The sequence below is a fragment of the Phyllostomus hastatus genome, unplaced genomic scaffold (genome assembly GCF_019186645.2).
Source record: "Phyllostomus hastatus isolate PE091 unplaced genomic scaffold, TTU_PhHast_1.1 phas_contig_159, whole genome shotgun sequence".
NCBI classification, from domain to species: domain Eukaryota; kingdom Metazoa; phylum Chordata; class Mammalia; order Chiroptera; family Phyllostomidae; genus Phyllostomus; species Phyllostomus hastatus.
In genome coordinates this window covers 6,245,689-6,369,807 of record NW_025333640.1, presented here as the reverse complement: position 1 = coordinate 6,369,807, position 124,119 = coordinate 6,245,689, and the positions used below count along the sequence as shown (strand labels likewise).

Genomic DNA, 124,119 nt, shown 5'->3' with positions numbered 1-124,119 from the left:
GACAAGGAATCACGTGTAACCCCAGAATCCACACCAGAAACCAGGTCACCTTCCTACAACAACTTTCCATCCTTCTTCTCTACCCATCAGACCACAGACCCAATAACCAGATTGCAACTCTATAGACCGAAGTGTCCAACAGATTGATGAGCCAATGCAGACAATTAGAGCAAAGACAATGATCTTTAAAAGTAATAGAAACCGCCCTGGCTGGTGTAGCTCAGTGGATTGAGCGTGGGCTGCAAACCAAAGTGTTGCCAGTTGGATTCCCAGTCTAGGGCACATGCCTGGGATGTGGGCCAGGTTCCCAGTGGGGGCCATGTGAAAGGCAACCACACATTGATGTTTCTCTCCCTCTCTTTCTCCCTCCCTTCCCCTCTCTCTAAAAAAATAAATAAAATCTTCAACAAACAAACAAACAAAAAAGTAACAAAAACCTCCTTGGCCTGGTTCTCAGAAAACACAAATCTAAAAGAGAATTCTGCTGAGATGAACTAATGGAATTGCTATTGCTACATTTTTATCAGATAGAAAATGAGTCTTTATGGAAACATCTTCTGCATAGCCAGAAAAAATTTAAAAAATAACAAACCAATCTCTCATAATATTTTAAAGCAAGGTATATACCTATATGGCAATGTGGCAACTGTATTTATTCAGTGAATCTAATACAGCTTAAGAATAATTATTGAAAAGAAAAGTTTCAACCCACTCCCCTGAAATTTCTTTTATATTTTATAACTATCTTAATGTTGGAAAATGTGATAGCTTTTTAATTGGCTGTGTGGGGCAGTGGTATCACTGCTTTGTTCACTAATTTTATCTTGAATGCAGTTTATTTAAAGTTTAGGCTGACTAACTATATTCATATTTAAGAGAACAAAGACCATTATGTTACTTTTTTGTATATAAATTTTAAGATGTTTATATTGGTGCTTTAGGAGACTTTTACATAAAAAAAGCCACACAACCAATCTTTCACTTTTATTACCTGTAATATAATTTTCTTCCCTTAAAATTACTTAAAATCATGAATGGAAAACAAAGTTAATAACATATCTGAATCCCACCAATTTAAGGGTAAATTATATTAACAGTACAGTTTTATCTAGTAAATGTAGTCTTGAAAAGAATAACAAGAATAAAAGCCCAGAATGATGATTATAAAATGGTCAAGGTATAACCGTATTAGAGACACGTGGGATTTGAGACTACCTAATCGAATGCCCTTGTTTCTTTCATTTCCAGATGAGAAAACCAAGGTTCCAAGAGGTAAAACTCCAAAGTTAAACAGTTACTTGAAAAGAGAGGCAAAAATAGAAATCAGATCTACTGGCTCAAAATCCTGTGGTATTTAAAAATAACATAATGCATTTTTACTAAGCATTAAAATAAAAAATTTGCCAATTTAGAAAATAGCTCTAAGGTTTTTTTTTAAGCCAATAAGTACAGCACAAGAAAATGTTTGCAAATTAGCAATATAAACAAGCTGACTTACATAAAAAAACCCCAGAGTAATAGTAGTAGTAGTAGTAATAATAATAATAATAATAATAATAATGATGATGATGATAATTATGTAGTTCACCTACTTAGGAAATATGATAAAATAACAGTCTTGAAAAGTATCAGTCTTATAAATACTAATGTTACTAGTGAATGGTAATTACCAAAATAATGAAACACAATCTTCGATATCCGAATTAAAAGGTAAAAAAAACTATTGGGTTAAACTGGTGACATGACCAATAAAATGGGAATAAATTATGAGCAATGTTATCACACCAATGAAAATGTCTAAAAAAGGGTACAATAGATATCCCGAGAATAGGTAATTCTTAAAAAAATATGAAGAAAGCTATCCTTTAATGCATTTAAATAGACTGAACTACTCTCAACTGGTATGGTATCTGACCAAGATATATGTGAAACTTTCTTTTACCTTTACAGCAACAAATTTTTACTAATTTTACTAAGATCACAGAATAAGAAATATGCTCATTAACTAAGTATATTACATCTTTATAGATCAACCAAAATAGTAATGCCCAGCCTACAAAGAGGCTGGGCAGACCTTAACATTTTGTCCTAGACTTTGGATCCTGAGAGAAAATTATAATCCTATATCAATTTGGCTATTAAAGAAATCTAGGCTTAAAATTAAAGCAGAAATAAAAAGCCCAGGAGACTGATTACAGTCAGATGGAAGGTAAAAGAAAGGAAGAGAACTGTGAGGAGATGTCAAAATAATTTTTTGTATAAAATAGGAATGATATAAGAATAATGTATGAAATTACACAGCTACTAAGAATCACAGCTGAATTAAATGTAAACACATTTTCTTATTTTAATTAGTTGTAAAAAGGGATAAAAGAAGCTTAAAAGAATCATGAGTTCCTTTGTAAATCTTGGTTCTACTAAGATGTTATTTTTTGTGTGTTTATATGTGGGAAAAAATGGAGAAATCCTTACATTTTATGCAGATTTAAAAAATTATATACACAAATACACAAACAAGATGTTATAACTTAAAATTTAAATTTTTGCAGTGATGAAAAACAATTAAGTTACAATAACCACCTTTTAAAAACTTGTTATTAATCAGAAAGAATTAGGTACATGAAAGTCCTTAAAGAAAAGAAAATTGTAAGGCCTACACTCCTTTTTATATTTTTCTTACAAATTTCAGTAAAGTCAAGCTATTTTATACAATTCCGTATCAAAAATAACATATAATGAAGACCCCCAATTTCTGTTGAAAGTGACCTACAAATTCATCATATAAAATTTGAGAGCATACTGTGGTGTGACATTTATTAAAGAGCCAACACAATCTAAGGGAACTGCTACTCTTCAAAGAAAAAACAAAACCCTCATTTTTAAAAGCATAACTGGGTTGCTGATTTAAAGATGGTAACAAATGAATGCTGGTCTTTACTGCCCATCCTGTATCCACAGCCTTGTGCTCAACAACCCCTAAAGTTCTGACAGAAACGTAAGAAATTTACAGATTACACAGCACTAAAATACATGTCATCTCATTTGCTCCTCACAACATCCTGTGAGGTGACTTGGGACCAAAAATGGTCTAATCCTCGTTTTACACTGAAGAAATTGAGACTAAGATAAGTTAAATGGCCTGTCCAGTTCACATCATAATTACGGGTCTTTGATTTCCAAGCCTATTGGAATTTTCATTACTATGTATTATCCAAGAGTGATAATATAGAAATGTTCCTTTGGCATGTCAAAAGCAGTATAGATATCACCAGAGTGAAATTTTGATATGTTAATGTTTTCTAAGCTTCAGCCAATGATCCTCTATCTTAATAAAAAAGTTTAAGTAGTTCATTTTATTTCATGGGGCTATAGCTTAAACCAAGATAGTTACAATTTTAGTTATTTCCAGCTATTATCATAAAGAAAATAATGAGACAAGTTACAATGTTGAAAACATTTTCTAATTTGAAGAGATTCTTTGAATTTTTATAAATCTGCTCTAAGAAGTATCAGGAAAAGAAAATCACTACTAATGTTTGCTTGAATATTTATTCACCCAACTAATATACAAAGAACTAACTTCACATAAACCAAAAAGAGCATAAATAATTCTAAGAATAGCTTTCACCTTTAAAAATTAATATAAAGTATTCGTACAAGTTTGTGTGTGTGTGTATATATATATTTCTTTAATTTAAACAGTAATATGGACTGTTGCTATAGAAGAAATAAGCTTCATTTGGTACAATTTGCTTATTTTGTGTTACTTGCTGCATGTTATTTTTGTAAAGCAGACTTCACTTAGTTTAAATTCAGATCCTTCAAATTTCATTGAAGTGAGATTCTTACTGCTAGAATAAAAGTGAGCTGCATGACATGAGTTCTTCATTTGTTTATTTATTCAAAAATTTATGATGTACTAAGCCCCATGCTAATTATTGAGTTATTAACCAATTTTTCTTTGAAACTAATTGCTATTTTGAGTTTAATATTGTCTTGAATCTTTTAATGATTAAATAATAACTACAATACTGGTGAACTCAAAGTACTTTCTGAAAACCTTTTGACTATATATTAACATTTTAGAGAGCTCTATTGTCCTCTCAGTGTCAGCTGAACAAATAAAACACTAAACATTATCATATGCCAATCATAACACAAATTAAAGTTAAACATATGGTAAGAAAGCTATCCAGACTTGCTCAAATTGGTTTATGCTAGTTGAAACTTGAAAATGCTATTTTGATACATGGAGTTCTTCCACTGTCTCTTAAAAAACTTTAATGTGGAGCACTAGTTTGATGAATAGCACGGCCCAAACAAAATATACTATTCAAAACACTGAATTGACAATATTAAGTAAATTTTGTGGAGCAAAATTAAGATACTGAAAGTAACTGAAATCTCTATATAGTATTTGCATATATATATATAAGTTAATTTAAGAGAGAAGATGCAAAAGAATACATAAAATCAGGAAGCACAAAGTTCAGATTTTCATAGCGATGTTCACTTAACTGTCTATACTTGGCCACTTGTACTCGAAAACCAATTAACATTTTGGCAATTGATAATACAATGCAGATGGTGATGCCTGACAGCATCTTTGAGCTCAAACTGGTACCTTCTATTTTAACTTCTTATTTTTGTTTCTGAATGTTTGTGTTGGTCCTCTCATGCTGTTCTCAAGAAAGATTCACAGACAAAAACCTCATGAATTATTAATTTACTTTTAAATGAGTTGCTATAAATTTGGCCTTCAGAGAAAAGCTTTATTAAATGTCAGTTCTGAGGGAATTCACACCCCATCTTAAGCACTAACTCCAGTTCTAAGGAGAAAGATAATGCAGACAGAGGAAAAAGAAAAACATTTTGGGCCAAATGTTTAAATATATCTTACAAAGAATTAATAATAAAACTATTAATATATATTTACTTTGAAAGAAACAACATGATAGACAAATTATTATCAGAAAATGGATTTTTATGCCTGATAAGAAACTTTTTTTAACACCTAATTTTTTGGTACTTTTTGTTTAAAAAGAAAAAGAGTGAAAGAAAGTACACATGAATTAAGCACACATCAAGGAATGTGGCCCTCACATAAATCTCTTAAATCCTCAATAATCTTATCCCTTATATTTTACAATTTACAGTTTTCAAAGAGCTTTCATGTTTTTTTTTCATTTGATCCCTATGCAACAACTTTTGAGGTAGCTATTTATCTTCTGTCTCCATTTACAAATAAGGGAACTGGAGCTCCGAGAAGTTGACTTTTTAAAGGTCAAAAGCCAGCATATGATAAAAAGCCAGGCCTCTCTGGAGTCTAGAATGTTTGTTAAGGTGTCATTCTTAGATTACCTGCACATGAATCACCTGTGGTATTTTTATAACTAGATTTTAAAGTCTTACCACCTTTGAGTGGTACTAAATAAGAATCTTTAGAAGTGGGGTCGGCATTCTACATTTTATAATGGACAAATAAAATGAACAACTGTCTATCAGGTAATGATAAAAGCATAATACTGAGTCCAACTAGATTTTCACATGTAAATATGATGCCATCAGGTCAGCAGGGGCAAGTTAGTTTAAAACGGCCTGCAGCCTGGCCACAGATTAGAATCACTTTGAAAGCTTTTTAAAAAACTGTCAATTCGCACCTGAATGAGAGGGAAGTGCTGGGCATCAGAGGTTCCCCAAGTGATTCTTGTCTGTAGTCAGGGGTGAAGACATGCCTGTTGAAAATGTTTTTCTACATAACACACCAAGCATTTTCCAGAATTCTCTCCCTTCTGATCATTTTCATGCCTAATAAAGTTCACAGTTTTTATTGTAAATTACTTAAACAGTACAAGATAAAATGTCAAACACTTTTGAGTTGATATTTTTAAGATTAAAGATACTTCACAGCAAGACTAATCATGCTTCATTTTGCTACAATGATTTTCAGATACCCCAAATAAATCACCACTTTGAACTCAGGTTATCCATATGTCAGCTGTGAACAAGAATGATCCAGAATCTGAAAATAAGGATAGGGGGCAAAAGCTGTAGCCTATTTGCTACTGAGCAATGCAAGGACAGACAATCAGCTCACTGATAGGAGGGACCTGGATGCCAAGACTTGGTGGCTTTGGCAAGATCACATCTCACTGTAGAAAAATACAATAAATACAGAGAAAACATTTTGCCATTTTGTAATTGTGGTTACGACAAAAAACCTTATAACGTGTGATGCTTATTACATGCCTGCACAGAACGGATCTGAATGAACATAAAGTTCTCTATGAATCAACACTATTACATGGGAAAAGATGACTACAAATTACTTTTCCATCATGCCCATGGATAAGTTATACAAACATGGCCAGTAAAAGTAATATTTACAAAATCAATAAAAACAGCTCAATTATAGGGAAAAATGCCCATTGCTACTCCTAGTCCTGTATCTTTCTGGATGAAATTTATTTTGATAGAATTTTGAAAGAGCCTTCAAGAGACTAATCCGATTCTTCTGTTGATCTTATATGCTATTAGCTAAAATACCCTTGCTGATCTATCAAATTCTCTTACAGCTTAAAAACACAGTTCTTTTTCACTTAGTGGAAATAAAACCACACAAGTCCCACCATTCATCTGAGAAATAAACTTTGCATAGTAAATTCTTTAATTCTGACATTTTGTTTTATTAGTAGAATGACCAGAATGTTTTCTCACAACTAGCTGATATTATATGAAAGTTCACTACAAAGCAGTCACCACACATTTAGGATTTTTCTAAATATAAAATAGTGGGTTTATAAAAATGCTTACAAGACAAATAATTATCTCTTCATAACCTAGAAATAAGAATTATTTATGCCACAATATAATTCTTAGCATTTTGGACACCTCGATGTTCCAAGTTTGATGCAATATAAAAAGCAAGAGTTTACTTTTCCAATGGACACAATCTGCACCTGACTGAACGCATGATAACAGCGAGTTACAGCAATCAGTCATGCAAAGGCAAAGAATAAAATCTGCTTTTTAAACAGCACACATTTTCCACCTTAGACAGGACGATTTAAGCACTGGTTCCATCTTCTTCAATAACTCGGTTCATGCTGGTGCCATGTGTGATGTGAGTCATAGGGTTGTTACTGAGATCTCGGATGCTGCTGTGTCGTGACTGTTCATTGAGCCGATGAGAACTACTGTGCCTGGAGTGATCCGTTAGTCGTGACATGCTGCCGTGAGGTAGTCTCTCCTCCATTCCTCTGTAACTGCAGGGAGTGTACCTAACATAGGAGAGTTTATTTTGAAGCAGGTAACAGAACACACTAGAAAAATAACACTAAAATTTTTCATGAAAATGCTGCATTAAGCAAAATAACTAGGAAACCAACAAGTGAAAAAGTAACAACCTTTGATGATTTACAGTAATTTCATTAATACTGTAGAATTTATTTACATGTCTAACTAAAAAAAAGAAGAAAATCTACTCATTAGATTCAGAATTAAGGTCCTATTCTTTACAAAAGGACAGATGTTAACATTAACTTCCCTCACTCAAACAGTTTTGGGTTCTGGAACGGGTTCAGGAAGAGAAGGAACAATGATAGAGAAAGTATGGTATTGACCTAGGGAATCTAGAAAATTGGTTATAATCAGAAGTACAGCAACTCAGATTATACTAAAAGACTGGGAATAGAGAGCATATGAAATAAGAGGATAAATTAATGTAACCTTCCCCCAAAAGATGAATGAATTGGCAAGCAACATATGACAGTATGTGCCAACAGCTTCTTTCTGGAAAGCTCAGTTAACAGTTGGGTTAATTACTGTAAATGGTCTTAATTACTTTTCCTCAGGGCTCTGAGGATGCTATGCTATTTCACAAAAGGTACATCTACTTAAACATACGTAACAACACCCTACCACACTGTAACCTCCACTCCTGCTAAAACAAATTCTCAATACCCTTAACCAAAGACGTAGCTTTGGCGTGTGCCACTGGGGCTGCACTGCTCATCGCTGGCAGTCTTCTTCCCCATCACTGAACTTATCTTGAAAGGCAGCAGTGGGAGACAGTAAATTTTCTTTTGTTGCAATCCTGACTCACTGAGCCCCACCAGAGATAGGACACGCGCACATACACCTTTTTGTAAAAAATATTTAATTTAGGATAACAATCCTCAAAGAAAACAATAAAATTTATAACATTAAATAATATACTAAATTTTAAGTAACATTTCTAAAAATAAAAAGAATGTACCATTTCTTTTTTAAATAATCATCAAAAGAACTACTCATAAGCAGCTGAAGGCCTATGGGCTGTCAAAGTATTCATTTATCATTCCTTCATAATTATAAAAAATTTCATGACTCAATATGAATCATTTATAAAATTTAAAGATTTTAAAGACTCATACACTACTAAGGAGAACTAGCTTTACGGCAGTGCTTGTTAAATGTTTTCATTAGATTGCAGATGTTAAAAACTGGCGGACTGAGAAAAACTGAGAAGTCCTTTTAAAATTATAAAAGAAAGCATGTCCTTTGTTTCAGTTTTAAATCTGATTTGCATGTTTGGTAAAATAATTACAATGTTAAATGAAAATGTCATTTTCAAATAAATAAGGTGAATGAAAAAAATCTGATGCAACTCTAGAAATGATATGAAAGTAATAAAAAATAAACAAATTGCTATTTAAAAATGTGAACTGGATATTTTCTAAAGGGGAACCTACGTCTTTTGAGTTACAATTATGACTAAAAAATATATTTTTCATAGAAAAAATTACTATATTGAGTTAAGTCTAATTATCTAAGTGAAGTACAGGACTATCCACAAAATTCTAGAATATAAACAACATGCCCATGGGTAATTAGGAATCAACTACATAGAAAAATAAATTTAACTATAGTGTTTAATCTCAATTGTATATGTGGGAATTACCAAGTTTATTTACCTTTTGACAATCATTTAAACCACTGTGATCATCTAATATACAATATGGATATGTACATTAATCTTAACATAAGCTTAGGCAAAGCAATTAGGATGGTTAATTTGCTGAAAAGATAATATGGTCTATTCTAAAGTTAAAATGAAAGAAATTTGACAACGACTTCCTGTTTTTTATTCTGTACACCATTTGGTACCAATAAAGTATATAACAATTCAAGTCATTGTAATTTCACTATTATCTCATTATGCATTCCCTAGCTTTCCCTTGTTGTCACCTACATTTACCATTCTAATGAGTGAATCACTCATTCCCAAACCTCTGCCTACTACTCACTCACCCACTTGCTTTTCCACGCTTCTCCTCTAACTACCAATTACTTCTTCTTTGAAGTTGACACACATGTGTAAGAGTTTTTACCTAAGTGTATTTTATTTTATGTAGCACTGAGATCAATAATTATCCAAGGAGTCTGGCCTAGAGTGAGAAGGAGGGGTATGTGTGTGGCATCTCATAACCAAGAAACCATGAGATGATGAGAAAAAGATGGCCGAAAGACAGCATTAACAAGTAAACTTAAAAACTGACTGATGCAAAAAGAAATCTCCATGAGATGGCTTTTGGAATTATGAAAATCCTCATTTAGAGTTTTAGGTTCAAGGTGGTCTTCGAATTCTTCAATCTGCTCTGAGGTTCTGGGTATGGCAGGGAGTCTTACAGTGTGAGTGTCCATGTGCCACCTCATGGAACACTCTTAGTAGGCTGTCATCACGGTGCTGGGCCCTGAATTTCTGGGAAATGCTCACAGTATTTCTAAAATCATTAGCTAGTCAATATATTTGCATATATACCCACACACATGTGTGTATATGTGTGTGTATACACACACATACACGCGCACACACACCTAGTACTGTGCTAGACACTGTGGGAGAAACTCAGAGATGGCTGTCATTTAGTTCTCATTCTCCAGAAGCTGCAAACTCAGCTGAGGAAAGACAACTGTATTGAAAATAGGGCACACCAAAAGAATAATTAAAAAGCAGATAATTAACAGCTATGGATATGGGAATTAAGTAGGGCTTAAAGGATGAGTATGATTTTGATTAAACAGAGAGGTAGGAAAGGCTATTACAGGAAATTAAAGTGTATTCTCTGGATTCCATGACAGTATATTTTTATTGATCCCCTTATATGTCTATAGGCACTTTCTCTGAATCACATGCTGGCTCTTCTTCCTGTATTATTATTTCTGTATGTACCAAGGTCTTATTCTTGGCTTGTTCTTCTTTTATAATAACTTAAGGGATTCCACCTCTCAATTTTAATTTTCAAGTCCTTATACTATACTAACGATACTAACTAAACTTTCTTACCTAAGCTCCAGTTCCACTCAGATTACAGAGGCTGAAATTCCCTATATTAATTATCATCAGAAATTCTCTACTCAATATGAACTTATATTTTGTTACCATTCATTCACCCTATTTATTTTCTCTAAGATATTTTCATAGGCTGACCCTGATCTTTCCCTTTTCTGAAGTTCCAAAACATCAATCATCTCTAACACTCTCTGTTTTCATTATATGCTGGCTTTCACTATTATTTAATTGGTTCTTAGGTATATGTCTTATCTTCTCTGTAAGTTTATATGCTCCTAGAACTCAGAAATTACATTTTTACCTTCCTTCTATATATCTCTTTATATGCAGAATGCCACATACATACGCATAGGCATTGTACTAGAAAAAATTGCTCAGCCCTTATAGAAAAGGACGAAGTTAAAAATATCAAATGTCAAATAATGCTGATAGTTATTTCATGGAGGGTGTTGTTGACAAAATATATTCTAAAAGACCCTCTGATTCCCTCCTTCCCTATAAGTGTCTAAAGATAGGATCCCTAAATTACTGCAGGAACTTCCCAACTGAGCTTATTTAAAATCTCTTTCTCTTCTATGCTGTTGCCAAAGTGATTGTTCTCAAGTACAAACCTGACTCTATCACCACGACTGACCAAATGTACATACTATGAAGTAGCCATACTCCAGTACCTAATGCCTCCCATCCTCCTTGCCTCTGCATGTACTATTTCCTTACTCCTTAATTTCCAACCGCCTCATCTGAATCCTATTCCAAGTAGATGTGCAATGTTGTTTGTGAAGTTTCCTCTGACCTTCCATGATGAGTTAGATGGTTTTCTACTCTGGGATCCTAAAGCACCTTGTATATAACTTTAGTGTGCACATTAGGGTGTTTTATAACTATTGTTTACTCTTCTGTCTTCCATTTCGGTCCCTGGCCCTTAGAAGAATACTTCTTATATAGGAGTGCTGAATGGAGTGGAGAAAAAAGGCAAGAAAGAAAAGATCTTTGAATGTGGTTAAACAATATGATACTGTTTAAGTGGGTAAGGAAGTTAATAAATAGATATTTAGGAAATGAAGAACAGAACAGGTAGAAAGGGAATAGTTAAAATTTCATTTCGAAATCTGTCAAGGAAAGGAAAAAGAATGGATAAAAGATGGAAAATATATCATAGTCAAAGGAAGACTGCTGCTTTTTAAAACCCAGAGTAGCTGACCCAGTTAGAAGGCAAAAGATCTTCTAAGATGCTCTAAAAAGAAAGCAAGTGAAGGAATTATATCCTACACTAGGACAGAGAAGACTGACAGAAAGGCTGGGATGAGACTGAAAAAATACCAGACAGTTGTAAAAACAGATGGTTTAAAGCTAACATAGAATGCTTCCCATTTTAGGAATAAGAATTTTCATTCTTTCAGTTTCCCAAACTAGAAATTGTTAAAAAAGAATCTTTGACACAATCCTTCTTTCTAGTTGCTACTAATAATCACCAATTCCTGTCTTTTCATATCAGATCAGTTCTTTCTCTCATCTCACTGCCACTACTTCCCATTAACCTCCATCATCTGTCAACTGAGTTACTGGAAAGCTAAGAAGTTTCTAATCCAGTGTCCCCATTGTCAAATTTACAAGGAAACCCACCTTCTCATTCTCTCTGTGAAGCGTTCTCTCACCTCACGCCCTTTCTATTTTTGTAGTCAAGTTTTATTGGAATATAGCCATTTCCATTTTGACTACATATTGTCTGTCTATGGTTACTTTCACACTACAACAGCATACATGAATAGTTGCAACAGAGACCATCTGACCCATGAAGCTGAAAATGTTTACTATGTGGCTCTTTATAGAAAAGATTTGCCAACCTCTGTACCTGGGATTAGTTCTCGGACTCCCGCAGGCACTAAAAATCAATGGATGCTCAAGTCCTTTATATAAAAGGGTGTATTTGCATATAACCTATACACTTTATACCTCTTACATACCTGACGGGTCAAGACTAGGGTGGGAGGGAGTCTGCCACTGAAGGCCCCCTCAATCACCACCACCCAGCCTACTTTCCTATATACTTTATATCATCTCTAGATTACTTATGATACCTAATGAAACCTAAATACAATGTAAATAGTGGGTATACTGTACTGTTTAGGGAATGATGACAAAAGGAAAAGTCTGTACTTCTATCTTCAGGACGGACACAACCACAGTAGGCCAATACACATGAGCAACAAAGTAACATTTTTCCCCAAATATTCCTGATCCACATTTGGTTGAATCCAGAAGTGCAAAACCCACAGATACAAAGGGCCAACCGTACCATCGTACTTATGTTTTACTGCAATTATTCACTTACAATAATAACAAGAAGTTAATATCAGGAAATTACTGAGACAGGCACTGTTCTAAGCAATTATCTTATTTATTTTTTACAACATACCCAAAGGGGCAGATATTATTACTATTCCATTTTACAGATGAGGAAACTGAAGCTTATTATTTCAGATTCCATGTTTTTAACCACAACACTATTAGTGACTACATTATCTTTCTTAATAGACTGTGAACTTACTGAAAACAAAGATTATGCCTAAATCATCTTTGTAGTTCTAAGAACACTGACCAATATAGTAAGTATTCCATAATTGTTTGCTTAATCTTCTAAAATAACCACTTCCTTTCTCCTCCTCTCTGCTCAATACCCTTCAAAGTCTCCATATTGTTTACTGCATCAGTCTAAACTCTAAACTCCTTTGACTGGTTTTAAATTGGACCATAATCTAGGACAACTGTTCCTGGCAAAGCTCAAACAAATTAATAATGTTCAACTTCTATTTCAGAACTGGCTACTCTTCCTTAAGCTGTGTAACTCTATTCAGCATATGAAATAAACTAAGCTACCAATAAAACTCACCTGCCATCACGGGATCTGTGGAGGCTGCCGTGGTAGCTGCTCACTTTGCTGTGGACACTCCCTGCTTTGCTTCTCTGATCATCCACCATAGCCAGCTGAGTTGAAGAAGCATGTGTGGATGTTCCTTGAGTGGAAGTTCCCCTGGATTTTCTTATAATAGGAGTATTTGGATCCCTCAGGAGGGACTGAGCAAAATCAGGTTCTTGGAGTACCTGTCGGCTCTCATTCACTATCCTAGACAACAAAATACTAAGTTTAAGATACACATTAACATTCCTATAGACTAACAAATAATACTTTTGTGACACACATTATTCTTGAAATTTATATATTTTTAAATTCAATTAATTTATTTATTTTAGACAGGGGGAGATAGGTAGGGGAAAAGAGAGAGAAACATCTATTGGTTGCTTCCCGCACATGCCCCAACCAGGAAAGAGGCCCGCAGCCTGGGCATGTGCCCAGACCAGGAATCAAACCAGAGACCTTGGGCTTTGTGGAATGATTCTCAACCCACTTAGCCATGCCAGCTAGTGCATTCTTGAAGTTAATTGCTCTTCACATAATGTAGTTAGGACAGGTATAAGATAACACTGTTGTCCTGGCCAGTGTGGATCAGTTGGTTGGAGCATGGTCCCATAAACTGAAAGGTCATAGGTTTGATTCCTGGTCAGGGCACATGTCTAGGTTGTGGGTTCAGACCCTGGTCAGGGTGTGTACAAGAGGCAACCAACTGATACTTCTCTCACATTGATATTTCTCTCCCCTTCCTCCCACCCTTCCCCTCTCTCTAAAATAATGAGCATGCCCTCAGGTGAGTATTAAAACAAATGAACAAACAAACAAATATTTAAAAACTCCAACAAATACACAGATAAATCACAGTAAATCCTGCAAGGAGGAAAATGCCATGGAAGCAGGGACTTGGCCTGTTTTGTCTATTATTGAATCCCTGGCATCCCAAAATAGTTCATGGCACACAGTAAGCATTCAATAAAGACTTCTTAAAGGATGAATGAATGCCTAAAAATATATATTTGCAGTTGCTGAATGAATCTTTCCCTCTCTTCCCTTTGAAACTATTTAAAGGATATATACATTTTCTGATATCACTAGTAGTCTTAGATATAAGAAATATATATTTTTAAAATGTGATTTTATTTCAATCTAAACTGTTTAATAGAAACTGCTAATTACTAATATTTGAGAAAATATAGATTTTTGTTATCGAAGCACTGTAGGTTGTATAATATAGGTACATTAACCCATACAAGGCACATTTTAAACACAATGTTAAATATTTTTACAGGTTATCCCCCAAATTCCATTTTCCATGGACCCCATATGGATTCCACTAACTTAAAATTCAGATATAGTATTCATATAAGATTTATACTGAGTAAAAAGTATGAAATAATTGTTACTTTGTGAATACTGAAGAGTCTTGTTTATTTTATGAACTAAGGGTTCAAAAAGTTAAATATTCCTTAAATGCCTTCAAAAGACTGCTTTGGTCTTATATTTACCTTAATACTCTAGTAGGTAGTAGGGACAACTATGAATTGAAGTATATTCTTAAACATATTTCATGTTATCTAAAGATATCATTTTTTCTATTTTGGTTTTAATGGGTACTATCTCAGAATGTAATAACATGCTATTTCTTTAAATCACTTATGGTATACTAGGAAGAACAACAAATAACTGGAAATGGTAGCCTAATGTAATACCTGTATGAGTAGCCAAGGAACTTAACCTCTCTGTGTCTGTTTTCTTATCTGTAACAGAAGTAATAATGCATACCAGCCCTCACAGAAGAATTAGGAGGATAAAATAAGAATATATAAAACCATTAATTTGTTTTTAATATTGAGAAAAATTATAATTTGAATTTTTAAAATTAAAGATTGGTCTTTCCTCAAATATGCTGAATTAGTAAGAGATCATAAGCCCAATTCTATTTGCCTATCTTCTCAGAATAAGTTTTCAGCTTTTTAAAAAAAATTGATTTGAAAGAGAGAGAGAGAAAGGAAGAGAGAAACATCAGGTTGTTGTTCCATTCTTTAATGCATTCATTGGTTGCTTCTTTTATGTGCCCTGACCAGAGATCGAACCTACAACCATAGTGTATCAGGATGATGCTCTAACCAACTGAGCTAACCATCAGGGCCAAGTTTTTAGCTTTTAATTTAATTTTTAATTTTTAAAAAGTTTATTTATTTTTAGAGAGAGGGGAAGGGAGGGTGAAAGAGAGGGAAACACTGAGGTGAGAGAGAAACATAATTTGGTTGCCTCTCATATGCACACCAGTCCTGGGGACTGAACCCGCAACCCAGGCATGTGCCCTGACTGGGTATCCTATGAGGGAACTTTCACTTTACAGGACGACGGCCAGCCAATTAAGCCACACCAGTCAGTGCCCATGTTTTTAGCTTTTAATTAAGACATGCTACTGTGTCAATCTTAACTGATGGCAGCAGCAGTTACAATCTTGAAATACTTCCAAATCCAAATTATTTTAATATAAGCAACAAAATATTTATGTAAATGTGAAGTTCGTGAACATTGTGACAATTTACTTCAACTTACTCTTTTTTCCTACGACCATGAAAAAAACTGGCCCACTCAAAGCATGTCTTTTTGCTTCCAACCCAAAAAATGGAGGGAATACCAACAATGAGAGCCATTAGGTATTTCATCAGAAAGAGAATCAGGTCTGGATGACTCATCTGAGTGACCTACAAAAAAGGAAAGAAAAATATCTTAAACATATACAAAGAACTATTTATTAAAGGCCATTATGAAATTTTTTAAATAAAAAAGAGTAAAATAACTACAAATTTTTTGTTTTCATTATATAGTTCTATAGGTAATTTTCTGGTTATATGAAAAGATAAACTCCTGAAAATTTGACCATAAAGTTATAATCTATATTCTGAGTCCTATATTTTTCTTATTAGCTCACATTGGCAATCTTCTAAAGAAAAACATTATTAATGTCTAAATAAACCATGAAAAGAAACAGAGGCACAAGTAATATCTATATTGGCCAATTTTGCTAGTCCTATCATTGGTCATCACAATGTAAAAAAAAATTGTTACCCTTTAATATGCTCTGCAATCTATCCACGTCATCTTTACTCTGCTGGTTCTTGTCAAGCTTCCTGTTTCACTTGTGAGTTATTTGTAAGTGCATTATCTAGTTTCTAGTCAGATGAGTTTTCAAAAATTTCTTTTTATTGCTGGTTTCAAATTTAATTGTGCTCAGAGAATCTGGTCTACAGATTCTGGTTACCTTAAATTTTGGAGATTTCCTTTGTGATTTAGGAGACAATGTTTCTAAGTATTCCTTGTGTGCTCAAAATGAACACATTCTCTATTTGTTGGGTACAAAATTTTCTATATATATTACATCAACTTCATTAGTTGTGTTGTTCAAATCTTTCCTATATTCTTAACTAATTTTCTGTTTATCTATGCACTTTAAGAGGTATGCTAAAATCTCTCACATAACTGTGAACTCATTCGTTTTCTTTCTAATCCTATCAGTTTTTATTTTCAAGCCTATGTGAGGTGTTATATAATTTCAATAATACTCTAACTGCTTGTTTTACTTTATTAATACTTAAACTGTATTTTAGCTGACATTAATATTGTCACATCAACTTTTCTTCCATGTTCAAACAGCTCTAACTGTCTTGTGCATCTGTCCCAGTTCTGTCCTCTGGAGCCATAAAGAATATAGCTACCTTTCTGGAAGTCCTAATTAAGTCAGTAAGACACCCTGCCAGAAGGAAAACTTAGAAACACAGTGTGAGTACTGGGAACAAAGAGATGATAAGACTATCCAGAAAAATCCAAGAGAATAAAAAACAAAACAAAGCCAGAAGTAATCAAAGGACTCAGCAACTAAGGTGGGCAAGATTAATATTAAAAAAATCAAAATTTTCTTATATATTATTATCAATGACCAGATAAGAAAAATAATGAAAACAATTTAATTTATAATCTCAACAAAAACTATAAGACACCTAGGAATAAGCCTAATGAGAAATAAAAAAGATGACAAAAGCCTATTGAAGAACATAGAAAAACTGAAGTAAATGAAGAAATATTCCATATTTCTACATGTAAAGACTTAATGTTTTAAAGATGTCAATTAAACTATACCCCAAAATAATCTTATAAACTTGATATAATCTGAAAAGAAAAATAGGATTTTTCACAAAATGTGAAAAGTTAAGTATATATAAATATTTGAAATAAAGGAGGAAAATATAGATTGTTTAATAAATGTTGGGATGGTAGGCAATCCACCAGGAAATAAAATAATTTATACATTACCTCACATAATAAGGAAAAAGAAATTCTAGAAATGAAAGATATATCATAAAATTATGATAACCGTAAAGAATGTATTTTATACCGGGGGGTATAAAAGGCCTTTTTTAAAAGAATAGTATGAAACAAAGAAGCTATAAAAAGAAAAAACTTAAAACTTCTGCAGAACAAGAAACCATAAATCAAATTAATAGATTAATGACTAATCAGGAATATTACTGGTAATTGTATTATCTATCAATAAAGCAAACCTAAGGAAAAGAATTTTAAGAAATTAATAAAGATAAAATAAATTAATTAGAAGACAAAAATAACTAATTAATAAATCAAAAAGTTGGTCATTTGAAAAAGTAATAAGTAACCATTCTCTAGTCTGATCAAAACAGCAAAGGGAAGAAAAGAGCCCATGTGCACACGTGCGCACACACACACACACACACACACACACACACACACACAGAAATGGTAAGCAAATGGCTACAAAGACCCCAGAAGCAAGCATAAAACTGTACCTAACTCAACAGACTCAATAAAACAATAACATCTGTAGATGTCTCATTTTTTAATTGTTATGTAAACAGAATCCAACAGCAAATTCAAAGAATATGTCTTAACCAAACATAGAAAAGCAAGGATGGTTCAATATTAGGAAACTGATTTATAAATTCAATACATGTATATACGCACCATATTTTGCCATGTATAATGTGCACCCATGTTTTTTGGCCTAAACTTTTAGAAAAAAAATCTATCATTTAAATTTTTAAATTAATTAATTAATTAATATTTTAGATACTTGTTTTTTGTATTATAATGGAATTTTAGTATTTATTTTTTAACATATTATGGTACAAGAAATTTTATATAACAAATAAAATACAAGAAAAGATACAAGGTATTTCAGGTACTACCCATGTATAATGTACATGCTTATTTTTCCTTCAAAAATTTGGGCAAAAAAATGCACATTATACACAGCAAAATATGGTAATCATTTCCATGTATGCCAAAAAAGGGTACTGAATAAAATTATCCATGCTTGCTTTTTAAAAATTATAATAAGTGCCCATTTATTAAAAATTGTAATAAAATTAAAATAGATGATAAAAGGCCCTTTAAGTGAGAAAATAAATTTATGTCATTCAAAAAGCCATACCATGTTTAACGGGAACACCAGAAGCTACTATTCTCATTAAAATCAGGAATACAAGAGGATCTACTACTATTAATTAACTTTATATCAACAGTTCTGACTGCAATTAGACAAAAAAAGTATGAAAACTATAAAGGAGAGAAAATGTGTATTAATAAATAATATAATTTTAAGAAAATAAAGTAAAAACTATTACAAATCAAAAGCAAGGTGGCTAGGTGCAAAATAAAATACTGAAAACACCTTCAGATATACAAATAACAGTTACTAGGTAAAAGAAAATTCTTCATTTGCCATTGTTAGGGGCTGAACTGTGCCCCCACTGAAATTCATATGTTGAAGTCCTAACTCCCAGTACCACAGAATGTGACTTATTTGGAGATGGAGCCTTTTTGAGAGGTAATTTAAGGTTAAATGAAATCATATAGGTGGGCCTCAAACCAATCTGACTGATGTCCTTATAAGAAGGGTAAATATGGACACACAGACAGCAAGGATGGACGCACATTAAAACCCTGTGAGGAAACAAGAGGGTGGGCGGCCACCCACCAGCCAAGGAGAGAGGCCTCAGAAGAAATCAACCATGTTGGCACCTCGATCTTGGACTCCCAACCTCCATAACTGTTGTTTAAGCCACCCAGTCTACAGTATTGTGTTTTGGCAGCACTAGTAAACTAATACTTCATAGTAATAAAAAGGATAAAACACCTAGGAATAAATTTTATAAGAAAAATAAGCAATGTATTAGAAACAGCTTTAAAATGCTTATAAAACATGTTCTTGGCTAGAAATATCACTATCATAAAAATGCAAATTCTCCTTGATTTAGTCATTAAATTTAGCACAATTCCAATAAAAATACCAACAAAGTTATTTAGGAATTAAGTAAGATAATTCAAAAGTTCATACAGAAAAATAAAAAACATGCAAAACCAAACAGTAAAATGCTAAAAAGAGAATAGAAATGTATCATTAAGCTATAATAAAACTGTAGTACTGGGACATACACAGTTTTAGTATTTAATATATGTGATATTTTAAACCATTCAAAAAAAGATGAACTATTCAATAAATGGATTCTAGATAGACATCTAGAAAAAAATATTTGCCCTAGCTGGTGTGGCCCAGTGTATTGAGCACTGGCCTGCGAACCAAAGGTTTGCTGGTTTGATTCCCAGCCAGATCACATGCCTGGGATTCGAGCCAGGTCCCCAGTAGGGGGTATGCGAGGCAACCACACATTGATGTTTCTCTTCCTTTCTTTCTCCTTTCCCTCCCCTCTGTCTAAAAATAAATAAATAAAATCTTAAAAAAAATTTTCCCTTCTGAGGTAACAATTTTATTTTTGAGGAATTTCATACTGTACATTTTCAAAGTTACATAAGAAAGCAAAAGTGTCATCCTCCTCTCATCCTAGAAATAAGAAATAGCATAAAATTTGTTTTTCAATCATGACACTGAGAAGTTTAGCATAGAAAATGAACAAAAAATGGGGGAAAGGCATTTAATATATATTTCAGATTTCTTTGGTCAGGTTTATCCCCAGGTGGCAGTAATATTTCTTCTTTCAATTCATATTACCAAAACAGTAAAAACCTGGAAAAAATATAAACCTAGTGACTGAATACCGCATCTTATACCAAGACGAAATCCTACTAGATAAAAAATTCAAATATAAAAAAATGAAAAACACCCTGGCTGGTGTAGCTCAGTGGATTGAGCGTGGGCTGCAAACCAAAGTGTAGCAAGTTCGATTCCCAGTCAGGGCACATGCCTGGGTTGCAGGCCATGACCCCCAGCAACCGCACATTGATGTTTCTCTCTCTCTTTCTCCCTCCCTTCCCTCTCTAAAAATAAATACATAAAATATTTTTAAAAAATGAAAAAACAGAAAGAAGCCATAAAGTTCAAGATGAAAGCTTTACTTTCAGGGTAGAGAGTAAGTATTTATCTATTATACGAAATCTAAAAGCCATGAAAGTAAGGATAAATAAATCTATCATAAAAGTGAAAATACATAAATAAAACTCCAACATTTTACATGGCTATAACTTCTATAACATCCAAAAGACAATAAAAAAAGACATAAAATTGTTGCAATTATAGCAGAGAAAGGGGTAGTTTTGTTAATAAAGAACTACAAATAGGAAAAAAATCCACAACCTGAAGAAAAATAGGTAAAATATACGGACAGTTTACAGAAAATACAAATATGAACAAAACCTCAATATTTTTTAAAAATTATAAAATTATGTTTATTTTTTAGCCTAGATCCAAAAGGCTGATAGCACACTGTATTATCAAATATGTGGAGAAATATACTTGTATATTACAGATGAAAAATTCACATAACCTCTATAAGACAATTTGGCAGTATTTATCGTAAGTTTGCCCTTTGCAAAATTAATGCTATATGTCAATTATATCTCAATAAAATAATACCATTTTTATCAAGCAATGATTTTAAAATGTATGCTGGATATATATTCAAATAAATGTGAAGTGATGTACGTGCAAAGATTGTTTACAATAGTAAAACATGATAAACAATGTGGTTTATCCAGGCAGTGACATAGTATGTCATAAAAAAATTGAGGAAGCCTTTTCTATTTGGATATTGATCACCAAGATATATTGTTAAATGACAAAAAGGTGAAGTGTGCAGCTCTGGCTGGTGTGGCTCAGTGGATTGAGTGCTGGCCTGAGAACCAAAGGGTCACCAATTCAATTCCCAGTCAGGGCACATGCCTGGGTTGCAGGCCAGGTGCCCAGTAGGGGGCACTCAAGAGGCAAACACACATTGATGTTTCTCTCCCTCTCTCTTTCTCCCTCCCTTCCCCTCTCAAATAAAATGTTAAAAAAAAATTAAAAAAAGGTGAAGTGTGCATAGTAACTACCATTTGAATAAAAAAGGGAAAAGGACTACACTTGCTTATATATACATAAGCACTATTCTGGTTACCTATTGCTGTGTAAGAAACCACACCAAAACTTAATGACTTAAAATAACAATTTATTATTATCTCTGACAGTTCTGTGAGTCGACTGGGCTCAGTTGCATGACTCTGACTCGGGTTCTCAATGTAGCTGCAGTCAGATGACAGCTGCGGCTAGAATCATCTGAAAGTAAAACTGACCTGCAGAGACATATAAGATGGCTTCTTCACTCAAATGTCTGACATCTCATCTAGGACTGCTGGAAAAGGTGGGAGCTGGCTGAGGTTCTTCTCCCTCCCCTTCTCTCGCTCCCTCCCTCTCATGCAGCTGTCCATATAGCTTATCACTAGCTTGGGATTCCACACAGCTTGTGGTTTCAGAGCAGTCTGACTTCTTACTAGAGGCTGGCTTCTCCCAGAGCAAGCATTTTAAGAAAACTTGGCAAGAGCTGCAAGACTTCTGAAGACTTAGCCTTGGGGTCATGCAGAATCACTTCTGTTCACTGTACTAATCAAAAGATGTCACAGAGCCAGCCCAATTCAAATAAAGGGAGTACAAAAGAGTGAGAAGTATGGTTCATTGGCTAGAGGCAGAGGTGGGGAGCATATTTCCAAAGAGTAGCTACCAAAATGTTAATAAAAACATATAGAAATATATAAATAGTGGTTGTATTGATGGGGAGGCATGTTTTTCCTCCAAGTGTGTTTTTTAAAATTTATTTATTTTTAGAGAGAGGGAAAGACAATGTGTAGTTGCCTCTTGTGCACCCCCTAGCAGGGGTGGGGGAACCTGGCCTGCAACCCAGGTATGTGCCTTGACCGGGAATTGAACCAGTGACCCTTTGATTTGCAGGTCTGCACTCAATCCACTAAACCATACCAGTCAGGGTCCTCTAAGTATGTTTTATAATACTTTTTCCTGATATTTAGGAATATTTTAAAATAGAGAAAACCATTATGTGCATAACATTTAGAAAACATATTTAGGCCTGGCTTGTGTGGCTCAGTGGATTGAGTGCCAGCCTGTGAACCAAAGGGTCACCAGTTTGATTCCCAGTCAGGACACATGCCTGGGTTGTAGGCCAGGACCCCAGCTGGGGGCGTGTGAAAGGCAACCACATACTGATGATCTTTCCCTCTATTTCTCCCTCCCTTCTCCTCGCTCTAAAAAATAAATTAATAAATAATCTTAAAAATTTCAAAAAAATTTAACCAGGAAAACTTTTACCATATTAATGGAATGCCAAAAGCTCACGATACAATGTAAATAGATTATGTATGATATGTATTAGTATATGTTCTACAAGTGAACTGCTCTAGGAAATTATAAAAAATTATATTGATATTTAACATATAGTATATAGTGAATATCATAAGTATCTAAAGCAAGTTATATAAATAAATGATCAACTAGATAGAAAACATGAATTATAACTATATCAATGCTCACGACTTATGTTCTGCATTTACACACACACATTGTCTTGTGACTTCTTTACATTCTGTTATGGCACATTACTTCTTGAAGGCAGATTTTCACATAATATTAAGAAAGAACAAATACATGTAGCGTATCAAATGAATTGAAACATAAAGTACTTAGAACTGTGCTTGACACCTAGTAAATGCTCAAACATGTGGTACAAGGGCCTGTTGTCTCAAAAGTTACTAAAAGGTAGTAAGCTATCCTGTGGTGAATAAAATTTGGACATTATAATCCCTCCTTGGAGATTAACATGCACAGGAAAGGCCCCAGAAGTCCTGAAATAAGAAACTGTTTATCTTTGTTTATCCCTGTGTTTCCTATGCTGCTATACACTTAAATTTCCCCCTGTGAAAATTAAGGGGTTGGAATATATGAATTCTAAGGTTTATCCTAATAACCTATGACCCTAATAATCTTGAAAATTTTTCTAGGGGAATTAGAGACGAGCTTTCATTACATCTATCAAATTTTGCTCCAAAAGTTATTTTCCTTTTACATGATTTAAAAATCTATCATACCAATTACAGTGTACATGTTAACCATGATTACACACATTTTCAACTCACAAAGAAAACACCAAGTTCCTATCAAAGTAGTGGGGGATAAGGGGAAGACTGTGACCGTTGAAAAACATGCTTCAGCAGGCTGTGAACCAAAGTGTAACAGGTTCGATTCCCAGTCAGGGCACATGCCTGGGTTGCAGGCCATGGCCTCCAGCAACCACACATTGATGTTTCTCTCTCTCTCTCTTTCTCCCTCCCTTCCCTCTCTAAAATAAATAAATAAATAAATAAATAAATAAATAAATAAATAAAATCTTAAAAAAAAAAAGAAAAACATGCTTCAAATACATGTTTATATTCAATGAATAGTGAGAAAACAATGACTGATTAAAGAAAATTACTTGTAAAGACATGGCTTACATAAATTTATATAATGAGGCTTAATGAAGATGAAGAGGCCAAGAATGTAAAAATTGAAACTAGTAGAATTGTAATCAAAGAAGTATAGTGGGAGATTTCATCAGAATTGAGCAAAGAATTAGAGGCATTGTGTGATGTGAAAAGAGCACTGGCCTACACAATGTGACCTCCATCAAATCACGTGTAAAGCAGGGGGCTTGAACTTAACGACTTTGGGGTTGCCTCCAATTGACCACCTGCAGTCTAAAGCACTCCTCTTCAGAGATATCATACAGTCCAATCCCTTTATTTACATGTGTCAAATCAAACTCTTGGAAGATGAAACAATTTTCACAAGGTCATGTAGTTAATTAATTCGGTCACTTAAATACTTAGTGGCTACAAAGTCCTGGTTTAAGAGCGACTACATCTGTGAATGAGTCTAAAAACTCCCTGACCTTTTGAGCTTACATTCTAGGGAGGGGTAAAGAAAGGGTGTGTGTAGAGTGCTATAATAAACAAGGAAATAAAGAAATCTAGTAATTTCACATGGTAATAAACTCAGAACTAAAGCAGGTTAGGGAATAGCATCTGGGATGTGGTGTGGTGTGTGGGGCATGTATTTGAGATCAAAGTGGTCAGAAAAGTAACAGAACATTTAAGCAGGAATCTGGAGTACATTCTGCAGCAAGAGTATGTCAAGAAGAAGGAGCAGGAACAATCATTGTTATCTCTGAAGAACAATAGCCCAGCAAGGCTACAGCCAAGCACAAAAGGATAATTGTAGGAAATAAGTCAAAGAAGTAGACAGGGGCGAAATTATGTATGGCCTCACAGGTAATGGTAGAAATTATGGTTTTTATTCTAGGGGCAATAGGGAGCCATTACAGGGTTTTGTTTGAAGGAGCAGCATAATCTCATTTTGTGAAAAGATCACCCTGGCTACTGTGTTAATAAATTGTAAAGGAACACAAGTAGAAGCAAACAGATGAACTGGAAGGACACAGCGGAAGTACGAGCTTGGACTACGGTAGAAATGATGTTGATGGATTGTGTGTGATGAGCTATGTGAGAAAGAGCACACTAAGATGGCTCCAAATTTGGGTCTGAGCAATTTGTGAATGAGGATACCGTTTATTGAATGGGGAAGAACTGGGAACAGGATGTAGGAAAAAGGTTTAGCGAGAAAAATGAAGGTTCTATTTGGGTATGTTAAGTTGGACATGCCCTGTAGACTTCTAAATTGAAGTATTATGTAAACAGATATACATCTGGAACTCAAACAAAATTGGGCTATGGAAATATATAAGATTATCCAGAAAAGGGAAATAAAAAAAGAGCTTAGGTGAGAAACCATATCTTGTTACTTCTATGGAGTTTTAAACTGCATTGCACTGTCTTTCATAAACTAGAAATACTGTCTATGTAACAGAAATGCTTGAATTAAAGAATGCTCAAAACAAGATCAGCAATAATGCCAACAACCAAAACCTTCAATTAGGCAAGGAAGTACAGAGATTTAGAGGAGAAAGGGGTGGAACATGGAGCATTTTATATGATAAAGTTCTGGCTAAAGCCAAAATTCCAGGGAAAACAAGTCAGCACCTGCCCATAATAGAGATACAGTGAGAAAGCAACTCCAGCAACACCCGTTGTGTGAACCCGCCATTAGGCAAAGAGCACTGGAGCCAGAGGAACTGGGGAAGAATGGTCAAGCTATTGCTATAAAGAAAGGAGGTTTCCCTTATAAATAAGGAAAAAGAAAATGGGAAATGCATTATTATCCAGTTGTAAAACACTTAAGAAACCCCTCAAAAATTCAGGCAGTGAGTATGTAAAACAAAATATGTACCAGCTAGAAAGACAAAGCCCACTAAAAAAACTATTTAAACAAAGGAATACAATGTTCAGTTTTTATTTTAAAATAATCTTATAATGAACTAAATGCCTCTAATTTTTTTAAAAAAATCCACTAAATATTTCAACTCCTTGTATAATTAAAATGGACAAATAAGAAACTTCAAAGTATTCTCTATTATCACTGTCCATTAAAAACACTGTATTACTATCAATGTTAAAATATATCAAAGTAACAAAAAATTCACCTGATGTATTTCTTTGATCTATTTCCTAAAAACTGTGGGGAAGCCAGGCAGAGAAGGGAGCTATAAACTATCTTCTGAACAACTCACCTCCACTAACATCACTCTAATTTTAATCAACAGAATTTTGCAATATGACTTTATTCAACAACAATACAGAAAATATTTTTCCATTTTTTTGTTCTCCCAATTTAGATCCATAATACACCAAAGATGCCAGGGCTTAAACTCTTTTTAATTAAATTGAAAAAAATTATTCATGCCAAAGGGGAAAAAAACATTGCAAAAAAAGAAACCCACCAAGGGCATATCAATGGATACTGTGGTGGCCTACAGTTAATTATTGTTTCTGAAACTTTGGCTTTGAATCAGGTTGGCAGAGTTCTTGGCTTCTTTCCCTATCAAGTAAAATCTATACTTTACTCAATGGAGACACATACTGCAGTAGGATTACTTTCATTAAAAAAAAAAGAGATTCATTACAAAATGTTGGCTTATACTGCGCCTGTCGTCATCAAAGCCCACATAACAATAAATTATTGATCAGGCTCATGCAGAGTCTATCATGTTGGTAAGTGAAAGCAGTTCTAGAATGGAGGTCTTCTATCTCTTGTGCAGGTTTTACACTGCATTGCTCTATATGCCTTTACTTGTACTTGTTTTGAAAGATCCTACTTGCCCTATCAGATATAGAGACCATAACGCTATAGTGATTAAGACAATGATAGGAGATTAAACAAAGAAAATAGACTATGGAAAACAATGGCGAAATAAGTTTCACATATGGAAACTTGATATATAAGGCAATATTACAGTTCACTGGAGAAAGGATTGGCCATTTAATAATGGTGCTACCTAGATATCTACATATTTAAAAAGTGGGATCTCCTCCTCAGACCCGATACAATACTAAATTCTATAGATTAAAAATTCACACCTGGCCCTGACCAGGTGGCTCAGCTGGTTGAAGCATTGTCCCATACACCAAAAGGTTGTGGATTTGCTTCCCCATCAGGGACATTCCTAAATGGCGGGTTTCATCCCAGTTCAGGGGTGCAGGGGGGACAGGACAACGATGACGCCTACTGGAGGCAACCAATCTTCTCTTGCTCTCTCTCACTCCCTCTCTCTGTAACATCAATAAACAATATCCTTTTTTTTCTTAAAAACATTTTTTTTAAATCCACACCTGAAGCCCTGGCTTGCGTAGCTCAGTGGATTGAGCGCGAGCTACGAACCAAAGTGTTGCAGGTTCAATTCTCAGTCAGGGTGCATGCCTGGGTTGCAGCCCATGACCCCCAGCAACCTCACATTGATGTTTCTCCCTCACTTTCTCCCTCCATTCCCTCTCTAAAAATAAATAAATAAAATCTTAAAAAAAAATCCACACCTGAAAAGCAAAAACTTTAGAACTGCAGAAGAAAAGAATTATTGTTTATGGTCTTGGGGTAGAGATTTCAGAAATAAGATACAATTTTTTAAAAACACAAGAAAAAGATGGATAAATAATATACATTAAATTTTTAAACTTCTCATCAAAGGACATGATTTAAAAAGTGAAAAGCCAAGCTAGATATCTGTAACGCATAAAACAAAGAATTGTAATTCAAAAATATGTGTATAAACAAGCAATTTACAGAACTCTAAATAGCTAATAAACATAAGAAGTTCAATCTCACTAATAATCAAGAAAATACAAATTTAACTAGCAATGAGGATGGCCAATAAGACAAAAATTAAAAAGTCTGATGACACCAAGTAATGATGAAGATTGTTCTATATCCTTATTGGCAATCCTCATTGCTGTACTTTCATATGGGATTCTAATTGGTTCAGTAACTTGCAATTTGGCAACACCTGGTAAAGTTGAAGATTCACACATATTATGACCCAACATTTCCATTTTGAGGTATATATTATAGGGAACCCAGGTGGACACACAAAAATATTCATAGCAGCATTATTTGTAATAGAGGAAAAACAGGGTACAACCTAAATATCCTTTAAATCTGACAAGGGTGTCCAACCTTTTGGCGTCCCTGCGCCACACTTAAGAGTTGTCTTGAGCCACGCATTAAATACATAAACACTAACAAAAACTGATGAGACTGACTGATGAGCAAAAAAAAAGTTTTAAGTAAATTTAAAATTTTGTGTTGGGCTACATTCATAGCCATAGTGGGCTGCGGGTTGCAAGCCCCTGTGTAAAACAGATAAACAAATGTAATATATACAACATAGTGTGGAACAGCAGAGAAAGCAAACACACACACACACACATATTACCATAGGCAAATCTCACAGCCATAATGAATGACAAAAACAAGCTGCAAGAAGTACATACAGCTTTGACACTATAAAGTTTTAAAATACTTAACCTAACATTACGTCTTATTTAGGAAAAATATGTATCAACAAATAAATATACAAAAAGAACAAATCCTGGGTGATAGTTTAGAAAGGAGAATAGATCACAAAAACGGAAACTAGTGTTTTGTTAGTGTTTATTAAATGACTGGTAGATCTACTGGCATTCAATGTGCAGTATTATTCTTTATTCACATCTTTACGTCAGAAACATTTATAATACCTTTCAAAAAGAAAGGACAAAAGAAAGTGAAAGCTCCTACAATTATAATATAGTTTGTTCCTCTCAGGGAGGTAATTAATAGTTTTGAAGTTAAAGCAAAACTAGGTAAGGTAACTAAAGTAATGAGCCAGCAAGTAATTCACCTCTTTAACTAGGTATAACTCATTCCCAGTTCTATATCCGTGTATCTTCCTTTTACTCTCTACATTTATGTTCTCCCATTGTTGGTCCATCAATTTATGTGCAACCCTACAAAAAACAAGTATAGTAAGTTGGGATTTCAATTTCCAAGCTTTCCTTTTATCATTAGAGGAAATCATAAAGTACAAACTCCACATTTCAAATACTTTGCAAATAATCTCATTTCCTTTTCAAAACATAGAGATTACCTTCTTAAAATAATTCTCTCTTCTAAATTCAAGAATGACAATGCAAAATTTAGTTCCTAATTAACTTTACCAATGACTGCTGTAAAACTCTGGGTGATGTTAACTTTTAGGTTAAAAAAACAAACATTTAAAAAAATTTATCCCATTACTTAAAGAACACGTAACTTGTCAAGTGAGAGACTAGATAGGCAAAGAGATGAAAAAATGACCTGATGAGTACACTGACAGGAAATAAAGTAGAGTTTGCCTGGTTGAGAAGCAGTTGATTGATATGGAGTATAACGCTTGTTTAAAGTAACCACAGGCTATTATTATGAAGATTTACTAGGGCACCTGGATATATTTAGTGCACCTATTATTTAATTAATCTCATAGAAAACTCACAAATGAGGTAAAAAAGGCTTAAAGTCAAAAGTCACTCAAGAACTTAAAATGAAAACAAATAACACAATTATCTCAATTCTATTTTAATATTCTTTTGCTTTGACGGCATTATGAAATAGAAAATTTCACTCCTTCAGAAGTTACATTTGATAAAACAAAGCACACCTAGAACTTTCATCCCAATTATACCCAAGGAAAAAAAATTATCATCACTCTGATGTTACTTTAGTCTTATAAACTAGAAATACTCCAGAAATGGAACCGGATACTGAATACATATACTTAATAATGGATGCAACAAAACTGGGAAATAAATATTTAAAAAACTGGGAAATAAACACTTTAAAAAGTAGAACTTATGCTTAATCTTATTCACATGAAGAACTCTAATCTTCATTCCCAGTATATGATACCCATTCTTTATGTAAAAAGCATAATCCTTCTTTATTGGATTGAAAAAAATAAACTATTGGTTTTCCCCCAAAAACAAATCAAATGAAAGGTAGATCATTTTGAAAAGTCCCATTCTCTCTTCCAAATACAAACTACAGAATAATCAGAAAACAATTTCTAGTTAGTTTGTTATTAAGTGTAGAATAATGAAAAAGAAAACATGGCGTAGACTTTGCCAAGCATTACTCCAACAGATCAACTTCCTCAGCCCTGTAAAAACTATTTAGGGCATAAACCATGTTCAGAAGGGAATTCTTTGAAACTCCTCAAAATTGTTTTGCAAGTTCATAATTTATAACAAGAAGATAAGAATTTAATAAGGAAACTAAAGGAACAAATAAATAGAAAGATATTCCATGTTCAAGGATTTAATAGTGTTAAAATGTCCAAACTACTCAAAGCAATCTTACAGATTCAATACAATGTTTATCAAAATTCCAGTGGCATTTTTCACAGAAATAGAACAATCCTAAAATTCGTATGGAACCACAAAAGACTCCATAAAGCCAAAGTCATCTTGAGGAAGAAGAACAAAGCTAAAGGTATCACATTCCCTGATTTCAAACTATATTACAAATCTATAGTAATCAAAACAATGTTATGGTGTGAAACAGACGTATAGATCAATAGAACACAAGAGAAAACCCAGAAATAAACCTATGCATATATGATCAATTAATTTAAAACCTATTAATTAATTAATAGGTTAATTAATCAATTAATTTAAACCTATGCATATATGATTAATTAATTTAAAGGAGCCAAGAATATACAATAGGAAAGGACAGTTTCATCAATAAGTGGTACTGGGATAATTGGACGGCAACATACAAAAAATAAAAAATAAAAGGTCCCAAACCACTTTCTCACACCATAAACAAAAATTAACTCAAAATGGATTAAAGATTTGAACGTAAGACCTGAATCCACAAAACTCCTAGAAGGAAACATAGGCGGTAAGCTTCTTGACATTGGTCTTGGAGAAAATTTTTTGGATCTAATACCAAAAGCAAATAAAACAAAAGCAATAATAAACAAGTGGGACTATATTGAACTAAAAAGCTTCTGCATAGCACAGGGAACCATCAACAACATAAAGAGATAGCCCACTGAATGGAGGAAAATATTTTCAAATCATATATTTCAAAGGGGTTAATACCCAAAATAAATTACAAACTTGTACAGCTCAACAGCAAAAAATTAATCTGATTAAAAATGGGCAGAAGATGACGGAGAACTGACCTGGGATGGTGAACACATAATACAATACACAGATGAAGTATTATAGAATTGTACACCTGAAACCTTTATAATTTTATTAATCAACTTCACCCCAATAAATTCAATAAAAATTTTTAAAAAGAAAAAAACGGGCAGAAGAGATAAATAGACATTTTCCTGAAGAAGAGCCCTATGAGGGGCAGAGAGAAAAAAAAAGGAGGGTGGGAAAGGGTATTTTGTCAGGATTTCTAGATCACCATTGACTGATTTCTGAAACAACTCATTTGTTTTAGCATTGATCCAATTATGGTCTATGTATACATTTTGCCCTATTTTTTTTCTACTGGATCTTCAGTGTAGTTTTTAAACCTACAAATTAGTTATTAGTATTTTACAGACACAATGTTTAGCTTTATATACATGCTTAGAATTTTATTTCCTCATTTCTTCTTGCATCTCCTTTCATCCAGAGATCACTTTTTAAAAAGATTTTACCAGATATATCTGCAGTTAAAGACTTAAACTGAATTTACAGCTTAGACTAATCTGTTTAACAGAACCCAGAATATTAGTAACTTGTATGCTTTAATATACTTATCCAAAAGTGCCATTTGACAGCATTTTACAACCTGCACATTATAATAGTATTAATAGTTTTCTACAAATTTCTTTTAATATTCTATATTTCTATAATATAATATTTTCCTATTAAATAAGAAACTTAGAATATTTTTTCAGGGAATTCTTACTTTTTCCCTCTATTATGGACACTAAACAATTTTGAGGAAAAATTAGTTTGATTCTAGGAAGTCACAGGTGAGATATTTACCACTTTAAATATTAGTAACAGGAAAAAAGATTAATAGCACTATATATTGAACAGAAATATTCACTGTCCCTAATATCTCATGGTCCTTTCATAAACAATGATGATTCCTTTTAGAATTGCCTGGTAAAGAAGCACTCTTATGAGAAAATGAAGCTAAAATCGTAAGTTGGATGTGACGTATTGTATTTCTGTATTTTTTTGAATCAAGACTAGATAAACAGCAGATGGAGTGCCTTGAGTGGCTAAAAGAATACTAATAATGTTTTGTTTGTTTTGTATAAAAAAATTTATTTTTAGAATTCTACAAATGGCTCCCATGTAAATTTGATACTTAGCTAAGCTGCTTGTATTACGATAACACATTTCTATCATTGAAACACAGGTTCTGGGTATCCAAATTCCTTGGGATACATAGCACTGCATTAGATGGACAAAAGAGATTTAAAAAATGAACAGGCATTTTAGGAAAGAAAGTGTGTTCTTTTGAAAATTGAAAAGAAATGTTTAATAGAAAAAACTGATTATAGTACAGAATATCGGAAATAACACTTTTTCAAGCTTCAAGAAGTATGCACCTGTAGCTATAGAATATTGAAATTTTCCTTTATGCAAGGCACTCTAGCAAGAAGTTTAAATTTATTTTCTCCTTTAATCTTCATAGCCACCCATAAGACAGGTATTACTCTATATATGTAACATTATTTCCTACATTTTACATGGGGAAGGTGAGGACCAAAATGTTAGAGATAAGTCATAAACCCAGCCTGTCTGCCTTTAAAGCCCATGTTTTTTGCCCTGGCTGGCGTAGCTCAGTGGATTGAGCGCGGGTTGCGAACCAAAGCGTCGCAGGTTTGATTCCCAGTCAGGGCACATGCCTGGGATGCAGGCCATGACCCCCAGCAACCGCACACTGATGTTTCTCTCTCTCTCTCTTTCTCCCTCCCTTCCCTCTCTAAAAAATAAATAAAATCTTAAAAAATTTAAAAAGCCCATGTTTTTAACCAATATGTTACATTGCAATGCTTTTTTAGAAATATCAACAACCTTTGGGACTTGTAACTCTTTCACAAAATGCTTTGAGCCTCTTAGAAGGCACTAAATAGAGGAAATTACTTAAAAAAAAACCCAAATATTTGGAAAATTACTAATATGTTAAATAATATATCAGATGGAAATGCACTTTAAGAATAAACTTTACTAATCTGAAATTGTAAAATAGACATTATTCTGACAACTCAGGCTATGTATATTTCATAATTCTGGATTCAGGCATTAAATACTACTTTCTCAAGTATTATTTAATACACATTTTGAGAAAAGTGTTCTTGCTAAAATCAGTTAGTACAACATATTTTAAAATCTAAGCAGTAAATTTCTGTTTACAGCAAGGATACCATTTTAAATGTTCTTAAATCCTTTATACAAGCCCATTTTTCTTCAAACTATGGATTTAAATACAAGCCATTTGCATTAAACACAACTGGTATTTTAAAACAATTTGACAACTGCTTCACAAACTGATTTTTCAAATATCTGAGGGGGACCAAATATATGGTGACTGAAAATGACCTATATGATCTTGTTAACCAGTATCACTCCAACAAATTTAGTAAAAAGTATTTGAAAGCTATTGATAATAGCTCTAGTTTGGGTGGGCTATACTTTGCTGACTACTGATCTACTGTTAATGTGTGTAAGCCATATTCTTTCTTTTTGCTTCAACTTCTTCCCTTTAGAGTGGCAGGAATGAAGCCATACTATCTATATCATAAGGTGGTTGTGGGTATCAAATAAGATCACAGGTTTTACCCACAATGAAGTTTATATAAGTAAGAGTTCATATTTATAACACTTCATGTTTTTTGAACAAGCCAAATTTAACTCAACACCTATTACTTAAGATTGAAAAGCAAGAGTCACAAGGGAGTTCCTGGGATTCATACAAGGAATAAAACTTCAATCATACTTCCACTAATCTTCCAGAACAGCCTCTCAACTACTATGCTGGAAAAAAAAGTTAACACTAATTCTGGAAAAGAAAAATACTGCAGGGAATTAAAAAATGCATGTATGTGAGTATTAATCTATGAGGTGTTAGTGTGAAAAACATCCCCTTCCATCAGAATTGGGAAAACTTTTCTATGAAGGAAGAAAGGCCAGAAATTCCCAACTTGAAATCATAAAAGGCATATACATATACATACATACATACATACATACATACATGAATACATAAAGTTGTTTGGGGCCAGTATGGAAAAATGAATGAGTGACCAAAGTGGTTAATAATTTTTTTTGGTTAAACTTTAAATAACTAATTAATGCACTTCAAAAATCAAGATATATTCACCATGCATGAGTTGAATTTTCAAGAATTCAGAAAAACAAAGTATAGTTGACCACTGAACAACACAGATTTGAACTACGTGGGCCACTTATATGCAGATTTTTTACAATAAATACACAGTCAGTCCTCCGATCCCCAAGTTTTGCAACTGTGGGTTCAACCAACTGCTAACTGTATGCATGCACTATTCTATGCCATTTTATAAAAGGGGCTTGAGTATCATGGATTTTGGTATCCATGAGGTTCCTGGAAACAATTCCCTGTAGATATCAAGGGATAACTATAGTTACGTTTTGGGGAAGTCAAAAGTTATATACAGATTTTCTATTGCATGGGGGTTGGCACCCCTAATCTCCACATTATTCAAGGGTCAACTGTAATTCTAAAGAAAAGCAGAAGAAACAAAGTAAGGTAATGACAGAAATAACTGAACTAAAAAGATAATCCTCTAGTAAGATTGATCAAGGGAAGGAAAAAAAAAAGATCATACTTTAGAACCAAAAAGTAAATAGTAACAATTTTCAAAATAAAAAAATGTGAATAGCTTTATACCAATTTATTTGAAAAGATGAAATGTTTTTAGAAAAATATTAAATCCCAAAAATGCCTCAAGAAGAAATAAAAGACCTGAATAAAACAATTATGATTAAAGAAAACTTGTCTTAAAAGGAAGAAGAGAGGTGATAGCTACCAGTAGTATAGTTCCAGAGAAGGTTTTAAGACGAGAAAGATAAATACTCAGCATCATCTCCTCTGAATTACTTACCTTGTTCCACCCCTTTCCTAGGACTAAATCCCAGATGAGTGTGAGCAAGTTACTACACATTTCTAAGCCTCATATGAGACAGATGTTTAAGAACTCTACAGAAAGAACCTAAATAAATGATCTCCAAAGTTCTTTCTAAATCTAAAATTCTATGATTACGATTATCTAATCTCTTTAAACTAAAAGGGAAGTTACAAAATACTCAGTATGCAAAAGAGAAAAACCAAGACCAATTAAGAGATGAGCTGGTTTGTATAACTGCATTCTATTACTTTTGCAAAACTGTTAAACAATTAATTCCTATTTTGAATATCAGTAAGATTTCCACAAAAAGAAAGTGCCTTTTTTGTTAGAGTTGGTAAAGTGCTTCTTCCCCTCAAACCTGAAGACTTCTAAAGAATCCAGAAGCAACTGTTTTGAGGTAACAGAAGTAAATTGCTTAAAAGCCCATAGCTTAGACTTGTAAAAGCTGAATTTTAAAAGAAAAATGTTTATAGAGACATGTGTATGACATTATTACTACAATATATTTTGTTCATTATCTTCACTTTAAACTTTTAATGTACAAGTTGAAGGTTCATGAAGAGTTTTTTAAAAACCCAGCTAAGATTAGCTCTTTATAGTAATATATCCTCTTTTCACTATTACATATTCTGAAATTTAGAACAAGGTATCCCTTACCTGATATGGGCATGGAATGTGATATTCTCTGCAGCGTTCTTGTATCCATGTTGTTTCCCAGATGCCACGGTAAGCTTGCTCGTAAAAGTAGCATCCAATTACAACCAAGAGTGGTACGAGATAAAGAATGCTGAAAACACCAATCCGGATCATAAACTTCACCAATTTATCTTGGTTCTCCTTTTCTAACGGAATCTCAATTCGGACTCTGTTTAGTGATATAATGCCAGCTAAGAGGAGTGAAATTCCAACCACCACGTATAGGCAGAGGGGTGCAAGAACAAAATATCTCAATGCATCAACATCGTAGAGGCCAACAAAACACACGCCACTGATATTGTCACCTTCAATTTTATTCATCGCTAAAAGGATGATAGTTAGAGTTCCAGGGATGCCCCATGCACTGGCGTGAAACAGCAATGCTTTCTTCTCAATAGCTTCACTACCCCACTTTGGCACAGCTGCCAAGAACCATGTGATGGTAAGAATTACCCACCAAACGCTGCCAGCCATAGTAAAAAAATAAAGTACCATAAAAAGCATGGTACAGGCTTTATTATGAGATCCTTGTGTTACTGTGGAAGCCTTATACTGTGCAGGGCTAGATGCGTTGCAGGCTACTCGGTCCTCAAGCAAAAACCCGATGAAGAAAATTAAGGATACCATCATGTAGCAGACTGCATAAAATATAATAGGTCTTTCAGGATAACGGAATCTTGTGACATCAATCAAAAAAGTTAAAAAAGTAAACAACGTGGCAGAGAGGCAAATGATTGAAATCAATCCTATGAAATATCGAGCAAATGAAAGTTCTTCTCTCCTAAAGTACATATTTGGACAAGGAGGTGAACAATCACGCACACGCAGAAAAGAATAACCAAGGTCAGGATCAATTTTCAACTCTCGGGGACACCAAAAACCATAGTCCCTCTGCACTGCCACTGGGGCTCCTTCAGTAGGATCTCCAGCTAAATTCAGATCCACAAGTCGAGGGTATGGCTCATCACAATCTGGGAACCTAAAAAATACAAAATGAGAACCATTTTACTTATTGGGAAATCTATTGAGACCTAACAATTTGTATTTCCAAATTTAGCACCTGTGACCTTAATATTTATTATTATGTCCTGGGAGCACATTACAATAAGTAGAAATAAAGTAAATAGTGATAACTTCTGTGTGGATAATACAACTAGATTTTCATAGTTGACCAAAAATGATAAGGTTTTATACTTGTTTGTTTTTTTTAAAACAGTAGTTTTTCTTAAAACAGTCAAGCATAGCCATCAAAAAAGTATATATACATAAACTTTTTATTTAGGACACACAATATAAACATATATAAAATAAGTAAATGTAAATGTATAGCTACAAGAGAATAGAAGCTGAAAGTTAATTTTGTCTAACTACAGTATAGTCCTCAATATCCTCTAGATCCAAATAGAACTTAAACATAAGAGTTAAAAATATTCCCTAAATGCATGGCCCAAGGTATTTCGAGTTAGATTAGCATTTTAAAATCATTACAAGTGGCTTAGTTTTTAGGGGTTTTTTTTTCTTTTCATTTTATAGTCACTCTCTGCTTATCATATTAGTTAATTAAAGGCCTTCCAAGGTCTCCAATGTCAACTAGTTCTTTTCTACCACCCCGAATTTCTCTGCAACCCATTGTATTCTCTAATTCAGTTATTCTCAAACTTTAAAGTGAATGAAAAAACTTAAGGTCCTTTTTTTAAAGTGTAAATTCTTGGTCCCCACCACCACAAATCAGTATAATTCCAGTATACCTGTGCTAGAGCCCAAGAAATGTGCATCTTAACAATTTTTCAGATCCAAAGACTTGAGGAAGTATCACAGTCTCAGGACAAAGAAAACACAGTTGTACTGCAGACACACTTACATGACTAAGGGTACTATTCTCACAAACTTCTTGCATCTTCAAATTTCTTTCCAGTAACAGTTTCTACACCTTTCAGATGCCCACTAACTAAATGTTGACTAGTTTATATGCATCAAATAGTTTCCAAGAAACTATCATTGATATTGTTTGCCAAATGCATGCATAACCTTGTGCTGTAGCAGATTAAACTTTTATTTTCCAATATAAACCATTTTCTTCACAGGGCTTGGAATTATAAAACCTAAAAACAGAAACTTATTGCATTCAGGCATTTATTGGAATCCTGCAGTATATGCCAGGGGGTTAACATACAGAAAAAAGAACAAAAAATACAAAACAGGATCTCTATCCTTGAGTCTAAAAGGAGATAGAAACTTGTAAAAACAACATAAAATACTGCAGTGTGATAACGAACCAATCAAATCTATATAAAGTATAAACTGATATAGTGAAGGATTAATTATTTCAGGTGAAGAGGTTATAAAAGACTTCAATTTTGAATCAGTATTTGCCAGTATTGAAGTATGCCAAACAGTACTTCTGCAAGAAAGGCAAGCAAAAGCATCAAGGTCTGAACAGGATGTGTATAGTATTGCTGGAACTTGAGGTGTGCATGACTTGTAACAAGAGATGAGGTTGGAGAGGTAAGCATGTTGCAGAAATATATGTGTGTGTGTCGTGTGTATGTGCATGCATATAAACATAAACAATGACATAAAATTTAAAACTATGCAAAGTAATACTATATATTTTTACAGATGTATTTGTATACCCAAATGCCAATTCAACATATATATGCCCTTCACTCTTTAAGCTTTCCAAAACCAAACTCTTAATTTCTACTTCTTAGATTTCTCCATCTCAAGTGATAATTCCATTCTTCTGGTTTGCTTGGGCCAAAACCTTGCGGTCATCTTTGAAGTCTGTTCTCTCTCATTAACACCTCACAATCTACCAGCAAATCCTGCCATTCTACTTTGTGATATATCCAGAATCTGACAACTTCTCTTTTTCTCCATTGCTGCCCCCCAATTTGAGACATCTGCACCTCTTTCCTGGACTTCCGGGAGTGGCTTCCAATTGCTGATTTCCACTTCCACACAGCAGCCACACCTGTGCTCAGATCATGTTTCTTCTGCTCAAAATCCTCCAATGGCTTGCTTCCCTTCTCACTCGGAGTCAAATCCAAATTCTACGCCAGAGCTACAAAACGCCTCCCACCCCCCAGTACTTTTCTGATATTAGTTTATCTTTCCATTCTCCCTTACTCACTGGGCTCTAGCCCCTTTGGTCTCCTTGTTGTTCTTTGACTATACCAAGCATGCTTCCACTCAGAACCTTTAAACTGGCTGCTGTTTCCTCACCTGGACTGTTTCCTCTAAATATCTGTATTATTTTGTTCTTTCACTTTACTTAGGTCCCTGTTCAATGCCTCCTTATCAAAAAGGCCTCCCTTATGTCTCTACAAAAAGAGAGTCCTTCTGCTTCCCTATATTGTATCACTATCACCTAACTCTACTCTTTCTTAATAGCCATTCCTTACCATCTGACATTATCTATGTGGTATCTCCTGCCACTAGCACTTCAGCTCCGTAAGAACAGAGACAAATTTTGTTCACTGCCTGTCTTCAACATAGAATAGTGCCCAGCACACAGAACACATCCAGTATTTGTTGAATTAATGATTGTTGAATAAATATTTTCATGTAGCCCTACCCAAGACCAGAGTGTCAAACTCATTTTCACTGGGGGCCACATCAGCCCCTGGTTGTCTTCAAAGGGCTGAATGTAATCTTAGGATTGTATAAACGTAACTACTCCTTAATAGTTAAGCGAGAGCTCAGCACTGCCACCGGGTAAAAACAAGGTGCCGGGCCAGATAAAACAAGGTGGAAGGCCATATTTGGCCCATGGGCCTTGTGTTTGCCACCTGTGAATTAGAAGATGACTGGGAGCAGTCCTGAAGACTGATTTGAGCTGGGCGAAAATGGGGAAAAAGATACCAGTTGAGCCAGAACTAAAACCATATAAGGCAGTGAGAATGTGACAGCTATGGCCCTTGCCGGGTAGCTCAGTTGGTTAGAGTGTCATCCTGATACTCTTAGGGTTGTGGGTTCAATCCCAGTCAGGGCACATACAAGAATCAACCAGTGAACACATGAATAAATGGAACAACAAATCAATGTTTTTCTCTCCCTTCCTTTCTCTCTCAAATCAATAAATAAGAATTTTAAAAAGAAAAGAATGCAACAGCTATGAAATTAGATTAAAGCAATGGGATTTATAACTGATTGAATATGGAAGCTAAGGTCAGTGAAGGAGGAAGATGACCTCCAGAGAATAAAAAAAATGTTCTAGGAATAAATTAAATTTTAGACATGTTGAACTTTAGGTATCTGAGACAAATTCAGGCTAGGATTTTCCAATGGCTTCTGGATATGGAGATTCGGAACTTGTCAAGTTCCGAAGAAGATGTCAAGGCTATAGATATAGACCTAGGAGTCAGTCATCAGTATATGAAAAAGAGGTTAAAATCAGTACAATGTTATTATCTGGGGAAAGCATGTAGAAATCAAAGAGAACAGGAACAGAACTCTGAGAAGCACCAGTATTTAAGTGTCAGAAAGAAGAGGATCCAAGAAAGAAAACTGAGAAGGGTTGGTCTGAGATATAGCAGACCACAACAGTTCACATATGATGGCCTAGCTGATTTTTAGGAAAGGAAGAAAGGCTAAGGTTGAGGGGAATAAGGGTCAAATATAGACTAAAAGTAAAATATGGGTTTGAAGTGGGTTATGTAGCTTTGGCAGAGGTGCTAAGGGGAATGAAAATAAATTTCCCTGATGACCAAATTCAAAATTGACCAAGACAAACAGCAAACAGAACTGCTTTGGGTTGAATCTTTAAATAAAAGCACAGGTAATTTAATAAGAAATTGGTTGAATCAATGTAGTTGGAGATTTGAACAAGTACAGTGGAAGGAATAAACTGAAATTGCTAGCAAAAGTGTTATTTCAAGTGATGGATCACAAAGCTTAGTTAGATCAGGAAGGGGTTCTATTGGAAAAGGGGAAAACCCCAAAAGTCTGTGGGTGTCCATGATGTGAAGACAAGATACAGTAGAACAAAAATATGAGAGTTGTGAAAGAATGAAAAGTTGTTATAAAAGACCAGCTTTCCAGAATTTAAGATTTCAGAGTTAGGCAATCCCAGGCAATAGTGAGGACATAAAGAACATTTAATCCTATCAAAACAGATAAAGAAATAAGGATCATAATGAATTTCTATCTTGTCTCTAGGCTATTAACATAAAAAGACCACTAAACAATGAAAGTTAGATACAAGAAACAAAATACAATTCTGGACCATTCAATTCATAAGTGTTGTTATTAACACCAAGAAATTTACAGACTTCTAAAGCGGAACTATAAATGCTAATCAGGTGTTTGAGGACGAAGTAGATAAGAAAGCAAAATGTTAGTACGTTGACTATAAGAAATTAATGTTTTATTTCTTAAATTTTTTCCATCTCTCAAATATAACACCTGCTTTTTACCCACCTCCAAGGGCTATTGTCCAATGATAAACAAAATTAATTTTAAACACAAAAAAGAAAAGAATGTTCACTGCAGCATTGCTTCTAACAGCAAAAACATGAAAATAGCCCAAATGGCCGTCACTAGGAGATGGCTAAATAACTACAGGATATTAAAACAACTGGACATTATGTAGCAATTAAAGGGAATCAACCAGACCTAAAGATATAAATATAGATACATGTAAAGTAATTTTAATATTATTTATGAATATGTATGTAAGTACTAAGAGTATAAAAGCAAACAGGAAGGATTAACAACAAATTTAACATAATGATCACTTCATCTCTAAGGAGGAAAGGGAATGAAATCAAGACAGGTACCAAGGAAGGACTTTCCAACTCCATCTGTATTGTTTTATTTCTTAAAATGATGCCCTGGCTGGTGTTAACTCAGTGAGTTAAGCACTGGCCTGCAAACCAAAGGGTTGCCATTCCCAGTCAGAGCACATGCCTGGGTTGCAGTCCAGGTCCCCAGCAGGGGACACACGAGAAGCAATCACACACTGATGTTTGTCACCCTCTCTTTCTTCCTTCCTTTCTCTAAAAATAAATAAATTTTTTTAAAAGAAAAACTCAGAAAAAGATATTGCAAAATGTTAAGACTGGACAAAGCCAAACAGGAATAGGTACATACAAATTCCCCTTATTTTGTATTCTGAAATGTTTCAGAATACAAAAAGGTACAATGTTATATAAGAAAAACACAGCATTGTCCTGCTGGAGTAGCTCAGTTGGTTAGAGCCTCACCCTGATCCACCAAGACTGCGGGTTTGATCCCCAGTCAGGGCACATACAAGAAGCAATGAATGGGTAAATAAGTGGAACAATTTATGTTTCTCTCTCTCCAAGGTCAATTAAAAAAATACTGCTAATAATAATGTTCTCTGATACAAATCTATAAGACTGTCTAGTAAACATCTTCTAACCTTTAAGAAATGCTTACAATCTATATATTGTATGTAAATAATTAGAAAAGTATCAGACATTTTCTGGGTCTGGTCTGTTAAGGCATGACAGAAAAACAGAACTGACAGAACTACTTTAATCATTAACACATTTAAATATAAAGATATTTAAGTCCTATTAAATCACTGTTAGAGGTATTTAATGATGAGGCAACAAATGATTATTTTCTTCTCTGTATTTTCTAATTTTCATAAATGGCATTACTTTTATAACCAGAAAAAATTTTTAAGGGAGAAAAAAATCAACTATTCTGTTGATTCAGGATTCAGTCTTACAGTCTCCTTAATCCTTTTAAAAACTTCTTCATAGTAACGTTTGTCTTTTTTTACCTTTTTTATATAGTGCTTCCAAATTTCTAAGGAAATTAATAATTCTGAAGCCATAAACAGCTGTTTGAAATGAAGACTAATATATACACTTTTAAAAAGTTTTAAAAAATTGATGAATTAGAAGACAAGTAACTTTTAAATATGCTGCAACATAAGTAATGATCGATGAAAAATATGATTTCCGCACCTACTGCATTCCATATCTTCAGGCCAAGGAACACCAAACATCTCCATAAGCTTTGAACACTCGCTGTAAGCCCGCTGACACAGCCTACGACAGGGGAGTGTGACCCGTCCATATTCCATACAAATAGGAGCATAGAGTGCACAAAGAAATGGCCGGAAATCCCGAGAACAATCCAGATTCACCATAGGGTGGAATGGCTAGGAAAAAGTTAAAATTGAATTAGAGAAATAGTATATAAAGTTTTCTATATACAATATTACAATATTCATTTTTTGCTTTAAAAAATTTCTGAATGTTATTAAAAATTGTGAAGGAGAGCTTTTTTTTAAAAAAATAAACCCTCTTAACCCTGGAAATTCTGATTTGGTTAAGTCTGAGGTGTATCCCAGAATCTATATGTATATTTTAATTTTTACAGGTGATATTAATGAAGAGACATGGATGAGAACCACTAACAATATGATCCATTTTATAAAGAAAAAATATAAAAGATCTATGCCAAATGCTCAAAAGAGTGATTACTACTTGTAAGAGATTTTAATACTCTTCCTTTCATGTATTTCAACTTCTACATTTTCTTCAATTAACATGTATCAGCAGGAGAGAGAGGACAAGCAGTAAAAGGGAAGGAGAGGGCAGGGAGAGAAGTAGGTATACTAATAGTTATTTTGAGGATGAGAAGTAGGGAAGAGATCACTCCCCTTTTCTCGTATTTTATTGTTCTTTTTGTGTTAAAAATTTTTTTTAAAAAAAGAAGAGTTCTTAAACTCTGAAACCACATGATATAAATAGAGCTAACAAAGCTGTTGTTAAGAAAACAGAAAGAAAAATAGTGGTGGCTCCACAATACTTACAAGTCATCATCATAATCACAGGACTAGATCAAATATCCCAAGAAGTATACATCTGGGCTTTTGGCTGTCAAGTATTTTTTTCACTGGTTTATATTAACAGTTTCAATGTCACTGTTGATTTTGAATTGATAACAAATATTCTCACCACTAGGTCTAATGAGTAAAGAATCAATTTATTTCTACACTAATATATGAAGCAGGACCCCCCCCCCCAAAAAAAAAAAACTGATATTATCTTCTGGGCCCCTATAGTACAGGCTTCCCTAGCTAGGTGAGTGTTCTAGGAACTCATCTGTATCAGTGTACCAGCTGGTGTAGTTGTGAGAGGCTGCATTCAGCTTCATTAAATTTTTTCTGAAGAGTCTTTCAACATTTGCCCATTTCATGATGAATGATTTACAAGCGCACCTGCCCACACCACACTGAGTGTTCAGCAGTTTTTGACCAAAACCGGCATGACTCCCATGTCCCACCCTCCCTATTCATCAGTCTTGCCCTGCCCCCAAGGGACTTTGTTTCTCCAGATGAAAAAAGTCTTCAAAAGGAAACTTTTTACATATGTGAAAGTGGTGAAACAAAAATACAGCAGAAGCATTAAAAGGCATCAAAATTGATGAGTTCAAAAACTGTTTTGAGCAGTGGAAAAAAAGTCTTGAGAAAAGACCCACTTTATCAAATGGAGAGTTCTCTAAAGGTGACCAAAATTTAAACATGTAAGAATATTCAATTTTTTAGAAATAAATTCCAAGTTTTGTGGGTCCTTCCTCGTATATTTTCCAGAGATCTTCCACACACAATGTAGTCAGAAAAGCAAGAGTTACTTAAAGAAACTTATGTCAAAGTTATTAACTGTTCATGGATGTGACATGCAATATATTATATATCAATACACTATCTGTAGTGATAAACTATATGTTACTATCATCTCCAGGTATTAAGGAGCAGTTTGTATTAAATCAATGATTCCATCAAGAAAAACATTGAAATATAGAAAAAAAGTTTTAAAATTGAAGGCTTTGGAGAACTACTAAAAGAAAAGAACTACACAGACCAAGAATCCAGAGAACAGGAAAGCATGTTGAAGTGCCCTGGTTAGTGTAGCCACATTTCCAAGGAGGTGTTTATTGAATCTGGGCATAGGGCAAGAGGCTAAGAATCAAGTTTTCCCTAAGTTGATGCTAGAACACCGAGAAACAATCAAAGCTTTGATGGTCTTGTGAGGCTACAGACAAAACTCACATGCAAAAAAAATAAAGTTGGACTCTTGCTTTACATCACATACAAAAAATAACTCAAAATGCATCAGAGGCCTGAATATAAGAACAAAATCTATGAAACTTACAGAAGAAAACACATGAGTAAACCTTCATGACCTCAGATTTGGCAATGGTTTCTTCATTATGACACCAAAAACACAAAAGAAAAAATAGATAAACTGGACTTCATAAAAAATCAAATTCAAAATTAAAAGTTTTTCTGTATTAAAGGACACTATCAAGAGAATAAACAGACAAACCTCTGAATGAAAGAAAATATTTGTAAATCTGATATCTGATAAGGGTCTAGTATCCAGAATACATAAAGAACTCCTATAACTCATCAAAAAGACAAACAACCCAATTTTTTTAAATGGGCCAAGAACTTGAACAGACATTTCTCCAAAGAAGTTATGCAATGACCAATAAGCATATAAAAAGATGCTCAATGTCATAGTCATTAGGAAAATGTAAATCAAAACCACAATGAGATACTATATCACACCCACTAGGATAGCTATAATCTAAACAAACAAACAAACAAATAAAAAGAAGTGTTGATAAAACTGTGGAGAAATTGAAACCTTATACACTGTTTATGGGAATGTAAAATGAGGCAACTAATATGGAAAAGTTTGGTGATTCCTCAAGAAGTTAAATACAGACTTAACATATGATCCAGCAAGTCTACCTAAAGTCCAGCACATACATACCTAAAAGGATTAAAAATGGTGTTCAAGCAAAGATCTATATATGAATGTTCATAGCAGAGCACCATTATTCATAATAGCCAAAAGGAAAAAAATAAACGAAAAGCAAGCAAATGGGAAAAAAATAAAGAGGAGAAATCAATGAAACTGAAAATGGACAAACAACAGAGAAAAAAATCACTCAAACCAAGAGCTGGTTCTTTGAAAGTATCAAAAATTTAGATAAGCTTTAAGCCTGGGTAGGGTAGCTCGGTTGGTTAGAGCATCATCTCAATTCACTAAGGTTGCAGGTTCAACCTTCAGTCAGGGCAATACGAGAAGCAGCCAGTGGGTGCGGGGTGGCTGGAGCAACAGATGGATGTTTCTCTCTCTTTCTCACCTCTTCCTTTCTCTAAAACCTATAATTTTTTAAAAAAATTTTAATTGATAAGCTTTTAGCAAGACTGATAAAAATGAGAAACACAAATTACTAATATCAAGAATGAAAGAAAGGATGTTATTAGAGTCTCTGCAGACATTAAAAAGGGAATACATATCAATAGATGCAGAAAAAGCATTTGATAAAATCCAGCACCCATTTATGATAAAAACTTTCATACTTCAACATAATAAAGGCCATATACTTTATACATACAACTTACATACAACATCATACTCACATACAACATCATACTCGATGGGCAAAAACTAAAGCGTTTCCTCTAGTATCAGGAACAAGACAGGGATGTCCACTTTCACCACTCTTATTCAACATAGTACTGGGAAGTCCTAGCTACAGCAATCAGAGAGGAAGAAATAAAAGCATCCAAATTGGAAAGGAGGAAGTAAAACTGTCATTATTCATTGATGACATGATATTGTACATAAAAAATGCTACTGACTCCACAAAAAGAAATACTACTACTAGACCTCATAAATTAATTTGGCCAAGTAGCAGGATACAAAATCAATACTCAGAAATCCATGGCATTTCTATATACCAATAATGAACTATCAGTAAGAGAAACTAAGAAAACAATCCCATTTACTGTTGCAACAAAAAAAAGTGAGATACCTAGGAACTAATTTAACCAGGAGATAAAAGACCTGTATTTGGAAAACTATAGGACACTGAAGAAAGAACCTGAGGAAGATACAAGTAAGTGTAAGAATATGCCATGCTCGTGGGCTCGATGAATTAACATCATTAAAATGTCTATACTACCCAAAGCAATCTACAGATTCAATATAATTCCTATTAAAATACCAATGGAATATTTCACAGATCTAGAACAAATATTCCAAAAATTTATATGGAACCAAAAATGACCCCGAATAGCCTCAGCAATTTTGAGAAAGAAGAACAAAGTTGGAGGTATCTGATACCAAACTATACTATAAGGCCATTGTGATCAAAACAGTCTGGTAATGGCATAAGAATAGGCACATAGACCAATGGAACAGAATAGAGAGCCTGGAAATAAACCCATGCCTTTATGGTCCATTAATATTTGACAAAGGAGGCAAGAGTATACAATGAAGTAATGACAGCATCTTCAATAAATGTTGGGAGAACTAGACTAGTACTTGCAAAAAAATGAAACTAGACCACCAACTTACAGCATACACAAGAATAAACTAAAAATGCATAAAAGACTTAAATATAAGTCATGATACCATAACAATTCTAGGAAAACAGAGGCAGTAAATTTCAGATATCTTGTGTAGCAATGTTTTTGCCAACATATTTCCTAGGGCAAGGGAAACAAAGGAAAAAATAAATGAGACTGCATCAAATTTAAAAGCTTCTGCACAGTTAAAGAAACCATCAGCAAAATGAAAATGGAACCCACTGTAAAGTAAAACATATTTGCCAATTATACATCAGACAAGAGTTTAATCTCCAAAATATATAAAGAACTCATGACTCAACACCAGGAAGACAAACAACCCAATTAAAAAATGGGCAAAGGACCTGAATAGACACTTCTCCAAGGACATACAGATGGCTTACACACATATGAAAAAATGCTCAACATCACTGGCAATCAGAGAGATACAAATTAAAACCACAGTGAGATACCACCTCACACCTGTTAGAATGGCCACCATCAATACATCAACAAACAACAAGTGCCGGCAAGAATGTGGAGAAAAGGGAACCCTAGTGCACTACTGGTGGGAATACTGACTGGTGCAACCATTCTGGAAAACAATATGGAGTTTTCTCATGAAATTAAAAACAGAACTGCCTTTTGACCCAACAATTCCACTGCTGGGAATACATCCAAAGAATCCTGAAACACCAATTCAAAAGAATACATGTACCCCAGAGTTCATAGCAGCATTATTTACAATAGCCAAGATTTGGAAATAGCCTAAAAGTCCCTCAGTAGATGAGCTGATAAAAAAACTGTGGTGCAATTACACAATTGAAAACAATGCAGCAGTAAAAAAGAAGGAATTCTTACCTTTTGCAACAGGATGGGTGGAACTGGACACTATTATGCTAAGTGAAATAAGCCAGGCCATGAAAGACAAATACCATATGATATCACTTATAACTAGAATCTAAGGAACAAAATAAACTATCAAGCAAAATACAATCAGAGGCACAGAAACAAGGAACAGACTAATAGCTACAAGAGGGGAGGGGAAGGGGGAGACAGGTTGAAAGAAGATGAAAGAATTAGACAAAGAACATATATGCATCACTCATGAACATGAACAACAGTATGGGGACTGACTGTGGAAAGGAGGTACTGGGGGGAGGGACACAGAGAGGGAAAAATTGGGACAACCATAACAGCATAAACAATACATTTTTTTTAAAAGAGAATATTACAAACAACTCTACATACCTAGACAATTTAGATGAAGTGAACCAATTCCTCCAAAGCTACAAACTACCAAAACTCACCCAAAATGAAACTGATAATCTGAATAATCCTGTAACTATTAAAGAAATTTAATTTGTAGTTTAAAACATCCTGAAAAAGAAATGCACAGGTCAGATGATTTCACTAGTAAAATCTAACCAACATTCAAAGGATTAATACCAACTCTATACAATCTCTTCCAGAAAACAGCAGAGAATCAATCTCAATTAATTCCATGAAGCAAGGATTACTATGGAAGGCAAACAACGATAGCATAAAAGAAAACTATAAACCAGTATCCCACATGAGCATGAATGAAAAAATCCTCAACAAAACAGTAGTAAATCAAATCCAAAAATATATTAAAAGCATTATATACCATAACCTAGTATGATTTGTTCCACAAAGTCAAGGCTGACACAATATTCAAAAATCAATCAATGTAATCCACCAAATTAACATGATCATACCAAATGATGCACAAACAGCATTCATGGTATTAAAAGTTTTTAGCAAACTAGAATTACAGGGCAACTTCCTCAACTTGATGAAGTGCATCTGCTAAAACCCTATAGTTAACATCATACTTAATACTGAAACACTCGATTCTTATCTCTAAGATTGGAAACAAGGGACAAATGCCTGGTCTCACCAATCTTATTCAACATAGTACTGGAAGTCCTACCAGTGTAATAAAGCAAGAAAAGGACGTAACAGGTGTAGAGAATGGAAAAAGAAAACTATCTCTACCTGCAGATGGTATTACTGTCTACATAAAACATCTCAAGAAATCTAAAACACACACACACCTCTAAAACTAACAAGTGAGTTCAGCAGGATTGCAGGATATAATAAAAACATTTTAAAAAGTTGTATTTTTCTATATAATGAGCATGTGGAAACTAAACTAAAACATTTATAATCACTAAAAATCCCAAACATGGTATAAATCCAACAAAACATGCATAGAACTTATATAAAACAGTGATGAACTAAATCAAGGAAAACATAAATAAATGAACAGGTATACATTTTATTAGTTTGCTAAGGCACCTATAACAAAGTATCACAAAAACTGAATGGTTTAAACAACAGAAATTCATTGTCTCACATTTCTGGAAGCTAGAAGTCCAAGATCAAGGTGTTGGCAAAAAAGTTACAGCTGCACAAAAAGCAGTACATGAATTTTCATAGCAGCTTTATTTGTAATTGCAAAGAGCTGGAAACAATCCAATGTCCTTCAATGGGTGATTGGTTAAGCAAATCATAGCTCATCTCTATAATGGAATACTACTCAGCTATTAAAAACAATGATTATTCACACCTGTAACAGCTTGGATGGATCTCAAGGGCATTATCCTAAATGAAAAAAAAGCTAATCTCAAAAGATGACATACTATATGACTATTTATGTAACATTTTGAAATGACAAAATTATAGAGATGGAGAACAAATTAGTGGTTGCTTATAATTAGAAAAGGAGTTCCCTGGTGGTGATACAACAGTTCTGTCTTAACTGTAACAGTGGCTTTATCAACTTCTGCATGTGATAAAATTGCAAAGAGACACATATATGCATATATACATATATACACACACACACACACACACAAACTGAGTATATATAAAAACTGGTCAACTATGATATGGTCTATAGATTGTACTAATGTTAATTTCCAGGTTTTGATACTGTGAAATAATTAGACAAGATAGTAAGATGGGAGGAACCAGGTAGAGTACACCGAATCTCCTGTACTATTTTGGCAATGTCCCGTGAATCTATAGTTATTTTAAAATTAGAAGTTAAAAATGTACGAGAGTCACATGCTAATGGATGCACATACATCATATATGAGCATATGTACATCTTAAGCAAGTCTCAAATTTGCTTGGTGTTAAGCAATACATAAGATACCAACTAATCCAATATTATGTTATTATGCTAGTAAAACCTCCATCTGTGAGCCCCATCATGAATTACAAAATTGATGTGAGTGACATTCTGCACTGCTTGCACTGAGCCTAAAGCTACAAGTTTATGTTTCTGTCACTTATTAGCTCTAAGTACCTTGTGCTGTATCTCAGCAAGCATTTACTGACAGTTACTATAAGCCGGGCAGTGTTCTAAGTGCCTTACACACATAATTCCAATAGTCATCTCAACAGTACCATAAAGTAGGCACTATTATTATTAACCCCATTTTATAATACATGTGAAGGAAATAAGGCATAGAAAATTCAGTAATTTGCCCAAGATCACACAGCTACACAGAGTCAAGAGTCATTCATACCTTGGCATTCTTATCCAAAGCCCTTGAATTTAACCAATTTGTTCTACATAACCTCTCTCTAAACTTTAGTTTTCTCCTTTGTAAAATGGCCTTAATAGTATATAAATAATAATAATACACAAAATAGTTAGCATACAGAACCCAGTAAATGACAGCTTTAAAAGGGCATTAGGGAAGAGCTGCAAATTAATAGAGCTGTAGAAGGCCTATTTGATGGGCATGAGGAAACCTGCTAAATTCCCTGTTTTCAAATGCCAAGTGAGGAAGTCAATGGAAATGAGGTTTTAAAAAGCAAAATAAAACACAGATGAATCTCAAAATCAGCACTGCTGGGGTGAGAGAAACCAGACATAAAAAAGTGAATACTGTATGACTACCTTTATATAAAACTCCAGAAAATGAAACTAATCCATAGCAACAGAAAGCAGATCAGTTGTTGGTTCTTGGAGCAGGGAGTCAACAGAGTCAACAGGGTGAGGCTTTTGAGGTGATGGAAATGCTCTATCTTTTGATTGTGGTGATGGTTTCACAGGTACACACATCTCTAAAACTCATCTAATTGAACACTTTAAATGAGTTCAGTTTACTGTATACAAATTATACCTCAATAAGGCCGTTATATAAAAACAAATAAAAATCTTAGTATTTTTCAAAAAAGCAAATTGCCTTGACTTTAACCCTACCAATTTTTAACCTCAGCAAAATAAAAATTAAATGAGCTAGCCTGAATACTATAAAGTTGAGAATATATAAAATAAGCAATATTTTCAAAGCACTATGAAGTAGAAAAAGGATCTTTACCTGATTAAATTTTAATATTCTTATTAAGTACTTCCTTAAATAGTAATACTTCTGTTAACTAAATTAAGACCAGGTATAGGAAGTTTACAAACTGTAAAGTAACTTTCTGAAATTAAATTTCTGGTTTCTACAACAAAGGTACACAACATGGAACCTTCCATTCTTTGTTCAAATTCAAATCAACCAAGCCTTTGTGCTCCCAATCTCTTTCTTCCTTCAAATTTCCATTCCTGTTTCCATAGGAACCTGCTAGCTGACAAGCCTTCAAGCATAGCAACAGCAGAAGCTTAGCAAGGGGTGTGAAAAGGGGAGAGAGTCAAAGGCCAAAATTTGACTCATGAGAATCAGAATTCCAATCTTAGTTACTCTACAAAGGGTCTGGTAACCATAGAAATAGTATCCTAATGGGTCTGGGAATATTATGACTAAATTCACTAAATGTGAAGCCAAATGTGGAATGGCCTTGAAAATTAAAAAATGGTCTTCACTCTACTCCAGAACCAAATTAGAAAAATGCAAAAAGAACTGTTTAGAATCATCTTAAGTGATTAAATATACCTTTTAAAACTCCTTGTTTTGTAACAATAGAATTTCAAATGAGAAAAGGTCCAAAAGTATAGTAATTATTTTGTCTTACAAAAAAATCTAGGTTTGCAAAATACCTTTACTCCCAATAGATTTCTTTTATAAATCTTAGTATTTTAAGTGTCTCATACCACCATATTAAATATTTTCCAATAGTCTTTTAGTCAGTTGGTTTGCAGAAATATGCCATTATCATAGGAGTATATTTACATTAAGTCAAAGGCAAGTCCCCAAAAACAGTTCATAAAATTTGACTTTACTTTAGGAAGTAAACTTTAACATTTCAAGTATAAACAATTGTTAATTGTGGTCTGTCTCAAAAGATAAAATTTTACAAACTAAATTCCACCACACCTAGTAAGTTAATTGAAAATAAGTTTTTAAAAGTATTCCTTTAAAGTGATTTGCAACACAAGAGAATCAATTAAAAATTTTAAAAGCTGCTATTTCCCACTAAAAGTCAGAAAAACTAAATGCAATTAATTCTCCATTACTTGTGTGTACATTTTCAATTTAGAAGCTTCTTAATTTCTAGCTGGTTTCCCTGTCACACAACAGAGTTGGCTTCTTAAGCCAACTCAATAAATCGTTTGTTTAGGGAAAAAATACCTTATTACTAACAACCTAAGCAAAAGATAATAAGTAAATTTGCTCAATAATGCATGTATTCTTAAGATATAATCATGTGTTTTGAGAATATAATCAAAGATACTTCATTTCCTAAAAAGACTATCAAAAAATGTTAATAATTACTGTTACATAGGTGTGTATTATGCCGCTCCCTTAAAAAAAACTTTCACAGCCCATTCAAATATCATCTGCAATGGATGCCTTCCATATATGAGCCTTCTCTTTTGAATCTCCTGAGCACTTTATGACTTTATGGCATTTACTAGGTTCTTCCTTAAGTTTCAGTCATTCAGTCAAAATACATGCAATAAATACTAAGTCTTAGGCACTGCAACTGGGAGCTATTCCAAAAAGGACCATTGGGTTTTTAAAAATAAAGTTTCTGTACTAATTTTATTCTTTTAGAAGCACAGTGTATTTCTTACAGAAAATCAGAAAAAAAGTTAAATGAAGAACACAGAAAACATGAATAAATTGTACTAATTCAGGAGGAACCACCCTAGCCTTGGGAAAAGCCTTTCAGATCACCAGATCTACATAAACACACATATTTTTTTCTTCCACAGAAGCAGGGTCATACCATAGATAATGTTTTGTTATCTATCCCTACTTTTTTCCCTACTTATTAATGTATTAAATACAACTGTTAGAATTTTGACAGGCAAAGATGTAGAAGAGAGTATTAAGGCAAAAGGAACATGAAAGGTCTAGAGATGTGAAAATTGGGTTGCTTTATTCTTTAGCTTAATTACACTACTTGTAAGTGCAAACACATATGTTGAAAGCTTGAAGTAAAGACCAAAAAGGGGTGGGGGGGGGCAAAGTAAAACACCAAGTTCACAATAAGTGATAAGTGGTGTCCTTGGTGTTGGTATTACTATTGTCACATCCTTACCAAGCACACTACTATTTACTACCCAAGGAGATTAAGTGGTTAGGTACAGCATCATAACCCTAACAATAACCATAACCATGAAGACTACCACCCTTTATGGAATTCACAGTTTACAAAATTCATTAATTCATTCACATATATATTTAGCAGTTACTGTGTGTGAGGTACTATTAGGTGCAGGGCATACAAAGGTAGATAAGGACAGGCTCTGCTTTCAATAGCAAAAAAAAATCAAACAACCCCTCAGTAGGAACTGAATTCTAAAAACAAGAAAGGACAACCTCACATCCATTATTATGATAACTACTATCCAGGAAAAAACAAACAAACAAACAAACAAACAAAGTGTTGATGAGGATGTAGAAAAACTAAAACCCTTGTGCACTGCTGGTAGATATGTAAAATGGAGCAGCTGCTATGAAAAATGGTATGGTAGTTCCTCAAAAAATTAAGAATTATCGTATGCTCCAGGAATATCACTTCTGGATATATACCCTCCAAAATTGACAGCAGAGACTGGGACAGATATTTGTTCACAGTGGCATTATTTACAATAGCCAAAAGGTACAAGGAACCCAAATGTCTGATAGATGAATGGATAAGCTAAATATGTGATATATACATACAGTGGAGTATTATTCAGCCTTAAAAAGAAAGAAAATTTTAGCCCCTGGCTGGCGTAGCTCAGTGGATTGAGCGCGGGCTGCAAACCAAAGCATCACAGGTTCGATTCCCAGCCAGGGCACATGCCTGGGTTGCAGGTCATGGCCCCCAGCAACCACACATTGATGTTTCTCTCTCTTTCTCTCTCCCTTCCCTCTCTAAAAATAAATAAATAAATCTTAAAAAAAGAGAAAATTTTGACATGTTACAGAGATGAACCTTGAACAGATTATGCTAAATGAAATAAGCCAGTCACAGAAAAGACAACTACTGTATGATTCCACTTATATGTGGTACACCAGGTAGTCAAATTCAGAAAGGAAGTAGAATGGTGGTTTCCAGGAACTTTGGGGACAGGAGAATGAAGAGTTATTGTTTAATAGGTGAAGAGTTTCAGTTTTGGAAGATGAAAAAGTACTGGAGAAGGATAGTGATGATGATTTCGTAACAAGTGGATGTACTTAATGACACTGAACTATACACTTAAAAATGGTTGAAATAATACATTTTGCAGTATCATTTAGTCATGTATATTTTGCCACAGTTGTAGAATAATTTTGTGAGTAATATCTGTTAGTAGTACTATGGAATATCCAGGTTACATTGTTAAGTGAAAAAAATAAGGTAGTGAAAACAAAGTATAACACTGTATCAAAGAAAGGTGAAAGAATATATAGACAAATGTTATTAAAACATCTACATATTATGTTTATAATTTTTAATGGAAGTATACAAAATTTTTTTAAATGACTACCTTTAAGATGAAACATGAACACCATTAGAAAAGCCAGAAACTGGACTTGACTTTTTTTTTTTTAAGATTTTATGTATTTATTTTTAGAGAGAGGGGAAGGGAGGGAGATAGGGAGAGAAACATCAATGTGTGGTTGCCTCTCACATGCCCCCTACTGGGGACCTGGACCAAAACCCTGGCATGTGCCCTGAATGGGAATGAAACTGGAGGCTCTTTGGTTCGCAGGCCGGAACTCAATCCAGTGAGCCACACCAGCCAGGGTATGGACTTTTCTAAATGTACCTTGTTCTATATACAAAGTTTTAAAACATAATTATATAATAAAATAAACTCATCCTCAAAATCAAAATGAAACATATAAACCTAAATGTGTAATGAGTTTAACCACACAGATAAGCATTTTAAAACACAATATTTGACTGTACATCTTTGGTGAAAGGCGTCCGTAAGCACAAACAGACATACCAAAAAAATCTTAAACTGCTATCAGTAATCATATTGTTAGTAATAATATTGCAATTATTCTGAAATTACAAATATACACTGTATGTGTATAATAAGGCTTCATTTTAAAAAAGAAACAAAAATAAAAATTTAAAACTGTGATATTATTTGAATTGAAAGTATCAGTATAAACTTATGATGTAGTTCTTTAAAAGAAAAGTACTTCTAGCTCTGTCCATGAAAAGGCCTAAAAATGATTAACCTAGTATCAATAGGCTTAGCACCCAGATATTGGTCTCTAAATATCCTTTCCAATTAAAAAGAACCAGTGCTTCCTAGCTAAACTAATGGCTCAAGGTGTGAAAATTAATAAAGGAAACCTCAATTAAAACTGGAGCTGGGAAGGCCTATTAGAAGGAGCTCTCCAGTATTATCAGTCATAGCCAATTATGCCAAACAGGGAGACATCAATTACAGCATCAATTAATTCAGTTACAGACCCCAACCAATTGGAAAAAGGGTACCTGCAGAGTAAGTACATCTACTTTACTACTTCAGCAGGAGGAAGGTTTTCTTCTTGCTCAGCAATTGCACCAGCCAATGGAAACACTGCAGCTCAACCAATGAGAAGCCATAATCACCTATAAACTCTTAACATTGTTCCTTGCTGATGACTTCCTTGCCATGCACTCCTTCCATCTTGTATAAGCCCTGAGAGTATCTCTCCGCTTGCTAAATAAGATGTTGTCCTATTCAAGAATTGTTTAATAAAGCCAACTAAGTTGTTAAACTTACCTAAGGTTTGTTTATTGATAAATATTTGAGGCAGAATTTTATGAAATAGACTTGGATCATAAAAGAAAGCAAAGAAGCTATTAGAAACCACTAGAGTACTGTAAAAAACACTCAGGAGCTACCTTGAGGAGGCTCCCACCACCAAAGATGGAACAGATTGAACCCCAGTAAGAATTAACTGCAATGAGCCCTGGCTGGTGTGGCTTAGTGGATGGAGTGTCAACCTGAGAACCAAAGGGTTGCCGGTGTGATTCCCAGTTAGGACACATGCCTGGGTTGCAGGCCAGGTCCCTAGCAGGGGGAGCACAACAGGCGACCACACATTGATGGTTCTCTCCCTCTCTCTCCTCCCCTTCCCATCTCTCTAAAAATAAAATCTTTTTTTAAAAAAAGAATAACTGCAATGAATTGAAACACATCAAATATGTTAAAAATCCATGTATTCATTAATACTTAAAAAAATAGAAAGATTTCACTGGTCCCCTTTGAAGATCGACTTATCCTAAAAACTAATAAAGGAGTGCGATCAAGTATTGAATATTTATCCTGTTTTTCTCATATAAACTACACATAAAAGTAACTCAGTAGTCTAGTAGTCAAAGAGAAAAAGTGCCTGTTTATTTTTTTAGAGATTTTATTTATTTACTTTTAGAGAGAGGAGAAGGGAAGGAGAGAGGGAGAGAAACATCAATGTGCAAGAGATAAACTGACTGGTTACCTCTCTCATGCCCCCAACCTGGCTCGAAACTCAGGCATGTGCCCTGACTGGAATCAAACCAGCAACCTTTTGGTTTGCAGGCTGTTGTTCAATCCACTGAGCCACACCAGCCAGGGCAGTTCCTGTTTATAAAGTATTCCAGCTGAGAAATGAAGATGACAAATTAGAATATCACCATTTTGCAAACTCATAAGAAGATAACTGAACAAGGAAGTCATCAATGACTGCTAAAATTATAGAATGACAATTCATTATTATGTACCTATCAAGTGCTCTCCCCGACCCCTGACCCCCCACCCCCCAAAAAATCAAAGGAGACAAGAGTAACACCACAAGGATGCAATCAGCAAACTGAAGACTGTGAGAAACTCTATAGGGCAAACATTTATTACAAAGAAAAAGGGAGCAGGGAAAGGGAACGAGAAACTATAAATTAAAAAGAGACTTTTCAGCCCTGGTTGGTGTGGTTCAGTGGATTGAGTGCCAGCCTGCGAACCAAAGGGTTGCTGGTTCAATTCCCAGTCAGGGCACATGCCTGAGTTGCAGGCCAGGTTCCCCAGTGAGGGGTGCACAAGAGGCAACCACACATTCAGGCTTCTCTCCCTCTCTTTCTCCTTCTCTTCCCCTCTGTCTAAAAATAAATAAGTAGAATCTTAAAAACATTTTTTAAAAATAAGAGACTTTTCAATTGATTTGAAGTCAACTACAACAAAAATGTGAAGCACTGAGTAATTTCTACATAATTTGGTATTTGATATCAAGGAAGTGATAAAGGTATGGTGTTTATGTATTTTAAAAGAGTCCTTACTTCGTAGAGATATTGGGTTGGCCAAAAAGTTCACTTAGTTTTTTTCCATAAAATAACACATTTTTTTCATTTTCACCAATAACTTTATTGATTTAGATATTTTGAGTATGTCAAAATCTCCCACGTGGTATAACATTGATTGTTCTCAATTAATGTCTTAATTTTATCACTATCAACTTCAACTGGTCTACCCGACCATGGACCACTGTCCTGCGAGAAATCCCCAGCACAAAACTTTGAAACCACTTCTGACATGTTCCATCAATCACAGCACCTTCTCCACACACTGCACAAATCTTTTCTTCCATTTCATTTGCATTTTTTACCTTTCCTCAAATAATAAAGTGTAATATGCTGAAAATGCTGGGTATTCCATCTTCAATATTAAAATGGGTGCACAAAAATTCGCCCGTTTTGCTAAGTTTTTTTAAATGCATGCTGATATGACAGCTGTCACAATACAATCTAACAAAATAGTTTCTAATGAAGTTAAAGACAACTAAGCGCTACTAGAGCCATCTTATGGGGGAAAAAAACCCCAACTTTTTGGCCAACCCAATGTGTATATGGAAACATTTATGGATGAAACTATGGTGACTGTGATTTGCTTCAAAGTAACCTAGTTGGGTATGAGGTCATAAATGAAACAAGATTAGTTATAATTTGATAATTTTTATAGCTAGATGATGAGTACATGGCATTTATTATACTATTCTATCTATATCTTTATATAACTGAAATTTCCCATAATAAAAAATTAGAGAAAAAAAGCTAAAATTTGGGTTTGGATAACTGGGAGACTGGTTCAAACATACTTTATTTTTAATAAACCATAAAAGACACCAAGGATGTTTAGGCAAGCTTTTAGTTCTGTGTTCCCAGTGGTCTATCCCGTTACAGCCAATTTCCCATGTTACAGAAAATCTTTAATGAGAATGACAAAAGAAAACAAAAAATGGAAGCAAACACAAATTATCCTAGGAGTTTTTCCTCTAATTTTCCTATAGAGGTTCCGTGTCTTAAAAAAAAAAAAAGAGTAGACAAGCAATCAACCTCCTCAAGAGATTAGGGTGACAGGCAAAAAAGGATTCTCTGCATTCAGAGAACACTTTAAACTTTTCAAAGCTCTTTAATATACACATGACTATATCATTTGATCTTAACAATAACCTTGTAAAATGGACAGGGGAAACTTCACTTCCCAGAGGAAACCAACACAAAGAAGTCACAAAACTAGTTAGTAGCAGAAAACAAGTCTTCTCACCCCATTCTTGTGTTTTTTTTTTCACTAACTGTCCCCTTCCTATTCAATTTAGTTATTCAAAATGGGAATAAAGGCTGCTCAGATCTCTTGTATTACCACTGAAGTCACAAACATCTGATAACGTGTGGGTTGGTAAAGATAGTTACTGACAATTTGTTGTCCATGCTATAGCTCCCAAAAATTTACTTAGTAATTTGGACAGCTCAAAATGGCTTGAGACACCCAAGAGTGAGAAATTCTTTTCCTATCAAAAGCCACTGATACTCAAAGGGAAAAGAAAGTCATCAAGTTAAGAAGTTATAAAAATTTAGTGTATGTGTGTTTGTGTACAGATGTGCATGTTCTGGAAGGTAGGGTAGAGAAATAAACATACTAGCAAGGATCCTCTTTTCCAACTTAATAAATTGGCACTTATCCTATTATTTACACATGTCCCAATTTCAATAGAAGTGTAGACTCAGAATCTCTATATACAATAAAAGAACATCTAACTTGTTGATCACAAATAATCAAATTTGAGATAACCAGATCCTGCACTTACTCTCATCTATGCATCCTCGCTCACTCCCATTTACTATCATGTTGCATGCACTTATTCTGACTCACCAAACAAGAGAACAGGAATAAACAAGGCAGTCTTGAAGCCTGGGCCTGCTAAAAGATGCTACACCTAGGAAATCATCTTTCAAGTCCCACAGTGAATGCTTAAGTGTTTTGGGATTACCTGCAGCAATTACTGTACTTGCTCCTGATAAAAGCTGGCAGACATGTATCCAAAGTTCCTAGATGAAGGGTGTCATCAGTAGATTTAAGCCCTTCTAAAGACCCAAGTATTCTCACTTCCATCTGAAAGTATGCTGTACCGACTGCTGAGTCTTTTACTATTACAGAAACTTCACACTCTCAAACTGTCAGATGACTCTGTCAGTGTAGTATCAATGTCCTGATATGACAACCATGCTACAAGTAACTATCCCCAATATTATTTCAAATCACTACAGCCTTCTCTTAGAAAGTATTACCCACTTAGGTGTCCTCCCTAAGACCTGTGAAATCCAAACTGAAGTAACCTCACTGCCAATAAAATATCTAGACAACATGAGCTTATTTGAGAAGAGATAGCTTAACATATGTATCATCTTTCTAGTACTTTCTCTGTAGGATCATTTAGAAATGGAAGTTGGAATAGAATTGACATTTGTGGATCCCCTATTGTGTGCCATGAATTGTGGTAGCTACTTTATAAATCTCTCATTAAATCCTAACAACTCTTTGTGATATTTTTTGTCATTAATGTCTTTTTACAAGTGAAGAAATGAAGACTCAGGGATATTAAGTGACTTAAGTCCAAAGTCTTGTATTTACTACATGGCACAGCCAAAAGGTGAACCCAAATCAGTACAAATATCTTTATGACTCGCTTCTTACCACTTTATTTGTTTTCCAAAGGAGTTGAACTAACTTGTAATGATACTAGAAACAAGGGTACTCAACTTCAATTTTTTGTGTAAGAAAACTGATGGCTTTAACACACAACAGGACTACCATGCCTGGAACCAAATTACTGTATTAAACTAATACCCACACTCATATATCCTAATCCGACAATCTGTATCAAGTCTCCCTTTACTAGTAAGGCCTTGTGTGTTCAGAGGAAGAGCAGAAAATGTTTTGTTCAACCTCTGTAACATCTTCAAATATTTGGAGTATGTAAGATACCCTTCACATTTCTAAATCTATAAATAATAATCTTTCTACAAATTTCCCCAGGCAGATTTTATGTTAGCCTACTTGGAAGAAATAAACCTTTGAGTTATATTATAAAATGAAGAATTTTGCTGAAAGCACTGTAACAATGGATTAAAGACTAAAGTACAAAACATTCTCTGTAAATTATATGTATTATATAGCCACATTAATATGAGAATATGGGTAAATGGTAAAGGCTATCGCTTTTAGAGTACTTACTATGTGCCAAGTACTTTATACACATTTTCATTTTGTACCTTACAAAAGCTTATGAGTATTAATTCCATTTTACAAGCAAAGAAACTATGGTAAGACAAGTTCACATAACCTGCCAGAGAGAAAGTGATAGAGCTAGAATTCAAAGCCAGGTCTGTCCAAATACAAAACCTATGCTCCTTACTGCCACCATCTACTGCCTCCTTGTTCTTATCTGGTGAACATATCCTTGTCCACAATTCTAAAACCAGTATAGAAACACATACATACGTATTAAATGTATTATTAACTATATCCATTAATTTGCCATAGTTTCTAAAGTAAAATTATTAAAAGTGTCAAAAATTACTATTAAAAAACTTGAAGTAAATTTTCATAAAATCCTGAGAACTAAGAACAGATAATTCACACATCAAAAAAATTTTTGTTGCTTCAGTTATTGTTCTTAAAAAAAAAAAACACTGATGTAAACATGATAAGGCCAGGAAATCATTTTAAACATTTAAGAAAATTCAAATATTATAAACCACTAGCCTTAAGGCTGAACAAAAGAACTCATTTTTCAAAATCATGTTACCATCAATACTTAATGATTAAATTATGAATATTATTATATTTAAAGTTTTATTATCAGCCAAATTACAAAAAAGATGTGATCAAAACTTGGGCAATTTTAAACATCTAAATGGCTATTCTCTACCATGTTGTGTTTCAAACTTCTTTATAAAAGTATGTCTAAAAAATAAGTCAGGTAACATTCCCCAAAATCAATTCTTCAAACTGTTAAAAGTCTGAACCTAAATACAGAACTTTTTAATGTACAAGATATAGTTTAAAATAACATATTCTTTCCCTGTTATTTATTAGACACATTTATTAGATAACAGGACAATATAAGAATCATTTTCTAAGGTATGTCAAAGAATAGATTATCTTACCTCCATTGCTAGAGCTGCTGTCTGTTGGTCATAATGATTCAGAAGATTAGGCATGAAGGTAGTATTATAAGGCAAATCTTGGCACATCCTCAAAGTAATAGGTTCACAAGAAAACAAACTGTGCCCACTTATATGCCCCACAAACATAGTCAAGGGCCAAAGACAGGAGACGATCCAACTCATAGCCATCCTTCTTGGATCTGAATGAGATTTGGATGATCAGGCCTACTCAATGTGTATTTTAGGTCTCTGTACACCTGCAGGTCTCAGCTTGAAGAAGTACTTCTTCTATCTCTTACTATTAAGTTCTTCAAACAGTTAAGTACTCTTTGCACTGTCAGAGGTTTGTTAGTTTGGTCTCACAAAAGGCATTTGTTTTTGGTTTCACAATACAGGAAAATGACATCATCTTGTCTCTTCTTTTCATTTTATTACATAGGGCACATTTGGCCAATATATCAAGTTGATCAACCACATTCCCAAACAATAGATTCCATCTTAGAAGAAGAGCTATTTCTTCCTTTGATTGAAATATCTGAAAAGTATTTTTTTAAAAAATGGGAGAAATTAGTTATTTCCTCTCAAAGTATTGTATACGATATAAAATTTTTGATGAGCTCAATAATGTTGCAGGATACAAAATCAATATACAAAAATAGTTGCATTTTTATATACCAACAATTAACTATCAAAAAGAGAAATAAACAACCTTTCATGAGAGATAGCACTGACCTAATAGATAAGATACATGGTATTTCATAAAGATATAGTATAGTTTTTCTACGTTATCATTTATGGTATAGATATGTTATAACAGCATTTAGAATATAAAATAATATTAAATGGCAACTGTAACTGACAAATGTTTTTAAAAACCAACATTTAAAGGCAAATTTTCTCCCTTTAGTTGTTTATATAACATATGGTTTAATTTGTCTATATTGATAGCAATTTTCATTTACCACAAGCTGTAACTGATCCAGTTTGGAAAATCTTCATGCTGTTATCCTAAATTTTATTTAAATAGCTGCCATACATATAATCTAAGCTATTGAATTTAAAATTTATTTTATGTGTTTTAATCATTAATAGTGCATTTTTCCATTAACTGATTTGGCAAAAAGTATCTAAAAGAGAAAATATAAACAAAACAAAAAAATAATGGATTCGAGCCCCTTAGTAGCTGTGTGAATGAAAACATCATTTAACTCCTCTGAACTCAGAATGTTCTTTCTGAAAATATCACCTCTCTAACAATAATGATATAGAAGTGAATTATAAGGGAATGTATATAAAAGTATAAATGATAAAGCAGCACTAAACATTAGATATTTTTTTAACTGAATTACATTTTATACAAAGACTACCTTTATCAACCAATATTGGTCTGGCAAATAGAAAGCTCTAAAAGTAATATCAGGAAATTTTCCCAACATTGCATCGTCTTTTTAGATAGCACAAAAATTTAGTACCACACACAGATGCAGAAATATTTGATCAACAAATATTTCATTACACACAGCCAGGCAGCAAAGAATAGAAATCATCCCTAGAAAGTCAAAGCAGGATTGAGAGTGGTTCCCAGTTAGTTTCTACTAAACTTCAGAACCTTTGACTTGTCCCTACTTTTCTAGGGGCAAAAACACTTAAATCCCTTGGGGGGTGGGGGATTATGGGTAGGCTGGAAGGCAGGTCTGGTAGGAAAAGTATATTCTAAGTTATAATACTTTCATTTGGTTTAGTGAGGTTAAATTTGCTTGTATTTCATTTTATTTTTGTTTCATGTGCACTGAATATTTCTGTGTCTGTTGTAGAGAGCCTAGTTTGGGAAAACATGAGAAATTCAGGTTGACAAATTCTCAGAGACCAAGACAACTTAAATATTAGGGCTTATAATAGCTTACACCTTGAGACCTGGAACTGGTTTGCCTTAAGCAGGACAAGAAACTGTCCTGTGTGCACTATCAATGATTGGGAGCTCTGCATCTCAATCTTGAGTTACTTGGCAGAAAAAACTATTTGGAGAAAGTAAAGGAATGACGGAATCTTCCCAATTTCTTCCTTTAGAACGTGGTCTTGAGTAGTGGAAGAAAAAAGGCAAGTCTGTGACCTCTAGAATTAGTGACACTAAAGTTTTGACCATTCCCTGCCCCAAAGGCCTAATCTCTCTATACCAAAATCTCTGAATCAGAAATCTTTGTAAGAGCCGCTTGGCCTGCCATATTTTCTTTCCTCCTTCAAGCTGGCCCCAAAAATATGATGTCTGGCTATAGAAAAATGATATTAAACAGTCATTTATATTTAAGCTTAATGACTATGCTGCACAGTAACAATTATGCATATCATTAAACATGTGTCAAGTAACTGTTAAAAGCTTTATTTGGTTACAAACATCCATATAAGTTCAGTCTTTGTAGTTTGTTGCTTATATATCATGTCCAGCTGCTTGCAACTAAAGAAAAAAATTAAAGGGAACATTGCTCCCTATTAAATATGTATATAATAATAAGAATTTCAAATATTTCACTGAACAAATCTGTTTTTTCAAGAAGTGATGGGTTTCAAATTTATGGTTCAAAGACTACCATATAAAACTTGAGGAAGACACAACAATACCTTGTTGGGTCTTTAAAACTAGATGAGACATCCCTTTAACACTTTTTCCTATTCCATCTATTTTACTTGGTTTATTCTCAATTATTCCATTTGTCTAATTTGGAAGTAAAACTTCCCACCATATTATAAGCTTCCTTTATGTCCTAAGAAATCCATATTACCATATATCAAAACTTTTGTAAACTCTATTATATTAGGGTGGGTCAGGACAATAATCTTAATATATCAAGGTTATAGTTTATGATTACTGAAATAAGAAAAAAGTCAAATGCAGTGAGACAAAAAAATAAGAAGTATAAAAATATTAAAGAATTTATATGTCCCCAAATCAGAGGATCTCTAATTTTAATGTGTAGGAAATTCATGGATTCTCCCCATAGCTCTAAGAAACCTGAATCTCTATACAGTGGCATGCATTCTAACGATTGTCTCAGGTACTGTTACAAGTGCTCCGTAAGTCATGTTTTAAGATATGCTATCCTGAAACAGAATAATTTAAGAAAATGTAAGTATATGTGAATACAATTATATGCTTAGCAAAAATAATACATAAAATGAATTTAAAAAATAAAAGCAGCTAAAGAAGAATACTTTAATAGAAAGATGAGAAAAGGACATGAATTTACAGAAGAAATATAAATAACAACACATAAAAATATATTCAACTCAACTAATAACAAAAAGCACAAATATGAGACTTTTCAATCCTGAAAAAAATCATATCACCATCAGCTGTATCAAATGGTATACACATCTTTAAAAAAACTTTGGCTGTGTATTTCAAATTACTCTTCGATAACATAATGAAATATCTCCTTCTAATCAGGATCATGTGGGTAGCAAAAGTCATTTTTCAAAAGGAAGGGTCATCAGTAGAAAAGCTGTAAGTTGAGGCAGACATACAGGCCATGGAGAAGATTCTGGACCCAAAGAGATCCCACCAAAATACAGCAACTCATTAAATAAAGGTTAACAGTGGTTTTGACAGTCTTATTGATACTATATTTTTTACTAAAAAAAAAATCTTCAGAATTTCAACTGAGTAAAGGGACCTGCCAGGTTAACGCAACTGGAGTGAACAGCTTTAAGAGTCAGGGGCCAGCAAAAAGTGAGTGACATGGCAACAACTTATTCATGCCAAATGAATAAGGGGAACCAGGCCCTGTGGGGAACCAGGCCCACTCACTTCTCCACAGTGCAATATGAGATACTTGGAAAACTAATTTCAGATTAAGTTATTTGATTATCGTTCCATCAGAAAACAGAAAGGACGAGATACATCCTAACCTACATTTTAATTTTTATGAATGTGTAACATCAGGAATCTGATATTCCCCAATTAGCAGTTTTCTTTTGATGATAAAAAGTAAAAGCCCTTAAAATAAGTTTAGTATTTGTTCTGAAGGACAGCAATAAAGGGATACAACCTTGGAAAGCTGTCTTCCCAGGCTGGTTGCAAAGCCAGACCCAATGAACAGGAGGTGGCAACTGTGAAGAGAAAAGCAGGCTGAATCCCAGTAGAAACAATGACAAAAGTGGGCCCTGAGGGCTTGTCAGGAGGGTCCTGAAACAAAAGATTATGTTCAGCAATTCTATTCCAATTTACACTCTGTACAGAAAGTGATCCCTTTCATCATTCTCAGTTTAGATTTAATTTTCTTGACACCCTATAAATGGAGACAACATTTTGCATTTCCAATACAGACATACCACCTAAAGGATGCCTCACACACAGCAGCTCTACAATGAAAACAGGAGGAATATTCTTCATCTTTTTTTCAGAGTTTTCTAAGAATGCATTGCAAGAATTCGCAATGAAAACCTCTAACAGTTTCTTCTCTCAAGGACATTCACCTTGTTAGAGACACAAAATATATTCTTAGACCATACGTACTGCTCTAAGTGTTACATTCCTTTTCCAAAACCCATGTGGTCTTTGACCTTTTGTTTTCCACGTCTTATTCTTTAAAAAATAAATTCATTCTCAAAATTTGCCACCTTGTTGCTAAAAGTTCATACAGCTTCCTATTTAATTCATAGGGCCTAGATTCCTACTAATCTCAGAGTATCTATTTTCTGATCTTTCTTACTTCATCTAATTTTTAAAGTCCATCTTGTCATCTGCTGATTAGAACAAATAGACTAATCTTTCAATGTGTTGAGTAATGGGGATTAAAAAAACATGAAAAATAAGTCACCCAAGTTCAAAATTAAAATGAATGGTAGGCATCAAAATCCAGTCCATTTTACAAATTATAAATTACCTTTAAGACTGAAAAAAAGCAGCTCTTTTAATACTAACCTGAAAATAAAAGCACAAAGTTAAAAGATGGCCAGACTCTTTAAAAAAAAAAAAAAGCTAAAATTCTGACCCAGCTTCCCTGTCCAATTAATATCTGTTCATCAGAAAATTCTCTAATATCAAGTCCCCAATTTTTTTCCCTTAGCAAGCTTGTATGGTTTATATACTTTGACTATAAAATTATTTCAGTAAAATTTAGACACTAGTATTTGTTCTTTTTTAAAGGCCACTAGCCAAGTTATATTCATCTCAAACTTCATTTGCAATGTACTCCTTGGATCCACCCAAACTGTCAATACTTGTCAGCATAATGAATTGGAAAGCAAAGAGAGAAGTTCTTTTTGACACACAATCAGTTAAAACCCCTTCCTAGCCAGTAAAGAGTTCTCTCTTCAAACATTTATTCCTAGGTGTATGGAAATGTCACTATTAAAAGTCTTCCTTTCCTCAAACCCTGCCACACATCTTTTCAAAAATCTACACTAAATAATTTCTCCAATACGTATTTTCCAAACCATTCTTTTTATTATTGCTCTTAGTGGGCAGCTTCAGCTTTAAGCACCTATAGTTCTCGAGTTTTAGGGATAAACGAGTTTTGAGGCCAACACCACTCTCCCTGGTAAAAGGTGGTAGAGATGTGGCAGGAGCTGTTTCCTGACTCCTAAGGAAAATAAAATCGATAGCAATCTAACATCAATAAACTAATACGCTTGAAGCAAGTTTTGAGGATAAAATCTTATGGTTTTCCTAACAAACCATAATGTTATGGTTTGTTAGAGTACATTTATGTTGGGTAGAGAAATTTTTTCCTGTCAAGAGGGAAACAGGGAACATATTGTGAGTTAAAAATCTGTCTCTCCTTCCCCAGTGAGAAAGCTTTCACATTGTAGTATACAAAGAATGTGAACTTTACTATTCAACTTCCCTCACCCCCTCCCTACTTCAAATATCTCAATCAAGACCCCCCTCAAAAATCCTCCTAAATGTTCAAAGCACAAAATAGAGCTCCAGAGAATATAGCAGCTAAGATGAGGAGTCTACAGTCCATTCTCCTCTTTCTATTAATGGGAGAGTGTTACAAATTTTGCGGAGGCGTGGAGGCAGAGAATGCTAGCGGTGGAGGACAAAAAAAAAAAAAAAGGAGGAAAGAGAAGGTAGGATGATAGGCTTAATGAATTACTTGTTTTCCTGATAGTTTAAGGCATTTGGTGGGTGGAGGAGGCACATGTTCTTTCACTAAATAAAAGGCAACATGGTAAGAGAAAGGCTGCATCTTATTTATATTTTATCTTCAGCTCTATCAGCGCAGTTAAGCTTTTACACCTCTTTCCTACTTTCCTGTCAATCTTTCCATCTTCCAATCTTTCTATGTTGTGGTTTGGTAGTTGAAGTAAATGCTTTTTTTTCCCCCCCCTGGGGGAAAAAGATAGTATTGATTTGCTGAAAAGTAAGGATAGGAAGCATTACTTGAGGAGTAATTGCGCCTTAATAACAGAAGTAAGGATTTATTCCTTAGATTGTCAGCACGCCACTAAAAGCTACAAGAAGGCAAAAGAGGGAGGTAACATCCTCAATGTCAGGTCTTTGTTTCCTTGCTCTCATGCCACTGGCTTTGCAAAGTGACCCAGTCCCCATAAATGGACATACAGGTCTATCTAAACTACTTCTACAAAACAAGATTTTGTTCGGATACTTTTATGTAGCAGTCATTTGTAGAGCTCCAGTCTGTTCCGCTGCTGCCTCTCCCTAAATCCAGCAGGGAACCGAAATTCAGATTTTCCTTTAGCCTGGGCAAGAAACCGCACCTCTTGTATAGGGTAGGTCTTCTTCAACTTCAGGTGTACTCCTCTTCATAAATTAATGGCATGTGGTTTTGCGGGCGGGGGGGGGGGGGGCTCTTTCTCTTAGAGGAGGCACCTAACTCCAAGACAGCAGAGATTTACAAAGTCTCTAGGAAGGTGTTAAAATGTCTCGAACCACTGTAACAGCACCTTTATTCCAGAGGCCATCTACTAATTACCCAGCAGCACCCATGCCGTGGGAAACACACAGTATAAAAGGGTGCAGCGGGGGGAGGCATGTGGGAAGGGAGAGCGACTTTGCAAACTGATGGGATGGAGGGGACAACTTTTAGGGTGTGGAAACAAGAGGTCAGGCAAAGGCTGAAACGGAGTCCCGGCAGGGGGGAATTCTAGCGTGGGTCTCCGGGTCGCCCCAAGGGCCCGGGGCGCCGAAGCCCTCCGCGTATTGTCCTCCCCGGGCTGGCGGCCGCGTCCTCCACCCACGCTCCCGGCGGGCGGGGAGCGCCGCACGCCTCCGCGGCGCCGACCCGGGCAGCGGGCTCCGGCTGGGGGCTCCGGGCACCGTTCCCGGTGCGAGGGTCTGGGCCAGGGGAGGCGGCGAGGGAGCCTCGCTGCACACTCGCACAGGTTGTCCAGCGCGAGCTGAGGACAGAGAGGGTTAATAATCTCCCCGGGCATCTGTCCACCTCAGCCCCCGACTCGGCTCCTCCGTATCCCCTAGGTCCGCCGTCGATCCCGAAAAGCCCCTTTGACCCCCCACCACAGCCCGGCGTCAACAGCTTTTGTTTTGGCCGCGACGAAAATAACGATCCCAGAGGAGGAGGTGCCGGGGCTGCTGGTGGCTCTTCAGCAAAGGGTTTGAGAGGAGCGGGCAGCCGCGGCAGCACCTCGTCGTTCCCCACGCTCCCCGCGCCCTCTGCCCGCTAATCCGGCCGGGAGACCGCACGCCTTGGTGCTCACCTCACACTGCGAGGCCTGGGCTCCAAAGGGCGCGGGAGGCTGCAGCGCCGGCCGCGGACGGCCACCGGTCCCTCAGGTACACGGAGCGAGCGAGGGAGGACCGCCGGCGCGCGCCTCGCAGCGACCGCGAGTTTTCACGAGCGTCTGGGCGCGCGGCCCGGGGAGCGCGCCCGCGCGCACACGCACGGCGCAGGCGCGCTTTGCACGCTCGGCGAGCGCTCCCATTTTGAGCCCAGCAGCGTGAGGCCCAGTCTTCGCGCTTCGCTGTTTTTTGCCTTAAACCCTGAGTGAAGCCTTGCGCTGCGGTAACCCCGCGCAGTCGTTTTCAGCTCTGCAAGCGTTGTTAGTAAATGTGCCCAGCGCTCTTTGCAAAACTGTCCCTCCTCTGCTGAGACTATCCGAGGACTCTCTTCGCCCCACCTTATGATGGCACCATTGCAACACGGCAAAACCTGTTATGAGAATAAGAGTGCCCACCGGGGGACCCGGGCATTGAAGTGGTCGAGAGGCAGGTGCCACCGAGTCCAGAGGGTGTCTCTCAGTGCAGGGTAGAGGCAGGCAACCAGCATGTTGCAGACCTCCACGCCAAGACAACAGAGCAGGCAGGGGGTACTTGCCCTGGAACAGTACTTAACCCTCTTTGCCAAGACCTTAATGAACAGGTGGAGATTGTGGTTATTGATGGCATTCCCCACGGTTTTGCTCCTTAGAAAATGTTTTTTCTCTCTTTTTCTATATAAACAATTGTAGAGCTGAAAATGTTCTTAGAGATCATCTAAATGCAACCTCTCATTTTTCAGAGGGAAAGAATGCCAAGAAAGAAATGACTTACCCAAAGCCACGGGGCGTTTTTGTGACAGTCTAGATTAATTCAAAGCCAAAGTTACTCTTTCACACTATTTTACCTACCCGTCTTACTCTTCCTTTTCGTCCTTTTTCAACCTAGACTTCAGAGGCATAATTTTGTTCTATTGGTATGTGAATATAGTTAACACTACTCAACTGTACACTGAAAGATGGTTAAAATGGTAAATTGTATGTTATGAATATTTTACCACAATTTTTAAAAGTTGTTCAATAGAAGTCAAATATTGAGTATTAAGCTTAGACAGCCATAAGTATAGTTTAACATCAAAAAGTGAGCTATGGGAAAAAGCATAATAAATGAGATCTAAAGTGACACTTTCAATTTTACTAATAAATGTATACTTGTTCAGTATCCATTTTCTTAAAAAAGTAATGTTGATCCTTAGGCTGATGCTAAGCAAGCCAACGTGTGTTGTCAAGCCAACACTGCCTTTGCTGAGGGTGAGTGGGGAGGCAGAGGTGTGAAAAACCATGTGTTCCTGCTTTATGTATTTCCAGACTCCTCGTAGCTGCAGAGCCTCTGGGGATGTGCAGCTATATGCATTTTTATGCAATTTACACAGTGTCCTTTGAAAATGTCAAGCATAGGACATATGATAACTCACATGGGGAGGTTGAAAAGACAAAGCAATTATCACTGAATGCATCAACATGATTAAATCTGAGAAATATAACACTGAGTGCAAAAAGCAAATTACAACATATGTCAATTACTATGCCTGTTTAAGAACACCCAGCCATAGTGTTTATGAGGGCAAACGTAGGTATATATGTTTACATATATATAATAAGAAATATACAAGTAGGTTACACACCAATTTCATGACAGTGGTTGCCTCAGGCGGGTGAGGAGGGGCATGGGATCTGGAAAGCCGAACAGAAAGGATTTCAACTATTAATCACACACAGGAAACAAAAATGTTAATATTTTAAACAATCTGGGTGGGAATACAAGGGTTTTTCTTATGCAAGTCTCTAAACTTTTATGTTTAAAATGTTTCATTTAAAAATAATGTTGCTGTGTCACAGACATGGAGCTGTATGCTCACTGTGAGCATAAGGTGAATGGTGTCCTTCAAACTGGAGGGGAGTGGGGGTGGGGATCAGCGCCCAGACTGATGAGGTGCGGGGCCAGAAGAGGCACAGAGGGTGCTGGTTGAGAAGACAGACAAAAGTCACCTTATCTTCAGGGATAAAACTATTAAAATCCAACAGGGATAAAGTGTGATGTTCTCTTTGATCCCATCTCTCTTTCATTCTGTGTTGTAAGCACAAATAGAAAGGCTTTAACGAGGGGGAACTTCACAGCTAGACAGCACTCTTAAAGCACGTTGTTAAAACTGCTCTCTTTCTGGATGAACCCGTTTTGAAACCATAAATGTTAACTGGTGATACATGGTAATTTAATATTGCATCTACGTACCTCCCCAAGGCCACCCTCCACCACCAAAGGCTTTGTTTATTTATTTGCATACAACCTGGTCATGTGAAAAAACCACTACTCTGGCATTCAGACAACCTAGGTTCTAATTTCTGTTTGGCCACTTACAGATCTTCAGTTAACTCAAGGAAATCGAAATCTCTATGAGCTTCACATTTCTTTTTCTTTTTAAATTGGAGATATACAAATCCTGCCTATTTTAAAACTATGAAACACAATACAAATGTAGTAGGGTTTACATTTGTTTAAGTTGGAAGAGAGTATATTCTTATCTGTTTTACTAATATCTGTTTACTTATCTGTTTTGTTGGGTGGCAGGGTGCTTTGTTTTGTTTTTGTGAGCTGCTGCCCATAAGAACCGTATTAGATTTATTAAAGAAGGTCTGTCTGAAATTTTGAATTTTGGGTTATTCTCCAGCACTTTAGAGTTCTATCACCAGCAATTATCACTGTGGCCTTATATTATATACCCTTTGTATTTCCTAGCCTTCCTCATAGATTATTTTTTTATCCTTGTGTTGTTACACTGCCCCTCACTACATGATGGGTGCTCAATGCATTTAATTAAATTAGACTGGATTATAAAATTTCCCACATTTGGAGTTATCATTATTAAGGCATGCCATCTGCTGGTTCCCCGATGTATCTGTCAGTCAGCCTAAATTCCTTAATATTCCGATCAATCAAAATTAATGTTGAAGCATTTGTGAGTTTGTGTATTAGGCAATTTTCCCACGTCCTTCCACTTCCTGTTGCAGGTGCTATTCTTTCACTGAACCAGTCCTGAATTCCTTTTCCTCCAACCCTCTTTTACCTGTTGGTCATTCTTAAAACCTGGATAAATGGAGTTTATATTTCAGAAGCTCGGAGTGACCAGAGCAACATAATTTTGGGCATGCTCAGGAGGTTGGCCTGATTTGGAAAATAAATATGTCTTGAATGGGGGTTTTCAATGCTGCTTGTTTCAGGATTGGAAGCATCTTCGTCTTAGCATTATATTGGGAGACCACAGTCCCTCCCACCCTCTTGGCAATCTTGCATGATATCCGTGTGCCCAATTTTGGAGCCAGCCCTCCTGGATCTCCTGGCCAATCAAGAGACCACACATTGTTGCCTGAGAGACCCCGGATGCCAGCGAAAGGATTTATAGGTGGTGATTGGACTACAGGAAACTAGAGGTTGGGGGCTGGGCAAAATCAAAGAAAAAGCAGCTATGGCAACACCAGCGCTTGAGGCTTGAAGAGGGAGTCGAGCTGAAAGAGGTGAGGCAGTGGGTAGTGCATGAAAAAGATGGAGACTCTCTTTTGAGAGCTCCACTGTCATCCTCCTGGGCCTCTTGCAAGCCTTGTCAGTGCTGCAGGGGTATTACATTTTGCTCCGTTTCAATTGCAGATGCTTCATACAACGTTAACAACCAACAAATGTTTATATGCCTATCAAACACTAGGTCTTTTTATTGTATTGCAGTTTTTGCTTTCTAACTAGTTTACTATAAGATGGACCAGTATTTAAATCTAACCATACCCTAATGCCTGATACTTTCCTGATAATATCTGAGGTTCCCTTCTCTAATGATGCTGCAGTGTATAATGAGTGAGTTGTGTGTCAGCAGAGAAACTCAATACTATTCTGCTCTGTAAACTACAAATAAAAATCTAATAATCTTAAGTATATTCTCAGTGCTCAATTCCTGATGTTCTGAGTTTCACCCTACATTTCCACTGGTTTTAATCCTTAAACTGTCCTCTCCACTGTTTCATTCATTTGTTCCATTGATTTAACAAATATTTATCAAGCATCTATTATGTGCTATGACATTAAGAGTCAGGTGAGCTGAGCAGTCTCAGAAAATTACGTAAGCAAAGAAGCATCAGTGTTTTGTATTGATTTCTCTGAGGGATCTTCAGTTCAGTGTGTCTGGGCGGATAGTATATGAAGAGAGAGAGAGACAGATGAGGCTCAGAAGGTAGATGGAGATAAATTCATAATGGACCTAGACCTGCATGCTAAAGAGTGTGGGTATTCTGTAGCCATTAGAGAGCCTCTAAGGGGTTTTGAACTGCACAGGGACACGATCAACTAACTGGTCTTAAAACAAAATGAGACATAAACCTCGTAGGTAGAATGGTGGTTACCAGAGATGAGGAGTGGGGAGAGAATACATTAATAAAAGGGTACAAACTTTCAGTTATAAGATGAATAAGTTCTGGAGACTTAATGTACTACAGCATGGTGACTATATTAATAATAATAATAATAATAATAATAATATAACATTTATTGACATTTGCTAAGGGAGTAGATCTCAAGTGTTCACCCACACACAAATGGTAACTATAGGAGGTGATGGATATTGAATAGTTTGTTCATTTCACAATGTATACACATATCAAAACACCACCTGTATACTTTAAACATGTATAACTTTTATTTGTCAACAAAGAAAACTCTCTAGCAGTAAACTATAAGCTCCATTAAAGCAGAAACCCCTTTTTAAAAAGTATAGTTTATTGATTATGCTATTACAGTTGTCCCATTTTTTTCTCCCCTTTATTCCCCTCCACCCAACACCCCGCTCCCACCAGCATTCCCCCGTTTAGTTCATGTCCATGTGTTGTACATATAAGTTCTTTGGTGTCTCCATTTCCTATACTATTCTTAATCTCTCCCCCTGTTTGTTTTGTGCCTACCATTTATGTAAAGCAGAAACTCTTAGCTTTATACCCCGAACACAGACCTAACAGGTCCTAAGCAAAGCTGGATAATGGTGACAGTGTGAAGAATGGCTTGGACATGGAATTAGAAATGTGTGGCCACTGGAACTTCCCCAGAAAACCCATCCTTGCTGTCAGCATGGAACATGGAACTAGAAACACACATTTTGGGCTAAGGCCATAGGCCCTCTTTCTTCCTTTCTGTCCAAAGAAACATTAAGATAAAAGATAAACATTCAGGAACGTCCATTAGGAGGAAAGAGGTCACAGAAAAAGCAGCACCAAGTTTTATATGTGAAAGGAAGACAAGACAGCTTGCTTCGTCTTGGTGATGGAATGGGGGTAGTTATTTCTGTGTATGTTACATGAAAGTGCCTGTGCAGTAGCCCTGAGTGGTCTGTGCTGTGAACATGTGTGTGCATGCAGACATACACACTGCCTGTCTTCTAGTGTGAAGGGAGGAGGGGAAAACTGTAAGAGGATAATGACAAAAGACAAGGTAGGGCACCCCCACCTTCATGCTTCAGCAGGACTATTCTACCAAGAGGGCTGTTTCTCCTGGCCTGACCCATCTCCTGAATACCAATTTTCCTCAAGTTGATTTAAAGAAAGCCTAGTTCAAATAATTTCTAGCTCTGAGGACCCAGGGAAAAAATGATAAAGCAACCAGTGCAGGGCCTTGGGGAAGCCCTAGGAAAATTCCTTTGTCCTAATTCAAAAATTTCGCTTGGCTTGTTTCCTATACAGAGTGGGAAGAGAAAGAGTTTCTCCGCTTATAGCAGGAGTTTTTAACCTGTGGTAAGCAAAATTTTATGTTCATGTGCATTTTTCTAGTGAGAAGATTCATAGCTTTCATCATATTCTCAAAGAGTTATTTGGCCCTTGGAAAAAATTAAAACAATGAGTTTATTAAGAAGAAAGATCAGACAAATAAATAACAAAAAGAGAAGTAAGAAGTTTTTAACTGGGCAGATCTAGACTCAGTGACCATGCTTTGTATTTATAATTTGCTTGCCCACATGTACTTTCATAGGTGAATTAATAACACTGCAATGAAATTATTTCTTATGCCTTTTGCAACTTAGCTAAATAAGTGTGACTTAGGTAATTAGCTGTTAGGGGGCTGAGAAGAATGTGATGGCTGATCTGACTCCCTTTATTCCAGTGGTCTGATGGCAGCAGGTATTGTCTGATGCAAGAAGGCATTGTCTAATGATGCCACTGAGGTTTTCAAATATTGGCTTTAGCTTCAGCTGTAATTGAAACCTGAGACATACTATTATATGTCAAGTGAGAGCCTAGAAGATTTTAGATCTAGCGTTTGGGGGAATCCCATGTCAATCATAAATGAATGATTTTTTTTATTTTTAACTGTCCAATATTTGTTGCTGAAGAGTAATTTCTGGAGCCCATAGATCAGGCAGGCAAGGCCTGGTCCCCTCAGTCATCACCACTGCCTTTCGATATGAACCCAGCTTTAGAGAAGAAGGACGGCAGAAACACTGAGGATGTGCATTGAAACCACCATCAACTTGCTTTAAGTGTTTTCCACCTTAAAATATTTGCCAAGGCCTTCTCAAGGACAGATATTGAGGCACCTGTGAATGATAAGATCAAACCTACATGAGGTAAAAAAATATTTTGGTTGTGAACACTGGAGTCTTGATAATGTACCCAAAAGAGGAAATTTATTGCAAGGATATCAGGGGGCTCACAAAATGGACAAGAAAAGACAAGAAGTTTCTGAGGGATGAGGCCACAGGAACAACTTAACAGAGCAGCAATGCTACCTTGAAGGACCACCCCGGCTGTAAAGTAAGGATAAGCCAGCATCTGTCCGGCTGACCTACCTCTGTTTCGAGACCACCTCTTGGCCAGGAAAGGGAAGGCCACCTTGATCAGCCAACCCAGCAAACTCTAGACAATGAGAGAAAAGTAATTCCTCATGGAAATTATAGTGCTTTAATAAAATGAAGGCAGACGTATACTGAACATTTAAAAACAACACATTTCCCTCAGTAAACCCAAATCTATCTGTCTCCTAAGGCGTGGTATTTTATATTATTATGTCATTCTACTTTTTAAATATGGTATCAAGCTAGAACCTTTGTTAGTTAGATGTCAGAAAGTTAAGAGAGGGGAAAGTCACGAGGGACAAGGGTGGAGTGTTTTATATTGCACTATGATTTTATAAATTGAATTACCTCTTCTTTCTAGCCAATATGGTATGTTATTAGCTAGAAGTAATTCTGGATTTCCCTCCATGGTTCAACAAAAATAGAGTTAAACAAACCTGGGTCTAATTTCCAGTTCCATCACTTACTGTGTATAATTTGGGGCAGAGTGTGTAGCTTAAATGAGCTTCATTTTCTGTATCTATATAATGACCTAAAATCCACCATCTCACCAGATTGTTAGGAACTTTAATTGAGCATACAGATAAAGTGCTTCCAGTAAACGTTCTTCCCCTCAATCCCTTCTCTCAACATGCTAAAAGATTGTGTGGTATTAATATACTCAGTATTCTGAAGATTATATGATTCATTTCTTCTGCTAGGTATAATTTTTCTCACAGAAGAATACTCAGTTACTCATGATGGCATTTGCACCTCCAAAAAGCATGGATGGTCCCAAAATGCAGACAAAGATGAGTACCTGGACACCCTTAAACCACCAACTTTTGAATGACCAGGTGAGTGACCAGAGCTATTTTATCAGATGCATCCATGCCTTAAAGGGAAGAAAAAGTATTAAAAGTTTGGTGGTCAAAACATGAACAGCAGTTGTTTAGGATTGTGTAATGGGAGAAAAAATGAAGGATTTTTTTCAAACATTTTCGAGTCCTTGCTATGTGGGCAAGGTTGGCAGTAAGCCGAGTCCCTACCTGTGATGAAAATGTCTTAGATTTGTTCTTTCCTCCACTCGCTGCTCCTCTCTCTCGCTCTAAATATTTCTTTTCTTCTATTGCTGGTTCTCTGCTGGAACCACCAGAAATGAGAGAGGAGCAGGTGGTTTACGAGGAGTTCCCCCAAAACAGGTTTTCTTGCTAGATTTGAAGTTACTAGATAATGCTGCACATTTAACCAAATCAATAAAATAAATAAATCACATCCCATTATTCACGTGACTCAGGTTCTCCTAAGAATTTATTTCCAACCTGCGCTCTGGGGAGGCACTAGTCGAATTCACCAAACAAAGGATTGCAAGGGTGGGGAGCTGAATATCATGCCAGGGCATGAGACTGGCTGACCTCTGGAGATTTCTGTTCCTTTTGCAGGTAGGATCAGAATTTACTAACTGGTCTGTGTGCTCCTGTTATCAGTTCAGTTGACTCCTGACCCACAGGTGTCTGAACTGTGGGGGTCCACTAATACATAGAATTTTGACTATGTGGGGGTCAGCATCCCTAAACCCCTCATTGTTCAAGGGTCAACTGTGCCTATAAAAGGACCACATCTACTTGGCAGTAAAATCAACATCAATAGAACCAATCTCTGCCCTGGCCAGAGCACTGTCCTGTACACCAAAAGGTTGAGGGTTCGATTCCCATTCCGGGCACAAACGAGTACCTCGGTTAGGGGTTTGATTTCCTGATTGGGGAGCACACAGGGGCCAACCAATTGGTGTTTGTCTCTCACATCAATATTTCCTGCCTTCCCCGCTCTCTCTCCAAAATCAGTAAACATATCCTCGGATGAGGTTTGGGAAAAAAAAAAAAAACCCGACCTCATTATCTTGCTCCTACGCACTAGTTCCTTCCTCTGGTGAAACACCAAGTTCCACTTCCCACTACGTCACTTAAACCAGATGACTTCCTTCTCTCTGTTGGGTCTGGAATTTGGTTTCCCTCAAATTACAAGTTAATAACTTAGCCTGTTACTTATGGCACAGAAGATACTACAGTCTCACAGTAAAAGACACGAGATTCTTGGATCAGAGACAAAGAACTTCATTGTTCACAGTGCAGCAAGCCGTATGAGCATCGTGTTTATGTTGGTTCTCCTTGCCTGCCTGTCCACCAGGAGTGATGCAGGGGGCCTAGATAAATACTATGCATACCACTGGTTTGTGCCACAGCTGAGGAACATGAGCCCAGAGAATCCACTGCTTCCATAGTGAATAGTAAAAAAGCCTGCTCTTCATCCCAAAGGGAAATAGTACCTCGTTGCTCAAGGTTGCCTTGCTGCAAACAAAACTTGGAGAAATGGTGGTCAGGGCCTTGCATTCCTTGTATTCCAAGAGCTTTCAGAGTGTGAGAGGCCCAGGGAGCAGTGTCAGCCAGCACCCCCTCACCTCCATATGCAATTCATTTTCAAGTTCTAGGAGCCTTCCTCTGGGCTCCTTTTCTCCATTGACCTACATTTCTCCAGCTCCACATTCTCACTTCACACCCTCATCACCCTTTGCCTGGTGCATTTCAGTAACCCCCAACAGGTTTTGCTGCCTTTATCCCTACCAATCCATCCTCTGTTTTGGTTCAGAATGATATTTCTAAAATACTAATCTAATTCTATTATGTAAAACCAATAGTAGGCCCTACTCTGAAGAGTAAATTCTAGACTCCAGATTCCTGTGCACAGCATTGAGGAACCTCCCAGTTCCAACCCCTGCTTCCAACACTGCTGCCTGTCATCCTATATCCAGGTCAACTAAGTGGACCGCAGATGAACCATCTCTCTCACACCCCCACACCTTTGCACGTGCTCTTCTCATTGCCTCCTAGAAGAGTCAATTCAAATATCCTATTTTCTGGGAAGCCTCCTCCTGCTTGCTTCTCTTTGTTCTCATTGCTTTTGGCTGACCTTCCTACTCAACTCTAATGCGTTGAGTTGAGATTGTATTTTTTCTCTGTCTCCAGTGCCTGAGAGGGTTCCTGAAAAACAGACATGGAGTCATCCTGGGACCCCCCTCCATTGACCCTCAGCTTCTTGTCCCTACAGCCCTCCTTCCTTGGCCTGGATTTGGCCCTTTGCTCTCTGAACCCAACAGATACGTTCATCAATCTGGCAAAGCTGGAGGAGCACCAATCCTGACCCCTCCTGCTTAGTACTTTCCTATTTCTATTCCTCTGATGGGTAACATGAGCAGTTTGGCGAGTGAGACAGAGGAGCCAGCATAGTGACCAGAATAATGAGAAATAAAAGGGAGGGGGAGACTGAAAAGGGAAATGATAAAGGAAGGAAAAGAAAAGTAAGAAATAGAAAAGGAAGGATCAGGAGAAAAAAAGGAAAAGGGGGGAGAGAGAGAGAGAGAGAGAGAGCGAGCGCACGCTCAGCGTTCATCCAGCCCTGAACAACATGGGTCTATTGAAAGTCTTTTTTATTCATCTCGACAATTATTTGTTCATCACCTGTTTGCAGTGTTCTTAGCTCTCCAACAGTTTATATAACGACTTCTCTGCTCGCCTCCCACACACCCAGAACTTTAGTGTTTAGTTTTGAAATCTGTTTTCCTATGGAATGAATGGTGAAGATTTTACATACGAGTGCAAAAGTGACTCAAATTGAAATACATATTCATTGGATGCCTTGCTTTTCAGAAGTTTTCTTTAGAAAATTAGAAGTCTTAAGTAATTCAGGAACTGTGGAGGAAAAAAGGTCTTAATTGCCTGATGGCCTGTTTGTTGTAGATTGGGTCGCTAGAGAAGCAGCCCCTGAGATAGGCATGTAGGGTGTTCACTGGGGAGGCGCTGGGGACCAGCACCAGGAAGGGCAGGGAGCAGAGGAGGGGGCAGGGAAGGAAGCGGAGGGGAGGAGCGGAGGTTTGGGGCAGAGGAAGAAGCTGGGCTGTGATGCACTCTCAATGAGGCCTCCACTGGCCGGGTAGCCACCCTGAAAGTCCTGGACATGGCAGATCTCCCAAACTCATGGCTGCCGGCCAGCTCTCACAGCAGGTGGGGGAATAAATAAGTCCTTTAGTCCCACCGGGGGTTCTGGGCAGTGTGTTATACAGCAAGCATTGCATTGTCTTAATCTTGGTTCTTGATTAGCTTTTGTCAAATTGAATAATTTCTGAGATAATATTTATTTTGTTATTCAGACTTCCCATTTTATTCCAAAAAAATTATTTTTTGGTTTAGTTAGGTTCTAGTTTGGAGTAACATTATTTTTTAAAATCTTCACATGTATATAAATGTAAATAGACATGCACATATAGTTCATGTATGCAAATACCAAACTCCCAATAGTGGTTTCACCCAGAGTTGAGCGGCACTGGGAGAAGTGGGCCTGTTAGAAGAGAGCTTTCATTCTTTTTACTTTTCACAGTGCATTAAGATTTCAAATTTTAAAACAATTTAAAAAATAAATATAAATACAAGTAAACAAAGAATAACTTTGGGAATTGAACATTCTGTTTCTAGATCAGCTGTTACAATGATTTCCTAAGTGACTGGAGGAGGTCCTCTACCTTCTCTAGTCTTTTACTACATTCCTTCATGAAGTGAGTAGGTTGGATCATATGACTCTGAAGGTCCCTTTCACATCTAACATTCTGGCTGAGTGAAAGGGACTAACAACAGGATACAGCTGGTCTGAATGTGTCCAAACAATAATTTCAAGAGGTTTTCTACACTTCTGAAACAGGGGTTTGTCACCACCAATCTGTAATTTTGATGTCCTCCTTTTTTTGTTTTTGTTTTAATTTTCTTCTATTTTCTAATAAAACGTGAAATAATGTAACTATTCCAGACTAAAATAAGAGTCACAGGATTTTTAACATCATTGTAGGCTTTAAGCAGAAAGATTGAATTGAAATTCAGATGCCTAAAAAAAACCCCAGCATCATTAGCATTAGGTAAATATAATGAATTTCAAAATAATTCAAGTATTGTGAATTTTGAGAGGAGGAATGTTTTGGCCATCTAGTGTCTGAATTGAAAGTAACCAACTTTTTTTTTTTCAAGTATAGTTCACAGACGTAGTACAGTACATGTTAAAAGGGTGTCCTGAGAAAGAGCATTTTGTTACCATCAATCAATCATCATTTAGGAGCCTCTGTCTTACTCCTAAATTGTAATAATGTCGCTTAGTGAAATATGTAACTGCAGTGTCGATAGACTGAAATGACAACGTAGGATTTTGATTTAACAGCACACCCTGAATAAACAGTGTTATAAACATTCTGCAAGGAAAGAAGATCCATTTTTATATTTCCATTTTGAATCGATATTTTGTTTTCCAGCTCTTTAAGGCAAAGAACATGATTGATTGCAAATCTTTGAAATGAAGACTTGCTCCAAACCATAAGATAGAAGACTGTAACTGAGGACCTGACAATTAAATAATTTGTCCCAAATTATATGTCTCATCAAAGATAGAATCAGAACCAGATCTGAGCTCATTTGGTGTTTCCCCTCCCCCTTCACTCCTGTCAGTTTCTACTTGAGTCTAGATGCCTTGTGATAAAGAACCAGATGTGGTTGGACCCTGCTTAGACTTGATCACTGGTCCTTTAAAGACTATTGTTTAGTCTTTAGCTGAATAACATTCCTGAACAAAAAGCATTCATTTGAGCAAAGGGATTGCAATCCGACAGACACAGGTTCAGGTAGCAACCCAAACTGCACTCTGGAGAGAGCAAAGAAAGGCAGGATTTATGAAGACAAAACCCACAAAATGTAATTCTTTCATGCAAATGAAGGAGTGCTAGCTAGGTTAACAAGGACTGATTAGTTCCAGTATGCAAATGAGGAAGACAGGAACTAATAGGAAGTAAGTAAAGTCCATATGCGTCCATGTAGCAGTTACTCTAGGTGTTTGTGGCTCAGCCTTAAGCTAAATTTAGCAACAGGCTTGCAACTTAATGCAGCTCTGAGACTTGAGGCGCAAGATGTTCATAGGCCCCACTTCCTTAATAATCTTCTAACTCTATTTTAAGTGACTCTCGTAGCAATATTTATTCCATTATTATTCGGACCCTGCTTGGACTTGGTGGTTGGCCCTCTAAAAACGGTTGTTTTAGCCTGACTAACACTCCCCACCTCCCACCCTACTCCTGTCCTGCTACTTCTTGCTGATTCCCCTCGCCCCTTCAAGTCGGTGCCCCTTTGTTTCCAATGCTCTGTGTTGTCCTTGGCCACCATCATGGTTGTCCCATCCTCCTTTTGAAAGGAGGTTGTGCTCTTGGGGTCTACCCTTTTCTCCCACTGTAAAGCCAAAGCCCGCTCGCTGGGCTGGAGGTCAGGATAGGGAAGGCCACATTTCTAAGTGAGGAACCAAGTGAGTTGAACTGAACAGTCTGGAACCAGTGCTTTTTTAAAAGCTATAAATGTAACCCCATTTGGGCCTCTGGTTAACCTCTCTAAAACAAGGAAATTGAGCAAAAAGATCTTTAGGATTTCTCTGAGTGCCAAGATTCTATGACCTTTGAAGCTTTGTTGTTGTTGTTATTGAATCAGCAGGTATTTTGGGGGCGCCTGTCACAGAACTGGTGGAGCAAGTAGAGGAAGTGGTTGTAATCTGCATGGGAAGATAAAATGAATGGGAACAACTAGAGAGCCATAGCAAACTCTCCGGAGGCCAAATGGAACACGCACTATAAGTGGAGTGCGAGTTGGGAGGAGCTAGGTGACTGGGCATCGGGAAAGTGGTGTTGTGGACAACTTGGTTTGGGTGGCAGGTGACTGATTGGCTTCGGTTAGGTAAAGGAGAAGAATTCAAAAAATACTTGAATCCAAATTTTTGAATCTTCTGTTCTTTAGGTTCTCTTCTATTTTTATCTAAAAATTCTGAATTTATCTGTTGCTGTTATGTAGGGTCCTGGTAGCTCAGGTGGCAGCTAATTAGTGGGGAGGAGAAAAGGGCGTTCTTTTTCTTCTTCAATGTACAAAGAGTGTCTACCTGTGATGGATGAGATTCCTGGCCAAAAGCAAAACTGACATTTCGCTGGTTTTAAGTTTGGCATTGAACCAATTATCTCAATCCCCGTTTTGTATGCCCTTTGAAACTAGGGTTTGAGAGTCTAAAAACAGAAGGAAAGCACGGTCTGTTAGAAGCACAAAGCCAGCTCCTCATCCTTCTCCACAAAAAGGGAAAAAATAGGCCTGAGTTTCTCTTCAAGTAAGAACATTTTGCAGTGCTAGAGAATTTAGGGAGTGCTAGGAGGAAGGGGAAAACGTCGATTCCAATTTTTTAAAAATTTCAGTCATTTTTTATTTTTTATTTACAGTTGACATGTGATGTTATATTAGTTTTAGATGTACACCCCAGTGATTAGACATTATATAACTTACTAAGTGATCGTCCTGATAAATCTTGTACCCATCTGACCCCACACATAGTTATTAGAACACTGTTGACCATGATCCCTATGCTGTGCTTTACATTCCTATAACTATTCTGCAACAATCCCTTCATCTTTTTTACCCGTCCCCCCAACCCCCCTCCCATCTGGCAACCATCAACATGATTCCAATTGTGAAAGCTGACAGGTTGCATGTGTGGGAGTTAGAGAGACATTTACATCTGCTCATTACTTTCTCTTGCTTCCTCTCTCCATAGTTCCCTCCCCTGCCAAACATTCTCACATTCATTTTCCCTTCCTCACTCATTCAAATACACCTATGACTCACGCTCAGAAAAACACCTCAGGACCAATGGGTAAATAACTCATGTGTACCAGTATATCCATGAAGATTATCATTGTCACATTCAGTGCCACATTCATTTAATCCAGCAAACACGAATACCTGTGACATACTGTGTACGACACTCTACACTGGAGATGGAAAGATGAATAAGACATTCTGTTCTAAATAGTAAATAACAACAAACCTATACAGATAAAGGCTGAGTTGTAAGTCCAGAGGTACACATACAAACATTTCTGATCCTACAAACATGTAAGTATATGTATAGCCACTGATATGTGTATGTAGTGAAATATAAAAACAGCTGCTCAGCCCTGGCTGGTGTAGCTCAGTGGATTGAGCACAGGCTGTGAACCAAAGGGTTGCTGGTTCAATTCCCAGTCAGGGCACCTGCCTGGGTTGCGGGCCAGGTCCCTCAGTGGGGGCCACATGAGGAGCAACCACACATTGATGTTTCTCTCCCTATCATTCTCCCTGTCTTCCCCTCTCTCTAAAAGTAAATAAATAAAACCTTTAAAAAACATATCCATTAAAAAGAAAGAGCTGCTCTTTCATAAATTCACAAGTTCTGAAACTATTAATACTGAAATATTTGGAGGGAGGATCTCCATTTCCTGTTTTTCCTTTGTCAGCTTTTCCACCTCCTTTCAAATTCTAAAATTTATTTCACTTTACAATTTCATTCTTTTCTTATTTCTTGCCTTTAAAACATTATTACTTCTGCCCTGGCAGGGTGGCTCAGTTGGTTGGAGCCTTGTCCTCTACACCAGTGGGTTGCAGGTTCAGCCCCCTGTCGGGGCTCGTATGGGAGGCAACCAATCAATGTTGCTCTCTCACATCAACGTTTCTCTCTCTCTGCCTTCCTCTCTCTCTCTAAAATCAATAAACATATCCTAGGGTGAGGATTAAAAAATTATGACTTCTTTAAGATGAATTATTCCACATGCAGGAACTGAGAGAAAAGGTACCTTGCCCAAATTAAAAATAAGTACCTCCTCAGGAATTAAATAAATCCCTTTATACTCAGTGGACATAATGAAAAGACTACTTATTTAGTGATAATACTTTAATGATGTCTTTCTTGTAATGGGTATTTTGGACCATGAATTATGAACTTATTCTTTTTTATTTATTGTAGGTATTTGAAGAAAGAAGAGCTCTGCTTGGAAAATGGGTAACCATTTAAAATATACTTACTTCTATATTTGAAGCAGATAGAATATTCTTGCTCCTGTATTATGTTATGTTACCATAGAGCCCAAAGAATTCAGTTTGGATATAAGGCAATCCATGATGATAGCTCATAGCCTGAGAAGTTTGATTGGTACTTTCTGTATCAGTTACAGTTACAAGGAAAACAGAAAATATACCAGTTATTTTAACAGACACAATTAAACTTAATAAATAGCACTGGTTGGACACACACTGGAAAATGGAAAAGAGAGCACCGAGGTGCTGTGGAGATGGCACTGCAGGAAGTAGCTGCTTCCAGCTTTGCTGACACCTCAGGAGCTCAGAGAAAGGACCTTGTGGAGTTGGGACCAGCCCTAGGCAAGGGTGGGGGGCAGATTTCTGAGGGATAAAGTAGACAGCAGCCAGCTGATTCCTACATATCTGAGGAAGTGAGGAAAAGATTAGACGCTGGAATCAACCGTTACCACCTGGGAGAAGAGTTAGGGTGATGCTGCCAAGGTCAGCAAAGAAACAGAGGCGTGAGGCTCTTCTACCTCGGTTTCCCTCTAGTACCGCCCTCTCCATTGGCAACATTTAATAGGGAGTCAGCTGTCAAAGGGGAAATACGGTTTATAAAGACTCAGCCTTCTAAGCTCACAAAGTAGAAGACAGGAAGGTGAGTTTAGATGTGAGAAGCAAGAGCTCACTAACCAGCACAGTTCATCCATTGGCTACTTAGCATCCATGTACACCGTTAGACACATGCTTCAGGTTGTTACAGTAACAACTGTATGCTGGTATCTAATAAGGTACAACTACCCTTTATACAAATGAGGACTTTCTTACTCTCTCCTTAAAGGAGGCACAGAGTACCCGTGGTCATTACCCACCCTTGTGTCTGGATTAAAGTATCCACCTCTGGCCGATGTTCATTACTTGTCAAATCACTCTACAGTCCTGTCTAATAGTCTCTGTCACCCGGGAGAGTTGAAAACATGCGGTCATGCAAAAACTTTTACACAGATGTTCATAGCAGCATTATTCATAATAGTCAAAAAGTATAAACACCCAAATATCCATCAACTTATGAATGAATAAGCAAAAAGTGGTATATCCATACAATGGAATATCATTCAGCCTTTAAAAAGAAGGAAATTCTGATACAAGTTACAATATGAAATTTGAAGGTGTTGTGCTAAATGAAATAAGCCAGACACAAAAGGATAAATATGGTTGTACGATTCCATTTATTTGAGTACCTAGAGTGGTCAAATTCATAGAGACAGAACATACAATAGAGATTACCAAAGGGTGGGATGTCATTGTTTAATGTTTACAGAGTTTCACTTTGAGATGAAAAAGCTCTGCAGATGGATAGTGGTGATGGTTGCACAACAATGTGAATGTGTTTAATGCCCCTAAACTTTACACTTAAGAATGGTTAAAATGGTAAATTTTATGTTATATGTATTTTACCAAAATTTTAAAAAGCAAGGATAGGAAACAACAATGAAGCACCGATACATGGCACAACATGGATGAACCTTGAAAACAGTATGCCAAGTGAGAGGAACCAGATACAGAGGCCCCACAGTATATGATTCCATTTATAGGAAGTGACCGGAGTAGGCAAATCCATACTGACAGGAAACAGATGAGTGGTTTCCAGGGGCTGGACGAAAAGAGGAAGAGGGATTGACTGTGATTGGTACACGATTTCTTTTTGGGGGCAATGAACGTGTTCTAGAATTAAAAAATAATAGCTACACAAGCTTGTGAATATACTGAAAACTACTGAATTGTACACTCAACATGCTGAATGTTATGGCATGTGAATTAATTGAGATATAATTCACATGCCATAACATTCACCCTGGCTGGTGTAGCTCAGTGGATTGAGCGTGGGCTGGGAACCAAAGTGTCCCAGGTTCGATTCCCAGCCAGGGTACATGCCTGGGTTGCAGGCCATAACCCCCAGCAACCGCACATTGACGTTTCTCTCTCTCTCTATCTCCCTCCCTTCCCTCTCTAAAAATAAATAAATAAAATCTTTAAAAAAAAAAGATATGAGAGATTATCGAATTCCTGGACAGTTAAGCCTTCCATGGATTATTTGCTTTTTGGATTATTCCTAGTACCAAAAGGGGATTTCCCCCAACTGTTAAGCATTATTCTGAGTCATCAGTTTCAATTGGTAGGAGTTCAAGGAATGCAAATTCATTTTCTGTCTAAACAAACATAGTTAGAAAGGAAAATTCCTTGAGGCAAAGAACACCTACAAAAGCCAAATTTCAATTACCTTGGACCTTTGTAATCAGGGAAAGGAGAAACCCACGTAATTTTCTTTTAGCTTCTAAAAAAAATGTTTGTTTTCTCTTATAGATTTCTTCAGTATTTTATAACCCCATAAAACACTGTTCTTTTATATTCACTTAAAATCACTCCTTCAGCTTGAGCCTGTGCTCTTCTGGTGGACATTAGTGAAAGTAGCTGAGCAAACCGCAGCCTTTCTTGATGTAGTGCCCGTTCTTGTCAGTGTACAAACTTGGTAATTTTATGCTTTTTAATGTAATTGTTTACATTTATTTCCATTTTATATTGATTTAACCTACATACTTACTATTTTTAAATTCACTATGATAATTTATTTTAATAGCTGCCATGTCTACAATGAATCAGGTACTCTATCAGGAATTTTACACATATATTATTTATTTACTCTTCACAACAACCCTGCAATGTAGATATAATTATTCTTAATGTATAAATGAGGAAATTGAGACTGAGAGAGGTTGTTAGTGGGTGAATTGGGATTTAGTCATTTATTTCTAATGAGTATTAGAAATAACGGTCTCATTCCCAAATCCACCATCAACATAACGCCACACTTCTTTTCTCCTGTTGGTATGTTACAGTTTGCTTAGCTGGTCCCCTGATGTTAGACATTCTCAGTTATTTCTGATTTCTCGCAGTCATAATAACATCTCAGGAAAATTGTTTTGTAACTAACCATAATTATCCTGTGTCCCTATGAAGCTCAGTGTCTACGGAGCCAAATAGCATGGCCTAAAAATGATTTGAAAAATAAATTTCAATTTTCATTTTGTTTCTCAAAGGAAAATATTACAGAGGATCCAGTTCAAAACTTTTAATGCTTCTCAGAGCTCCTCCCTTTATTCCCAGTTCTCTCACACACCGTAAGTGCTATCCAGGCAATGACGGCCTGAACCCCCAAACACCCCATAAGCCAAAACCCTGAAGCTCTTCTGTCTCCTACCCTTGGCTCTTTCTTTCACAGATCACTGTATCCTCTGGGGCCTGTTCCTTCCCTGATCTTAGACATTCTATTCTGGCTTCTCTCTGTTCATTCCAATAATCCATCCCGAAAGGAAAGAAGTTGGAGATAAGAATTATGCAGAAACAGGGATAGCACAAACCAGGAAACATTTACATGAATGAATACATGAATACATGAAACATGAATACATTTTATTCATTTATTTGTAAATTATTTTTTTTGGTATTTTTATCATTTTAGAGTTTTTTCCCTCTTAAATTATACTCTCCCAAGTGAGATTTGTGGGTCATCAAATAGATCTATAATAGTGAATAGTTTTAATTAAGAAGTATTCCTACTAATTAAAAGAAATACATCGTATGACTATAATGAAGTTGACTTTCAGGCTTGTACAAAATACATTTTTGCTCTATATGCCTTTTTAGGGAGTCAGTGTGTAACTAAAGTCCATTGTAAAATTCTGATTACTTTATAATAACTGTAATAAATATCTACATGTGAAATGCAATAATATACAAAATACAAGTAGCCCCAAACTTCCCTATTTTCTCTAATGGGCAAAAGAATGTAAGAGAGATTTAGATTCCAGTCAAGTGGCTTATTCCCCTGGGAGGTGTTCCCATAGAGCCTTTCTTTGGGTTTTAGCCAACCCTCAAGTTCTTACCTTTGATCAGCCACTGATGTTTGGACTGACTGAGGTTATCTCTGGGGGAAACTGGGAAGTAACCAAAGCTTGGTGGGCCCCTGATTACTTTGGCATCTACTTCTTGTTTCTGAAAGTCTTTTTATCCAGGTCTTCCTGTTGATATTTTGTCTCCAGTCACATCAATCACTTACAAATTAGTGGGATTTCGACCCAATAGATGCTCCTTCTCAGGGATATTTGTAGGTAATACTGCATTTCCAACTGTGAACACAAAGGTTTGTTTCTGGTCTTTGAGCTGGTTGGTACACGACGCTTCGGGAGGAGAGAAGCTGCCCCGGCACCTTCTTTTGATGTATTTTACAAATCTGTGTTCTCTCAGTTTATGATATGGCCAGCTCCCAACTTGCTGTTCTAATTAACTGCAAGTGCACGCTGCACATACTCAGATCTTGCTCAGATTCACGCAGATAAGTGTGAGAAAGGGCATGTAGGTGGCAAAACGTGGAATTCACTAATTAGGGAAAGAAATACATGCCATTCATTAGGAATAAATTACACAACTCACTTTCTGTACCACTTTTATCTCTTCTTGGTAACGAATCTCTGGTATCAGATTAAATCTGGAGCTTTTTATTTTCTTTTGTCTTTTTTTTTTTTTCCAGTTTGACAAATGGACAGACTCTCAAAGGAGAAGAATCCTGACGGGCCTGTTTGAACGCTGCTCCCTGTCACAGCAAAAGTTCTGCTGTCGAAAGCTTCAGGAAAAAATTCCAGCAGAAGCGCTGGATTTTACTACCAAGCTTCCAAGGGTGTTATCCTTATACATCTTTTCTTTCCTGGACCCCCGAAGCCTTTGTCGTTGTGCACAGGTAAAGGCAAAGAAGCAGCGTAGGGCATTTTGTAAGGACAGCCTAGAAACTCTGGGACTTTGAAAAAAGTACACATAGCAGGTCCTCAAATAACATTGCTTTGTTTAACTTCGTTTCAATATAATGTTGATGAGATGCCATAGGAACTTAACTCTGTCCATTAGCCTACGGTAAAACTGGTTTCATTATTTGTTATTTCATTTAAAGTTGCAGGCCTCATCGACAACATTGGATGAGGACTTAACTGTGCACAAAACCAAGAAATAGATGAGATGGTCAGCAGGTTTAGTCTGTAGAGGTTTGATTCACCACTGTCTCCTTTGTGTCTGACTTTGTATTTAGTGTTCAAAAGGGGAAAAAAGTATAAAGCATCACTAATGTCCACAGAAAAAAAAATTAGCTAGTTGGTGAGACAGATACCCATAGAAGAAATGGTTCATCAGCAGAGTAGTCCTATATTGCACAGCATGGAACTACAATAAAACCCTAAACGGTATAGTGCAGGCCATTCCTATATAGAAAAGCTCAAAATAAGGTGTTAATGAGATGTACAAAAGAATAAGAGGCCAAAAGAGTTCAGAGTGTGCAAATGTGCTCACAGATTTGGAAAAGGATCTGACCATTATTTTCTTACGGGTAATTCCATGGTGTATTAAGTGTAGTTAAATTACCTAAGATATAAAACTGGTAGTCATTTTGTTGAGTCTTTTCCTAGAGTCTCATAACACCAGAATTTACCTGTTAGCATGCATTCATGCATGTGCAAAATGTTAACTTTCACTTTTTAAATGAAGAAAATGAACTCAGTAAAAAAGATGAATTACTTAATAAATAGTGCTGGGGAAATTGGGTAGCTCTCTGAAAAAAATCTCTAGTAGAATAAAAGATTATATGAAATCAAAGAACACCATTAAAATACTCAAAGAAAACATAGGAAGGGAGGGCTTGGTGAGTATTTCCTAATACCCAGAAACTGTAAAAGAAAATATGCAATATAAATTCTTGCTTTATTGCCCTGGCTGGTGTGGCTCAGTGGATTGAGTACTGGCCTGCGAACCAAGGGGTTGCTGGTTCAATTCCCAGTTGGGACACATGCCTGGGTTGTGAATCAGGTCCCCACCAGGGGGTGCATGAGAAGCAACCACACATTGATGTTTCTTTGCCTCTCTTCCTCCCTCCCCCTCTGTCTAAAAATAAATAAATAAAATCTTTAAAAAGTATATCTCTTATAAATCTATATTAAGAAAAAAAGACCAAAAAACCAGCAGAAAAATGAACACAGGAAATGAACAAGTAGTTTACAAAAAGAAATGTAGATATTTCTAAAATATGTAAGATGCTTAGTCTCACTATGTCCTGCCATCTTTCATGATTCAGATTGATACATTTTTAAATAATAGTCTATATTGGTGAGGGTGTAAAGAAACAAGCACTTATTGTTGATAGATATATTGGTACAACCACCATGGAAAATAATTTGTGAGTGTTACATTTTTAAATAAATATTCCTTTTGACCTATCAATTCCACATCTTGGAATTTGTCTGATAAGTATACTTCAAGCAAAGCAAAATTACACCTATGTAAGAATACTGCAGCATTTTTGTAATTGCAGAAGTTGGAAATGGTGGAAATGTCCACCATTAAGAGACTGGTTAAATAAATTGCAACAATCTCCAAAATATATCATCAGTGACAAAGGTAAAGGTGCGGGATCGTCCTACCACTTTGGAAAGATAAAAAAATACATACATACTTGTTAATCTAGGCCTGGCATGTTTCTGGAATGCCACACAGAAACTGGTAGCACTGGTCATAACCAGGGAGGAAAATGAGTGAGTAGAGGACATTGATGACAGAGAGACTTCTTTTTTGCTCTGTGGCCCTTTGTGGCTTTGAATTTGGTATTAATGTACACTTATCACTTATTCTAGAAATGCAACCATTTTTAAAAAGAGCATAGCAGGCCCTGTTTGGGTAGCTCAGTTGGTTAGAGCACCCTCCCCATACACCAAGGTTGTAGGTTCAATCCCTAGTTTGGGCACATAAAAGAAGCAACCAATGAATACATAAATAAATGGAACAACAAATTGCTGTTGCACTGTCTCTCTTTCTCATTTTCTTTCTCTTTAAAATTAAAAATAAAAACAGCATAGTGTTCTAAATGTCCAGTAATACGTAACCATATGATAAATACCTATGCAGCTATTAGAAAACATGATTTGAAAGAAAAATATACTTATGATATGTGAAATGAAGAAAGCATGATTTTAAATTGTGTACAGACTTTTGTTAGAATTTTGTTTCATACATGCCAGAAAGAAAGAAAGAAAAGGAAAGGAAAGAAAAAGACAAAGAAAAGAGCTCTACCAGATTGTTAGTAATGGTCATCTTTGATTGATGGGGTTATGTGTATTTTTTTCTTTAAATTTCTCAGAAGTTTCCAAGTTCCCCACATGAGAATGGCATCATTCAGGGGAAACATTAAAATAGCTGTTACTATCATTTATGGGCACCATATGTCAATCTTGCAAAATGTTGGCATCATATTTATTCCCAGTACTGACTGTGAGAAAGACACAGATGGTTATTCTTCATCTAGATTTAAAGTAAACAATAAATTCATTGCACTAAAATGAGCTTAGAAAAACACCTTAGAGCTATTTCAAAAGATATGGGGCGGGAGGCATTTATAGATATGAAAGTTTCTATCTACCCTTCAATTCTCCTCATTCCTCTACCTTAGACAAACAAGCAAACAAAAATACCAAAAAGCAAAACCAAAACAAACAAAAACCTTATCTACCCTGTGGGGGATGGGGGGAAGCCCAGTTTAAACACCCAGGTCTAAATAAGATTGGAAGAAAAAAAGGAAATGAATGAAAATTCAGAAATTTTTCTCTCCATCCCCTCCCTCTAGAACCTCAGCTCGCCATTGAATTCTGAGTTAGTGACACATGGGGATTAAGGTGGGTGCCCATTCTGGGTTGGACAGAGCAAGGGTGATGTTTGTTCCTGCCTGGGGCTCTATCAAATTCTCTAACCTTCTTTCTCCTTTCAGCCCTGAACCTCTTATTTGTTCTCATTGTGCCTCCTCCCTCCTGCATGTATCATGTTCGGCACATGAAACAGTGCTAGACCTAGTAGGGACTCAATGTACGGTGGATGGAATGAAGAAGGAAGGGCAGCGATATATAAATGCATGCATGGATGGCAAGACCTATTATAGAGTGTTCTGTTTATATATATTTTTCAGTGTTCAAAAGTATTAATTAGTTAATCTTGAAAAAGGCTAGATTTCCAAGGATGAAATTTGGGTTTGAAAGTTAGTCATCATCTTTGCAATTCTTACAGCTAAGACATAGACCCCTGGTTTCAACTCTATATATGAACTTGACTTTAGTTTTCAGCAAGACATACTCAAAATCTAGAATAAATTATTATAAATACTGCCACACACAATAGAGTAACTTCCATCATAAGCTGGATGTGTGAGAGTGACCACGATGCTATGGAAACGGAATGTAAAGGACAACTACTTTGTGATGTACGGAATCTTAAAGGCTATGTAGGACACACCATATAGTATCAGTATTTGTGTTCTGTTTATAAAATTTATATTTAGTTTAATCGTAAGAGTGGAGGGAAAATAGACGCATACCATGAAAAGAGTGAACAATGTGTAGACCTGAGTATCTATAACCCTCATATAACTTTCATGTGAAATTCAGAAACCCTTAGGAAATTCCATAGTCTATCAGAGCCTCAGTTTCCTCGTTTGCAATATGAGTAATAATTATATTTACTTCTTTAGGTTGCTCTGAGGATGGTGAATAGGCGTTCAATAAATATATGTTGCCTCAGATACTGAGTTAGAATTTAAAGAAAATCATTCTTCATGAGTAGGAAGTACTTGAGGTAGAAGGTAACTTTAAACTGTGAATTGGAGGAAAGGGTCAAAAAAGTTACTTAGGGTCCAGGGTGACAGCTTAAAACCTAGCAAAAGTGGACATGTAAACTGAGCAGCTTTTCCCTCCCCCCAAATTGTGTTGTTTTCCCAGGTGAGCTGGCACTGGAAGACCTTAACAGAACTGGATCAGCTCTGGATGCTCAAATGTTTACGGTTTAACTGGTACATCAATTTCTCTCCAACTCCCTTTGAGCAGGGAATATGGAAGAAGCACTATATTCAAATGGTGAAAGAACTTCACATTACCAAGCCTAAGGTAAATTTGGAGCAAAGAACAACAAATTTACAAATTTACAAATTTACATCCGCTCTTTAGGGATTCTAGAACTAAGGCTAAATGAACACACTTGAACTTGGAGAAGGGAGTTGGTTCAAAACAAGTATACCATGACTTCCAAAGTCTCCTTTTCAGAGAACTTAACAGCCCTTTTCAAGATATCCATGTCTGTTGAGAGCCCTCATCTGACACTCCCACACCCCTGTTCCGCCCAGGTCAGGACTGTGGAGCTCCTCACTCTGCCCAGCTCCTGGATTTCCGTACCCCTGACTCACACCCCCAACAGTTCTGACACTGAGACTCTGTGGGGAATGGGAAGTGTTTGTTAGGTATGGGTCATCAGGTTCTACTTTACTAATTCAAATTTTCTGTGATTCTTCTAGGTCAGCTGAAGTTTATTTTTGTATCATTTATACAGAAAAGTTTTCCAACAAATTCATAATTAGGGAAGGGCATGAGGGGCATATTAAAGTTCTTTTTAAGCTATAGGCTACTACCCTGGCTGATGTGGCTCAGTGCATTGAGTGCCAGCCTGCAAACCAAAGGGTCACTGGTTCAATTCCCAGTCTGGGGCATATGGCTGGGTCTCCGGCCAGGTCCCCAGCTGGGGGCGTGTGAGAGGCAATCACACATTGATGTTTCTTTCCCTCTTTTTCTCCCTCCTTCCCCTCTCTAAAAATAAATAAATAAAATCTTTTTTTAAAAAAGCTAGAAATTACTAATGGCAGTTACATATAATCATAAAAAGTAAATAATACAAGAATATTTTTTCTGGTGGCTTTCTATACATTATAACCAATGTTTATACTTATAGTTAATTAGGTAGCTTATGGGAAATTGTTACGAGCCTTTTATTTATGGCATGGTCTGTACACATGCAGAGTTGTGCATCATTTTGTACAATAAATGAGTTCCTGAAAAATTATGTGTAAATTAAATTTTTAAGTGATTTTTAAAACCACAGGGGTATCATATTCTATGAAAAAGCTGCAGTGAATCCTTTTAAAATTGAAGAATCCTCTTGAAATATGAATAGTCATTTTCTCAACTGCTCAGTTAGGTTAGTTTTATTGTGTTTTCTGAAAGTAGAATCCATCTACATTTAATATAGTAATAAACTATGCATAATTAATATTGTCACAATTGCAATAATAAAACTAGTCTCTCTGATTTCAGCAATTGGTGTGCTCCATGAGGATTTCTTTAAAAACATTTTAAACTGCAGTGATGGAAAAGTGAGTCTCAAAATTACCATAACTATGACATCATTTCTCATAAGACTTTTCTTGAATTTCATTCTCAGTTGTAGGCAGGGAATGGCATTCAGTACCTGAAGCTTGAGCTATTCTGGGGCAGAGGAGAAAAAGGTGATTGATTAGCCCACCTGCAGAATGAAAAGAGGTTCTGAGTATTGTATATAAAATTGATTTCAGTGCTTTGTCTTTAGCAATAACTATTTTCCAAAAAACATTTCTGCATAGCTATATTTAAAATAACAACTAGTTCTAAGGCAAGAAAATGTTCACCTCTTTGCTTAATATTATATTTCTGTAGGGACTACTTTGTTGTATTAGCCTTGAGTTTTTCTGTCAAAGAAATAAACCTAAATTAGAAAGACAAAGGTTAATAAAATTAACTAATAATTCTATTTCTTTTTTTAAAGATTTTATTTATTTATTTTCAGAGAGGGAAGGGAGGGAGAAAGAGAGAGAGAGAGAAATATCAATGTGTGGTTGCTGGGGGTCATGGCCTGCAACCCAGGCATGTACCCTGACTGGGAATCGAACCTGTGACACTTCGGTTCGCAGCCCAAGCCCCATCCACTGAGCTACGCCAGCCAGGGCAATAATTCTATTTCTTAGTCAAAGAGACTCAAGTTACAAAGCCACCGAACTAGCGTTAATAAAGTTGTCTTGACTATGGTTTTAAAGTCAGCTATCTGGATGCACTTGAACGATTGTGTATCAGTAATGCCCTGGAAGAGTGTTCAGTAATGCTGCACCCAGGCAAACACTAGAGTGAAGCATAATTTACCTTCCCTCAGGTACCATCACATCTCCTTCCCTCCAATACTTTGTACTGGCATGAAAACATTTTTAAAGCAGATGGTAGTGGTTAATACTAGTCACCCCAACCTTAAAGTGAGAGGACTGGACTGGAATGATCTTTATAATGGTCTGTAAGGCCACCCTGTCTGCTCCAAGAAACATAATTTCAAAAAGACTTCATCTAGAAAAGAAGAGGAAGTTAAACCCAAAGTAGATAAAAGGAAGAAATAATAAAGAGCTGAGATCAATGAAATTGAAGACAGAAAAACCATAGAGAAAAATCAGTGAAACCAGAGCAGCATCTCTGAAAACATAAATAAAATTGATACATTTCTAGCTAGACTAATCAAGGAAAAAAAAAAAGAACATATAAATTACTAGTAACAAGGGTGAAAGAGGGAGGCATCACTACAGATCCTGCAGATATTAAAAGGATAATGAGAGAGTATTATGAACAATTCCATGTCTCTGCATTCAACAACTTAGATGAAATGGACAATCCTTGGAAACTGCAAATTACTGAAAGTCTCAATAAGAAATTGAAAACATGCCCTGGCTGGAGTAGTTCAGTGGATTAAGCACAGGCTGCGAACCAAAGTGTCGCAGGTTCGATTCCCAATCAGGGTATATGCCTGGGTTGCAGGCCACGACCTCCAGCAACTGCACATTGATGTTTCTCTCTCTCTCTCTACCTCCCTCCCTTCCCTCTCTAAAAATAAATAAATAAAATCTTAAAATAAAAGAAAAAAAGAAATAGAAAACATGAACAAATCTTTATCAATTAAAAACTGAATTCCTGCCCTGGCTGGTGTAGCTCAGTGGATTGAGTGTGGCCTGCGAACCAAAGGGTTGCTGGTTCAACTCCCAGTCAGGGCACATACCTGGGTTGCGGGCCAGGTCCCCAGTGAGGGGAGCTCAAGAGGCAGCCACACATTGATGTTTCTCTCCCTCTCTTTCTCCTTCCCTTTCCTGTCTCTAAAAATAAATAAATAAAATCTTTTAAAAAAATTGAATTCCTAATTTTAAAACTTTTCACAAAACTTCAGACCCTGATAGCTTCATTGGTGAATTTTATCCCACATTTAAGGAAGAGATACCAATTTTATTTTATATAAACTCTTTCAGAAAATAAAGGAAGATAAAGATTTTATAAGAAAACAAACCAAGATCGCAGATCAATATCCCTTATGAACACAGACATAAAAATTCTTTTAAAATATTTGCCAGTTAAATCCAGAAACATATGATAACATGATGATCAAATGGGATGTATCCAAGGAGAGTAAGGTTGGCATGATGTTAAAAAATCAACTGTGCTCATTTTGGCAGCACATGGACTAAACTTGGAATAATACCAAGAAGATTAGCACAGCCTGTGTGCAAGGATGACATGCAAACTTGCGAAGTGTTAAAAAAATCAATCAGTATAAATCACAGAATAAAAAAGATAAGATTTGTGAAAATTTCAATATAGGTAAACAAAAGTACCTAATACAAATTCAGCATATATTCATGATTTTAAAAATTCTCAAAAAGACTTAAGTGAACAAAAATTTTGTTTACTTAACACAGAAGAGACATCACAGTTTTCATTTTTACCTATTACATTAAAGCATCAAGCATTTTGTATTTTTCAGAATTAATGATGTTTATTTATATGTAATTACTATCATTTATCCCTGAAGTTTTCCCCCTGAAATTGATTTTTATTATTATGTATTATTGTTCCCAGTAGTATTTTTAATACTTTTTAAAAATCCTCATGTGAGGATATATTTATTGATTTTAGAGAGAGAGGAAGGGAGAGAGAGAGAGAGAGACATGGATGTGAGAGAGAAACATCATTTGGTTGCCTCCCATATGCGCCCTGACTGGAGATGAAACTAGCAATTGAGGTGTCCTCCTCAGCTGGGGATTATGCCCACAACCTTTTGGTGCTCAGAACAACATTCCAACCGACTGAACCACCTGGCCAAACCACCCAGCCAGGACCCCAGTCGCATTAAACTAGACTTCCACCAGCAAAAGCAGACAGATTTCATGCAGTGTAAGCTCAGAGGAATGAAATGAATATCTATTCTAAATGAGACTGGCACAAACTATCGAATAGTAAACCAATAATGAGCTATCACTTATATAAATATTAACTGTCTTCCTCATCTGCCAGATTACAATCATCCACTAAATGAATCAATATTTTTAAAAACTGTTATGTGCTGCATGCTGTGAGTGCAACGATCCTAACCATGCTTTCAAGTGTAGCGGCCTAGGACACAGACAAGTGACTAAGTACTAAGTGCTCTGCTGTAATAGAAATATACACAAAGCGCCGTTGAAACAAGGATAAGAAACTAACTGATTCTGCTTGGAGGGCCTGGGGAATTTCTTAATTTTCACAAGCAATTCAAGCAAACCAATTCACCAAGCAAAGCTTCCCTAATCTCTTAAAGAACAGAAAGTAAGCTTTTAATGACTTCTCAACATACCAATACCATTTCCCTTAGGCTACAACCACATAAAAACCTTATGAATTTCACACACACAAAAATAGACTTTTGATTTTGGAAATTAAAGCAAAAGTATTTGGGGTGAGCGGATGAGGTTTTGATAATTGACACAATCTATAGACTACCCCTATATAACTTGAAATTGTCTATATGAGTTATAGGTAATTAGGACTGGAGTACTTTTTTTGAATGTATACATTTGTATGGATAAATTATTTGCAATTGTGGAAAAACTGTAAATGATGCAGTAGAGGAGGTAGCAGCAGAGGATAAAGAGGTTTGGTGCATGGATTTGAAGTAAGGCAGTCCTGGGTTCAAATTCTGACTCTGTGTCTCGTAGTTATGTAGCATTAAGCCAATTAATTGGTTTATCCTATGTTCAGTTTCCTCTTCTTTATTTTTATTATTTTTTCATCCTCATCTGAGGATATATTTATTGATTTTGGAAAGAAAGGAGGGGGTGGGGAGAGAGTGAAAGAAACATCAATCAGTTGCCTCCTGCAAGCACCCTGACTGGGGATTGAACACACAACCTTTTGCTATATGGAATGATGATCCAACCAACCCAGCAACCCAGCAACCCAGCAAGGGTCAGTTTCCTCTTCTTTAAAATGGGAGCAGTAATTACCTCTCAAGTTACTGTGAAGGTTAAATACAATAATGCATGAAAGCTTCCCGAGACAGTGGCTGGCACATACACAGCAAGTTCTCCAGGGTTGATAGCTGCTCTAATCATGATCACCATTACCAGTGCCATAGCAGTGATGATGATGATAGTCTTTGTTTTGTTGTTGTTGCTATTACAGTGTGTTAAGAACAGAAATAATTCGTTTTCTTCCTCTAGACACCTCCAAAAGATGGGTTTGTGATTGCCGATGTTCAGCCAGTTACAGGCAGTTCTCCAGAGGGAAAGCAGTCTCCTTCATCAACCTTCCGACCTTCTTCTTCTTTAAGAAAGAAGAATCACCCAGGGGAGAAAGAACTCCCACCCTGGCGATCCTCTGACAAGCATCCTACTGATATCATTCGCTTCAATTACCTGGACAATTGTGACCCTATTGAGCAGATTTGGCGAGGGTGAGAAGCTCTGTGCCTTTCTTCATTTGTTTGCTTTTAGAAAAATTTTGCTGGCACTTCAACATATGAAGCAATGAAAGTAGAACTTACTTTCTAAATGCAGGTGCTTTTCCATACAGAGAATTAAAAAGTAATTGAAAACTAAAGGAACTGTTTGTTATTGGTAAATTAGCCCTGCTCATTAGGATTTGTTTGTATTTTATAGCTGTAATGATTTAACATTACAGCTTATTTTAATATTAAAAATGTTTTAATGATTAGAGAAAGAGGAAGGGGGAAGAGACAGAGAAAGAGAGACATCAATTTGTTGTTCCACTTATTTTTGCATTCATTGGTTGACTGCTGTATATGCCCTGACCAGGGATCGAACCTGCAACCTTGGTGTATTGGGGACGACACTCTAACCAACTGAGCTACCTGGCCAGAGCTTTTAAAAGTATTTTAACACTTCAAATTTTAATCCAGCACCATAGGGTTTATTCTAGTCTTTTCCTTTTTCCACATTTGTGCCTCCCTGCTCTGACTGAGAAACCCAGCTCTCATTAATTTATTGTTTACTATGTATAGATTATATATCATATATATTATACGTCATACAGTTCACCATCAAACAACTCCAGCTATAGGTGCACCAACCCCCATGCAGTTCAAATCCATATACTGTATAAGCTTTGACTCCTCAAAAAATTAACTGGCCCTTCATATCCATGGATTCAACCAACTATGGATTGAAAACAGTGTTTTCCACCTGTGGTTGGTAATGTGAAAATACTGTTCTCAGTGTGGGGGTGGCTGAATCCATGAGTGGGAAACCTGTGGATACGAAGGGCTGACTGTATTTACTGAAAACTAATCCATGCAGAAGTGGACCGGTGCAGTTCAAACCCATGTTGTTCAAGAGTCAACTGTATATGCATGTATAATTTTGATATGTGTTATATGTACGCATAAAATTTTATATAAAAATTCTATGATAGATCACATAATATATCAATACACAGGGTATATATTTATTTCAAAATTCTGAAAGTAATATATCATACCATTATTAAAACAAATTTACAAACTAGAATTCCATATTTGCTCATGGTTCTCTCTGCCTTCAGTCTGAGCCTATACACTCAGAATGCCGCATTCAGAAGTTACGTGGGTAGGTTAACACCTCCTTCACTGTGGGTAGGTTACATGGTTCTAAAGTTAAAACCATATGGAAGGGTACAAAAAGTGTTTGAAATGTATACTCAGAGAAATACCACCCCCAGGAACAGCGGCTTTTCCACGCTATTCCCGCCCTGCTATTTTTCCACCCCATTCCCACGAGCACATCTCACTAGTTTCTGGTTTCTCCTTCCAGGGTTGCTTTTTACATAGTTACAAGATATCTCACTTTCAACTCTCTGATGGGCAAAACTTGAAAGCTTGATGATATGTTTTGTTAGGGAGGCTGTGAGCAAATGCTGAGAGAAGTTACTCATTGCTGGTGAGAATATAAATTGGCACAGAACTTATGAAGGGAAATTTGACAATATCCAGTACAAATATATATGCGTTTACATTTTTACTCAGCAACCCTACATCTAGAAATCAATGTTGGGAATACCAAAAGTACATTTGCAGAAGAATATTTATTGCAGCATTGTTTATGATTCTAATGTGTTGGAAATAATGTAAGTGCTCATACATAGGTAGGAGAGTGTTTGCTGGATAAATTATGTATGGTCCATTCACACAGTGGAGCACTAGGCAACTGTAAAAGTGAATGAGGAAGATCTCCATGAACAGATAAGGAGTGATTTTCAGGGTACCTTATTAAATGAGAAAAGCAAATTTGGGGAGTATCTGTAATAATGCCACCCATGGTATAGAAAGAAAAGAAAGTAAGAAAGTAGAGATCTGTATCTATGTATAAATATGGGCCTGTTCATTTGTTAAAACAAGCTTGCACATACAACAGATAAACAAGAAATGAAGGAAACAAATTCTGAAATTCTTGAGAATGTTTTAATACATCTGCCACATTTTTAGATTATATTCCAACAGATTAACATCAAAGCAGCATAAGGGGACGGTGTACTGGCTCTGGAGCCCAACTGATTGGGTTCAAATCCAGGCTCCCACACTTCTAGCTTGTGACCCCAGGGACTCCCTTAACCTCTGTGCCTCAGTTTCCACATCTGTAAAGTGGCAATAATAATAATACCTAGGTCATCGGCTTCATTCACCAAAATAGGCCAGATTCTTGATGCTGTCGGTGTCATGGGGGAAAAGAAGGTAGGAAAAGTATTCTAGAACATAAGAGACACAACCAAATTCAGTTTGAATCTAGATAGGATTCTGGTTCAAAAAAAGGAAGACTTTAATACCCATTCTTAGGACAATTTGATATAGACTGGGTAGTAAATGATTTTAAATAATTATTGTTCATTTTCTAAGGTATGATGATACTAGTGTGCAGGAGATGAGTGTTGAAGTATTTAGGGGTAAAGCGTCTGCAATTTACTTTCTTATGGTGTGACACACACATATATATATAGTATTGTATGTATGTGTGTACATATATGTATCTATGCATATAGAGAGTTAAAGCAAAAGTAGCAAAATATTATCAATATTTGATAATATTGAATGTAGTTGGAGAATATATGGATTAGTCACTGCACTGTTCTTTCAACTATTCTGTGTGTTTGAAGCTCTACATTTATCCTGTAGAGCTTCTCACTTTCTGGGGAAATTTTTTTAAATTAAGCAACAATAAATATCCAGCAAAGCTGATCTTTTCAAATAAAGCTTTATACTGGAAGTTCGAGTACGTACAAAAGCAGAGAGAATAGAAGACCTTGTCACCATCATCAGCATGAACAGGTTTCAGCCCGTGACCAGCCTGGTTCCGCTTACTCCTCGCCCATTCTGCTCTTCTCCCAGGTTATTTTTGAGGCCAATCCAAGTGTCATATTTTTTCATTTATATATATTTCAGTGCATGTCCTTAAAAATAGACTCTGTCTAAAAATCATAGCTTGATACCATATCACATCTAAATCAATGAGTGATTTCTTAATAGAATCAATCAACTATCAAGTCAGTTATCTGGTTTCCTTGAAGTCTTATAAGTTTTTGATATTTTCAAACAGTTGGTTTGTTTAGTCAGGTTCAAAATAAGGTCTACAAATTGCATGTGGTCCATGTGCCATTTAAATCTTTTTTTTTAATCCATAGATTTCCCTCCCTCCCTCCCTTCCTTCCTTCCTTCCATTCGTTCTCTTGTAACTTGTTCGTGATAGAAATCAGATCATTTATCCTGTAAAGCTTCTAACTATCTGAACGTTGCTAACTGTGCTCCCAATGTCACATGTTCCTCTATCTCCAGTGTTTGGCCACACTGGTGGTAAGACCTAGAGGCTTGAGTACATGCATAATGGTCATGTATTCCCATCACGAGACACACAATGTCTCGTCTCTCTTTTTTTGTGATATTAGTGGCCATTGACGATCATTGCCTAGATCCATTATTTTAAGTGAATTTTTTCTGGAAAGGGCCAGACAGCAAATGTGTTAGGCTTTATAGGACATATGTCACAACTGTTCGACTCTCCCACTGAAGCCTGAAAATAGCCATAGACAATATGCAAAAAATAAACATGACTATGTTCCAATAAAACTTTATTTACAAAAATAAGCATCAGGCTGCAGTTGACCTTTAGGCTATGGTTTGTTCATCCCTACTTTATCCTAATGTATATGATAATTTTAGAAAGCAAATACCAATATTAATACAAAGAGTAGGATTCATGAAAACAATTTAAGATTCCTTTGCCTCTGTTTTTTCCTTAGGATATATTCTACTAAGAATATTCAGACAAATTACTGTGTTAAAGTCCTATGAAGTAATTCTTCCGTGTGTGCTAATGCCACCAACTCAATAGACAAGATCATTTGTTTCATTTTGGTTTAGGTTTCAAGAATTCTCAGCCTTCCCTTAACTTTATAATTTTGAGAAAAAGCGAGACAGTTCCACAGTCAAGTAAACAAAACAAAACACATGTGGAGAAGTCTAGCTTCTGTCCCTGCGCTTCCATACCATGGCCTGTGCCTTGTGGGGTCACACGGGAATCCTGTTTTTCAGAATGTTATGGTGTGATCCTTCCATTTGAAAAAACAAACAAATACACACATACACACCCTTTTTAAAATAAATAGTACATATAATATGTACTAGTCTATCCACGTTTCTTTTCTTCATGTAACAATACATCCTGGAAATCATTCCGCAATTGTATATAGAAACATTCTGCCTCTCTTTTTACATCTTATAATGCTCCACTGTGTGGATGTGCCAGAGTTTATTCAACCAGTTCGCTATTGATAAACATTTAGCTTGTTTCCAGTTGAGTAAAGAAAATCTTTTAAATCATAGGAGCAACAAAACCGAATGGACAAAGTTTTAAAATGAGTATTTGTAATTTTTCCAATGCTTTCCAACTTACAGAAGGAAGAAAAGACATGAAAGGACCCCAGATTCCAGCCGGCAGACACATGATAAGAAGAATAAATTGCAGGACAGATCTAAGCTGAGAAAAGCACAGTCGCTGGTGAGTATTGCTTTCGAAAGATTCCCCACGATAATGTTAATGAAAACCGCTGGGTGTCTAATCCTGTTCGTGAAACTGAATTTGTTGTTTTAAATCAGAATCATTAAGTGGTGATTTAAATCCAGGCCTCAGAAACTGACAAGCTGTGTAACCTTGAAGGCAGCCTTTATTTAATCTCTCTGAGCCCTGTTCCCTGTTCTATTTTTTAAAAAAATGACTAGATGAGCTGATGTGTATGAATCCACTTTGAGAACTGTGCAATATAAAGGGAGCATTATTGTCATTAGGTTCTTTCTTCTGCTATGAGTCCTTTGTGAGGTTCGGTGGGGAGAGTTCTAGAAATTTCTCTACAGAAAATTCCTTACCTATAGAGTGAAGGTTCCACTGACCTAAGAAAAAGGGATACTTTCCATAGCTTTCCAGCTACCAGGGGAGTATGATTATAAAAGTGCATTTCAAGTAACTTCAGAAAAAGTGAATTCAGAATTTTTCTTTCCCTAACGAAAAAAAAACAGCTAATTGACTCCCTAATAAAGTCAGTAATTGTGTCAAGGAAGCATTATCATCTCATAGTGGTTTTCCAGACTGTGGTTCTGTACCCCCCATGGATCCCTCTTAGCATATATGAGTCTTTGGTGCAAAGTAGGAGGGAATAAAGGTGGAATAAAAAAATCATATTATTATTAAAGATTTAGGAAAAAAACTGAGGATACATACTCAAGAAAAATTAATATAAAATAGATATCCATTGGGAGAAGAAAAAGTATGTACTGATGAATAAATCACTTTGATACCTCTGCTTTAAAGCCCTATTACTTTCTGTTTAAATTTATTTTCAAGTGTTATCATGTTAAAAAAAAGGAGAGAGAGAGAGAAATGAGCTTTTCAAATAGGGCAGTTTGTATTCCGAGGGACCAATTTTGTGGGACTGGATGAGGCTTATCACAGGCAGATGCACCAATGCCCAAGGGAATGGGGAAGCTTAAAGCAGAGCAGTAAAATTGTCAGTGAAAACCATTAATTGAGAAAAATAACTTTATGAGGCTTACCACACAGGCCATTCAGGCATGCTTCTGTCTGGTCTCCCCGCCCCTCCTCAGCCAGCAGTGGAAGAGAAATCCAGGGAGATCAGGGAATTGAAGGGCGATAAAAGTTGATGGTGTTGCATGCTTACAAATGAGCAGCACAGACAAACATTTCTCTAGCTTAAAAAACAAAACAATCACAACAATGAAAATCAAAGGCTAAACAGAAGCCTCCCCCTGGGCTTCTGGCATTAACCATCTGTCACGTACTAGCAGGGCTTGTTTAAGCTAAAATATTTGTTATAAATTAAAATTTTTTAAAGTTGCTGCTAATTAAAGCTGAAAGGGAAACCAGGGCAAATTAAACAATGATAAAGAACAATGAAGCTATTAATAAGTGAAGTGCGTGACTATATTGATCTACTCGTATTGTTAGATAAATATACTAATTACGATCACTGTTTATGCTTAGTAGTTTTGCTAAGAAGCATAAGGCATAATTAAACCTTCCAAAAGTGAACAAGGATCTCTGACTGGGTGGGGGCCACAGGCTGAGTGTGGCTAAGGCCCCCTCTCCAGGGGGTGGCAGTTTGCCCTCACTCTAGGCGACTACCTCCTAGGAAGTACGCAACCACCTAGGTGATGCAAAGTGATTGAGAAAATGAAAAAACGCTGGATGTGGGGCCTGAGAGAAGAGGAAATGGGTGTGGAGGAAATGTAGTAAGGGAACCTAAGGAGAGTCGGGAGAAAATAAAACTCTGACAGCTGCAGCTGTAGAGTTTGGTAGATGTAGCTGAGGTGCAGTTGCAGTGGGAAAAATCACATGTTCATCTGTTAGAAAGTTCTCGTATCATTCAGACAGGTTTATCTAGGAAGATTTCAGTGGGATCTATTAAAAAAGGAAGCAGGCAAGGACGAGAGGGACAAACCCCCAAAGCCTGCCCGAGAGGGTCCTGAGATCTGAGCACGTGAGTGTTCCTTGCTCCTTGAAAACAGGAAATGGAGCATGTGATACTTGGAGAAGGTGGAGATTTGTGAATGGAAGGACTGGAAGAGGGGAAAAAAGCACAAGTGTGTAAAAGCACCAAGAAGATTCCTTAGGCCTTGTCTTCAGGGCTTTTAGGCCACTGGGACCATCTTCACTTTTTGTGGGCCATGACTTAGAGCCTTCCACTGTGAGTGTTCTCTCTAAGGGAGAAACTTTCTTAGGGAAACAGTTTCAAATCTACGTGTACTGTTGCGAGCTTACATGATGTTGCCTATTATCTAATTGGTTTGAGTTTGCAGAGCCCGCCCCTGAAAAGGGTACCTGATTTCCTCAATTCTTGTGCTGCTCTGTTACAGCTGCTCCATTGAACCACCATTGATGTCTCCATCACTGATGGAAGATGGGAAAAGAGCCTAGCTCTTCTCACTAATGCCTTACAATTTTGAGCATTGTTTATGGAAATTCTGTAAATGTCAAGAAATGCCCAACTATCAGTTATTATAAAATTCCACACAGAACAAAGTGATTTAAAAATATAAACATCACAGTAGAACTAGGTACCATTTTAATTAAACTCCAGAGATTTTCCCATCTCATATAAAGGTGTGAAACATAAAACATTTTTTAATCATAACAGCTGGCCCCACAATTCCTCTTCAGGAAGGGTGAGGAGGGAGCTGTCTCCTTGGGGGAAAGCCATTTATGAGCTGGTAGAGAAAGATGACACCTTGCGGGCTTGGACGCTATGGGGCACCTCCACCAGCGGAGGGGAAACCTGCTCTGCTGGAGCTTAGGAACGTGTTGTTTCTGCTCCAGCACGGGAAGAGGAGGGGGAGTGGGGGACCAGGGGAGGAAAGAGGAGAGAGAAGCAGGTCTGAGGGCAAGAAGCTGAGATGAGGTAGGGGAGAGACGGGAAAGTGTTAGATAGTAATACCTCCCATTCTGATCAAATGCATTTGCTATTGCTGGGAAGTAAACCCTGCCTTCCGTTCCTACAGTAAATTCTATTCAATTTACACACGGACGCAAGATCTCTCAAGTCTAATAGGCCAGGAAGACAAAAGCCCCTTGGGACAATTCACAAAAACCCAGGGGGTGGGCTCCCCGGCCCTGGAATTGGACTCAAAGGACCCCAGCTGACATCTTGTTTCACGTTCTTTTTTTGCTTTTTCCTACCAAGTTAAGTATAAAAACAAATACCTTTTGTCTCTCACTGAACTTTTGCTTGGAGGTTAGCTGACCTCACTTCTAGGTTCTGATTTGGCCACGGATTTCAAAAAGCTTGCTGTTTCAGGGCATTCATTGTCCTACAGGTAACAAAAGCCTTTAATTGACTGCTTACTCTAATTGCTCTAGATAAGACCTTATCTTTTCCTGTGCTCTGCTAATTCCAGCCTCTGCAGTTACCTTCTTCACCTCTTTCCAGAATCACTTGATTGTGATGAGTTAAAATGCTTCTTTAAGCTTTCTAATTTTTAACCCCTCTCTGGGTCAAAGGGGGAGGGAACACGAACATACCCAAAAGGCATTCCTGGTTCCTGTCATGGAAAGAATGCTGCTTTAAGAATCAGAAAACTCAGGTTTCTAGCCTCAGCTCTACCATTAGCTTCGTGCTCACACAGCCTCTCGGAGTTTTCGTCTTTCCATAAATAAAATGAGAGTTTGGATTCCAGCCTCTTTCAGGCTAGTGCCTGGTCTGCAGCCCCTGCAGCTTCCTCCCATGTTCGCTCACCTCTCTCCTGCCACCGGAGGGACAAGCTCTTATTAAGGTGACTTGACACAGAATAACCAGAAGGACCCATCACTTTGTGAATCCTACTTAGGAAGCATAAAAACAGGTTTCTGTCTCCCATCTTTTTTTTTTTTTGAACGTTAGAAAATACAATGAATTGAAACGGAAGAATTGATGAAACGAAGCTGTGTAGCGGTTTTCTTGTGGGCAGTCTTTGATAGACTTTCAGTTCCCGTGACCTCCCCGGAGTTTGTTTTATCATGTTCATGTGGTTTGGATGTGCAGAAGTAAAACTATCCATAGGAGAGATCTTTAATTATTCAGTTCCATCAGTGGCATTCTTGAGAGTTCCTTTGGGAAGGAAGAATAAGAAAGAATGTGGGCTTTGCGGTCAGAGGGAACCTGAGTTCTTGTACTAAACTGTGCTGCTTTGGATAAGTTACTTAACCTCTCTGAGCCTCTGTTTCTTCATCTGTTAAATGGAAATAATGATTGTTGTCAGAACTAACTGGCAGATATATTAAGCATAATTTATGTTTGTGTTCTCCTGCATTTGATACCATCTCATTTTTCACTTTGCTGACCAAAAGCAACAGGTCTGGGGATTAAACAGTCCACTAGGTTCATTGCCTGATACCACAATTTTGGTAGCTCAGTGAGTTTGGCCACCGAGTTACTAACCTTGCAGAGACTCTGTTTCTGGCCTGTGAAATGGAATTAGTAACAACAGCAACCTCACAGCGTTGGGAGGTGGAGGTAAAACATTTGGCTCAGCGCCTAGCTCAAAGTAAGCGATCAGCAAATAGTAGCTAGCAACGGCGATGGCGGTGGCAGCAACCGTCAGGATGACACCAAATCAATGGGCCAAGAAGGCAAGGAAAGACAAGAGCCAGCTGACGGTGAGCAGGAGCTGGGAGGGGCCAGCCAGGGGCCAGAAGGAGGCTCCAACCAGCGGAATAAGCCTCTCTTTCTCCTCTTTGCCTTCACTTCTCCCCAGTTTTCTTTATCTTTTCCCTTTGTCTTTGCCCTCTCTCGCACTTCCCACTATGTAAAATATGGTTGCATCCAGAGCTGTGCGAAATGGGAATCAGGTTCTTTTCTCTCCCCGCCTGGTGTCTGCTCCATCTCGTGCCTATCTGTGTACACGGTCATGCATTTGCCCCTCACCTGGAGTGCACAGGGCAGGTGTGTGCAGGACTCGGTGCCCTGAATTCTGGGTCTTGTGCTTTCCACTGCTTACTTGTTGCTTCTTAATGTCTGAGACCTCAGAGAAGAAAAAGCCTCATTGCAAGAATCCTGGGGGCAAAGTAAGCACTCAGGGGGGACCCCACTTAGAGCCCCTGCATTTCTCCTTTGTCCGTAAAAGCATAGCTCACTTGTTCTGTCTTGTTGCCTCTTCTTTTATCAAGTTATGACAATAAATCACCCTGGTGTTTCCAACAGGAGTGATCATGCCTGCTTCTCTCTCACTGAAGAGTGAGACTGGGGCCAAATGGCTACTTGTTTTTATTTAAGAGTTAAACAGTGACCGTTTGACCAAAATTGCCTTTTTTTCAGGTTCTATTAGAAGAGAAGAACCGTGGTTATGAGTTATATAATAGTATTAGTTATATATATTATTTATGACATTGTAGTTGCTGTTACTACTACAGCTCCAAATATATAAATATATGTATGTAGGATATGTATTTGTGTGTATAACATTTAGTATCGTAATATAATATTTCAGCACAAACTATAGTAGAAACCAATTTTCTGAGACATGGATGTTTTGAACTATGCGCTTACAGTCATTACTGACAAACAACCATTGAACTTTACGGCCTACGAATACTTTGCAACACACCCCTCCCTTCTTTCACCTACTTGGGAAACTAAAGGCCACCCTCACATAGTCTTGGGTTTAAATTTCAAAACTCTGCCTAGAGTTGCTTAGCCTTCCTCTGCAGCCGCAGCGGACAGTTTTACCCAAGGTGCCTTAAAACAGAAACCAAGAACAGGGGCCTGTGGCTTCTTTAAAACCGTGTTGATTATTTCTCCCTAACACCTTTCCCCTGCTTCTCACAGGAGCAGAGAGGACTAGGAAGAAAAGGGAGCACCCCCTCCGTAGTGTTGACCTAAGCAGGGGCCCCCTAGAAGGGTGACCAGGCAGGTCTGTGCGGCCTTCAGGGCTCCCAAGCAGACGGCAGGATGGTGGGGGTCCTCCTTCCAGAATTTCCCGGTGGGAAAGTCCGTGAAGCAGCTCTACGCTGGGGGTGACGCCTCCACTCAGCTGAAGCCAGGATGCATAGTCAGCCCTCTTAGACTCTCCTCTCAGAAGGAAAGCCCTCGCGGTGGACCCTCCCCAGCCATCTTCCCTGTCCTTGGGGAGCCTGTACCCCAACCAGTGGCTCTTAGGTATTACTCAGCCCCCCACCTATGCTTACACAAGTTACGGCAGTGAGTCAGAGCTGTGTGTCTAGGAGTAAAGCAAACAAACAAACAAACAAACAAACCTTCTGATGTTACGATTTACAAACACAGTAATTCCTATTTATATGTAGTTTTACCACATCATTCCTGAGCTGGGAGTCATAACAAAGTGTTGCAGGTAGGTTTATTTTAAAGGGGGATGTGGGTGGGGTCTCCTACAAAGTGAAGATTGTCCCCCTCCGTACCTTTCTGTACCATGTCACAGGCTTGGGAAGATTGAATGATGGAATGTGTGCCTGACTCTCAGCCACACGCGCAGCGGTCAGATATTTGCAGTTACTGTTGGTGCTGGTGGGGGCGGGGGTGCTGTTTCCAGAAGTGTGACGGGCACGTTGCAGGGCTCTCGTTGTCGATGCTGCTTTCATCCGTCTTTTCCTACCCACGTACTCCTTTACCACATCTTTTTGTGTCAATGATCATTTGCAGATTTCTGCAAATAACGCAAATGGAAAACAACAGAAAATCCAACCAGGGAGAGACAAGACACGGGTGACTATAGAAGCTGGCACATACAAGTTGTGCCCTGTTGACAGCCCGTCTTGGGCCTTAGCCTCCTCTTTCCTGGGCCGGTCAGCCCCCGTAGCCTCTCGCCAGCCTCACTCACTTCCTTCTGCCCAATCAAATGGCATCCAGCCTGAAGACAGGGGTTTTCTGTCTTGTTTCAAAGTCCACCTGCATGGTGGTTTCAGCCATTTCTCTGAAATGGTGAAGCATATTACTTTGTGTGTTTGTTCATTTATTCAACAAGTAGTTTACAGGCACTGAACTAGGAGCTAGGGGTACACCTATAACAAGATACATTCTCTGCCCCCCAAATACTCCTCAGTGGGGGGTGGGAGAGAAGTTCCAGTCAAGCAAGGGGTAACTCCTAGGTATCAGGGTTAAACGATCGTATTAATGTTCCTGCCACCAGTCCCGAGACTACAAACACAACAGGACATGCTAGGCATGACCTGGCACTTACGCAATCAAAAGAGAGTTGAACATATTGGCCAAGACCTCAGGAGAGAGAACAGGCAAGAGATGTCTATCTAGCAATTGCAGATTACGGCCCTGGTTGGCCAGGAAACGAACCTGGAGAATTCCTGATGGATAAAGCATGGCCTTACATTTCTCTTCTTCTGCGTCCTTTCATTTAAAGACGTGATAACAACATGCAGAGATAGCATTGGGTAACTGTTTCTAGAAGAATAACAGCAAGTTCAACGGATGGGAGAAGTCACCTGATTCCATCACCTGATCCCATCCGTCTTCATGGGGACAGGCTGAAGAAAGGAACACTCTGTAGGGATGCTCCAGTGCCTGGGTTCTTGGTAGACAGTGTGGCTGTGGCTGCCGTTAGCCCATCAGAAAACAGGCGAGAGCAGATAGGCCTGCACCTATGTGAAGATTATTCGTATCAGCGTTGTTTTTGAGCAAAAGAGTGGGAACAGCTCAAATACTTATATGGTTCATCCATAAATGAGCTACAGCACAACCTTTGGAAGACTGAGGAAGTTCTTTAAGCACTGACTTGTATCACCTCAGAATTTACGTGGATTTTAGAGGCTCTGGGCCAGGCACTAGGAGCTCCTACCCAGCCTCGGAAGAAGAAGTTTCCTGTTATTTCTAGATGGTCAGATGCATCTAGATCAAGATCCAGGACTGTCAGATTTGTATGCTTTTATATAACTTCCTCATGGTTTCTCCTTAAATCTTGTCTGTTCTCTTGTAATGGTGATCATTAAAGTCTTGCAATGAAGAGGGTCTGTGAACTTTCCTTCAGGGGCAGCAAGGCCGTGTGGAAGCAAGGAGACCGGCTTCTCAGAGCCAGTCTTGAAGGGAAGAGAAACGGTGCAACCCGGATAGGAGGAGATGATGCGTGAGACAATGGGAGGCTGGGGAGGCCCCAGGGGCCTGCAGCCGAGGAAGGGCCGGCATGAGAGGAGCCTGCCTGGGCCTGTGAACCTCCTGGGGGGACTCGGGAGAAAGAGGTCCTGAAATGCAGTGATACATCAGTTTTGCACCATGATAGGATTAAATTTGAAATTGTTACAGGGAAGGTGTGACAAGCTCATTCTTGAATCAGAGACCTAGGTTTTTTTCTTCACTCAACAGGTATTCTCTTATTTTCATTACTACTAAAATAGCACGAAGGAGCACTTCCATTTATTGTCTTACCTTATGCTAATCTTAGGACAGCGCTGAAAACCAGGGAAGATATGGCGTATTTCTCCCATTTCTTCCTTCCTTCCTCTTCAAGTCTAACACGTTGCTGTGTTTAAGCCAGTTTGACCTACTCTTTCCCAGAAAAACCAGTAAACATGCATGGATCCCCCTGCTAGAGGCAGACAGTCATAGTTTCAACGAGGTCGAGGTCGAAGGTTGGAGCTTTGCTCCTAGGGAGCAAATATGTCACGTTTTCATCAGAAGACAAATAACTACATTCGGAAACAAATACTAAATGCCAAGAGGAAAAATATGTTCAGTGCTAAGTGAGAGGCCTTGACAGGAATCCAGCCTGGGCAGAAAGCCCTGAGGGTCAAGACACCCAAATTTCTTGGAGAAGGTGGGGCTCGAAGGGCAAGTTGTATTTGTATTTAGAGGAGGAGTAAAGAGAGCACGGGAGGTAAGACCAGCCTGTGGGGTGCATCTTTGTGGATTTAGAGGGACCCAGTCCCCTGGGGAAGAGGACAGGAGACAGCAGTCACTGGCTGATGCAATTTCTGATTCTTCCCAGATTCGTAGAAACCCTGTGTGTTGCAGACACATCTATCAGAGCGTTAGAGGGATGTAACGAATAATCTGATTACCCAGACTTGCCAGTGGAACTTGGGGCAATAGGAGGGGGATCGTGTTCAAGGCAGGCCATAGTGTCTGTGTGCTCAGGCTCCTTAGGTCTCTGCATGCAGCAAAAATAAGGGTGAATTTACAAGTTCCATGCAAGCTCAGCTCGTATTATTTCTCTCCATTCTTTCCTCTTCCCTTTCCTGCTCACGGCCAGATGTCGAGGAGAAACCCTTTCTCACTGTGAGTTTTGGTTGGAAGGTCACCCTGTGAGATTTGCCTTTTTGGAGAGAATGTGTGCATGCACAGACTAGTGGGGCGTAAATACGGACCCTGTACGGCTCCTCACCTGGTCCAGGAATCACAAGTCTCCAGACCCAGCCCTAACACCTTTCCCTTCCGCTAACTTGGGCTGCTGCTTAACCTGCCTGCTCTTCCGTCTGGATGGCCTGTAAGATGGAGATGTTAATACCTCCCTCCCTGCCTCACAGAATTTCCCGGGGTTTCCAGTGAAATTATGGCTGTGAAGGCACTCTGGAGATGAAAGGAGTTATTATTAGTAGCTCAAGGTGAAGACTGCACGGGATAAGGGGCGGTGCAACTGGCAAGCCTCAGTAAATCCCACCCAGGCCTGTGCTTTTATACAATTGTTTTACCTCATTAAAATATGTTTAATTATATAGCTTCCTCTTGAAGTGTTAATGACTCTCACTCTGCTGATCTCTTCTTCCTCCCTAGCTATCCCTAAATGCAGAACCCAGCTCCCCTCTGCAAGTTCGAGCCCGTCGGGCCTGGCCTCCCCACCAGGGGGTGGGGCTCCCCGCCAAAGAGGCGGCCGCAGTGCCAGCTCTCGCGCAGCTTCTTCAGAGACACTCTGGCCTTCGGTCGCTACCCATCCAGGCTCCGGAACTGAAGCTGATTTAAAGATGTGAAAAGATCTGTATAGGAATGACAAGAGGCTCCACACCTTGGAGCGTCGGATGTTATGTGGCTCCTCTGTTAGAAACTGTCGGTTTAGGTACCTTATTGTGAAAGTGAGTTCTACAGTGTTTAGCAAAAGGTATTCACGGCATAAATAAATGTTGACGTATTTACAGACTTGGATGGAAAGGTGGTGGTGGCTCCCACGGGGTTGATAAAGGGCCGTGCGATAGCCCCATTGACGGCATTGGGCGTGTGAGGCAGGGTCCCCCGTGGATACACTCAGCACACTTCCGAGGCTGCTTGAGCAGTTTACTGATGGGGCTGTTGCCATGGTGTCTCAACTTGCTAGGCCTTCCAAAACAAAGTACCGCTGCCTTCGTCCATTCCGGCTGCTGTAACAAAACGCCGTGGGTGGGGTTCGGGCGCTTATAAACAACAGACGTTTACGTCCTAAACAGTCTGGAAGTCCGACAGCAATGTGTCATCAGGGCTGACCTCTTGTGAGGCCTCTCTCCTTGGCTTGCAGACGGCTGTCTTCTTGCTGTGTCCTCACGCGTGTCCTCTCTGCGTCCCAATCCCCCCTTACCACAGGGACGCAAGTCAGGCTGGGGGAGGGCCCACCCCCATGGCCTCAGTCAGCCTTCCTCAGCTCTCTGAGGACCCTGTCTCCAAGGACAGTCACATGCTGAAATCCTAGGGTTAGGGCTTCAGCATAGAAACTGCGTGGGGGCAGGGAGGGAGGGGCACAGTTCAGCCCAAAGCACACACCGGGCAGGACTGAGAGAACCAAGGTGAGGTGGCAAAGCACCCAGGAAGTAGCAACTGCAGCATCTTTTGTCATCCTTTGGTCTGAAGGGGCAAAAGGGAAAGGACCTGTGGTTCCTGGAACCCAGTGAGAGCTGTGGCCCAGAAGAGAGGTGAACCAGCAGGATGTATGTCCCTCTGGGGGGAGCCCAGCCCAGGGGGAGGGGAGAGGGGGTGCACTCAACGTCTCTCTCCCCCTAACCTTTAACACTCCAATAGCACTTCCCTTTGGTCAAATTCCTGTGAAAGTCGGCAACAGAGACTCCGGAGCTACAGCTATTACCTGTCAGCCTCCAGCCAGGGAGTGGAGCTGGGGGGTGTGGCCAGGAGTCTTTGGGGAGGGGACGATGCATGTGTGACAGTGAGTACTCAGCGAATACTCAGCAAATACCCAGCACGATGGGGCTACTGTGCATGTTTTCGAAGGCGGAATTGTGACTGATAGTCAAGCCAGGGGTGGGCTTTAAAGAGTTATTGGAAAACAGAAAATGTTATTTAGCTGCAAAAATCTTAGTCATGCATCCTAAAATAAACCATTTAAGGTCATGTAACCATTTAAAGCTCCCAGAAGCTACCAATCTAGGATACTGACTCACCTAAGTGAAGCAGAATGATAGAAAAACAAAGATGTATCATGTGGTGTTGAACAAACACACTTATGTTCATATACTTCATACTGATATATATATATTTTTTTTGAATGGTTTAAAGTGGTGGCCTGGCATGATAGTACAGGACAGTGGTTTGGATGCCCAGGCAATCAGCAGAGGACAAAACATGACCAACTTACAGCTGACTTGTTGGCACCACTCAGGGTGAAGCTCACATGTGCCTTGGAGACAGAGAAGACAACACACCTAGATGAGACCTTCTGATCGTCCCATGGGCAAAGCAGGTGCTATCACTTAGGGTTTCCTCTGTGTAAGCCCTTGTGGTTCCTCCCAGGAACCAGGGGAAGCTGTGTAAGCTGGGGTGGCCTGCAGCTCCAGGATTCTGCACAGTCTGGCCCAGTAAACCCCTGTGATTACTGCAGGAGCCCATCACGTTGCGAGCAAATGTTTGAATAGGCCAGTCGAGAATGACCCCTGCTTGTTCTGGAACAGACCAGGATCTTCTGGAGCAAGGACATACCAAGAGAAAGACAGTCCCGTCCTTTATGAGTGGCTACCTCTTGTCTGAAGCTGCATTCGGGTTCTCTATTTTTATGGAGTTACTCCCAAAACTTTGTTGCTTTTAACAAAAGCCTGTTGTTCTACTCATGACTCTGCAATTTGAGGGACTCTGGGGGACAGCCTGTCTCCAATCCACACAGAGTCCTCTGGATCCTCCTGATGGAGAGCTGGAAGATCCACTTCCGAGATGGTGTAGGGACAGGGCTGGAACGTTGGTGCTGGCCGTCCACTGGGGGCTCAGCCAGGGCTGAGGGCGGGGGCCTCTGCGTCTCTCCCTGCAGGCCAGAATTCTCGCAACGCAGGCCGGCTTCTAAGGACAAGCACCCCAAGGGAGAACCAGCTGGGATCTGAATCACCTGTCTTGTCCTTGCCTTGGAAGTCTCCTGGGGTCACTCCATCCCCCGGTGCTCCCAGAGGCTTGTCCACTGTCACACACGGGGCGTTACAAGGTTCTGGAGGAAGATGTGGGGTGGGAAATAGAATTGTGACCACTGCAGAATAGACTCAGGATGACTCCTGTGTGACCTTCACTCACCCATCATTGGTCACAGCACAGTTACACGAACTGGGTGCGCACCCTGTATTAGTCTGCTCAGGCTGCCTTAATGAAATACCACAGATGGCGGGGTGGGGGGGTGGAGGGGACGCTGGTTGGTGTCTGGTGAGAGCTGTCTTCCTGGGTGGCCCTTTCACTGTGTGCTCACGTGGTCTTCCCTTGGTTCCAGTGCAGAGATGGAGAAGAATCTCTCTTTGGTGTGTCTCTCATAAGGACACTAGCCCTATCAGTTCAGGGCTCCACCCTTACAACCTCATTGAACCTTAATTATTCGCTTAGAGGCTCCGTCTCCACATACAGCCACTCTGAGAGTCAGGACCCTAGTGCATTTGACCCTGGAGAACTGCTCTTTCCGCCATGGTGCTTCCCTAAGGAGCACTGGTTTCTGCCTGATGGGCTATATTGCCACATTCATTGCCCTGCCTTGATTTCATCTTTATTCAGTATTGGAGAAGGATGCAGACCCTTCGAAGAGGCACCCTCACAGGGCTCCAAGTGGACCGCTGAAGGCTGCTTCCAGAAGCAAGGACTGCAAGAGAGCTTCTTGACCCCTTGTAAATGGTCTGTACACCGATTATACTTGCAGAAACCCTAAAGCCAGAGCACCTATGTAATTATTTTTGTGAGCATCAAGGCCAGGGGAAGCTCCAGAGATAGTGTCCCAGTCAACAGCCAGTTTAGGGACAGGAGAGAGTGCTGGGAGAGAAAACTCAAGACATGGGTAGCTGTGGGAAGGACACTGCAGGGAAGAAAGGGACATGGGATGAGTTCCCAGGGCCTCCCCCCAAAGACAAGGAGGGCAACCCTGGCCGGTGTGGCTCAGTGGGTTGAACGCCATTCTGTCAACCAAAAGGTCACCAGTTGGGTTCCTGGTCAGGGCACATGCCTGGGTTGAGCCCAGGTCTCCAATAGGGGACGCTCGAGAGGTGTCCAATCGATGCTTCTCTCCCTTTCTTCGTTCATTCCTCTCTCTCTAAGAAATAAATAAAATCTTAAAAAAGAGAGAGAGAAAGGGAGTGCACAGGTGAGCATGTCCAAACCTTAGAAGGGGTGATGGACACCCGACAGCTAGACCTGTGTGGCGCCTACGTGGGGCTGCCCAGTGCCAGCTGGAGCTTTAACCACCCAGCTTCACATTTTAATTTGAACCTTAACCTCCTGTGAAGTCTTAATCCTCTATAGTCACACAGTAATCTATCCATTTTCCCATTGTCTTTTACAATTGTTATTTCTGCATGTATTTTATTACCCCACCCCATCTAAATTTGGAATTCTTCAAAGGATACCCGTGTCACTCTCTTCATAGTTGCACATTTTCTGCTGTGCAGTAGGCACTGGCAGGAGTTTGTCGTCACAGGTTTCTCTATTCACTGACACTGGCAGAGAAAGGACACAAGAGGGCGCTCCTTTTCTTCTAATCTGAGTCCAGAGAGCTGAACCTTTTCTGCCCATTTTAGGTCTTTTGAAAACAGACATGACTGATGGTGAAAACATTTTTCACTTGTAGGAAGAGATTTTTGGGAAAATTTTGAATATTTAAAGCATCACGCTTGGGGAAATATTCAGCTCATTTTGAATCAATAAAACAAATATTCATATAGTCAATGTTTGAAGAACTCAGTTTAAGGAAGAAACACAAGGAGAGGACACCCTAAAAAACTGGAATTACAGTGTTTTTCTGTGTGTAAGCACCCACACATTTGTGCACATTATACACGGGATTAGTATACACATTAATATACCCATGCTATGTAATCATTATACCCATGTATGATGTACATCTTTTCCCTAAAAAATCTGGGCAAAAACGTGCTCACAATACACAGCAAAATACAGTACCTTCTGGAGGGCTTGGTGAATGAGCTAAGAACCCAACTGTATCAGTGCCAACTGGTGGTATTGTGAGAGGCTGAATTTGGTGCTTGTGAATTTTTTTTAAAGACTCTTTCAATGTGCCTGCCCATTTCATGATGGGTGATTTATGAGCTTGCCTGCCTGCATCATGCTGAGTATTCAGCAGTTTTTGACTAAAAATGGCATAATCCCTGTGCCCCACCCTCTCTATTCACCCAACCTCTCCCCCAGACACTTTTTCTGTTTCCCTGGATGAAAAAAGTCCTCAAAGGGAAAGGTTTTGCCAGTGTGGAAGAAGTGAAACAAAAATGGCAGAAGCACCAAAAGACATCAAAATCAGAGTTCAAAACCATTTTTGAGCAGTGGGAAAAAAGTCTCAATACGTGTATTGCATCAAATGGAGAGTACTTTGAAGGTGACCAAAGATTAAACATGTAAGAATTAATACACAATTTTTATAAATAAATTCTGGTTTTGGGGGGTGCCACCTCATATATTTTAAAAAAAATAACCAACCCCTTTACTCCATTAGGGTGACTTATCAAAAATACAAAGTAACAAGTGTTGGCAATGATGTGGGGAATTGGAACCTTGGTGTATTGCTGGTAGGAATGTGAACTACCTGCTGCTATGGAAAACTATGGTGGTTTCTCAAAAAATCAAACACAGAACTACCATATTTCAGCAATTCCACTAGTGAGTATATACCCGAAAGAATTGAAAGCAAGGACTCAGAGATATCTGTGCAGCATTAGTCACAGTAGCCAAAAGGTGGCAGCAACCCAAATAGCCATCCACAGATGAATGGATAAACAGAAGGTAGTATACACACACAACGGAGTATTATTCAGTCTCAAAAAAGGAAGGGATTTCTGCCACCTGGTACAATGTGGAAATGCAAACCAAACCACAATGAGATTTCACCTGACACCTGTTGGAATGGCTATAAAAGGCAAGTGATAGCAAGTGCTGGTGAGAATCTGGAGAAAAGTGACCCCATATACACTGTTGGTGGGAATGTAAATAATGTAAATTGGTGTAGCCGCTAAGGAGAACAGTATGGAGGTTCCTCAAAAAATTAAAAGTAGAGCTACCATATGATCTAGCAATTCCACTTCTGGGTATATATCCAAGGGAAAAAAAAGGATATTGAAGAGCTAATATACATGCCCATATTCATTGCAGTATAACTTACAGTAGCCAAGATTTGGAAACAAACTAAGTGTCCGTCAAGAGATGAATGGATATTATATACACATAGTATTATTCAGACATGAGAAAAAAGGAAATCCTTACACTTGCGACCACATAGATTTTCCCTTGAGGGCATTATCCTAAGTGAAATAGGCAAAGGAAGAAAGATGCTTTATGGTATCACTTATATGTGGAATCTTTTTTATTTTTTAACATTTTATTTATTTTTAGAGCAAGGGGAGGGGGTGAAAGAGAGGGAGAGAAACAATGATGTGTGAGAAAAACATTGATCGGCCCACAACCCCGGTATGTGCCATGACTGGGAATCAAACCGGCAACCCTTTGGTTAGCAGGATGATGCCCAATCCACTAGACCAACCCAGTCAGGGCTAGAACTTTTTTTAAAAAGTAAAACTCATAGAAACAGATAACAGAAAAATGGTTGCCAAGGGCTGGGGTTAGGGGAAAAGGAGAAGTTGCAAAAAAGGTACAAACTCTCAGCTGTACAATGAAAAGGCCCGAGGATCTAATGTGTAACATGGTGACTCCAGCTGATAACACTCTATTGTTTACTTGGTATTTGCTGAGAGAGTAATGTTCTTAAATGTTCTCATAAAAAAAGGAAAAAACACACAAACAAAACAAAAAAAAACCACCTCTGCATGTTTAAAGATGCCCAAGTATTTCTTATGCCTCTTGGTGTCTGAAGAATACTGCAGTGTACCAACCTGTCCTTCCCCGTGCACTCTCCACCGAGAGAGGTGAGATCACAATTTCAGAAGTGCTCGCTAAGTAGAGAGTAGCTTTGGCCCTTTAAGGCTGGATGGGGTTTGTATGGGCAGGCATAAGCCAGGACAAAGTTCCAGGGAAATAGAATGGTTTGTGCAAAGCAGAAAAAAAGCCAGCAAAAGTGAACAGAGATTAGACAACTTTGAAGTCAAGGATTCCTGAAGGGGAGTAGTAGTGATAAGGTGGAGAGAACCCTGAGTAAGAGGCCAAAGTATTTATTAGGGAGTGCAGTGTTTTCTCTAACTTGTTGATAGTAAAATTTTGATATATTTCATTCCATCAACCACAAGAGAGACAATTTTTTAAAACTCTGAGGACATGCTTATTGATTTTAGAGAGAGAGGGGAAGGGATGGGGAAAGAGAGAGAAAATACCAGTGTGAGAGAGAAACGCTGATCTGTTGCCTGTTGCATGTGACCCCACCGGGGACTGACCTGCAGTCTAGGCATGTGCCCTGACTGGGAATTGAACCTGTGACCCTTTGGCTTAGGGGACAACACTCCAACCAACTGAGGCCCATGGCCCAGGGCAAGAGAAAATTTTTAAGAAAGACGATGACTATACAGCTGACATGCATTATAAAAGTCACAGCCACCAGCACGTGTGCCAGGGAGAAAACCAAGTTGTTGAAGGAAATGCGACTCTGCTACTGCAAAATCTTCATTACTATTGATTTGCTGCTTGTTCATTCAGTTCATCCTCTGCTAATACTAGCAGAGAAAAGTCTGGATCCTTGCTACAATGGAAAAACAAGCATAGGGGGAAAAACCTCACAAGCTGAGGAAATTCTACCCATTAATTTTTCTTTTCTCTATGAATCAGGAAAAGGTCACAGTTATTTGATATGAGGACAGACCACCTTGGTCCAGCTCATTGAACATCAGACTTCTCAGGGAATATGATTAAGCCCTGCTATGGAGCGTGGGAAGAGAGGCCCAAAAGGACAAATGTGTGCTTTTAGGCAGATTACTCCCGTAACTGTATATAGGGTGGCTGTTGAGGGCAGCAGCCGAAGGACAGGAAGACCAATTAGTGCATGACAGCAATAAACAGCAGCGGTCCGCACTGAAGACGGAGTAATAGGACCTTTGTTTGCACAGCACTTTATGTTACACGAATTCTTTTCACAGATACTCCTTAAGATGATTACATGAAGCAGGAAGTGTCATTTAATGAAAAGGTGGAAGTTTAATTTTAAAGGTGGCTAAGTGAGAGATCTTTTAAAAAAATAATCAGTGGACTTAGTGAATGGTAAGGTGGTGGGAAAGGGCTGGGAGGGAAGAGAGAGGAATTGAAAATGATCCTGAAGTTTTTGAACTTGCATAATTGTGAGGATGTTGTTGCTGTTAACACAAGCCTAGCCGAAAAGCTGACTCGAAGGGCGGTTGATAATGGTAACTTTTTTATTTTGAAATCATTTCAAACTTATAGAGAAGTTACACTGAAAGAATAATACAAAGTAATGACCGCCGTCCCTCGGCCCAGAGACTTGTTCAGCTTACACCTGTGATCCAGGAACGAACTCTACAGCAAAAGGTCGCAGCGAGGGTCACGCACCACACCCACCGTCCTGTCTTCCAAACCTTCTTCGACCCACAGAAGCTCCTCCATCCTCCTGTCCTTTCCTTTCGTGGCCTTGACTTTTTGTGTTTTAATGCTACTGGCTATTTTGTAGGCTGCCCCTCCCTGTGGGTTTGTCCACTGCTTCCTCAGGATTCGACCCAGGCTCTGCATCGTTAACTAACATGCTGTTTCCATGGTGGCATCCATCAGATGGCACACATGTCAATTTGTCCCACTAGTTTGGTTTTAACTTTCATGACTCAATTAACATGGCACCTGCCTGTCTTTCTACCTGCCTGTCTTTCCCATGGTAAAGTGACTCCCGGCCCCCCACCTGATTACCAAAATATTTTGTGAGGAGTGCATTGAAAGGGTGCTGGCAAAGCTGGCTTCGTGACGGTGTATTATCACCTGTGCAGCTGTGCTGAGTCCTGCGCTTAAAAGGATCTCAGATTTTGGGTTACTTTTTGCTTAGTTCCAGCAATGAAGGAAGGGAGAAAGACAGAAAGGACAGAAAGGACAAGCAGACATACATTCCGTTTTTGACTCAGTACATTTGAGTTGCCAGGACACCTAAGAGTTAGAAAAACAAAACTAAGGCTTGAGAGGAAAATCTAGGCTGGAGAAGAAGGCTGGGGTGTAACATGCACAAAAGTGGTGACTGATGCGGAGAAGACAATTTCTACAGGAAAATTAGGAAGGAAACAAGAAACTGATGACCTAACCTTTGGGAAGACACCGAGATGCACAACAGAAAGAGAAAGGGAAGCCAAAGGATGTAAAAAAATGCATTAGAGCCCTGGCTGGTGTGGCTCACTGGTTTGAGTGATGGCCTGTGAACCAAAGGGTCACCAGTTCGATTCCCAGTCAGGGCACATGCCTGGGTTGTGGGCCAGGTCCTCAGTGAGGGAGCACATGCAAGGCAACCATACATTGATGTTTCTTTCCCTCTCTTTCTCCCTCCCTTCCCCTCTCTAAAAGTAAATAAAATCTTAAAAGAAAAGAAAAGAAATGTGTTAGAGAGCAAGGGAGAACCAATGGTGGGAAGTTACAGAAACCAAAGCAAAGGGGGCTGGATAAGGAAAACCATAGGCAGCCACGTCAAAGCTGTGAAGTTAAAGGAGAAGGCTGGTCAGAGCATCATCTGCAATCCCTGGTGGTGCAGTAGGGCAGGCAACCAATCAGTGTTTCTCTCTCACATTGATGTTTCTCTCTCTCTCTCTCTCCCTCCCTCCCTCCCCTTCCTCTCTCTCTAAAATCAGTAAACATATCCTCAGGTGAGGATTTAATTAATAAAACATTAAATAAAAGGAAAAGATCTCTGGTTCTAATAACTCGCCACAATGAAGAGGCTGTTCTTCTAGGCATTCAACAAACATTGGTGGATGGGGGGTAGGCCATAGGCTTGAGGATAGAAAGGGTGCTGGCGAGGCGGGCTCCCTGGGCGCACCGCCTGTGCGGGCACAGGGGGTCCTGAGCTCAGACGAGTTTCAGGCTTGGTTTCATGCTCTTGACATTCCTAACA

At 37.5% G+C, this 124,119-nt stretch overlaps 2 protein-coding genes and 1 non-coding gene across 9 annotated transcripts; 2 read left to right on the top strand and 1 right to left on the bottom strand.

Annotated features, from left to right (window-relative positions):
- Nucleotides 1-2,554: 2,554 nt before the first annotated feature.
- Nucleotides 2,555-69,813, bottom strand: FZD3 (frizzled class receptor 3). 3 transcript variants are annotated; one of them, XM_045831855.1, is made up of 8 exons: nt 69,693-69,813; nt 66,056-66,116; nt 62,013-62,547; nt 42,784-42,980; nt 35,804-36,821; nt 15,813-15,961; nt 13,224-13,457; nt 2,555-7,280 (listed from the first exon to the last, which is right to left on the bottom strand). In XM_045831855.1, the coding sequence occupies exons 3-8, from the start codon at nt 62,199-62,201 to the stop codon at nt 7,067-7,069; spliced, it is 2,001 nt and encodes a 666-aa protein (XP_045687811.1). In that variant the 5' UTR covers nt 62,202-62,547; nt 66,056-66,116; nt 69,693-69,813; the 3' UTR covers nt 2,555-7,066. The 3 variants fall into 3 exon arrangements, with proteins under 3 accessions (XP_045687811.1, XP_045687812.1, XP_045687813.1); XM_045831856.1 differs by having other exon boundaries at nt 66,056-66,192; nt 69,693-69,790; XM_045831857.1 differs by lacking the exon at nt 66,056-66,116 and having other exon boundaries at nt 69,693-69,764.
- A 3,343-nt stretch (nt 69,814-73,156) lies between these two features.
- FBXO16 (F-box protein 16) lies at nt 73,157-114,803 on the top strand. Of its 5 annotated transcripts, XM_045831455.1 has the most exons (10): nt 73,157-73,262; nt 75,462-75,512; nt 77,272-77,406; nt 85,442-85,477; nt 90,083-90,289; nt 94,350-94,514; nt 99,935-100,167; nt 104,653-104,755; nt 113,956-113,981; nt 114,477-114,605. In XM_045831455.1, exons 3-10 carry the CDS (start codon nt 77,308-77,310, stop codon nt 114,484-114,486), a joined length of 879 nt encoding a protein of 292 aa, XP_045687411.1. In that variant the 5' UTR covers nt 73,157-73,262; nt 75,462-75,512; nt 77,272-77,307; the 3' UTR covers nt 114,487-114,605. The 5 variants fall into 5 exon arrangements, with proteins under 5 accessions (XP_045687411.1, XP_045687410.1, XP_045687408.1 ...); XM_045831454.1 differs by lacking the exon at nt 113,956-113,981 and having other exon boundaries at nt 94,455-94,514; nt 114,477-114,803; XM_045831452.1 differs by lacking the exon at nt 113,956-113,981 and having other exon boundaries at nt 114,477-114,803.
- On the top strand, nt 97,897-98,003 carry LOC123814237. The gene has a single exon (XR_006784861.1). It is a non-coding gene; the product is annotated as a U6 spliceosomal RNA (small nuclear RNA).
- Nucleotides 114,804-124,119: the final 9,316 nt, after the last annotated feature.

Excerpts from the sequence above, each read along its gene's own strand:
- FZD3 (XM_045831855.1), bottom strand. The coding sequence starts at position 62,201 with ATGGCTATGAGTTGGATCGTCTCCTGTCTTTGGCCCTTGACTATGTTT. Across the intron at positions 36,822-42,783 it reads GAAGATATGGAATGCAGTAG|GTTCCCAGATTGTGATGAGC; the intron begins GTGCGGAAATCA and ends TGTATTTTTTAG. Across the intron at positions 15,962-35,803 it reads ACATTCCATGCCCATATCAG|GTCACTCAGATGAGTCATCC; the intron begins GTAAGGGATACC and ends CCTTTTTTGTAG.
- FBXO16 (XM_045831452.1), top strand. The coding sequence starts at position 77,308 with ATGATGGCATTTGCACCTCCAAAAAGCATGGATGGTCCCAAAATGCAG. Across the intron at positions 77,407-85,441 it reads ACCAACTTTTGAATGACCAG|GTATTTGAAGAAAGAAGAGC; the intron begins GTGAGTGACCAG and ends TATTTATTGTAG. Across the intron at positions 90,290-94,349 it reads GCCTTTGTCGTTGTGCACAG|GTGAGCTGGCACTGGAAGAC; the intron begins GTAAAGGCAAAG and ends TTGTTTTCCCAG.